The sequence below is a fragment of the Pipistrellus hanaki genome (assembly GCF_964339955.1).
Source record: "Pipistrellus hanaki genome assembly, chromosome: 1".
Lineage (NCBI taxonomy): Eukaryota > Metazoa > Chordata > Mammalia > Chiroptera > Vespertilionidae > Pipistrellus > Pipistrellus hanaki.
Genome location: NC_140503.1, coordinates 190,532,104 through 190,663,336, shown reverse-complemented (window position 1 = coordinate 190,663,336; position 131,233 = coordinate 190,532,104). Strand labels below are relative to the sequence as shown.

At 38.1% G+C, this 131,233-nt stretch overlaps 1 protein-coding gene and 1 pseudogene across 2 annotated transcripts; one reads left to right on the top strand and one right to left on the bottom strand.

The window, feature by feature from the left end:
• Nucleotides 1-9,599: 9,599 nt before the first annotated feature.
• On the top strand, nt 9,600-70,254 carry DTHD1 (death domain containing 1; the record flags this gene model as incomplete). Its single annotated transcript, XM_084901446.1, has 10 exons — nt 9,600-9,870; nt 12,129-12,741; nt 17,460-17,790; nt 20,653-20,832; nt 22,849-23,093; nt 40,258-40,422; nt 42,332-42,621; nt 46,849-47,093; nt 62,837-62,894; nt 68,838-70,254. 10 exons carry the CDS (start codon nt 9,600-9,602, stop codon nt 69,155-69,157), a joined length of 2,718 nt encoding a protein of 905 aa, XP_084757572.1. The 3' UTR covers nt 69,158-70,254.
• A 44,706-nt stretch (nt 70,255-114,960) lies between these two features.
• Nucleotides 114,961-115,441, bottom strand: LOC311621373 (large ribosomal subunit protein uL23-like; annotated as a pseudogene). Its single transcript has one exon. The product of its transcript is annotated as a large ribosomal subunit protein uL23-like (transcript).
• Nucleotides 115,442-131,233: the final 15,792 nt, after the last annotated feature.

Here is a 131,233-nt window from a genome sequence, read left to right as displayed (position 1 = left end):
GACTAACTGTCCTGTTCTGTATAATCAAATGAATCCATAGGCACCTTTACTGAAATGCAATTAAATCATTCATCCCTAAGCACCTAGTTTTATTTTTCAGGAGTGATCATAGACTTTAGAAAAATACAAGCCAATTTAAGATTAAGGAGGGATCACAACCATGTATTTATAGCAAAAGGCAGTATGAGGGGTGGGGAGCGAAGGACAGATTAGACTCTACTATTTATCTAGAATTTTCTTTCTTTCACCCCCACATGGACAAAATGGCTTAGAGCTTTAACTATCTATTTGGATTTCTCCTTTTAAAATAAAACTAATATTCTTAAGCAATAACAATAAACATATATAAAAGAAGTGTAGACCTGATTTTCACATAGCATCTTCAGTTCCCTTGTAGGTAGCAACTAAGAGTTAAAAAGGATCCTCGTCCTGTGTTAGATAATACCACAGAGTATTTCTAACTTCAGCTTTAGCTTCCGTCTGCTCGCTAGACCTATTTAAATTTTCTAGCCCGTTTAATGAGCTCCCAAAATAAATGTATATTATAGAGAAAATCTGAGCACACTCACTCGTTACTGAGAAATGACACAAAGAGGGTGTCTATGCAGTATGTGACCTAAATAACCCAAAGCAGATTTAATTCCATAAGGGAACCAGGGATTACATTGGTGCTGCTATCTGGGTCTACCTGCAACTGTAACAGCATCTTTAAAAGGTGGCACATTCTTGGATCACCTGTGCGTTAACTCTAATTGAGTGCTTCATGAGAATAGAAATTTATTCATTCACATTCTCTGTGAGAAAAGTGGAGATTTAAAAAATTAAAAATCCAACGAGGTTCCCTTAATATTTTATAGGTAATTCTGAATTAAGAAATGGACCAGTAAAAAAAAAAAAGACATATGCATTTCTGATAGTGCTCAAAATAACAGAAAGAAAAAACGTTCCCAATGGTATCACTTTTCTTGCAGGCTTAACGCGTAGGCTTAGAGGTACCTGGAAAGACATCACACAGAAGCTTTGATTTTACCATTACAGATTCATAAAGAAATTCAAGTAAGGCTGGTGAGGAAACTCATAGGCCTGCCAAGACTCTAGTGCAAATGGGTTTATCCAAGTGATTTTTGGCAGATGACTCACGATAGCAGGAGAGAAAGAACAACATGGAAGGTAAGCTGAAAGGCAGAGATGGGTGGAAAACAAGGCCACAAAGATGCCAGTGATGGTTTCACAATGAAAAATGCTTGCCTTGGGCCAGGTTTGGCTGGTCCTCCCGCCCATTCCCACTCACCGAGATTCTAGAATGGCTCTGAGAGGGATGATGAGAGCACTGAAGAGGGGAAGTAAAGCAAAAAACAAAGATTGCTAGTATTTTTTTTCTGATATTGAATATAGTTAATATCTGGTTAATCAGTAATTTGAGACAACAGTTGGTAAGATCAAATGTGTCAAGATAATGATCTAAGGGGGAAGAAAGTTGTCATTCTGAGGAACTTAATACTTTATTTTTAAAAATATATTTTATTGATTTCTTTATAGAGAGGAAGGGAGAGGGATAGAGAGTTAGAAACATCAAGAGAAATCAATCAGCTGTCTCTTGCACACCCCCTACTGGGGATGTGCCTGCAACCAAGGTACATGCCCTTGACTGGAGTTGAACCTGGAACCCTTCAGTCTGTAGGTTGATGCTCTATCCACTGAGCCAAACCGGTTAGGGTAGTACTTTATTTATAATGAATTTTATTTCCAAGAAACAAACACATTTGAGGATTCAACGTGTACAATATTGTTCTTCTAGTAATGATGGACAATAGAGGGGCCCATCCAAATTCAGTTGGAAACCTTCAATTATTTCTGAAAAGCCTCCAGTTGGGCATCCCTCAGCATCCTTTTTCACTTCAGAAAAGTTCCCATGATGTTAAGGGTGTAGTTTATGCAGAAGAATTTGTTTCTTTCAGATTTATTTTTGCAGTGTGAGGAATAAATCTTCTGATGACAACTCCACCTTTCAGAGAGAGGTGTCCTTGTATGATAAGTCTAGCCATGAGGTTGCTAGGAGATGTGATAGCGTGTAGGTAGAAGGGACATTCTATGGAGGAAAGATCTAGAATATAGTTGTATTTCACTGGATTTCCTGCCTCAAGGGAAGGAAGGAACCTAGACATGAACTTGGAGGAATACCTAGTGGCAGAACATATTACACCCTTTCTTTTTCTCCTTTTAAAAAACAATTTCTTCTTTATTTTTGCCAGAACTGTGTCTCAAATCTCTGACCCTTCCCTGGTAGAAGTCAAACATGAGGAAGGTATAGAAAGATCTTCTAAATCCTGGGATGTTATGTAGGAGTGCCCCTGGCACACACCGTCATTTGAAAGATCTGCCTCAGAAGTCTGGCAGAGCAGAAAACTGTCTAGTTTTCATTTCACACTAAAATTTACTTCATTGCTTTTAAATCATAGGCCCATGACTGTATAATGAGTCATAATCTCTACACACACAATGAATGACTCAATAGAGAAGAGTTTCAAAGCCTGCATCCAAAACACTGATATTCACTTCAGAGGCCATTAATGCTGTTTTAAAAAGGAGTGCTTGTTATCCAATTAATAAAATACTATTAATTATGTTTTTTAATTTTAAAATTTTATTTATTGATTTGAGAGAGAGACAGATAGAGAGAGAGAGAAAAAAAACCCACATCAGTTTGTTGTTCCACTTATTTAAGCATTCATTGACTGATTTTTGTATATGTCCTGACCAGAGACTGAACCAGCAACCTTGGTGTATTGGAACAACACTCTAGCCAACTGAGCTTATCCAGCCAGGGCCTACTTTTCAGTTCTAACACAGTTCCTGGCACCCTGAACAACCATTCTCTTTCCACAGTGACTGCAAACTTGCCAATAAGAACTCACACTACTAAAGTAAAAGGTATGACAAAACATTTAAAAAATCAATACTCACTGTCATTGACTAGTAAAGATTCAAGAATGTGCTTAGCCTCAATGGAATGAAACTATCCCTGCACATTTGTCTGCTTTCATTTTCAAATCTGAGGACTTCGTCTGAATTCTGAAGCAACTTCACTACCACTTCTCATCAACACGAAAATGCAAAAATAAAAGACATTTCAAATCTATAATTAAACTGCTCCATCACCATTTTTGTTGGCATAAGTTGTTTTTAAAATGAGTTTTCAGTTGTTTTAATTCATATGAAAATCAATAACAAGGAGTTAGTTAGTTGCTTGTGTTCACCTTATTTAGAGTTCAATTTTAAAATCATGTTCTTTTTTAAAAGCAGGGCATTTGTGACTATTATGAGACAATTGGAAATTTGATCTTTGCCCAAGTATTTGACATGAAGAGATTTTTTTTAATTGATTTTAGGAAAACAGTATGCTGATTTTTTAAAGAAAAGTGTGGATTGTTTATTGCATTTCATTATTGTCTTAATCATCAACATTTGTTGACCTTCCATTAGATCCAGACCTCTGTGCTCCAGATGAATTATTTTATATTGGGCCATAGCCAGGTGGTAATTACTCCACCGCTGCTTGAAGATCATGCCCAGCCTATTGACTACTTATAATTTAAGTTCATTCTTGTACACTTGCCACTGAATTCCAAGCATTTCAAATGATAAATTATTCTTTATAAAGTTAACAGAGTATGTGTTAGCTGTTGTTAAGTAACCCAATGAAGTGAATTTGCTATGTCAATTTTAATCTCATCGTCAAGGGATCTGTAGTGAATGTAACATTTGTCCATAATTCTTTTTTAATATGTGCATTTAGCTTGTTTCAAAGTAATACATGTTTGGTGTTTTTTTAAAGAATCAAAAATATTATAACTCTGAGAAAAGTAATAGATACTTGGTCCTTATCCTCCTCCCAATCCAAGCACCAAAATATCTGTCAGTGACCTCCAGCCAAACAGCATAGAAACACACCTGTAATTGAACAGGATGGGTTTATCACTCATTTCAGTGAGGAAATAAGAAACTTAAACCATGGGAAGCTGTGGGCATCTCAGTTAGAGTGTTAAATGTATTATAGGATTGGGCTTTGGTTGTGTACTTTTGGGAAAGTTTCCTGCTCTGGATTGGATGCTGTTTAAAAGTGGGGACAACGGGAAGGCTGGGGAGGGGAGGGGAAAGGGGGAGGTAGGAGATCAATCGAAGGACTTGTATGCATGCATATAAGCATAACCAATGGACATAAGACACTGGGAGGGGGGTGAGAGCGTGTGCTGGGAGGGGAAGGGGGGTAGGGAGCCTGGGGGAAGATCAATTGGGGAAAAGTAAAAGGAGACATATGTACTACTATTTGTAATACTTTAAACAATAAAAATAATAAAAATTAATAATAAAAATTAATACAAAGATAATAATTTAATTTAAAAATAATAAAAATTAAAATAAATAAAAGTGAGGATAATTCCATGACTGAGTATCTCAATAATTTGTAAAAGGGGAGGGCAGACTAGAAAGATGCTAACGATACATTCAGTAGAAAGCAGTCCTCACCCACGTAACTGGAAGAGGAAGCTATGTTTGGTAATATGTGGCTTGGACAGTGTTCATATTTTGTCTGTGTTTGCATATGATTATGGAGTGGTTTTCATTTTGCCTTGATCAATCATGGTCACTGAGTGGCCTTGTCTAATGTTGATGTTTTGTGAAATTCTTCATGTTTGACAGGTGGACATCATGGCCTAGCAGATAGCTCTAGACTAGTTCCTAGAGGTCAGGAGTGGCTTTCCTTTGTAGAAATAAGCCTTTTACTCTCATACCCACACTACTATACTCATTCTCCACAAACACAACAAAAGGCCACAGGTCCTGGTAATGGACTTATATAACCAGTTTTAGTTAAAGTGATTATAAATATTTTGTCATTATAGCAATGTAAATATTATGCATAGCAAGGGTAGTATACTATGACTATAGATTCCCTCTCAAAGCATCCCCTTTCCTTTAGAATTTAGTTGACCAGTTATCTCATTTTATTGCATTTGCTCAGTTTTCAATAATTCTTCCCAGAAATCTCCAATGGGATTGCAAACATTCTCTTAAAATGGTTAAACATCGGATAGTTCTCCAGCCCTCCTGGGCTGCTCAGGTGGCTGCTTTGACCTGTGCTAGAGCTCTTGAGGCCTATGGCATCATTGTCATCTATGACTTCATTTTAGGCACCTGAGTTGTCTCTCCTTTGCTGGATTTTCTATTTCCAGACTTTTTTTCTTCTGTTTCTCTGTTGCTTTTGTTAGAGTATATCCCTTACTGGCTTTTCAAGAAAGGACACACAGGAAGCCAATGTAGTTGAATGAGACTTTGGGGGAGTCGGAATTCTAAATTCTAAAGAGGTTTCCCTCAGAATATTGAAGTCACAATTCTATTTTTTTCTAGGTCTCCGTGGTGGTTTTTGAGACATCAAATGCCTACTCATTAAATGTGATTTTTTTTCTCCCTTTTTGGAGGCTATGAGGACCCTTGTTGTCCTTGGTTTTTTGAATGCTCATGATACTATGACCAGTTATACTGTTGTTGTTGTTTTCTTTCTTTGCATGTATTGTTCTGGGCATTACAGTCTGCGATTTCAGGTCCTTCTATTCTGGGAAACTTTTAATACTATTTCTTTTATTCTGTCCTCTCTCTCATACTAATCGACCACGTGCATTGAACCATTAATATTTTTAACCTTCTTTTCCCCCTATCATCTCTTTGTCTTTTTGTTTGACCTTCTGGGAGAACTCAACTGCTTCTTCCTACCCTTACACCAGTTTTAAAAATGTATGTTATCGCTGAAACTGGTTTGGCTCAGTGGTAGAGTGTCGGTCTGCGGACTGAAAGGTACCAGGTTCGATTCTGGTCAGGGGCATGTACCTTGGTTGTGGGCACATCCCCAGTAGGGGGTGTGCAAGAGGCAGCTGGTCAATGTTTCTCTCTCATAGATGTTTCTAGCTTTCTATCTCTCTTCCTCTCTGTAAAAAGTCAATAAAATATATATATAAAAAGTATGTTATCATATTTTAATTTCAATGTGGTCTTTCTTATTGTTTGAAAGCTCCCCTTTTTAGAAAGTTGTTTACTTTGTGGGAGCATTACTCTAAGAATGTCAATTATAGATTTATATGATATTTTTTACTCTTCCTTGTGTTGCCTCTATTTTTTTTCAAGTCCTTTATTTATGTTTCTTTACTCTCTAGCGCCTGCCCTCCTTGACTGTGATCTTATACTTGAAAATGAGGTATTGGAAGTTCATATACCTAGATTGGGTTTATGATTCAGTGCTTCCTTGTTCATATCTAGCAGGGTCAGGGCGAGCTCTTTGGGATGGGGGATGGGGGAGGGACACTAAAACTTTCACTGCTGATAGGTTTTTCTCTTCCTGTGTTGAGTTACTCCACTCATCTTCTACCTGAGAGGATAAACAAGCAACTATCCAACTTACTTGAATTTGGTCTCTATTCATTTTGCTTTTAATATCAAAAAGAACAGTTGTCGTTTTAACTACATAACATATCATATATTCAAGACTGCATACTAATTCCTTTAATGTTAGTGGAAGAACAAAATTCTTAGTTTAAAAAAAAAGTATAAGAAAGGATTAAAGCTCATACTAACTAATAGCCACAGTGAAGGTGTTAATCAAGTGTTAAATCTATCAAGATAAATTTTTCAAACAACTTCTGTGGGTGTCATAAATGTTGCTTGCAAATGTTGGTTCTTTCCGTGGTTAGTGACATCAGTTGATTGAAAAACAAGATGCAGGAGCATACAGATGCCTGTTTTAACAAGTAGATGCAGCTTGGCTTGTGGAAGGTCTCACTTTGCAAATGTTATATGTTCTTGGGAAGCCAGACAGAGAACAAGTTTAGACTTGAGAAGAATGAATGTCAATGAGGCTAGGGAGAAATAGTTTGGATTGTTTTTTAACCTGCCCTGAGAAAGAACTTTTCTACATATCTAAAGGGGAAAAATTTTTACATTGGTTCAGTGATTTAGCATTTTATTATGAGCTTTATTCAATGCTTAAAATGATCTCCAATGGTCTCTTCCACTTCTAGGGATCATTCTCCAACCACTCACTGATGACAGTCAATAGGCCAATATTCTGACTTTCCTTCTAAATTTCTAACACATTCCAAAAAATTTTCCTGAGTTATCTCAAATTCAACAAACCCAAAATAAATCAAATTATCTACCAACTAAGCCTCTTTTTTCTAAACGCCTTACTTCAATTATTTGTTTTACCATCTGTTCAGCCACCTAAACTAAAAATTGTAGTTATAGTCCACTACCAGTACAATTTTTGCACCAGCAACCAATAACCGTTTCTCAAATAAATGAAAGGATGGATTTTCAATGCTTTCTATTCATCTCCCTCTCACCAGTGGGTCAGCAAATTCTATTCACTCTGCTTCAAATCCCCTCTCAAAGCATCCCCTTTCCTGGCCTGCACTGCTGCTGGTCTCATATAGCCCTCAATGCTCTTCACAATTAACTATCTAAACCACTTGCATTCCTCCAGCAAAGGTTTGATCATATTTTAACTTGGTCCAAGAATATTTAGTTTCTCTCTCTCTCTCTCTCTCTCTCTTTCTCTCCCTCTCTCTCTCTCTCTCTCTCTCTCTCTCTCTCTCTCTCTCTCTCTCTCTCTCTCTCTTGATCTCTCTCTCTCTTTATCTGCAAAAGGAATTTCCAACTTCTCTTGACTCCCCAGAATTAGTACACTGTGCTCTCACCACTTCCTGGACTCCTTGACTGAACCATCCTCTAAAGCCACACTTTCCCCTATTTGATCCCACTGACATTTCGTGTCCCCATTCCTTTGATCATGTTTCCTATGTTAGAGTGTTTCTTCACTCCCTTGTCTGGCATGCTCACATCCTGACTATCCTTTAGCTCCTAATTCAAACATCTCCCAGGCTTCTAATCGGAACTCATGCTTTATTCCTCAAAGCTCTTACTAGTATGGTTCTGTTTATTCATACTTCTGCTCTAGCTTTCAACACAGCCTAAGCTGTATTTTTAATAATTTGTTCATGTATCTGTCTCTCTCCAAAGTCCTAATAAGCCCTATTCCCAGTGATTAGATACAGTAAATGATATAGAAAGTTTTCAGAACTGGCATCAAATTAAAGCCATGTATGCATTTATTATTGAGAGTCACACGTATTTCAGGAGTTAAAAAGAAAATTGAACCAGAAAGCCTTTTGTATTGGAAAGAGAGGGAAACGTATTAAAACACTGTGATTCATGATGTGATATGGACTCATATCATGAATGAATCAGGTCACTTAAAAGTCTGATTTCTCCTAGAGAATTCTGGCCACCAATCCTCATACTACTCCTTCCCTTTTCTTTAGGGCTCTTCCCACATCAGTTGGGGTAGTACTTAGACCTGTGGCATGCATTCTTATTCTTTAGGCACTAGGTCCGAGTTTCCCCATCTTGTGTTCCAGGTGTCCTGCTCGTAGCTCTTAAGAACTCCGGTGCCTCAGATGAGATAACACACTCCCTGCGGGAGGAAGCATTCCAGCTTCCTTTGGGAGCTTCCATTTCCTTCCCGTGCCTCTGAGAGAAGGGAGCCTGTCTGGGATGCATGGCCCTCTCCCTAGGCTCTGTGTTCTCCCTGCTTAGAGAAGGGGGGTTGGAAAGGAGGAAGCAGGGTGCTCTGGGTTCCTCTGCAAATCCCCAGGTTGCCCCCTCCCCAGTATCATCACATACAATGTGCCAACTTTGGGGCCAGTGTGGTGAGAACTTGTGGAATCTGAATTTTAATTACTAAACATGGTGAAAGACTCCTTGTTAGTTCAGAGAAAGCCACTTTTCAGGTTGGCTTTATTTTAGTGAGCGGGAGAGGAAATTATCAGAGAGTAAAGAAGCCAAGGATCTACCTCGATCTGATAGTAGATGTGCATAGGCGAAGGTACTAATTAAACTTACCTATTCAATGGTCATAGACTCTGTCCCAGCAAAGGAATATTTTTTAAGTTACTCATTATTTAAAAATTATAAATATATTCTAATTAAAAGGGCCCCACATGAAATCTTACCAGGTTCAACAATGATTAACTAATAGCTAGTCTTATTTCATCTATACACCATCCCCACAGTCCCAGATTAGACTGAAGAAATTAAAACACCATATTATTTCACTCCTAAGCATTTTTAAGTATCATGTAAGAATCTTGTTAGCAGTATTGTTCAAACAAGTTACCATTATAATGAACTTCTCACCTTTCCACAGAATAATCTGTATTTTGTTCCCTTGAACCTTGAAGTTTATGGGCTCTGGATGTGTGAAACTGCCATGGAGAAGGGGGTTGTGTGAGCTAGCTCCATCCCTGTGATTTAATCTATTCCGTACACAATGGCACCCAGGGTGCAGAATGCCCCTCCTTTGGTCACCTAGTAACATCACCCTGGTCAACAAGGAGCTGAATAAACTATTATGTGTCACAGAAGTGCTTGGCTAGCTGACTTGGATCACCTCCTAGATTTTAGGAGAAATCACCATTGCCAAGTTTGAATTTGCTAAACCTTTAGGCTTTGCTGGCAGGAAAGAAGCATTCCCCCTCTTGGAGTATAAAATGGATACAGAAGGTATGGGCTCAGATAAACTAGGCCAAATATTGAAGCAGATTTGGAGACAGAACCTGATGCTGAAGCAGGCACTCCTGGGCCGTGACCACGGTGAAGGGGCCGCTGGGGCCACATGGACAGCCACAGTGGTCTTTCTGGGTCAAGAGCTCAGCGGGGCCCTTCGGCAGCTCTTGGAGCACACAGCAGGCACACTGCGCTCCACCTGCCAGCAGCTGCGTGTCCTGCTTGACAAGGAGAATCAGTGTACCTGGAGACAAGGCAAGTATTCATTTTATTCATGATTTCTGTAAGAAATATTGATTGGGTAGCCACTCTGAGAAGGGTTAAGGGGCATACAAAGAAGGCTAAGATAGAGACTCTGTCCACAAGGGACAAACAACATAATGGGGGGAGGGGGGGAGGGTAAGACTAGATAGACAATCCCTCAAAATGCAAGGAAAGTTGAGGCCAGTTCCATTTGAAACATACAAATGAAGTGTGTTAAGATTACAGAAGCAGGTGAGGTCCCATTTTTAGAGTGAGGATTTGGGAATGTCCCTAAATAAATGTTATATTTAAACTGAAGCCTAAGGAACCGAAATGGGAATCTTGAAGGAGCATTCCAGGCAGCCTGCCAGTTTGGCTCAGAGAACAGAGCATCGGCCTGTGGACTGAGGGGTCCTAGGCTTGATTCCGGTCAAGGACATGTACCTCTGTAGCAGGCTCCTCCTGGGCCCAGGCTCTGATCAGGACGTATACAGGAGTGAGGAACCAGTCAATGGTTCTCTCACATCAATGTTCTCTATGTCTTTCGCTCTCTCTTCCACTATCTCTCTTAAAAAAAAAAAAAAAAATCAATGGAAAAATATCATCGGGAAAGGACTAAAAAATAAATACATTTTTTTTTAAAAAAAGTACATCACTTTAAATAAAAAAAAAAGAAAAAAAGAAAGAGCATTCCAGGCAGAGATATTATCAACAGGATCCAAGACTCAGAAGTAAGAAAATATAGGCTTACTTTGAGGAAGAACAAGCCATTTTTCTACATTGGAATGTGATACTCTATTTTTAGGCTTATTTGAGTTTGAACTTTCAGTTGAAAAAAATTGGAAAGGCTAGGGTGATTTGGGTTGTGAAATTGGATTCTCTCCTCTCCCTTTGTGTTCATATTCCTGGGAATAGGCCCAGTTATGGATGCTGAGAAGTATAGTACAGCAGGAATGACGAATATGACCTCAGATAACAATAATTATTCTAGATTAAAAGATGGGGGGGACTATGAAAACCAATGCTGAATCATATAGTGTCAAGGCAAGTGGGCAGGTCTTATCACTCAGGAATCTAGGGCCAATAATGTTATGAAATTCAGCCTGAAGGGCAATGGTTGGCCTCTGAAAAAAAATCAGTCCAAAGATAACTGACCCAGAGCCTATCAGCTGGAACTCATAGCCAGGATTCAAATCTCTGCAGAGAACTCAGTGTGCTCCTAGGCAACATATTAAGTCAAATTGTTATTCTTAGAAAATGATAAGGACTCAGCTATCAGAAAAGAAATTCAAAATAAACACGTGGTCTCAGATACAAGACAGAAAAAGAAAAAAAAACAACCAAAAAAAAAACAAGTTGTCAGAACTGAATCCCAAAGTTAAGTTCAGACTAGAAAAAGGATGATTTATTGATGATTCTGAAAACACAGAGCTATGGGGTCTTACATATCAGATTCTATACTTCAGAATTGAATTCTGAAGACTGGAGAGTTACTAAGACTGCTAGAAGGTGTCAGGTGACCCCGCTCTGAGGAGAGAAGTGAAAAGGAGAATGGTAAGCAACAGGAATCATGATGAGGGTATACACTAGAGTGAAGAGACTTGACTTTGTTTAGTGGTGTTTCAATAGCCACTGCAGCTTCCAATCAGAGAATCAGTATAATTAGAGCTATTCTTTGAAAGAGTAACTTGAAAATTGCCAAAGATCACAAGCTCAGCGGGAGAAATAGTGCCAACCTAATCCAATTCTCATAACAGCAAACAAAATACTCAATATGGCATCCACACCCACAGAAATAATGTTGCTATGGTATACCTCTACCCAAGTCTCATCTAGAGTGTTCGCTAAATTTTAGGCAAATAATTATAAATGGATAATTGATATAGTACATCCAAAAGAGAAAGAGTAAGTCTCAAAATCTTACTCTAATAAGGCATGGCTCAGGGAGGTATTGACTTCAGTTGAACAGTCTATGGGGAGGCTGGAATATATGTCCTTCAATACTCAAAGAATTTTCACAAAAAAAAGGATCTGATTTACTATGAGATTAAAAGCAATTTGTCCCCCATTCCTAGATGTGTGAGGAGAATGACAGTCGTACAAATGACTTCTCCCTCAGGAGGGAGATTGGCTGACTGCCCAGTACAGGCCTTTGTAGGGTTTCTAAGGTTATCTTGCCGTAACTCATTACATGTCAGTGGAGAAACATAATTTGGTTTCGTTTTGCATTTCTTCTTTTTATGTGTCTCTCTGTGTGTATGTGTGCATAGAAATCATTACTTTCATAGATTGCCTCATGAAAATAAATGGATATTTGGGGAGCACTGCTATACTGATAAAGGAAGAGGAAAAGCAGATGTGTAACTTACGCGGCATGCGTGATGAGTGTCCTCCAGTGCAGACAATGCCTGCCATTCAGGATATCAAAGCAACAGACATTGCTGCAAGAGGGGAACAGAATGTCATAGAAACAGCTTCTGTTTCTCCCACAAGTGGGGAGGAAAGTCATGACACGCACCAGGACGGATTAAAGAAAAATGAAACACACACGAGCCTGGAATCAGTGGAAAAAGAAAGCAATACATCAGTGAACGGAGATGTCACAGGGCAAGAAGAGTCTCAGAACAAAATGTTCCCAGATAATGCAGAAAATGAAGATGATAAACAAACGGCACATGTGACTGCTGAAAACACGAATGGCAACAGGGGAGAGACGTATGACATCACCCAGACAACAGAAAGAGACATTCAAGAGAGCTCAGAAAACCTGAGAGAGGAGACTCCCACAACCCCAATAGCACGCGGTATGGCCAATAAATGTGCGAATAGTCTTCTCAATGATTCAAAGAGTCTAAAGCAAAAAGATAACATAATGGAAAAGGAGTAAGTAAATGTAATCAATGTGAGAGATTCTTATATATGCCTATTAATATGTGTTTCTATAGTTAGCAGTGATAGAATTATACATAATTAAAATTTTATATTTACATTTAATTTCTCCAAAAGATATTGTAAATCAGTACTTCAGCTTAAGTTACTTCTATAAAAATATGTATGGCTACTATTACTAATATTGCTTGTTTCTTATGGCTTTAGGAGACAAACATATTACTTTTTAAAGGAGGAAGAAATTGATGAATTGAGAAGTAGTTAAACTGTATCATCAGCCAGAATAGAGACACATTATAATCACTATTTTTTTCAATTATAATAAGAAAAAAAATGGGAGGCTGCAAAGTGTTCAACATTTAGGAGAGAATTTCCCAACGTCAGGTTTATTTTATTTACATTCTTCAGTAAATTCTCAGGTTTATTTTATTTATAAATAATTATGAATTCCTGTCAGCAGAACTCCAGGGGGATCATGGAAGGGTTACGGGAGATTCTTAAAACTGAATGCATATTAAAAAAAAATATATCATTGATTTTTTACTGAGAGGAAGGGAGAGAGATAGTTAGAAACACCAATGAGAAAGAAACATAGATCAGCTGCCTCCTGCACACCCCCTATTGGGGATGTGCCCGCAACCAAGATACATGCCCTTGACCGGAATGGAACCTGAGACCTTTCAGTTTGCAGGCTGACGCTCAATCCACTGAGCCAAACCGGTTTTGGCTGAATGCACATTTTCATACCAATTAAATCCTTGGTCCACAGCTTCCATAAAATTCTCAAAGAAACTGTGACTTCAAAAAGTGTGTAAGACTGATTTTTTGTGTGTGTGAATTTTCCCCCCAACATAAGTTAGGTAATTATCCCTATTTGTTCAAATAATATACTCACAAGCTACATTTTTCCAGCAAAAATAATACCCTTAGAAGCCAATGTGGAGCAGTGAAAATTAAAATAAGTATCACTGGCTTGTGAGTCAGACAGACTTACATTTTATCTCCTGTGTTTTTTCACAAACTAGTTCTGTGACCCTGGGCCACTTGCTTCATTCCTGAGCCCTTTTTGTAGGAAATTATCTATTTTCTGGGATTGCTCAATAAGGTCCAATGAGAAAATCATGTGAAGGTCCTAGCCCCATGTTACTTCGCAGAAGTTCACGCTAAGCTAAATGTTAGTGTGTTCATTTATTTCACCCAACAACCCTCACTTTCTCCCCCAACACGACCAACCTTCACTTGTCCCCTCACTGCCACCAGGTGTGATGCTCTTTCAGATGCAAGGTACCGGTTCAGGACAACACCACAAGTGAGTCTATGACCGCAGGCAAATCACTCCGCTCACTGACTTTAATCATCTCATTTATAAAATGAAGAGGTTAAGCTAGTTTTGCTGTGAGGACGCCATAGGTCTGAAAAATCGAATACATTCTGTAGGTGTCTCAGAAGAACATTCAGTGCATGAAAGACCTCCATGGTTTGAAAGAATTAGCGCCCCTGAAAAACAACTGTTGAAGTAGTCAAAAAGTAGCTGCCCATTTCACTTGAGAAAAACTTTAACACTTCAGGATCCTCACATTCTGAAATGACTCAAAGCATCCGCTAATGAGTCATTGCCGAATTACTCACTCTCACACTCCTTTAGGTGTTTTCTAGTGGCTGGTTTCCTCTTTGTGGCCTACAAACCAATAGTGCTTGGCTTGCATGTTTAAGAAGATGACTACTCATTGCAATCTCTCAGCTTATGAGAGACTTAAAAGATGAGTGTTATAAAAACACTCTTGAGAGACATAAAAGATGAGTGTTATAAAAAAACAACAACACCTAACACAGAATCTGAATATTCATCTCTGAATAGTTTCTTTTGGGGGGAAAAAAAAAGTCTATCTTTTCTACTGTAGTTGTCCTTGTATGTACAGACTGAAAGGAAAACAAAACTGGAACAAAGCCATGTGATTATTTTTGAGGCTGGATTGGTCCTTGCCTCTTTGACTAGAGTTAGGGTAAATGAATGTATTTACAGGTCCCTTCACCGTACTTCATCTGGGGCACAGAAGAGAGTCATTCTTGAAGTCATTCTTCTTGAAGTCATTCTTGAAGGCTGGGTCATTATATTCCCTACTAGACAATGGTTCTCATTTTCTGAATTACCATAATCAGCATTAATACACCAATGAGCTGGGTAATTTTCTACTTCTTCTAGCTTTATGGGCTCAGAATTATAAATGCAAATAAATAACCCTCTCTGCAATTTCAACATATGTTTTTAGATGTCTATGTTCAAATACACTATAAAATTTAAGTTACTAAGAACTGAAAAATAGTTAAGACCTGGTAATTCTAAAACTGATTATTTTTAATTAAATTTCTTAGGGTGATATTGGTCAACATGAGCATATAGGTTTCTGGCTAGTGTGTCTTTCTCTTAAAACTGGTTATTAATGTTATATTTATATAGCTCCTCTAATTTATCTAAAATATTTCAATTTTATTTCATTTAATCTTCACACTATTGTCAATTAGATATTAGTTTCAGTATGTAAGGCACAAAAATCTCAGGACTTCTGAATGATTTGAGGAAATATGATATCATATTAGAAAGTTTGAGCTTTTGTGTTAAAAATGAATGGGTTAAATTATTGATTCTACAGCTTACCCTCAGTGTAATCTTCAGGAAGTTAAAAATTTTAGACCTCACTTCCTTATTTATAAAACTAGAGGCCTGGTACTTGGATTTGTGTATGGATGGGCTACCTCTGTCAGGCCAGCAATCAGACCAGTTGGGCCGATGGGAGCCAGTTGGGCAGGGGGAGGGACTGCAGGAGGTTGGCTGTGTTGGTGCACTGACCACCAGGGCTCAGTTCCTGCATTGAGCATCTGCCTCCTGGTGGCCAGTGCATGTCATAGCTACTGGCCAGTTGTCTGGTTGTAAGGGTCACTTAGGCTTTCATACATATACTAGAGGCTCAGTGCATGAAATTTGTGCACTGCCGGGGGTGGGGGGGTATCTCTTAGCCCAGCCTGCACCCTCTCCAATCTGGGACCTCTCAGAATATGCCCAACTGCCAGTTTAGATGTCCACAGGGATCAGGCCTAAACTGGCAGTCGGATATCCCTCTCACAATCCAGGACTGCTGGCTCCCAACTGCTCGCCTGCCTATCTGCCTGATTGCTCCTAACTGCTTCTGCCTACCAGCCTGATCACCCCCTAACCACTCCCCTGCCAGCCTGATTGACACCTAACTGCTTCCCTTCTGGCCCAATTGTTCTCAATTGCCTTCCCTTGCAGGCCTGACCCCCCCAACTGCCCTCCCTTGAACGCTTAGTCACCCCTAATTGCCCTCCCCTACAGGCATGGTTGCCCTCAACTGCCCTCCCCTGCTGGTCTGCTCACTCCCAACTGCTCTCTCCTGCAGCCTTGCTACCCCCCTACTGCCCTCATCTGCCAGCCTGCTCACCTCTAACTGCCCTCCCCTGCTGGCCTTATTACCCCTAACTGCCCTCCCTCCCCTGCAGGCCTGGTCCCTCCCACCAACTGCCCTCCTCTGCTGGCCATCTTGTGACAGCCATCTTGTGACCACATGGGAGTGGGCATCTTGTGTGAGGGCATGGCAGTCAATTTGCATATTACCTCTTTATAATATAGGATAGAGGGTGATGATATATCTACCTGACCTCATAGTGTGAGGATTAAATGAAACAATGTACAGCCTAATACCTAGCCCATAGAAAAAACAATTTTAATACTAATTATTGATGTTTAAGGTCAAACATATAGCAAGTGACTGATCTCAAATTTGAATTTGAGTCTATAAGACTCTAAAATCTTTGGCTAAGGTGATGGTACAAAAGTAAGAGTAACACACATAGTTAAAATAAACTTTCTGTCAAAATATGCTTTTGATTGATTCTTTGAGGATTTTAAATATTGTTTCTGTTTCTAATTACCTTGATTAGTCATAAATTCACAGTACTTTTGTACTTCTCTCAGTTTTTCTAAGAAATGGAATTAACATCATAATTTAATCTCATGTGTTTGGACAATTCCTATACCAAATATACATTTACTCCCCTCATAACTTAAGAAACTACTCAGGTGTTAGTATTTGGTTTATCAAGAAGCTTCAGCAATCTTCAGATTCATATTGTGACATGAACAAAACTGAGGGATGAATTAATCACTTAAATAATAATACCAATGAAAATAGTAACAATAATAATAAGTAATATATGTTATACTGTGTTCCAAGTACAGATTAAAAATACTTTTATTGATTTTTAGAGAGGGAGGAAGGGAGAGGGGGAGAGAGAGAAACATCTATGTGAGAGTGAAAATTCAATCTGCTGCCTCCAGCACACCCCCCTACTGGGTATCCAAAGGGCAACCTTTCGGTACTTGAGATAATGCCCAACCAACTGAGCAACACTGGCCAGGGCTAGGCACAACTTTTTCATTACTAAACATACAATAGTTCATTTAATCTTCACAGCCTTCCTATGAAATCAGTTATTATTTTAATATCATGTTATAGTTGAGGGAACTGAGGCACAGAGAGGTTGGGTATATTGCCCAAGGTCACAGCATCAGTAAGTCAGAGAACTGGTATTCACAAAAAGAAAATGTGTCCCTAGAGCTCCAGCTCTTATATATGTACCCATACAATACATAAATCAAATATTTCCAAAAACTCTGTCCTTTCTCACCCCTGCAGGTATCTTGATGTGCTGAGTGATGAGAGGGGCCCTCAAGTATCTTGTTACATCACAGCGCCTTCATACCTTCTACAGCACCTAGAATGCCGAATAACTAACAGCATGAGTTCCTTAGTAGTGAGTGATAACGAAGAGTTGGTCAGCAATGTCATCACTATTGAGTGTCCAGAGATGGCGATGAGGATTCCATTCCCAATAAGCATTGCAATTCCCTTTACCGCACGTTACAGGGGGAATTACAGAGACATCCTGGTGAAAATGTCTGACATAAACCTTCAGTCCAGTTACCTAACCCCAAATTCCCTTGAAGCAATGAGAGGAAGTTACAAGGTTGGTAAATCATTGGTTCCATCTGCACTTGCTGTTTGGCTCCTCCTCTAAACATTGCTTACACTACCAGATTGTAGAATAGATATCATTACTCATTAGTAACAAATGAAAGGGCTCATAGAGTTGTTCTAGTGCATTTACTCTTTTTTTTTTTTTGCCACAAAGATCAGAAAGAACAGAAATTATACATGCTTGGAGATAAAATTATATTTTTTCCATGGCACACTTTATTATATAATTCTGAGGATCTCTAAGGTCACAAAGATCAAAGAACAGAAATCACTGGCCAAATTGAGGGATGGAGAGCTTGGGCCTAAGACACAGGAAATGTTTTTACATGGTTAACAAAACCAACACCATGGCTTAATTAACTTCACTTCTTTGTTAGACTAGCTTTAGACTAACATTTAAAAAACACATATTTTTATTGATTTCAGAGAGGAAGGGAAAGGGATAGAAAGAGATGAGAGAGAATCATTGATTGGCTGCTTCCTACATGCCCCACACTGGGAATCAAGCCTGCAACCTGGTCATGTGCTCTTACTGAGAATCAAACCGTGACCTCCGGTTCATAGATCAACATTCAACCACTGAGCCATGCCAGCTGGGCTTTAGACTAACATTTTCATTGTGATGGATCTCTGCAAAATTTAAGAATCTTAGAGTCCCTAGATGTTAATAGCTTTATTATCACTCATGGGTTGGAAAATATGTTAAAATGAACAACTTTTAATGTGTGTGTGTGTGTGTGTGTGTGTGCGTGCGTGTGTGTGTGTGTGTGTGTGTGTGTGTGTTTATGCTTTGAGATAATTATTAAGTCTATAAATTGTGTTTAGTTCATACATGAAAGACAGTATATGTGGTTGTTAGGATGTGGATTGTGAAGGATTCAAATGTGGTTCATATATTTTCTTGCTATGTGAACTTTGGTAAATTATGTAACCTTGTGATGACTCAACTTCTTCATCTGAAAAATGAACAAATAATAGCATCTACCTGATAGGGTCATAAGGACACAATGAAAACTATTGTATACTTAAAAAGATAAAAGGAAGCCTAAAAACAAATGCTAGCAGTTAAAAATGATCATTTTTCCCCCATGATACACTTTACTGTATAATTTTGAGGAACCCTATGGTCACAAATACAGATATTTTGAAGAAAGAATATACACAATTACTAAACTTTGCAAAGATTTGATGGGAACAAAAATGTAAGGTACTTCTGTGGGCCAGTGAACTTACTTTGAAACAATTTAAATATTTGTCTTTTTTTTACTTTATGTAAATTGTCATTATTTGAAGAGGAGGACAGGACATAAATGTGAAAACATTCCATGTATACAAGAAATTCTTTTGAATTTCACATCTCTGCTTTTTCTGGTTTGGTCTTTTCTGATTTACATATAAGGTCATACAGTTAAATATGAAGGCTAAGCCTGTTCTCATTATTTACTCCAATTTATGCAACTAATGCATGATATATTTAGTCTAGGAAGCGTGTAAGCATAACAGCTCTTGATTGGGGTCTTTTAGTCTTGGCCATTCTGCCTGACATAGAAGCAAAAAGTGCTCTGGTGCAGGTGCTTTTCACAAAGTGGGTACACAAGATGTTTAGCAAATGAATAAGGCGGTGGGGGGGGGGGCAGGGAGAGCAAGAGAGAGAGAGAGAGAGAGAGAGAGAGAGAGAGAGAGAGAGAGAGAGAGAGAGAGAGAGAGAGGAGAACACCATTATCTAATGGGGAAAAAAATAAAAGCATATACTTTTTAGAATATTCTAATAGTAGTTATCTCTATTTTTAGCTCAATTCAATTTAAACTCTGTATTCCTTCCAAATGTTTACGTGGTTCATAGGACATTTAAGAATTCTAACTCAACTTGAGTCAGATGAAGCTCTCTCCATGACACTCCCCTGATTAACAACCCTTCCCGTTTCCCAACATCTGCCAGATGTGCCCGAGATACAGGCCAACCACCACTGGTTCCCAGAACACGTTCTTACCTCTCACCATTTTCCCTCCAGCCAATTAGGGACATTCAGCATGCCCTGAATTTTCCCAGAGAAGGAGTCATGCAGTGTTATTGCGAAATATTCTCCTTAGTCAGTTTTCAAATGACGGATTAGTTTGCATTGTGATTGTCCCTGAACTGTTTGTGTGTCTGCGTGATCATCTGCTCATACCAGGGCGGAGCCCCGCTGGTGCTCAGGAAAGCATGAATAAATCAAATTGCTTCTAAGTCTTCCGTCTCATTCTAAGCACTGGAGATTATATGAGTAGATAATTCTGTTTTCATTTATGCACAGCTCCTTTTATGTGATAAAAAAGGCTTGAAATTTGAATATCACTATATAAAAATGAAACATAAATGTCTTTTTGTTAGTCAACTGCTCCTACTGCATGGGAGGACAGACATGGAGAAAATGACTTTACTAAAGAATTGTCAGTTGTCAGAAGGAAGAATCTGCTGACAGTACAGGTTCTGTAATGTGTACGGAAACTACCCAATGAAATTTCAGTCCAAAAGCAGGGCTGAATCTTCTGGATAAAGGCCAATATTTAAAGTTCATTCTGGTGAACTTAAGGAGGATGGGATTCCAGAAATAATTAATCTTTGTTAAAAATACTGAAGGTGATTGCTCATTGTACCTATATATTTCCCCTTTGAAATTTATTTTGAATTAAATAGAATGACATCTTTTCTTTTCTGTTATGTAGCTCAAAATTGAGAAATTCCTGGTTACCTATGTTCAGTTGTGGGCGATTATAGGGATAGCATGCCGATGTTTTTTCATAGCCACAGAGCATGTGAGAAGAGTGCTGTGCTAATGTCCTTGTCTTAATGCCCCTTCAATCCACACAGGGGACCTGTGCTGAAGTGAAAGTTTATAAGTTGGGGATCTTTTCTGTCATGTCCTGTTTAAAGAAAGAGTCCTTCACAGTCACAAGGAAAGGCCTCACTCTCAAGCCAAGCATGGATCCTCGGATATCCCTGCATTACCCTCCAGGAGTTTTCGGCTCACCCGTCCTTGTGCAATTAAAGGTAAATATTAATAACTGGTGATTTCCTTCTTATAGATTGTGTGAGTCATCAAGCATGGTCCTCAAAGATGAAGATCAAAATATATATTGTAATAGCACAGTAAATGAATTCTTCTCTGGTACTTTTAGTCATAAAGTGATGATTTTAGTATTTTTAGTAATAAAGTGATGGTTTAGAACATATTGAATCTCACTGCAAAAGGAATCTCCACTTTATCACTTTATTTGAAAGTGTTTTTTTTTTTCTAGCTAGTTTTTGTATTGTTTTGTTTATGATGGTTATGAACAAAAATATATGTTGAGCATGATATAATTGATGCCAGGCACTAGACATTCATATGATTCAAGATTTCCACCTGAGAAGCTAGTCCATTAAAATATTTATAATTTTGAAAGTCTGGTTATATGTAATTATAAGACAGTCATTCTTGGGAAGAAATTTTTAAAGAATTCAATATATACAAAGGTGAGCAATGTAGATTTTAGAAGATACATTTCTTCAGTTTTCCCTCAACTCTTTCCAGGTTCTTCTATTTCTCCTAGTTGTTACCATAAAAGGTAACAAAGAAGAAAAGCTTTAAATAAAAGCTATTATGAATAATTAATTTTTATAAATATTTTTCATAAGCTTTGAAATTTTAGAATTATGTTAGCTATTTCTATTATTAGCTAAAGCAGTGTTTTCTTCTGTGAGAGAAAACACTTAAGTAAATATAGTCTTGTTTTTCTAGTTCCTAAGGATCACTTGATCTAACAATAGTTTTAATTAGAAATTACGTAAAATGCCTATTTTGTTTTCTAGGTCATTTTGTTGCCTACAATTAAAAGTGTTTCTCAGTTATTTATAAAAAAGGACAAGGAACCTAGATTTCACAAAGACTTTGTTAACAGGGACTAACTATTGTGCTTTTCAAAATAAATTAATGCAGCTGAGACCGGTTTGGCTCAATGGATAGAGCGTCGGCTTGGGGACTGAAGGGTCTCGGGTTCGATTCTGGTCAAAGGCATGTACCTTGGTTGCGGCATATCCCCAGTTTGGGGTGTGCAAGAGGCAGCTGATCAATGACTCTCTCATTGATGTTTCTAACTCTCTATTTCTCTCCTTTCCTCTCTGTACAAAATCAATAAAAATATATATATTTTAAAATTAATTAATTAATGCAATATTGATTCAGCCAGCAATATATAGAGAAATATATTAAAACTACGTTCCTTCCAAGTTTCAGAAAACTGGTTTATAAATATGCTGATACTTTATATCTTTTGTTAATTAAATATAGGAATATATTTGCACACAGGGTGTCCCCCAAAATGTATATACACTTTGAATGATTATAAAGGGTTTATTAACAAACTAGAGGCCCAGTGCATAAATTCATGCACAGGTGGGATCCTACCAGCCCACCACAATTGGGGCTGATCAAGCCTAGCCGGCCAGGGGAAGGGGTGTGGGCTGGCAAGCCCCACCCCAGAGTGGGGTGGGGGGAGCAATCAGGAGTGGGGCTAGATGAGGGAGGGGCTTCAGGCGGTTGGCCAGTCGGCAGTGCCCCCTGGTCGAACTCCCGGTTGTGGGGACAATTTGCATATTAGCCTTTTGTTATATAGGATAGTTCATTTTCAAAATTTAAAATAATTTATAGAAATGAATAATTATTTTTATTAATACCTGTTTTCAAACTGATGACCATTCTGGTTGAGGCAATGCTGATAAAGTGAAGCAATGGAATTGCAAACATCAGGAATCACTTCATTTGGTATTTGTTTGTGGACTTTTGCTGGTTTTGTACCATAAACTTTATCTTTTATGTATCCCCATAAAGAAACGTCTAAAAGCACTTTAGGACAAATTTCCTTTGTCCAACGCTTAGTCTGGCTTCACCCATTATTTCAAATCAGTTAAACTTGAAAAGGAGTGAAAATTGAATTATCAGTTGTTAAAGTATGTATAGCGGGGGGGGACAACCTATATATATTTTTTAGGGGGGACAACCTATATATATATTTTTTGTTTGTTTAGATCCAACCAGTTGACCCATCGCTGGTGGCATATTTAAGAACACAGCAAGATACTTCCTACTCGGTACTATCCACCAGCCCTCTGATTCATGTGCAGCACCCATCCACACATCTTTTCCAGAAGCCAGTCACTGTATGCCTACCTTGTTCTTCATACCCTGATAAGAAACATTTTGGGTCTGAGGTAAATCATAATAGAAGCGCCACTACCACAACAAAAGGGATGGTACCTTTATACTTCAACCGGTGAGTTAGATCCTCATATCTCTAACTGCCTTGATGGCAAACTAAGAAACATAAATGCCTGAAAAATGTAATCAGATGTCTTGTATTTAAATATTAGCATTAAAATATTATTACATTTTTAGTCTATAATAATAAAAGTGTAATATGCTATTAGACCAGACAGCCGAATGACCTTCTGGACATCATTCCGATGTCCTTCCGGATGAAGCCATGGCAGTGGGGGCTGAGACAGAGGTAGTTAGGGGTAATCAGGCAGGCAGGTATAGTGGGTAGGGGTGATCAGGCAGGCAGATGAGTGGTTAGGGGCAATGAGGCAGGCAGGCAGAGTGGTTAGGGGCATTGAAGCAGGTAGGTGAGCAGTTAGGAGCCAGCAGTCCTGGATTGTGAGAGGGATGTCTGATTTTCAGTTTAGGCTGGATCAGATCAGGCCTAAACTGGCAGTTGGACATATCCCGAATTGCGAGAGGGTGCAAGCCGGGCTGAGGGACCCTCTATTCCCCATGCATGGATTTTGTGCACCTCTAGTATAGAAATAAAATGTGGATCCATGAAGGGTAATGATTTTATGCTGTAATGGCCCAAAAGTATTATATACGATATAAAACAGGCAAAATTAGTCCTGGCTTTCAAAGAATTTGATATAGTTAATTACAAAGATGTGGTATGGAGGTTTTAATTTCTGTATTTAAAAGTATTCTGTTAGTATAGGAAAAAGATTAACTTGACCTTTTCCAACAAATTAAATTTGAGTCTATATTTACCATGTAGGTGGCTTCCTTCCTCTCCTGATGTTTGTAAATGAAACAAAATCCCCACCAAGAGTAATACAAATATATACTCTTGAGCTACCAGCCAGAAATAAAATTGCAAATGACATGCTAACACTGAATAGGGTACACTGAATAACAGTAAACCTGATCCAAGTTCCTGTCTTTCCTTTAATACTTATTTTATTTTCCTAATGAAAAACGGTAGAAGGGAATGTTTTTATTATCTAGTTCTAAAACAGTTAAAAAAAAACAAAAACAAAACAGAAGAGGGAGAAACAATTTCAGACATTTAATAGAAGTCACTACTATTAATTGAGAAACTAGTATGTGCCAGGTCCCTTCGGTATATTATTTCATTCAATCTCCTCACCATCTCATCTTCAATTTATTAGTGAGAAGACTGAGATTAAGGACTTGTACAAACTAGCTATGCCTATGAAGTAGTGCAACCTAGATATGGGCCCAGATCACTCTATTTGTAATCATGACTCCATAAAGCCTTTATTTATTTAGTTTAAAGATGTAAGGCTAGCCGAGACCAGTTTGGCTCAGTGGATAGAGCATCGGTCTGCAGACTGAAGGGTCCCAGGTTTGATTCTGGTCAAGGGCATGTACCTGGGTTGCGGGCACATCCCCAGTGGGAGCTGTGCAGGAGGCAGCTGATGGATGATTCTCTCTCATTGATGTTTCTAACTCTTTATCCCTCTCCTTTCCTCTCTGTAAAAAAATCAATAAAATACATTAAAAAAAAAAAGATGTAAGGCTAGAAATGGAGAAATGGGTCACCTGGCTTTCACATAGTGAGAATTACAGTTACCTGGAGAATATCAGAGAATTCTATTTTTTAAGTTTAGTAGTATCCAGGAAGGAAAATTTCCTAGAAACAATCAGAATAGACCAGGAGAAGATGAAAGGACAACAGGATGAAATATAAGATAATATTGAATGTGAACTGTAATTAAAAATAAAATAAAAAAGAAAGAACAGACTGAGATACAAAGATGATAAACTGAGATGAAAAGGGATAAAGGGATGATAAGAAACCATTTGAGGTGATATAACCTAATAATTAAAAGTACAATCCAAGAAGATATTCAAGCAGCCACAAAAGGATTAATCAAAGGCATAGTGAAACTTAGTTTTCTGATGCTGATTAAAACCTTGAGATAGAAAGTACTGAATGATTACTAGGCAAAATTTATGAAAAAGAAAAGACATAACATGAAAAACAGGAATGTCTGTTTAAATAAATATAATTCTATCAGCATCCATTCAGCAGAAACACATAACGAAAGAAGGAATAAAATTAGTGTAGCCTCAGTCTCATTCTTTGTCACACTAATTACCAACGGGGGGAGGAATGGACTAAAACTTTCAAAATTTTGAAGGTAAGATATTGTGGAATCAGGGTTATAACCAAGAAAGGAGTTTTTTTTTTTTTTTTTTTTTTTTCCTTTTTTAAAAACATAAGGGCTCACAAAAATGTACTACTCGCATATTTTTAACAAAGTAAATAGGTAAAATTAATTAACTAACTTGATAAAATAAAATCTAAGAGATTATTTTTTTAAAATCTGGTATTGCCTTAACCGGTTTGGCTCAGTGGATAGAGCATTGGCCTGAGGACTGAAGGATCCCAGGTGGATTCCTGTCAAGGGCATGTACCTTGGTTGCAGGCACATCCCCAGTAGGGGGTGTGCAGGAGGCGGCTGATTGATGTTTCTCTCTCTTTGATGTTTTTAACTCTCTATCTCTTTCGCTTCCTCTCTGTAAAAAAAAAAAAAAAAATCAATAAAATATATTTTTAAAAAAATCTGGTATTTAATATAAATATAAAAACAAAAGAAAAAAGAAGGAAAAATTGTTACAGTAAAGAGATAACAAAGAAAAAAAGAAAGTAGCACAGTGATGTTAAAGAGAAAAGTTGATGTAAATAAAACCATCAATTATATTAAGTAAATATAAATGTGTTAAATATAATATCTTAATCTTTAATATTTTACATTTGCATTTGGGATAATTTGTGTAGATTGATCATATATATTACCAATTTTGTCAACATTTGTTTAAACTGTTCATTTTAATCATTGTAATTCTCATTTAAAAAGACTGTTGCTAAATTTAAAAAATCTTTCTTTTCCAAATTCTTTTTTTTTAATTACACTTTCTATGTATTCCTTTAAAATTTTAGTCATTGTAAAGATATTCATTTTATGATCTTAGATTATTCCATCACGTACTAGCATAATGATTACTATAATATCTATTAACATGCTATCATCCAATACCTTATCTCTCATACTAATTTCATTCTCTTACCCTTAGAAATTCCCTTCCAAATATTGGTTACTAAGGGCCCAGTGCACAAATTTGTGCACATTGAAAAGAACTGTGGGCCACAAGGCTGCTGTGGGCACAGGGTCAGGCCTCGGCCCAGGCTCCGTGTCTTGCCTGGCCCCTCAAGCCATGGCTCTGTTCCCCTGTCTGCCAACAACTCCGCTCCTGCCACCACTGCTCCCATGTGCTGATGGTGTTGGCCCTGCTTGCACTTGCTGAAAGCACAGAGCCATTGAGGCCAGCATCAGCAGCAGCTGCGAGTGGGACTGGCGCCATCAATGGGTATGAGCAGTGGCTGCTGCCCTGACAGTCCCTCAGGAGTAAGGGGAGGTGGAGAAGCCCTCACGGGCAATTGTGGCCAGTACCTGCTCTTGGCACCCAGCGATTGGGACTGGCTCTAGGCGCTGGGTGCTGGCAGTGGGTACTAGCAGTACCTCTGGTGCTGGCAGCAGGTACAAATGGGGCTGGTGCTGGCAGCAGGTGTGAGTGCCCGGTGGAACCACGCACATGGGAGCAAAGAATTTTCAGTAACCACCAGAGGCTTACCCCAATGACAGCAATAGGTGCCCCACCTTGGTCTGGTGCCCCTGCTCACCTGTTCTACCATCCTGCTGCTGCCAATGCCCACCATGTCCCACGCATGCCCCCTGTGGTCAGTGCACATCATAGTGACCGGTTGTTTGGTTATTCCACTGTTCGGTTTATTTGCATATTAGGGTTTTATATATACAGTAGGTCCTCGGGTTACCCTGGAGATCCTACAATGCAAAGTAACGTGATTTAGTCGGAACCCACATACATAAGCACTTAGTCACTCACATGGAGCACATACACCGCAGTAATGAAGTGAAACAGTAAAAAAAAAAATTAAAAGAAAGATAACAATTGTTTACCTTTACTTGTGGTAAATAAATAATAAAAAACATAAAGCACATACATATATATGTTGAAATGATGGAAATTTTTTATTTTTTAATAAATAAATGGGAAATGGCATTGTAACCACAAATAGATGCACGTTGAGTGGAATGTAATCTGAGGACTCCTGTATAGATAATTTTTAATCAGATCAAATTTTCTTCCTTTCCCATCCACTGGGAGCAGTCTTTATGTGCTTCTTTGTTGCTTTCTTACACCAATGTTCAAAGAGATTTAGGTTGTTTTTTGTTGTTTCTCATTTCATGGACAATGCTGCCCTTTTGGGATTCCAATTTTATGGCTTAGTTCCAGCTCACAGCTGGAGGCTGTATCTAATGTGTCTCAATATATGTTAAGCATCAGCCCCCACACACCTGGTTGGTGGGGAGGAAAAGGCCGACCAGGGTGGGAATATCAATAGAATCAGTTCCTTATGTTCTCTGGGGAGATGAGAACATTCTAGCATTTTAAGATTCTTTCTTACTTGTTTTCATATGTAGGATATTCCCCCCACCAAGATTTTCATTTCCTCCAGGGGAACTGATTGCACCTCTGTGTCAGCTCTGTTCTTTATGCATATCCTGTTTCTCACTGTAGTATCAAGTTCTTTTTTTTTTATTTATCATTAGTCAGCAAAAGTATAACTTAGTACATACTTTAAAAATGTTAAATGAAACAAAATTAATGAGCAAATTTGTGGAAATGTAAATTATGTAATTAATTTCTCTGTACTATTTTTTAAAGCAATGTATTTAAAAAAATATGTATTTTTTTTTTATTGGTTTCAGAGAGGAAGGGAGAGATAGAAACATTAATGATGAGAGAGAATCATTGATTGATTGCCTCCTACATGCCCCCTACTGGCTATGGGCATATGCCCTTACTGGAAATTGAACTATGACCTCCTGGTTCATAGGTTGATGCTCAAACATTGAGCCATGACAGCCAGGCTACTTTCTCTGTACTTTTGACAATGCTAAATTGACATAATTATCATCAGTGCTAGATATGGCAGATGCATTTTTCTCCATCTAGTGGAGCATAAAATAATGAAATGAGAATCTATATCACTGTTTATCTATGCATTCCTCAAAGGGTGAAAGCCAGTTGAACATTTTCTATGGAAATAGAAACACAGTGAAGAAATCCATGTTTCACAACATGAAAAGATAAAAACTGGTTGAGGCCAAAACATAGTCTGACTATGAAAATTAAAACTCTTTATTGCTTCACATTCCTGCATGTCTGAATGATTTCTGGGGAAAAGATGAAAGTCATTTCATTGTGAGCCAGAAAAGATTTATTGACAGTAACAAAAGGGGAAATTTATTAAATAGAAACATTCCACATTATCCAAGAAATATTTTAAAGAGTTACAAGGAAAGAGTAGCTCATAAAAAAAGGTTATTTTTATATGATGCGATTGGATTCAAGATTATCTTATTCAAATGTATTATGTGAATCATACACAAGAATATTTGTAAAATATATGTAAAATAATCCTAATATATATAAAAAGCCAGGGCCTTCACGACCAGACTGGATGACTGAACAGTAACAACCACACAGCAGCTGCATGGCGCAAGCAGGCAGACAGAGGGGTTAGTGAGGAACTAACAAAGGACTGATTAGCAGGCTGTGTGGGGCCACCAGGTTGGTGGTGGTGGTGGGGGCGGGGTTGGGGTGACTAGGCCAGCGGGGGGAGGGGCAGTTGGAGGCGACCAGGCTAGTGTAGGGGGAACAGTTAGGGGTGATCAGGTAGACAGACAGGCAAGTGGTTAGGAGCCAGCAGTCCTGGATTGTGAGAGGGATGTCTGACTGCCAGTTTAGGCCCGATCCCCATGATCACGCTTAAACCTGCAGTTGGACATGCCCTTAGAAGTCCCAGATTGGAGAGGATGCAGGCTAGGCTGAGGGGACCCCTCCCCCCTGCACGAATTTCATGCACTGGACATCTAATATAATAATAAAATGGACAAACTGGTAAAGCTACCACATAACTAAAGAAATTAGATTTTACCCATATAATTGTGTCTCCTTACTTGCCCCTCCCCTATTTCATCCTCAGCCTTCCTACATAATTGCGCCTCATTTATACCAAAGTTAAACACATTTGAATTTATATTAGTTTTATCACATATTTTTATTCATCACTATACAGTGTCTTATTTGGCTTTGTTATGCTTGATAAAAGTAAAAATGGTATCCTACTATGTATAGTCTCATGGTATTGCCTTTTTATTTAGAATTGTGTACATTCATTTTCACGTCTTTATAAAATTCTATTACCTGCTATTTTATTTATCTACTTTCCTACTGATAGAAAAGGTTCTTTCCATTAGGTTCTTTCCATTATCAGTTCTATTTGTTTGGTTTTTTATTTGTTTGTTTGTTTGCTAATACAAATAGTGCTGATATATCTATTCTTGACTCAAAGTATATTTGAGCAAGTACTTATTCAGAGTAAATACCGAGAAAATGAATTGTTGAGTCATAGGGTATGCACATGTTCGATTTTACAAGTTTTACCAAATGGTAGAATGAAATTACAGATTACTCCTCATCTTCTCCAGCCTTGTATATTGTCAGATTTTATAATTTTGAAAATCTAATAGGTGTAAAATGAATCTCATGTGGTTTTTAAACTGCACTGTTTTGATTATAAGGAAAATTATGTTTATCAGAATTTTGTTGGTTAGGCATCTGTGTTTTCTTATATGTGAAATATCTGTTAATTTGTTTGCTCATCTTAAAATTTTTACCTTGATTAGTAGTGTTTCTTATCATATTCTCAATGCTAATCCTTTTGTCATTTTGTGGCCTGTATTTTCATATCTGTGTGCCAAATTTATTATATTTTCTTTAATGATTAGTGCTTTTTGTCCTGCTGCTAAAACTTTCCATATCCTGAAATTATAAAAATGTTCATCTTTGTTATCATATAATTTCAAGGGTTTGAATTTTTTTTGTCTGCAATTCATCTGAAATTGATGATTTTTACATACAGTGAGATGTAGGAATTTAATTTTCCATGTGGCTAACATATTCTCCCAGCATTGCTATTGAGTGGTTCTTCCTTTCACCAACAATCTGTAATGCTTCCACTGTCATATAACAAATTTCCTTATTCTGAGCTATTCCATGGAACAGTATTTTAATATAATTTTGAGCAAATCTAATACTGTTTTAATGATTACAGCTTTATTAGTTTATATCTGATAGTGAAATCATATCATATTCCTCTTTAGGAGAATTATTTTTTGACAATGTTGCCATTTATATAAAATATAATCAGTTTGTCAATGTCTACAGAACAAATGTTGGGATTTTTATTGTAATTACCTCTGACCTATAGGCTAATTTTGGGGAAAATAAAATATTTACCATATTGAGTCTTTATCTATTGTATTACAATAATACCAGTATATGCTTCTATTTGTGTGGTTCTCTCTTTTCCAATGACATGTTAGAAAAGTTGCTATATATGTACTACAAGGGCTTTGCTAGACATTTTTAGATACTTGATAGTTTAGGCTGCTATTAAAAATAGCATTTAAAATGTTTGCTTTTTACTTGTTGGAGATATATTTATAGACTAATATAGTGGATTTTCTACAATGGTATTGAAGTCAGCATCTTTCTAAACCTTCTCATTATTTCTAACATTTTTTTTGAGAATTCCTTCAGGTTTTGTATGTAAACTCTTACATCATCCTCAGTCAATGACAGTTTTGTTTTCCCTTCCAGTCATCACATTTAAGTTTTTAATCCATGTTGAGTTAATTTTTGTATATGGTTTCAAAAAGCAGTCCAATTTCATTCTTCTGCATGTGTAAGTCCAGTTTTTCCAAGACCATTTCGTAAACAGAGTATCCTTTTTCTATTGTGTTTTTGGCATCTTTGCCAAAGATCAGTCAATTATAGAAGTGTGGACTTGTTTCTAGGCTCTTGATTCTGTGCCAATTGGTCTATATGTCTGTTTTTATGTCAGTGTCATACTGTTATTACTGTAGCTTTGCAATATATTTTGAAATCAGGCAGCGTGATGTTTACAGCTTTGTTTTTCTTTCTTATGATTACTTTGGCTAGTCAGGTTCTCTTTTGGGTTCTATATGCATTTTAGGGTTGTTTTTTCTATTTCTGTAAAAAATGCCTTTGGGAATTTTATAGAGTTTGATTGAATCTATAGGTCACTTTGGGCAGTATGGACATTTTAATAATATTAATTCTTCCAACCCATGAGCATGAATGTCTTTCCATTTGTCTGTGTTTACATTTTCTTAAAATAGAATTTTGCTGGGTGCTTCAGTTACCTATCGATATTTCTGCATTTCAAACTATTCTAAACAACAACTATTTTATTATTTCTCATGATTCTGTGGGTTGTTTGGTGTCTCAACAGAGTGGTTCTTTTATTGATCTTGCTTAGGGTTTATTAAGCATTTCAGATATTTCAGTGTCTGAGGGTGGGAAATCCAAGATGGTTTTATTCACATGTCCGGAGCCTTGACAGTGAGAGCTAGAAGCCTGGGATCAGCTGATATGCAGAAATGGTTGGGCTTCTTTCTCTCTCCATGTAATTCCAAGGCCTTTTTCTTCCATCTGACTTCTCCATATGGCCTCTTTCTGCCATGGGTCTTTCCAGAAGCATAGCTGGACTACTTATATGGAGTATCAGGGCTTCAAAAGCACAAAAGCTGATGCTACTAGTCTTTCTAAATTCTGGAGTCTGAAATTATCATATCATCAGTTCTGTAACTTTCTACTGGTTTAAGTGAGTTTCAGAGGGAACTCTGGGTCATTGTGGGATAGTGCTACACAAGGGCATGAAACTGAGAGGTATGTTTTCAGGCATCTTCAAACTACGGCCCGCGGGCCACATGCGGCTCGCAGATGAGTCTCATCTGGCCCGCCAGGTTTTTTGGGCAGTGAGCGCAGCCGAGGTGTTACAGTAGGAATTAGTAGTTCATATAGTCCGGCCCTCCAGCTCTCTGAGGGACTGTGATCTGGCCCCCACTTTAAAAAGTTTGAGGACCCCTGCCCTATGGCATAAGATACTAGATTTACATTGATTTTTTTTTCTTATTTCTTTGGGGGATATTGTGCCATCGTATATGGATTTTTTAAAAAAATCAATGTTGTTAAGACTATAGTGAATTTCATTTTCATGACTTTATGGGTGATCTGCTTTATCAGCTGCTTTTCAGATCTTTCCTTGGTATTTGATGTTCTGAAATTTTTCTATTATGTATCTAGATATGAATTTAAAAGCTTTTTCTGAATGCAATACATTGTATACTTCTTGAAGAATTAATGTCTGTCTTTTTACTTTTCTGAAAAATCCTTATATGTTTTCTAATCAAATATTGCCTCTTATCCATTTTATCTAATTGGTACTTCTGGGTTTCCTATTAGATGTATGTTAGGCCATTTTTTTCTAGATTCCATAGTTCTTTTCTTCTCTTTCATTTTCCTTTCTCTGTGTACTATATCCAAAGTAATTTCTTCACAATCTAGTTCAAATGCCACAAACATGTATACTTTTATTTTTATTTTTTTAAAATATATATTTTATTGATTTTGTACAGAGAGGAAGGGGGAGAGATAGAGAGTTAGAAACATCGATGAGAGAGAGTCATCGATCAGCTGCCTCTTGCACACCCCCTACTGGGGATATGCCCGCAACCAAGGTATATATGCCCTTGTCCGGAATTGAACCCAGGACCCTTCAGTCCCCAAGCCGACGCTCTATCCATTGAGCCAAACCGGTTTCAGCAAACATGTATACTTTTAAAATAGACTTTTAACCTATCATTGAGTTATTATTTCCAGCAATTATACATGTTACACATTAAGATTCTATTTGCTTTTATCCAAATCTCCCCAGTCATTCTTGGCAGTCTCTTGCAGCCTACTTGTTTTATGATACTATCCTTTATTGTATTAAGGTTTTCATATATAGTTGTTTTTATTCTGTATCTACTAATTCTGAAATCAGTAGTCTTTGAGGGTGTTGCAGTTGCTTTTGCTGTCACTCGTGGTATTTACCTCCATGTGTTTGGGACTTTGTTTCTGAGCATGCATGGATGGGAATTCTGCAACGTGAATGGAGCTGTTTTTCTCCAGATGATATCTGTTCCTGTCTCTGTTGAGAACCAGGTGCTACTTCATTGAGACTGCATTAGCCTCCTTGAGAATCTTGGTTAAGATTTTAGTTGTCCTTTTATGGATGGAATCCCAAGAATCACAGTTTCTTGCTCTGTTCACTTGATTATCCCTTACTCTTTTCTTCTTCCATAACTATATTATTGGAAAGAAATCTGCCCTCCTAGTAATCCCATAATCCCTGTCCAATTGTCCTTTCATCTTCAACCCTATCTTCATACATTTTTTGGAGGGGAGTTTTGGACATTCCTTTATGATTCCTTCTGCTTATACAAGTCCAAAAATCTTTATATATAAAAGCCAAGTGACCAGAACAATGGAACAACCAAAATGACCAGTTGCTATGACACGCACTTTGGTGGCCAACTGGCCTGATTGGAGCCCTGACCGCCGCCCCCCCCCCCCCCAACCATCATGGCCCCTCTCCAACACCGACCTGGCCCTGATTGGCCCCTATCAGGGCGGGTGGCCAGACCCCAACCGTGTACAAATTTGTGCACCAGGCCTCTAGTATATTATCGATATAAAGCAGTTTTAGCAGGACCTAGTTTCTTTAGAATTGGGGGGAAGTGGGAATGTCACAAAGATCTTATTCTCAATTTATTATTTATAATCCTGGGTTTTGAATGTTAAATTTGCAATGTATTAAAGATTCAAACTACACAGAAAGAATTCCTTTTTACTTATTATATTTATTGACTAATAAAATGGTAAGATATTTAAAATATACATCATGGTGATTTTTAAATATGTACACATTGTAAAAGGATTTCTCCCATCTAGTTAGTTATCACATACATCACCTCACATATTTATCTTATTTGTTTATTTATTTATTTAGTTTGTTTGTTTATTTATTTTGGTGAGAACATTTAAATTATACCTTCTTAGCAAATTTCAATTAGATAATACAGTATCAATGGTAGTCACCATGTTTTTACATTAAGAAATAATAATTTTATAAATGGTAACCTCACACATGCCTTATTTTCCTTTGTACTCCACAGCCAGTACTATAATGTCAACACAGGTTGACCTTTAATAAAGTGAAATGATTTCAGCAAAATTCTGAAGCAAATGCTTACTGAACAAATATGACATTTCACACTTATTAAACTTGGAGGTAGTATACTAGAAATATTTTGCATTTATTGTATACCATTTTACTTAAAAGTATATAACATTACCTGCGTTTAAAAAAAACACATGAGAAAGAATTTAATTTTTCAAATAAAAAAGAAACTATCACTCAAAATAGCCAACACAACATTAAAGGAGAAGAAGAAAGCTGGAGGACTGACACTTCCTGACTAAAAGACTTAGTATGAAACTACACTAATCAAGACAGAGTGGTATTGCTGAAAGAATAGACAAGTAGATCAATGAAACAGAGAATTTAGCAATTGATGCACATAAATATAATCAATTGATCTTTCATAAAGGTGGCTTTTCAGCAAATGGTGCTGGGATAAGTGGACATCTAGACACAGACCTTATATCTTCCACGAAATAACTCAAATTGATTATAAGGATAAATATAAAATGCAAAACTATAAAATTCCTATAATATAATATCATAGGTAAAAATGTAGATGATCCTTGATATGGTAATGACTTTTTAGATATAACACCAAAGGTATAATCCATAAAAAATAATTGATATGTTGGACTTTATTAAATTAAAACTTATACTCTAGGAAAGACAATGAAAACAGAATGAGAAGATGAGCTACAGACAGGGAGAAATTATTTGTAAAAGACACATCTGACAAAGAACTATTGTCCAAAATATACAAAGAACTCTTAAAACTCATCAATAAGAAACCAAAGAACCTGATTTTTAAAATGGGCCAAACACCTTAGTGGAGAGATCACTAAAGAAGTTAACAGTTAGCAAATAAGAATATAGAAAGACTCTACATCATATGTCACCAGTGAGAAGCAAATTAAACAACATTGAGGTATCATGACATATTTATTAGGATGGCCAAAATCCAGAACACTAACAGCCTCAAATGCTGGTGAGGATGTAGAGCATCAAGAATTCTCACTTGTTGCTTGTATGGATGCAGAATGGTACAGCTACTTTGGAAGACAGTTTGTTGGTTTATTACAATACTAAGCGTAAGCTTTCCACAAAATCCAGCAATAGCACTCCTTGGTATTTACCCAAGGGAGTAGAATACAAAAACCTGCACAAAGATCTTATAGCAGCTTTATTCATAATTGCCCAAACTTGGAAGTAATTAAGGTGTCATTTAGTAGGTGAATGGATAAATAATACCTGTATAATAATATTAGTCAGTGCCCAAAATTAATGAATTATCAAATCACAGAAAGAGAGGAATCTTAAAAGCATGTTGCTAAGCGAAAGAACCCAAACTGAAAATGCTATATGATATTTTGGAAAAGGCAAAACTGTGGAGACAGTAAAAAGAATAGTAGCTGCTAGAGGTTGGGGTAGGGGAGGGATGAATAGGAAAAACATAGAGGGTTTTGAGGGTGGTGAAAATACTCGTTATTATACATAATGATGGATATATGTCATTATACATTTTTCCGAACCACAGAATGGACAACACTATGTACTTTGGATGATTATGATGTGTCAATGTAGGTCAACCAGTTGATACAAACACACCATTCTGGTGAGGGATGTTGATAATGGAGAAGGCTATGCATGTGTGGGCCTAAGATATATAAGAAAGCTCTATATCTTCTTCTCAATTTTTCTATGAGCCTAAAACTGTTATAAAAAAAATAAAGTGTAAAAAATGTTAAAAAAAATGTCCTGGAAAAGTTCCCAGGAATGTCTAGATCTACTTGTGGAAACAAAATAATGAGGTACTTTGGAGCAGAACTTTTTTGAGAAAAATCTCTGGACTGTCCTTTAATTGTGAGGCATTAGGCAGCCTGGAGTTAACATTTGTTGCTTTGTCTTCCCTGCCACTTTACTTTGGAGGAATTATATCACAAATTCTAAAAACTGTCCTTCGTATCAATGTGGATTTAATGGGATCTTTCATATTTTTAAATGACCCTTTTCATTATAATTGAGCACTTGACCCCAAATGGGCAGATTATGATACCCTAAATGCCTGGAATTTAGGACATAGGAAGAGTCTTGAACTCAAGAAATAACAAGGTCAGTTATTTTTAAATAAAAAAATTTAATTAATACAGGTTGATTATATTTCATGGAATTCTTAGTACATCAGAATGTTATCTTATCTCTGAGTAAAGTGCTATCACTGTTCTGCTATACTACTTGTTAAAATTTGCCAATAGCATACAGGGCGGACCAAAAGTAAGTTTACAGTTGTTCATGTGGAAAATAATACAGTAATAAATAATAATATAAGAATCTCTATGTTTTGTATACTCATAACCGTAAACCTATATTTGCCACACCTATATATAAATGGAAGCACTATTAGCAGAGTTCAGAACAACTGGGATGAGTAAGAATGCCACCAAATCATTTCATTTCAATATGAATTATATCTATAATAGTTAAGTCTAAATTTGGGGTGATGAGTGTGTTAACTAACTTTATTGTGCTAGTCATGTCACAATAAATATATGAATCAAATCATCACATTGTACACCTTTAACTTACACAATGTTATATGTCAATTATAACCCAAGAAAGCTGGAAAGATGAAGTCTAAATTTGATTTTTATATCATTAAGGACTCTTAATTTTAAGGGATAGGAAAAAATAAAGATTTTAAAAAATAGAATTCTTTGATGCATATCATTGAAAATATGGGGTTATATTTATCTTTCTGTATTTCTTGAACCAGAATGAACTCAGTGTTTCACTTTTCTGTCTTCTCTGGGCCAATTCCATTCTCAGTCATTCTCAACCTTTATACTGCAATGTGGCTACATTTTCATAATTCCAAGATCAGTGGAAAAAAGGAAGTTCTTACCCCACCACCCACCCTCTTGCATTAAACATAAAGATCCAGAGTGTTATTCTAAATATAAATCTGTCACAAACCCATCACTGAACAGACCACTGGGCCCACAGGAGGATCTAATATATGTCAGGTTAGCGTAGGTTATGGCAGGATAAGCAAAAATCTAATATCCCAATGGCTTATAACAACAGTGCTTATGTCTCTCACAGGCTATGTGGCTATCAGAGGCAGGGTGCTTCTTGGTCATCCTCACCCCCGGACTCACACTAACGGGCAACCACTGTCTGCTGCTGTCATAGTGGCAGAAGGAAGAGTTTGGCTGGACCCACATTAGCAATTATATGCTTCACCTCACAGTGACATATACTTCCTTTATTTACCATTCATTAACCAGACAGAACAGTCACTAGCCTTGGGGACAAGGAAGAACAACTCTACCATGTACTCAGAATGGGAAAATTGTGGTTTTGTGGAGTTTTTTTTTTTTGTTTTGTTTTGTTTTTGTTTTTTTCACAACAGCATTAATAAATATCTAATTCACTATTTGGCTCAGGTTATATACACACCTAGACCTTGGAGCATAGTCAACCCCACTACAATTGAGACCTTATATGTCCTCACAGAAAATTTAGTCTATTGGTAGAAAAAGGAAAGAGTTGCCATTAGAAAACCAAACCAAACCAAAAACCCCAATATAACATGTAATTAAGTCAGTTTCTAGTAAATGACCAAAGTTTTGGATTCAGTATGAGTGTATTTTCCTATGCTAGTAAATTATTAACATGAAAAAAAATAAAAGAGTTATAAATCAAAAACCAAAAACTAAATGTCATTTTTTCCCCATCCTCCTGATTTTAATCTGGTTGACTCCTGCTGGATCTAAAGTTTTCACAGTAGAGTTTTAAATCTAGTTCAGTTGCTAATATATAGGTCATAAATAGTTCAATCTGTGACACTAATATAGTTTTAAATCCATAACTAATTCTATTTATACTAATAAAAGAATAATATGCTAACTAGACTGGATGTCCTTCTGGACAAAACTATGGCGGGGCCAAGGCAGAGGCAGTTAGGGGTAAATAGGATGGCAGGGGAGAGCAGTTAGGGGAATCAGGCTGGCAGGCAGGGGAGTGGTTAGGAGCCAGCAGTCCTGGATTGTGAGAGGTTTGTCTGACTGCCACAGGGATTGAGCCTAAACTGGCAGTTGCACATCCCCTGAGGAGTCCCAGATTAGAGAGGGTACAGGCTGGGCTGAGGGACATCCCCTCTTGTGCCTGAATTTCATGCACTGGGTCTCTAGTTAAAAAATAAAGATGTGTGAGTCACACTTGGGTTTTCATTTTTAGTACCTACCTAAAATGGTTCTTTCCCTTAAAGTTGCAGCATCATTAGATTGGGGATTTTATTTTTCTTGCAAGATGTTCAGTACCAAGGGTTTTTTTTTCCTTTGGTTGTGAAGAACAGGTATCCATTTAAGTGAATTCAAAAAAAGAGGAATCTACTGTAAGGCTACAATAGGTAATCTCTGCTTTCTCTATCTCTAGGACTATGCTGATTTTTTAAAATATTAATTTTTCTTCTTTTATTCCTTAGCATCTGCCCTTCCATTTTCTTTCATAATGATCTCTCTGTTCAATCATTTTAATAGCCCAGGGCATGACAACCAAAGAACAATGACAAGTTACAATCTCTGGGCCTCTTAGTTAAATTCCAAAGAAAAAGAATCAAATTCACTGGGTGCTAAAAACTGGTACACTATTAGTCAAATAAGTTCTGACTGGGGAGAAGGAATCACATGGTACATATCACTGCTTCTTTCAGGGCTTTGGGTGGGGCCAGGTAAGCAAGAAGAATTATACAGAAAGATAATTGGCTATGACTATGGTAGGAATTAGGATGCAAATTTAATATCACTTATGGTTACTGCAATTATAAGTACTTTAAATATTAATTTATTGAATCCTATAATGAAGATACTATGACTGGTCTCATATTATAGACTAGAGGCTTGGTGCACAAAAATTTGTGCATGGGGGTACATGTCCCTCAGCCCAGCCTGCACCCTCTCCAATCTGGGACCCCTTAAAGGGATGTATGACTGCCTGTTCAGGCCTGATCCTACCACAATCCAGGAATGCTGGTTCCCAACTGCTTGCCTGTCTGTCTTCCTGGTTTCCCCTAACAGCTTCTGCCTGCCAACCTGATCACCCCCTAACCACTCCCCTGCTAGCCTGATTGATGCCTAACTGCTCCCCTGCCAGCCTGGTCACCTCTAACTGCCCTCCCCTGCAGGCTTAATCGCCCCCAACTGTCCTCCCTTGCAGGCCTGGTCCCTCCCAACTGCCCTCTCCTGCTGGCTATCTTGTGGTGGCCATCTTGTGCCCACATAGGGAAAGCCATCTTTGATCACATGGGGGCAGCCATCTTGTGTGTTGGAGTGATGGTCAATTTGCATATCACTCTTTCATTAGATAGGGTAAGAAAACTAAGATAGAGAGATTTAAAAAAAAAACACAAAAAAAAAACTTGCCAATGGTCATGCAGTTACTGAAAGTAGGCAGACTTGTTCGGAGTCCGTGGTCTTACCCTTCATGCTATACTACTACTCTACCATCCTAAAGCATCCACGTTTACATCAGAGAGTTTATTAATGTTTTGGGGGCTGTTCTCTTAACCCTTTTGCCAGTAGTAAAATGCTTATTCTCCAAAACTTATGTCGAATATCAGAAATGTCAGTATTTTCACTTTGTGAGCTTCCCTAAGCACCTTCCTTCTGCTGCTAAACCACCATGCACTGATTACCTTAATGACAACACGGATTACCTTGTCCTGTAAGGGGATAATATTATAATACTATGAGGTTCTGTAGAGCAAGGGTGATATGTTTCTTATCTTTGTATTCCTGGTGCACAGCATAATTAATGGCACATAATATGTATATACTTAATGAATTGTTATTAAATTATTCACTTAATGAAAAACATAAATGCATTAACTAATTTATGCTGTACAGATTTTACCAATTTCTCTTCTGCTATCATTACATAGGACAAAAAGTGCTTCTATAGGAAAACCCGGGAACAATGCCTGTGAATCTTTGAAATTACTGGGATTCAGAAGCCGAGACAGTGGTTGGTTTGGGCTTGATGGTGTTGCAGTGAGAACCGTGCAGAGTGGCTTGATATCATTTGAATTGTGTGAACACTTAGAGAGGTAATACAATAGTAAACAATAAAAGCTGATGGTGTTCTATCCCAATGTTTTATTATTGGTTTTACAGAAATGGGATCATAGGATTAAGTTGTTATCCTTCAGATAGGAATATGAATAGTCTTTTTGGGTGTGCTAAAAATGCAAACCAGAACTGACATGGGTATGCTATCTGTAATTTCATTTATGATAGTTTAATAACTGCTTTTGGAAACCACTCATAACTTAGATTTATTTTTACAGGTTGCTTCTAACTCCAAAATAGTTTTAAAATAGCACCTTCATTTCTGAAATTCCATGACGATAGTAATTAACTGTTCATAGTATGCTCATCTCATAACTATGCATATACAAACTAAATTTGTTATTTCAGTGTCCTCATTTTACTTTCTCATTTACATGCTTTCTCGACAGCTCATTATAAGAAGAGTTTAGACCACTTTAAGGTTGATGAGAAGTAGACATTCATAAAGAGAGGGCAGTCATATGTCCAAAGATAGTGTTTATTTCATAATGGAACATCTTGCATCTATAATTGTCTTGGGTCAGGTTCCCTAAAAAGAAAAAAAAAAGTCTAAGATGTAAATGCAAATGATTTATCGAAAAAGGGCCCTCAGGTGAATTCTGAAAAAGCATGAAAGAAGCAACGAGGCTTTGCAGTGTGAATGCCAAGGTGTCTGGCTTTACACTCCTGCATCAGTCAGTCCTGTCTCTGGGAGTGGGGCTACCTTAGATTGAGGGTTCCTGCTGGGCAGTTCTCTGGAGAAGCGTTGGATAGGGATGATCCAGTCAAAGGAAGGGGTCTGTATAAATTTCCTAGACTCCCAGAATAAAGTAGCAAAAACTGAAATAAACAACAGAAATGCATTGCCTTATTCTGGATACTAGAAGTCCAAAGTCAAGGTATTAGCAAGGGTCATTCCTTTTGAGGACTGTGAAAGAAGGACCCATTCCAAGGTTCTCTTTTTGGAATGTAGATTTCTATTGTTATATCCACCAGGCATTTATTCTGTATGCATATCTTTGTGCCCAAAGTTCCTCTTTTTATGGTACCAGTCATATCAGATTGGGGCCCACCTTAATGACCTCACATTAACTTCACCTCTGTAAATACCCTATCTCCAAATAAGGCCGCATTCTGAGGTACTGGGTTTTAGGACTTCAACATATGGACTTGGGTGGAGGGGACACAATTAAAACCATAATAATTCAATCCATCATAATAATCCATATAACACATGACAGAGAAGACTATTTCAACCCCTAGTTAATGATATACATGTTTGGAATCTTATTGCTAGTAAATGGATTTTGTTAATCATTCTTTTTTATATTTTTAAACAATACTTGTTAGTAATGTTAATTAAAATATAATTTAAAATATGCTGCCATATTTAGAGCTGAGCTGAGACTACAAAATTTCTTTGTTTAAGAACATTTGTTTTAGAATTTGATTTGACTTGAGCTGATTTCCTGACTGCTCAAAGTTTCATTAAAGTCATTGATGAATCTAACCAGTTGGTCATCAGAATGCTTGATTTTGCTCTAGCTGGGTTAGCTCTGTGGATAGAGCCGAGGACTGAAGGGTCCCAGGTTCGATTCTGGTCAAGGGCACATGCCTGGGTTGCAGGTTAATCCCCAGTAAGGAGTTTGCAGGAGGCAGTTGATTAATTATTCTCTCTCATCATTGATGTTCCTATCTCTCTCTCCCTCTTCCTTCCTCTCCGAAATCTATCTATCTATCTATCTATCTATCTATATATATATATATATATATAACATTAAAAACAAGAATGCTTGATTTTAAAGGAAATTTAGATGACAATGGCTCCTTTCCTGGGTGTTTTAGTCATCAGCTATATTTTTGAGACTGCAGGTTTCCCTTGGGTCATGCCTGTTCTCTCCCATGCAGGTTTATTGTGGTCCACCTGTCTTCCATTGTGGACAACAGCCATTTGGTTTCTTTTGTGAAATCTTTAGAGGAAGCCATGCTCAGCACCAGTGCCTGCATTGTACTGTATCACCAGAAAGACAGTCCACACCGAGTGGTTATTTCCGTGGTGCCTTCCAAAGATTTAAACCAGGAGCTTAGGACCTTGCGCTTGGAAGCCAGCAGTGGTCCTCCAGAGCCATCTCGCCATTTCCAGGTGAAAGAAGGAGACCAGCTACTTTTAAGGTTTACTGGAAACATATTTGCTTCAAGTAAGTATAAAGACATCTTTTTGCATATTCTATGGGCTTCAGCCACAAACTTCAGGAGTTTGCTCCACTTGCATTCCTATGAAAACTTCTGAGGACTATGGGCTTCTGAAGAGCAGGGAGAGAAACTCATTTACTTCTTTCTTTCCAGTGTCTTCCTTTGCTTTTTAGGGGAGGCATTTCCTTTATGGGCAGACTCTAAGGGACATTTTTAGAAATTGTCTTCTCTATGATTACTCTCTGAGTCCAAGCTAAGATAATCCCTTTCCTACACCAAAGCAGTTGCCTCCTCAATACTCCTCTTTCTCCACTATGAATCACAGGAAATCCATTTCCATATTGTGATCTCTTATAAATAATACTTTATTACTCTCCTGATTAAAACCTTATGTTTACCTCCTATTCTACTTAAAATAATAGCCAAACTCTTGTTGTCTTACACAATCTAACCTGGGCTCAGCAGACTCCTAAGAGATGTGTGGATAGAACTATATTCCAGCAAAATTGTCTTGTTTATAATTCCACTTACTTGATTTTACATAAAATAAAACAAACGACTGCTCTGAGAAGGTTTCACCAAAGTCCAAAAGGGTCCATGGCACAAAACTGGGCTGGAACCTCTGATCTGGTGACACACCCCTGCTTCCCACTGATCCTCATATTTATCTAGTGCTTTTTGTTTCCACTATAAATCTTACCACAAATTGGAATTATTTTATTTATTTAATTGTTTACTTATGTTTCATTCATATGCTTATGCTGTGTCCTAGTTCATCAAAGGCTTTCAATAAATGTGATGATGCTGAGAATAAACAAACAGGGTATGTGAATCTGAGAGGGGGCAGAAGAGGTGCAGAAGTGAGGGAATCAATGAGAAAGAATAGAGAAAAGGAAATGAAGAGAATGAGAAAAGGAAGAAAAAGGAGAACAAAGAGAAAACAACTGAGTAAGAAAAGAGAAAATTATTCCAGGGGAGCTAGCATCACAGAAATTTTTTTATTAATTCAATCCCTTCCCTTCTCTCACTCCTTTCTTTGAGGTGGAATAGTATCTAACAGGTATGCATATAAAGATGAGTTGTGAGATCTAGCTGGTTTGGCTCAATGGATAGAATGTCAGCCTGTGGACTGAATGGTCCCAGGTTCGATTCTGGTCCAGGACACATGGCCATGTTGTGGTCTCAATCCCCAGTAGGAGGCGTGAAGGAGACAACTGATCAATTATTCTCATCACTGATGTTTCTATCTCTCCCTTCCTCTCTGAACTCAACAAAAAATATTTTTAAAAAATGAGGTGTGAGAGAGAACTCAGGATAGGCTTCTGGGCCAGCAGTCTTATAATAGACATGACTTGGCGTAATATTCTCTGTTGACTTATAAATTAATATAGATCCCATTGATTTTTAATGCTGCCCATTTTTCTCTCTCATTCTGGAAATTACTGCAAGCCCCATGGGCTCTTTGTTATATAAAAAATGATGCAGCTTGAAGCTGAGGCTGCTATTTTTCTGGTGCCTCTGATGTAAATGAGACCCAAAGTGGCCCAATTTGAAGTGTCTCTTCCACTGTCACATGCAGAGTCTCAGCCATCTGAGTCAGCTGCCAGGACTTAGTGAGTGTCAATGATGTCAGAAGAGGGAAAAGGGAGGGAGAAGAGTGGGAGGAAGGAAGGGTGGAAGAACCCCCTCTTCCTACTTGGCTGCAGGAGCAGAAACCATGGTGTCCACCATGGGACAATCTCTCTAAGAATAGATAGTCAAAAACTGGAAGTGCCCCACCCATATGAATGATGCAAATGATTTTCCTGTAATACTTGGGACAGCAGCTGTGTTTACCTACTGCCCTAAAGAGGAGTGAGCTACTGTGCTTCTTATGGGCAGTGACACTGAGTGTACTTTTCCTTGTAAGCCAGGGACATATGCTAAAACAAGAGTTCCTGAAGACAGCCAGGGTGTGTACAATTCTCCCGAATGAGGAACCGACAAGAGCTCATCTTCACTCAAAGAAAATGAGTCAGGCAGGATGCCAGAATCATTTCTGCTTTGTCTTTTCTAGGAACCCGTGTTCAGCTCTGGAGTCTCACTGTTGTTTTCTTCTCTAATTAAGAGAAGCTAGGAATAAAGAATTGATAGTCATCCTTGCATCCTTGGGTCCTTTCTGTGAATCTCATGAAGTCAGAGGCTGGCTGCCTAGGGTTCTCCTCCTACCCATCCCCAACCCTACCTGCAACTATCTCAGCTGTGTCTTCATATCTCACTTTGATGTCATGTTCAGAGACGCCTTCCTTCCTGATTATGCCAGTCCTTATTTTACTTCTTCAGAGTCTGTGTGCTTATTTTCTTATGGACCTTGCCATAGATGCAATCTTCTGTTTATTCATTTAATTGTTGGTCAATGACCATTTCTCTGACTACAGTCTCATGAAGGTTTGTCTTGCTATCAAGCACCATTTAATTCCCAGCACCTAGGATGGTGCCTGGCAGTTAGAAGGAGTTTATTGAGTATTTGTTGGAAGAATGAAGACAAAAACGTTTGAAAAGACTTAACACAATAGCATTGTGCGATTAAGTGTTTAAAACGTTAATACATTTAAGATGACTGCTCTCTGAGAAATGTCAAAATCTCTATATTCATTATATAAAATATAGATGACTTCTTTGAGTGGATTTTATTTCACTTCTAAGAGAAAAATGTGGTCTTTATATTAACCATTGGCATTCTTCTGCACACAAGCTAGAGTGAGCACTGTCTGGGTCAGAGCTGTCAATTCAGCATGCAAGCTTGTTATTTAATGACATGGAAGCCCCCAGTACTTACAAAATCCAAAATGTGCTGGTAAATGGACAGACCAAATTTAAGTAAATTACTTTTGTCATACAAATCCAAAACAATAGAAAAATTCTGCCTATCATTTGCTATCATTTATTGAGCACATTATATGCAAGGCCCTGTGCCAAATATTTTTTGTCCATATTACCTCACTTTATTCCCAAACAAACCTAGGAGGTAAGTTTCATTTCTCCCTTTTTAAAGATAAGAATGTTAAGTAAAGTTCGAAGAAGCTCAGGAATGTGAAAGAACTGGATAAATATGACAGTGTAAGAAAGTAGTAGGGGCTGGACTAGGATATCTCTACGTCAGAAACATATTATAACTGCTGCATTACACCTGGCTAAGGGTCATGCAGACATGCCTTAAGGAATGTGGTAGTTTCTGCTTTATTGTTGCTGTGATGAAGCAAAATATCCTGGTTGTCATGATAAAAACCCCCATGGGCGAATTGTTATATTTACTAAAGCTTCATTATTTTCAGTGTGCAATATGAAGACCTTGACATACCATTGTTTGGGGGAATTCACCAGGTTTTAGTAGAAATTCCAGTAATGTGACTCTAGTAACTATTTCATGTAAAAGTTTCTATTTTCCTGCCTATTTCCGCAATGATAGAAATATTTTATCTCTTCACTGCCCAGTAAGGTAGCTACTGGACAATTTTGGCTAGTGAACATTTGAAATGTGGTTAGAGTGATTAAGGAATAGCATTTTAATTTTAATTAATTGCAACTTTAATTTAAAATTCCACATCTTGTTAAGTGGCACCCATATAGGAGAGGGCAGATCTGGAGTGTCACTATGAGGTCATGATAGTGTGCATTATGATATAGAAAGGGGAAAGAAAAAAATAACAATCCTTGAAAGGTGAAAATAACTTTTTAAACACAGAGTGAGCTGAATATTTCCAATAGTTTCTTGGTATAGCAAAATGGAATATAAAATGAAAGATTATTAGACCTAAAAGCAGGTGGAGAGTCCTTGATCCAATTACAGATAAAAAATCTTTTGAGTAATCTACACAGCCTATTGTTGCTGCTTTATCAGGATATACTTTAACAAGAGGAAATGACACCAAAAATGCTTTAAGTGCATTAAAGAATTATACTATTATTTGGATTTTTAAAAATGAAACTGAAACCGGTTTGGTTCAGTGGATAGAGCATCGGTCTGAGGACTGAGAGGTCCCAGGTTCGATTCCGGTCAAGGGCATGTACATTGGTTGCAGGCACATCCCAGGTAGGGGGTGTGCAGGAGGCAGCTGGTCGATGTTTCTCTCTCATCCATGTTTCTAGCTCTCTATTCATCCCTGTGGAAAATCAATAAAATATATATTTTTTAAAAATGAAGACAAAGTGGTATATCTTATTAATAATGAGTGCATTTTACTTCTATATAGGCAATGGGAAGGATTATGGGAAAGACTACAAGCTTATTTTTCACTTACAAAGAAAACCCAGGCTGGATCTCCAAATCAAAGAGGTGGATGAATTTGGCAACTACAGCTGCTCACATTATAAGGGCACTGTTGTAGTTTACAAACTACCTAAACAAAAGACAGCCCACAACTTGGACCAATCTCTTATACTTAATGAAAACCATTATCAGATGCCAGTGTGCAAATTACCATTGAGACTACCAAAGGTGAGTTCTTTTACTTCCCTAATTACCATATTTTATTAATTCTTGGTAATATCTACCACAATCAAAACTTCTGCACACAGATACTTGAAGTTAAAAGGAAAGGTAATAATAAAGTTGATAAAGAAGAAGTGGGTAGCAACAATTTTAGTTTAGAATACATATCAGCATTTCTACTTTCATATAATCTTTCTAACAGGGAAAATTCAAGTTGGGTTGATTCGGACAATATGTAGTTAATGACTATGGATATAATGTCATTCATTTTCTATAACTGCATTTGAATGACTGGGAGATCATTATGAAAACATTTGGTATATTTTGGAGCACAACCCTTTGAGGAAAAATCATGTGGTGAGCATGACCCCTATGACATAAAAATATTTTCACCAAGATTTACCAATCCTGCCTTTTATTATATAGGATTCTTACTCTTATCAGGAAATTAAGATTGAGTTGTTTCTCCAAATATATCAAACAACAAAAAATTTTATTACCACACATATTATTTATTTTAGTGATCCATGACTTAGTACTTCTAAACAATATTATTAATGAGAAAATAACTGAAAAAAGTTGCTTTATCTAGAGGAAGAACAAACTTATTCTTTAAAGATGTCAACATTATTTTTTTATGTTTTTTTTATTTTTTGTGTTATGACTAGCAGGAATATATTTTCCATTGGGTTAGATTTTATAATGATTTTAAATAAATCAGTAAAATAACTAATTACGTTGACAAATATTCATGGAACTTTGGAAATAGGGAACGTGCCATGCTAGACAGGATGACAAATACAGAGCTATGGAGGGTACTTCATGCCTTAAAGCTGCCTTGTCTTGAGCGGTAGTCACTATGCACACATTCCTATGGAGCACTTGAAATATGGCTTGTCCACATTGAGATGTGCTGTATGTGTGAAATCCATACTGGATTTCAAAGACTCAGTACAAAGAAATGTCAAATATTTCACTAATAATTTGTTTATGGTAATTGCATAATACTATAATATTTTGGGTATGAGATTAAGTAAAATATATTATTAAAATTACTCTCATCTGTTTTTTTAAAAAATGTATGTGACTAAAATAAAATAAATAAAATTATTTATGTGTCTCGAGCTATATTTCTAGGGTCAGCATTGCTGTAAGTGATTTACAATCTAGCGGAGTATGCAAAACAAGTGTACAAATCACCTTGGAAGGGAGTAACAGATTAAGCTAATGGTATAAATGACAGTAGTACAGTTGCCCAGAAGCGGGAAATAGCATTCCTGGAAGCTGAAATCAGAAGTTTCATGGTGGTTGTGGCATTTTATCTGAACCATGTAAGTTCGTAGACTTTTTAGCCTTCGGAAATGAAGAACAAAGTATGCTGGGATAAGGAAGTGGAATGAATTTGAGTGGGGATGGTAGGCATGGTTTAGCAGGAATTCATAAGCCATATAATAACAATCATAATATTATTAATGAGTTAAAAGTCTTCCAAGAGCTTTAAAACACAATATAATTAAATTCTCACAAAATATCCTAGGAGCCATTATCCCTGTTCTCATTTGATAAGAAACTGAGGCATTGAAATGTTAGGTAACTTGCCCAAGGTCCCATAGCTAGGTAAGTGTCAGAGCTGGGATGCTAACCCAGAAAACTGTGTGCTGATGCCTCTTTGGCAGATAAAGCTAGGATTCTTAGAGATGGATTTTAGGATGGCCAGGTTCACCCTTGAAGTTGTATGACAATACCATGTATGCTATGTTTAGTGTGGAGGTGATATTAAAATTCCCTAACAAATGATATGACATGGGTTCTGCTCATTTAAAATGAAAATAGCCACTTGAAGCAGAAGTGCAGCATCCGTGGAGACATTAACACTTTACTTACTAGTTTTCAGGAGGTCCTGTGGTTCCTGGGAAGTATGTGTAGGGTGGTAGAGTCTAATAAGCTACTGATACTGAAAAGTGTCTGTTAAGAACAGTATGGCTTTTTAAGTGTTCGCTCACTCCCAGTTTCCCTCTGTTCACTTTCATTTCCACCCGGGGCCTTCCCACTTGCCACTTCTCTGTTTGGGGCTGTCCTCTCTCAGTCACATTGCTGGTTAGCACTTAGGTCTCAGCTCAGATATCTCTTTTCTTATCCTGATGTCCCCATCTCCTTATCTAAAATCACTGTAACCCATTGCCTTTTTAACACCCCTAATTGAAATCAATAGATTTATTTGTGTCCATTTATTTTCTATTTGCTTTTGCTCCTTGAGAAAACTTCATGGGTGAAAGTCCTTGCCTACTCCTAAAAGTTTAGGAACTTGACTTGCAAGGGTGGGGTTCCTTTTTTTCTGCCAAGAGCCATTTGGGTATTTAGAACATCATCCACAGGCCATACAAAATTATCAACTTAAAAAATAGCCTGATCTATTTGGTCAAACATTTAACTATCTCATGCCTCATGCCGTGGCAGGGCCAGACTAAATGATCTTGTGGGCCTTATAGGAACATTCCCCACCCCGGGGTCTTAAAGGATCTTGAACTGCCTTAGATCAGTGGTTTAAAGTCTGACTGTACAAATGCTTATCCCACAGGCTAAGGCATTGATTTGGATGAGCACAAAGAGCTGAGAACAGAGGAATTACACATCAGGGCGTCTCCCAATAACTCAATTTAGCACATTACTTCCTAAGATCACTATGTGGCTCTGATGCTACCCCTATCAATTCCCCTGACTCTTCCTTTTCCCTTTGTTTCATAGTCTTTCTTAAGGGCAGGCCCCTGTATGTGTTTTGTTCTCTATAAATCACAAAAACCTGGAATAGTGCCTGGCATATGCTAAGTGTTCAAAACATGCTTGTTGAATGAATTCATAGAAAGAACTTGCATTTTAATACCCAAGTGGGAAGGGGAACAAACGTGGGGCGTGTCAAGTAGGAAAATAAATTAGCATCAGGTGTTGACAGAATTGCAGTGATTATTTCAAATGGGGCCCACTGAAGACTTCATTGTGGAGGGGTCTTCTGTGCTGAGAAGCAACAGTGAAAGAAGCACACCAGCCTGTGTGGCCAGGAGAGCACAGCAGTGAGGAGAGCAGCAAGTACCAAGGTGGCACGAGGTGTGAGCTTCTGGTCAAGGGTAGAAGACCATCAGGGCAAATGCACATATGATGGGCAGAGAACGGTGATGAGGTATGAGAGATAAAGAGGGTCTTGGTGACAGTTCACATTTCAGTAAGATCTGAAAATGGTCTCCAAATCAATATATGTGAAAATGTATGGCTACGAAGAACAAAGATTTGTCTCTAAATCTTCCCAAAGATTTGTCTCTCTAACTTCCTCCCATCACAAAATACTTGAGTAATTTCAGTTCACACTGTGTCTATGTGTGCTTTGGCAGAAGCAAATTTCAAAACTCTCCATAATTACTTTTGGGTCGAAGGAAGTAGAGTGTGGGTTTCTGAAATAATGTCACACAGGGGCCTGTCTGTGCCATCTGGTCATTGGTGCTTGAGTTGTGACTGTCCTTTACTCTCCCTGACCAGGAGGCTTAGCTTTGACAGAAAACAGGGCTCCAGGCCTGGGGGCTGTTTCTGCCGAAGCCTGTGGGAGGCTGCAGACAGACGTCACCTACACATTTCCGAAAGCCTTCTGCTGACCGAGTTTTGCTTGGCCTGAACTTCCTTTTTTTTTAAACTGAACTCATGACATGTGATTTCTAGTAAATAATGATACTGCCTCAACCCTTACTTTCTCACCTCATTCAAGAACTCTCTCTGTCAAAGGGAGGAAGCTTGCAGAAGCTGGTGCAACATTCATTTTATCAGAACCACCACTGCCTCACCACTTGGCATGGTTGGCAGCCAAGTGGTGAGGCAGTGGTGGGCATGCCCTGCTGGGCGTGATTTTTCTTCTGTATAATTTTTTTTTGTAACTACATGAAATATCAAAGAACAATCTTGACTAAATAAATGAGGAGATTCTAAGCTATTGAAATTTTTATATTCATAGGCACTTCAATTCTACTTAACGTATTTAGTTGTACTAATTTATAAAATTATCTTAAGGTTCAAGAATAAAATGAAGAAAGCAGATTAGAAAAACCATATCTCTCTCTATAAAAGCCTAAGGGATCTTCTGACCATTCTCCTGTTCACCCGTTGGACCATTTGCCCGGTAGCTATGATATGCAATGACCACAGGGGGCAGATGCTCTAGCCAGTAGAGGAGGGAGCCAATTCCTTGCAGAATCGACCATGGGTTAGGTTGCTGCTGGGGCACTGTCACCCCCAAATTTGTTTCACCTGCATCCTGGACCCAGAAATCGGTTTTGACCCCCACAGGCCAGGCCGAGGGACCCCACTGGTGCATGTATGGAGGGGGAATAGTGGACTACTAGTAAATGGTGATTTTAAAGTTTTTTGTAACTTAGTTTCATGCTTTCTACACTAGACTTAATTCCAATAACATATTCTATGTTGCTTCATGCTCCACCCTCTACCAACAGTAGATGGGAGTCACAAGAGTCTTAAGAGAGAGCATGTCAATATTTTTTTAACCTATGAAAGTTTTTAAAAACCTTATCACCCTTTTCTGTGTTTCAGTTTGGCCCTCCTTGCTCTCCCTTGATATCCTCCAGGCCAGGAGTCTAACCTTTCTCTAAGTCATCAGAAAGACCCAATTTTGACTAAGTCACTGAAAATTGACTTTATGTTGTAGATGTGACATGTGAAAATGAGCAAAATTGGGTTGTTCAGAAATAAGACCCTCACTGTTTTTTAGAAAGTGTGTTACCCACCAATATAATCAGAAGAACATCTTTCTCTTCTCCTTCCCCCCTCCTTCCTTTTTATCTTCTCCTTCCAATTTTTCCCCCTCTCCCCTCTCCTCCTACCAATTCCCCTGAATCTTCCTTTTCCCCTTGTCTCACCCCTCTTCCTTCTCTGTCCCTTATCGTTCCTCTTTTTCTTTCTTCCTCCTTCATCCTCTGTCCATGAAGGGGAAGGTTTGCTCTGCTGAGCAGACAGTGTAACTAAACCAGAAATTGAGCCCTATGTTGTCATATGGCTTTCAATAAATCGTATGTCAAAAAAGTACATATATTCTTGCCTATCTGAGAAAATAAAGAAAAAGGTAATTGATACTTGTATTACTCTCTTAAAATTGAAACATCTAAAAGTATACAATGATGTTCATCGGTTCAAACAATATTCTAGTCCACAAATTCCAATATTTCATTTTATTTATATATTTTTTTGGTAGACTAGTCAACATGCCAATTAACAAGTACTAATTTTGTGCCTATTTGATATGAGATATTATGTAGAGCCTAAAAATAATAGTGGTACAGGTCAAAGTCCAAGCTTTCAAGGAAGTTTCAATCCAGTTCAGGAAAGAAAGCGTAAACACTTTAAGAGTTATAGAACAATGCAAGAGATAGTGCAACAATAGTAATATGGCAAGACAGGAACTGATGATTAATTGCAAATGGATGACCAAGACAGTAAGTGCTAGGGCATTTCAGAGAAAGGAGTGATTCCTGTGGTTTGAGGTAGCCTGGGGACATGTCACAAAACAAGGCAGATGTAGAGAATCTTCAGGTTCCAAAGGGGAAGAGAGAAAGAGGCAGTGGGTTCCACACAAAGCAATGGTATGAGCTGAAACTCTGAAGTTGCAAAGCACAGGTGTTTCAGGAAATGACCTCTGTGACTTGAATAGAAGATGTGGAAGAATCAGATTGGAAATAAGTTGGGGAAAGGCTAATGGAGGGCTCTGAAGGCTTTGTTTAGGTCTACCAAATGTCTCTGTGAAGTAGTCATAGGTGGGGCTTTCTGTCAAGATTTGTGAAATGAATGTAGCATTTCATGATATAGAGATCAAGAGAGATTCAAGTCAGAAGTCCTTAGTGCATGAGTAAACAAAAAATCTCTCAGACACTGGTACTGTTGCAATGAGCATGGCCACACTGAGAGAAGTAGGCATCTAGTTAGTTTATAAGTAAGCTTTTCTTTTATTCTCTAAGTAATGACAAACCATCAGTAAATTTTGATGAGGCAGCTTACATAATCCAATTTTGTTAGCCATATCACTGTGACAGCCTATAAGAATAAATTAGAAAGAGATGAACTTAACTTATAAGGGCTAATGAAGGAGTCATGGAAGGGATGGTGATGAACAAATGCAAGACCATGATAGTAAGGATGGTAAATAGAGAACAGAGCTGGAGAGATTTAGGATTTGGAACCAACTGGACTTGGCCTTAAGGTGAATGTGTGTGTGGGTCACAGGCTAGGAAGACATTGGGGGATAGAGATAGTTGTGGGAATGGGCTTCCTAGGGTGGCCCCCTGAACACTGATTTGAGCTATTGTTCTATGATAAAACATAGTGTTTTATAGACTTTACTTTGCTTAAACTTGAATTTCATCTTTATTCTCACAAGTAGTGGCACGTTCTCTTTGAAGGCCTATCGCTAGCCCCCTTTTCTGCTCTAGGCCACACAACTGGCAGGGTGGATTATTTAAAAAACAATTACATTTTATCACTCTTCTTAAAACTTCTCAGTTGACACTTTATATCTATTACTCAAAATCCAAGCCATTTACCCTGTTATAAGGCCCTTCATAACCCCCCATATTTTATCCCCACAACCTCTTTATATAATATCTACCCAACTAACATCTGCTTCATTCTCACTCCTTTGACACGTGATGATCTTAGCTGCCTCAGAGACATTTTACAGCTGCCCTTGTGACAGCATTGACTCCACACGTAGTTCTTTTATCATCTTTCTAGAAGGAGCCTTCCAATTTCCCAGGCAGAATTAGGTACAGCACTGTAATAACTACTGTTTATCAAGTTATTCCCTGCTAGGAACTTGATAAAGCATTTACCCATATTAACCTTTGCTGAAAGGATAGGTGGTTGAAGAAACTGAGGCACTGAAAGGCTTGTTCAAGGGGAAATAGCTAGAGAATGGTAGTTACTCTGTGAACACAGTTTGTCTGATTCCAGTGATACCATTACCCTGCTCTCTCCTTTTGGGACTGAATTCCTCTGTGCTTGGAGCATAGCTCATTCAATTACATAATTCCATCTCCTACTATGCATTCAATGATGATTTATTGATTTAATTCCTAGATGAATGCATGCCTGGGAATTGATAAAGTGGTTGAAGGTAGAGTCAGTGACTGACAAAAGCTTTACCTCTATCCTTCTCCAGCTAGCAGCTACATGGAGCAAAAGCTTTTCATACCTTCGAAGGAGTAACTAACATGAGGATATACACACACTGTGGCAAGGCCTGGGAAGATATAGCTATCCAGGCCTTTCCCAGCAATGTTCATATCATACTTTCTGTTTGAAAATCTATTGCTGTCTATAATCCAAACAAAAACAAAACAAAAATTCAGGGAATTAAAAATATACATATTTTAGAATATTCTAGAAAGAATTATATTTCAAGTTGAATGCGTACTTTGAAAAGTCTTAGGGATTGATAAAAACTTGTTGCAATTCTAATTTAAAAGCAGAACAGTAGAGAGCAGAGGTGGAAATTGATGGGAGTTCTAACAGCATTGTGCACCTTTGATTTGCTGAGCTACTTTTCAAATCAATAGTATCTCCCACATAGCTGCATTTATGGATCAAGGGCATGTGCCTTTGCCAGACTTGCTTTGAACAATGAGAAAATTGAAAAGCATATTAACAATACTCAGCTCTTTATTGCTAAATTCTAGGTATGTTTGAAGTGCTTTACCTTATTCTAGACTACTTTTTTTAAAAAAAATATTTTATTGATTTTTTACAGAGAGGAATGGAGAGATATAGAGAGCTAGAAACGTCGATGAGAGAGAAACATCGACCAACTGCCTCTTGCACACCCCCTACTGGGGATGTGCCCGCAACCAATGTACATGCCCTTGACCGGAATCAAACCTGGGACCTTTCAGTCCGCAGACCGACGCTCTATCACTGAGCCAAACCGGTTTCGGCTATTCTAGACTACTTTTGAAAACTATATTGAGCCCATGCATATTCCATATAGATGTCCTGAATTATCCAGGCCTATGGCTCATTAATATTTGCAGCCACCCCCTTTCTTCTGACTGGTCCAACTCCATAGGTCAGTTGGAGTTTCTTGACTTGCTCTCTGTTTACTAGAGATCTAAGTTTTCTCCTTTCTTGACTAGCTTCTTCAAAGGCTGAGAGATAGTTAATCCTTTTCTCTTGACAAAACCATAATCAGAGTGAAGCCTTAAAAAAGATCACTTTCAGGGAAGCAAATGAAAAGAAGATAATGAAGAAACAGAACCTAAGTTTAACTGCAGAGGGTTAAAACCAAGAAAAATCTGAATTAAGCAAAGATATAAAACTTCATTACTTTAGCCGAGACCGATTTGGCTCAATGGATAGAGCATTGGCTTGGGGACTAAAGGGACCTGGGTTCGATTCCGGTCAAGGGCATATACCTTGGTGGCGGGCATATCCCCAGTAGGGGGTGTGAAAGAGGCAGCTGATCGATGACTCTCTCTCATCGATGTTTCTGGCTTTCTATCTCTCTCCCTTCCTCTCTGTATAAAATCAATAAAATATATTTTAAAAAACAAACAAACAAAAACTTCATTACTTTAAAAGGCGAAAGATTTATGCGATCTGAAGAGAAACCAGAGCATGAAAACTTCATTACTTTAAGTATTGACAGCAGCCTGATTTTATGTCCAAGAAAAAACTTAATTCCTAGATTTATTCTCACTGAAACCACTTTGGGTCAGCTCTTATTGCTCTCAACTTGGTTCCCATTTCTCCCCGTCCTCCTCTGCACAGTACTCTATGGGTTTATTCTGATCTTCATATCTCTCTATGTAAAAGCACTTCTCATTTCTGTCCAAGCTGTCAGGAGCTTCTTCACTGAGTGTGTAATTAGAACAAATCCATGAGGAAAGCAATAGGATATTGAGTAACTGATACTGCTCTCTTTTAATTTATTTATTCTAAAGGTTAATTTTCAGAGGCACACAAAAATAGAGAAAATATACAATGAACCTACATGGACCCATCACCCATCATTTTCTGCCATTCTTGTTTTATCTAATACCCCTGGGAATGTTTGTTTGTTTGAGATATATGTGTCTTTAAGATATAAGAATGTAATACATAAAATGAGCTATTATTAATTACTAGAGGCCTGGTGCATGAAATTCGTGCAGGGGGTGGGGTGGGGTGGGGAGGGTGTCCCTCAGCCCAACCTGCACCCTCTCCAATCTGGTGGGATCCAGTGGGATCGGGCCTAAACGGGCAGTCAGACATCCCTCTCACAATCCAGGACTGCTGGCTCCCAACTGCTCACCTGCCTGCCTTCCTTATTGCCCCTAACTGCTTCTGCCTGCCAGCCTAATCACCCCCTAACCACTCCTCTACCAAACTGATTTATGTCTAACTGCTCCCCTGCCAGCCTGTTTGCCCCCAACTTCCCTCCTCTGCTGGCCTGGTCACCCCTAACTGCCCTCCCCTGCAGAGTTGATCACCCCCAACTGCCCTCTCTTACCAGCATGGTCCCTCCCAACTGCCCTCTCCTGCTGGCCATCTTATGGTGGCCATCTTGTGTCCACATGGGGGCAGGATCTTTGACCACATGTGAGCAGCCATCTTATGTATTGGAGTGATGGTCAATCTGCATATTACTCTTTTATTAGTTAGGATAGAAGCCTGGTACATGGGTGGAGCCAGCTGGTTTGCCCTGAAGAATGTCTTGGATCAGGGTGGGAGTTCCCTTGGGGCATGGGACAGCCTGGGCAAGGGGCCTTTGGTAGTTTGCAGGCCAGCCACACGCCCCAGTGACCCGAGCAGAGGCCCTGGTATCTGGAGGCCCTATTTATCTTCCACAATTGAAACTTTGTAGCTTGGAGTGGAGCCAAGCCTCCTGATTGCTCCCTGGCAGCAGCCATTTCTGTTGGAATTTATGTATCTTCTACAATTGAAACTTTGTAGCTTGGAGTGAAGGCTTGAGCTGGCCAGGGCTGCAGAAGCTTGGCTTTATCCATCCTCTGGGGCAACCCTAGTCTCCTGCTCTTCCAGCTCAGTAGCTGCTGCCATTTCTGTTGGAATTTATTTACCTTCTATAATTGAAACTTTGTACCCTTGAGTGGAGGCCTTGGCCGGCCAGGGTGTGTGGAAAGCTTGGCTTCCTCCATTTCCAGGGAAATACAAGCCTCCCTCCTGATCTCTGTGGCCACAGCCATCTTGGTTGAGGTTAATTTGCATACTCGCTCAGATTGGCTTGTGGGTGTAATAGAATGATAGTTAATTTGCATATTACTCTTTTATTAGCGAGGATAGTACCTACTATTCATCATGTGCTATATTCATTGACTTACTCTTTTTTTTTTTTAAAGTGGTTAATTTGTAAAAAACAAAAACAAAAAAAAACAACAACAACAAACACCACAGGGTTCTAGGTTTCTAAAGATGCCCACACATTGCAACTGGCTTATGTGTCTCTGCCACTATTTGTGGGTTGTATCCTTTACAGACTGTATCTCAATCCACCCTCACAGCATACTTCAGAGGTCAGGCCCCTCATCTCTGTTTCACCAGCTGGAGTTTAGTAAGAATGTTGGGATGGCTTGCCTCAGCTTGCATGACTTCACAGGCAAAGACTGTGTGTACTGGGACCCAGATTTCAAAGTCATTCCTCTTTTATGCTGTCTATCCCTTCTTCCTGAGCAAGTCAGACTCCTGCTTACTTCACATCTGCCACTCTTAACTCTGTGCCATTGCCTCTCACATCCTCTGCCTCTTCAGGGTGTTTGGCAAATCTAGACCCTGAAGTGACTTATCTCCCTTCCCTGGGTTAGATAGGTGCCAACCTTTTTAAGGAGAACAGAATGCTGTGGTGTATTTGAAAATGGTTTCTTTTGCCCTCTCCCTGCCAGACAGGACAAGGGGATTTTTTTCAGATAGTCACTGTGAGTTGGTTGAGCTCCTAAAGGTGACATTCACAAAAGTGTGGGAGCATCTTTGAGGGGTCCCCTGGAGTTTGTAACTGCCAGTCTGTGTGGACACTGAGCCTCCAGCAATTGTCAATTACAGTTCAGGTTTCCTTGCAGGGGGGCCTAGTTCCTGCCTCTCAGTGTTTGTGGGTTTCGGCTTCGGAAAGTCACCATTTTCTATATTTAACTGTCAGTCTTTTCCAAATTGGGACAGGGGTTTGCCCTGTGACCTTACTTCTCTTACAGATATAAAGAGAGTTGTTGATTTGTTTCAGTTTGTTCAGCTTTTTCCTTGTTGTTAGGACAGAGTAGCAGCTTCCTGCTTCTTACATACATTACTGGAAACCAGAAGTTTAGCCCAATTCACACCCGTTTGTCCTCACTCAACTCTGAAGGAAGCTTTTATTTGATCTCTAGTTGAACCCATGCCCATGTCGGCAGCACACAATTTTTATACTAGACATCACCCTTTTGACGAGATTACTTATTTGATGAAAATTCTAATTTATTTACCATGGGGATTCTATAGAATTTGTACATTATAAAGATTGAGAATATAAATGTTGACTATTATGAAGCAACAGATGAACTCAAGTTAAGCAAATAGCAGCTATTACCTAGTTGAAGAGGCCTCTATGCAAAATAAATACAGAATACAATAAGCAGTAAAAACCGGTACTTGGTCATGGCATCTAAAAGGCTTATGGTAAAATCCATGTTAAAGATACACAGAAATATAATGATTACGTACACTTCCTCAATCTACTATAATTCATATCACTTTCACTTATATATCTTCTAAAAATGTTATACAAAATAAATGACCTATTTACCAGAAATGATAGACAAAAGAAATGACCTATTTACCAGGAAAATGTGCAATAAATGTGTGGGGGTGGAAAGTATGTGGGGGTTAAGGTTGCATGGAGGCGTGATTGCCACATGATATTGTAATAACTACTTGTGAAACTCTCTTTGTGCATAAGTGCCTAAGGGTAAAGGATAAGAAATAATAATATCAGCATGGCATTTTTTTTTTTGTTATCGTTGTTGCTGGTTGCATTGCACGGACATTAGCTGTCCTGCTCTGTGAAATCCACGTTAGAGGGAGCTTTCAGGGTCTTAAAATCCTTAGTAGGTTACTACTCAAACTCTGGCACTGCAGTAGACACCGAAAAATATGTTGACAAGTGGAAATTAAAGGGAAGAGCTCTATCACTTACTATTTCTCTATCTGCTAAATGGCAACAGTATTGCGGGTATGCTTGGAATTCGTGAGCACCCAAGTTACCATTTAAAATGGGATATTGCCATCAGATTCGAAGAGATAATTTTATGTTATTATTACCACTTAGTGCTTTAAAATATGTGTAAGCCCTGACCGGTTTGGCTCAGCGGATAGAGCGTCGGCCTACGAACTGAAGGGTCCCAGGTTCGATTCTTGTCAAGGGCATGTACCTTGGTTGCTGGCACATCCCCATTAGATGATGTGCAGGAGGCAGCTGATTGATGTCTCTCTCTCATGGGTGTTTCTAACTGTCTATCCTTCTCCCTTCCTCTCTGTAAAATTTCAATAAAACACATTTTTAAAAATATGTGTAAAATTCTGGGGAGCATCAACATAAAAGCAGGTTACCTCAGAGAAATAACAAACCTTCCACCAAATAGTGGAACCTGAGAAAATATGACAGGCTAACACCTTTTGGTTGGGAGAGGAAAGTAGGGAATAGTTAGAGCCAGTCCGCCAAGTTAGTCACCTAGGGGACCACGTATAGATAGATGCTGGGGATCTGTGGGTGGGGATACTATATAGGACAAGCAAAGGCTTCCTGGTTTGGCTTGGAGCTGACCCTGAATACCAGTGAGATTTAAAAAGTACTATGCAAGGCAAAAATAATACACAGATAACAATGCAGCAATACAAGAAAACAGGAGGGGAAGGGGAAGGGTCATTGAACTTCCCTGACAAAGAGGTCATGTGTGAGGCTAGCACAGTGCCCAGATGTCTTTAAAGAACCAGGGTGTCCTGTGCTGTTCTGCCACTCTCCGCCCCCCTCCGTGGATCTGTGCCAGATGAAGGGCTTGGCTTGCATTTCCATGCATGTGAAAATACATATATTTAAATATTAGGATCACTCTGAATGCATCAAGATGCTAGGAGATATCTCTGAAGAAATGAAAAATGACTGAGGGGGGAATTATATGTGTGAAGAGAAGAAAAAATGCAACATGTATCTCTTATCCTGGATTCAATCAAATCCATGTGCCCTTTTGATGGGTATGGTAGAATTTGCTGCACTATTTAATTTGGCATTTCTCTTCTTGTTTTGAGAGTTTTAAGGACATAGTCTTGAAAACTCTATGTATTTTGCAGTGCTACAGTATTAGTATACTTTAACTTAAGCTTGTTCTTATGTTGTTTCTTAGTTGCCTCCAATAATTTTTTTAAAAAATACATTTTTTATTGATTTCATAGAGGAAGAGAGAGATAGAAACATCAATAATGAGAAAGAATCATTGACCAACTGCCTCCTGCATGCCCCACACTGGGGATCAAACCCCAAACTCGAGCATATGCCCTTGATAGGAATAGAACCCAGAAGCCTTCAGTCCACATGCTCTATCCACTGAGTCAAACTGGCTAGAGCCAATTAAAATTTCTTAATGGGAGTTATCTATCTACCGTGTTTCCTCAAAAATAAGACATCTTCCTAAAATAAGACCTACTTAAAGGTTTCCTTCTGAGTGAAATATAAGACATTCCCTCCAAAATAAGCCCCCCCCACCCAGGCTAAACATGAGAGATTTGGTCCACTGATTCTGAAAGAAATGGAGTCACAAGACATTCACCAGGAAATTCAGGAATTGGATTATGATGATGTTCCAGAAGATGATGACATGATTGTCATTGAATAAATGAGTAAATTCTTGATACTCTAGGATTCAGTTTGTCTGGTTTGTGTTGACAACTATCGTACTTTATTACCATATACAGGTAATAAATTTCCTTTATTTTCATTTAACAATAAATGTGTACCATATTCCTCTTCATGGAAAAATAAGACATCCCCTGAAAATAAGACCTAGTGCATCTTTGGGAGCAAAAATTAATATAAGACACTGTCTTATTTTTGGGGAAACAGGGTATCTATCTATCTATATATAAAACTTTATATAAAGTTTATGTAATGGCGATGACAAGAATCTCTACAAAATTATATTCAGATTAAATCAACTTGAATTGAGTGCTCATTCTGATTCAGACAGTGTTCTACTCATTTTCATAGAGAATTTCCATTTTCCTTGTATCATCGCTGTAAAGTAGGCTTTTAAAAATATTTTGAAATAATTATAGATTCACAGAAATTTGCAGAAAAAATAAATAGCACAGAGAGGCTCCATGGAGTCCTCACCCAGTTGTCCTCAGTGGTTACATCGTTTGTAAGCAGAGTATGATATCAAACCAGGAAGTTGTCATTGAAGTGCACGCACACTTCTATGTCATGTTATCACGTGTGATATTTGTGGAACCACTGCTCTCAAGATACAGAACTATTCTACCCACCACAAAGATCTTCCCTGTGCTTCTGCTTACGGTCATCCTCACCATCCCCAATGCCTGGCAATCAATCTGTTCTACATCTTTATAAGCTGTAATTTCAAGAATGCCATGTAAATGAAACCAGGAAGGGGTGACCTTTTCACACAGCTGAGTTCTCTGAGGTCCGTGCACGCTGTTGCATGTACTAGTGACTTGTCATTTCCATTGCTGAAAAGTATCCCACTATGTTGATATATCATCCTTTGTTCACCCATTGCAGAAAAATATGAGCTGTTTTCAGCTTTCTGGCTATTAAAATGCTATGAACATTGTGTACAGATTTTTATGGTGTGTGTTCTTAAAAAACAGATAAATCACTTTTCAGAGCTGAGATAGAGGAGATAAAGTGTCCGGAGCACAGACCAGGTTTCCAAATCCAGATGTTTTTACTTTATTTCCTGGGCTGCTTCTAACAATCCCAAATTAAATGAGAACAAACTGTTCTACAGACAGTGTAGAAAAGTAATGATTATATTTTTTATTGCATATCGATAAACTATTGGTTTTAGAATAATATCTGCTCAAAAACTTGATTGCTTTTAGCATCCTGTATGCACATGGATTCGCTCATTTATTCCTTAACACTATTGTTTTAGTGCCATTAAATGTCAGGTCCTGTGCTGTGTGTCAAAACAAGTGCCCAACCCATGAGGTCCTTTCCAAAATACTATGTTTATAGCACAGAGGTAGCTTGCTGATTTAGTAGTTTTAAATTGTACTTGGAAAAATGTTTACTCACAGATAACTGCTATAACAATAGTTAAACTTGTGTTCTTTTTTTAAATTTTATATTGATTTTTAGAGAGAGATGGAGAGAGAGAAACATCATCAGCAGCTTCCTGCACAACCCCATCCTGGGTATTAAGCCTGCAACCGGGGCATGTACCCTGACCTTTAGGTGCATGAGACAACGCCCAACCAATGGAGCCACACCAGCCAGAGCTAAATGTGTATTCTCAGATTTAAATTTTTTGAAAGATTTGGGTTAATGTATTTTGCCTCATCTTAGGAAAGCAATTGCTGAGCATGCATGCACAAATGCACAATCTAATTTGCAAGGTATGCAATTCAATACTGCTTTCAAATATGGGTTAGGTTCAACTGGATTTTTATTTGTGGCTTGTTCACCAATTAATGATTTCTTCTACTTAGTCTATGTCTTTTCCCCCCAATAGCATGAAAAATTAATCAACCGGCCACAGAGTACCAAAAGAATTTCTACAGATCCTCTAGGTAAGAGTGCCCTCACTACAGACCTGCTTTTTCTCTCCTATATTATATTAGAGACCTGGTGCATGAAATTCATGCTTGGGAGGGGGGAGGGGTCCCTCAGCCTGGCCTGCACCCTCTTGCAATCTGGGACCCCTCAGGGGATGTCTAACCACCAACTTACAGGCTTAAACCAGCAGTCGGACATCCCTCTCACAATCTGGGATGCTGCATACACCAGTGACTATACTTTTCATACAGGTGAAAGGCATCTTGCTATTTTATGGACAGCTACATATTTTTTTTTTTTGCCCTGATTATAAAACGTAGTACAGAACATGACTTTCTGAGACAGTAGCACTATTTTCTCCATCTTATGGGTGGAAAAGCTGAAGCAGAGAGAAGTTAAGTAATTGGCTTTGTCACACAGTTATAAATGTCAGAATCAGGGCTGACCACAAAATGTGCAAGCCAGAGTCCATGCATGTCATCGCTGCATCATCCTGTTTTTTTCAGTGTTTGAGAAGCCTTGTCAGATTTTAATTTTTAAATCTAAGAGACTGTTCCCAACATATAAGGAAGGATCCCTAGGCCTGGACAGCAATCAGGGCTGATTGGTGGGGTGACTGGTGGGGCGATCAGGGAACCCCTGCTGGTACCCCCCTTGGCTGGCCTGACACCTTATCCCCCACCACCACTGCCACTGGTTGCCTCCTTCTGTGGGATGACCGGTAGGGTGATAAAGGGGATCCCTGCTCACACCCGTCTTGGCTGGTCTGAGGCCTGAGAGCTGGGGACAGCTCCTGCATTGAGCATCAGACCATGGTGGTCAGTTTTCAACCTAGGGACCAGTCGTTCTGCCGTTTGGTCAATTTGCATATTAGACTTTTATTATATAGGATATTTTATGTGAATCCTTTTATAAAAAAGACTAGATAACTTTGCAGTTCAATAATCATTAAGTTTATCACCCTCATAAATGTTTTCCTTTGGAAGTCATGAATGTTTAATTCAAAGCATACTCAAATGTAGACATAGTTAAATTTATATTAAAATTGACAAGAAATAGGAAGTCTACTAAGTAATATTTTACTAAGATAACTAGTAAGTGCTTAGTTTGGTAAGTAGACCAGTGCAGTTTTTTCTGAAATGCTGACTATTAATTGTGAGTCTCAATGTTTGGTCACCTTGAATCTACATTTGAGGGCAATAGACTTTAAATGGAGGTATATTGGTGTGAAACCACAACAGAAACTTGTGCTTTTTATCGTGGTTATGCATAAATCACCTACATAACAATGATGGGGATTGCAGGGTAGAATTGGACAGTTTTATTCTATTTTAGCCTTCAAAACAATTCATTCTGTGATTTTTAAAATATATTTTATTGATTTTTTACAGAGAGGAAGGGAGAGAGATAGAGAGCTAGAAACATTGATGAGAGAGAAACGTCGACCAGCTGCCTCTTGCACACCCCCTATTGGGGATGTGCCCACAACCAATGTACATGCCCTTGACCGGAATTGAACCTGGGACCTTTCAGTCCACAGACCGATGCTCTACCACTGAGCCAAACCGGTTTCGGCCATTCTGTGATGTTAATAGTGACTTTAATCATTTATTGGTCTCCAACCCACCACTGATGGCAAAGCCTTCCCTTCAGGGGTTACCTTTATGGATTTGTACAGAAAACGTCCAGGCTTTATTGAATTACACGTGAAAAAAGTAGGCTGGGAATAAACCTTAGTGCTACATATCCTCTCAGAGGCACTAAAACTGCTTTCAAAGAGACAGCAGGTGATACAGCAAAAATAAAACAGAAAATACCGCCCCCCCCATACACACACATCTCCACCAAACAAGAAACCAAACCAAACCAAATGAAGAACAACAGCAGAAGATGAAAGCCCGGGAAGTTTGTTAACTTTTGAAGAATCTGATGTTAAATAACTCTCACTACCATTGTCACAACCGTGGGAGAGCACAAGGTGCCCCTCTCTTCCCTACCTGCACCAGGAGGTCCTAGGTTGTTACACTATGTGGTCTTATAGAACCACTACCATCTGAGCTGCTGCAAGAAGGGTGATGGTAGGTGAGGGTAGAGCAGGATTAATCTATAAAAAGCTTTTTAAATGCTTAGTTATGGTGTTCAGACAATACTTTATAAGAGATTTAGTAACAAGGAACAAATAAGATCTGATTAGACTGAAAACTTTTCTTTATTAGTTGTGTGGAAGACTATGTTAGGCAAAACTGATAGCAGGGTTATGAATTAGAACCCAGGTTCCTACAATTCTCCAGAAAAGAGACATAGGTCATGACCAAGAGTGGGTCAGTAAGGCCGAAAACTGGGGGACATAGCTGAGACATATTTAGAGTTAGGACTGGTTGGACTTTGGTACAGGGGATAAGAAATAGGCTTTGAGAAATTACAATACCATTACTTGTTTTAGCTTACTCAATTGAGTAGTCACATGTACTGAAAAAGTTGATAGAGTGAAGGATCAGGTGGAGAGAAGGAAAGACCAAAGCTGATTTTGTTTTGAGAGATATGGAGCTTGAATTGCCTGTTATATATCCTGGTAAAGATAATTGGGAGATGAACATTGCATATGCTATACCAGGATCTAGAAAAACAAACCCACAGGTGCAGATTATAGTACAGTGTTTGGTAAACTCATTAGTCAACAGAGCAGAATATCAACAGTACAAGGATTGAAATTTCGTTTGAGAGCCAAGTTTTTTAAACTTAAACTTCTTCTAATGCCACTTCTTTAAAATAGATTCACCCAGGCCATGGAATTTTGTGGAAGAGCCACACTCAAGGGGCCAAAGAGCTGCATGTGGCTTGAGAGCCACAGTTTGCTGACCACAGTTCTAGTAGATCTGGGCTGTTTCACAAATAGTAGATGGCTGAGGTAATAAGAGTTGATGAATTCATTGAGGGGAGAGGATAGAAATAGAAGAGACATGAGACAGGAAGCACTAATTCAGGTGTAACCGGAGGAAGAGACTCAGCAACTCAGAAAGAGCCATGTGGCAGAAGAGGAAACCCAAGGAAAGCGGTAAAATGCCTTGTGAAGTCAGACAAGACAAACTGAGAATCAGCTGTGGTAAGGGGTAATGAGAAGGGCTCTGGGCAATCTGGAAAGCCTTCAATAGAGTTTTAAAAGAGGGTTCAGAATCCCTAAAGCAAAGGTTTAAGAAGTGAGTCAGGCCGGGACCGGTTTGGCTCAGTGGATAGAGTGTCGTCCTGCGGACTGAAGGGTCCCAGATTTGATTCCGGACAAGGGCATGTACCTTGGTTGTGGGAACATCCCCGGTGGGGGGTGTGCAAGAGGCAGCTGATCGATGATTCCCTCTCATCGATGTTTCTAACTCTCTATCCCTCTCTCTTCCCCTCTGTAAAAATCAATAAAATATATATTAAAAAAAAAAGAAGTGAGTCAGCAGTGATGAACTCTAGGCATCAAGTTTACATTAGGCATTAAAAGATTTTATGGTAAAAAGTGTGTAACACACAATCTGAAGAGAAACCACAGTACAGGGAATATAGTCAATAATATTGCAGTAATTATGAATGGTGCCAGGTGCATACTGGCAGTATCCAGGGGAAACACTTTGTAAAGTATGTGATTATCTAACCACTATGCTGTACACCTGAAGCCAATGGAAATTAATATTAAAAGTTAAAGAAAAAAGATAAAATAAAAATCCTTGGCCTTTAGCTCTGAAAAAAAGCATAAAATATTTTATGGTAAGGGAAGGAAGAGATAGCTCAGCAGATTGAAAGTGTAGCAGACGCAGGGAAATAGGAGGCTTAAGAGTGTTTGTAAGAAGTATGGCAAGAACCTGTGGTGAGGAGGAGATTAAGGAACAGGTGTGAAGGGAATGATGATGAAAAACAGTGTGATAGATGGAATGTGGCAAACACGAGGAGTTAGATTTTGTAAGAGAATGATTTTGAAATGAAAATAAGATTATGAGAACTTAGGTCAAATGGCTTTGGGTAAAGTAGGAGTAACAGACATAAACTGAGTGAATCAGAATGCACATAAGTTTGGGGCTTACGGATGGTAGAAGAGATTTGGGTCATTGCTCTGGAAAACTTTAAATGGAGTTCAGGAAAAAGATTTTTTTTAATGGATTTGTAAGCTGCTAAGAGCTTAAATAGTGGAAAAAACGTATACTTTCTTGATCACATTCACCATAGGTTCATAACCCTGGGCAGCCTGATAGTTAAATGTAGAGTGAATCAAGCAGGATTGGGGATGGACAAGTTGAGAACAATGAAAACTAAAGAGGACAGCATAGTTTAAGGAAGATGCAAGACCCTTCTCGATGCACCTCGCTGGTTGTTAGAAGTAGCATGTAACACCCAGAAGGTTTGACTGAATGACTGCACCATCAACAATATGGCTATATTAGTAGTGATGGGGGGGGGGGAGGGGATTGGCAAGAAGAATATGAAGCAGGAACAATGAAATAGAAGCTGTGGAAGTTTAAAAGGTACTGGTAGACAGTAATATGGAGAATCTGAGGCCAAGGAGATGGAATAATTCTGGTTGATGATGAAACTGGCCATGAGAGTCAGTATCTAACATGGAGTCACATGCAAGTTATTGATGCTGACAAGATTAGGAACTATGCAGTCAGTAATGGTACTGATGGCCAATGCAGTTGCTGATAATTTTTCTTTCTTTTTTTCTTTTTTCAAAATATATTTTATTGATTTTTTTTACAGAGAGGAAGAGAGAGGGATAGAGAGAAACATCAATGAGAGAGAAACATCAATCAGCTGCCTCTTGCACACACCCCGCCGGGGATATGCCCGCAACCAAGGTATATGCCCTTGACAGGAACTGAACCTGGGACCTTTCAGTCTGCAGGGTAACCTTCTGTCCACTGAGCCAAACTGGTTTCGGCAGGTAATTTTGCTTTTTGATGGCAAAAGACAGATGCCTTGGAGAGGGAGAGAAAGGCCTGTAGCATGGACATCAAAATCCATACACTGCAGAATGCTCATGTGGAAGTAACAATGGAAAGCGAGGATGTGTTGACTCCACTTCTTGGTAGACTTTGCAGAAAAGTGGAATGACTCACAGTGTAAAAGCAGATGTGTTTGAGTGAGCAGGTCAATGGGAAGGAATACTTGAATAAAAGGTGGGACAAGACCAGGGAAAATGGTGCGGGGGTGAGCATGAGTGGGAAAGTGGCTGTGAGACAGGCTAGTGCTGGATGTGGAAGGAGAGAGATAGCAGGATTGGGGGTATTACTGAGAGAGATGGATCCGAGTTACACAACAAAGAAAATAACAGAAAAATGAATCGCGAGGTTAGGTGGTGGATGAGTCAAAGGGAAAGGGAAGAAGTATGCTGAGTACACAGGATAGAGTCAAAGGAGATGTTTGTGGTTCTGAATATTAGTCTGGGGGTCAGGGGAAATGCTGGTGTGGAGAACCTTCCACAGAACTGATCTGTGGGTTGTGTATCTTGGAGAGTTTGTGGGTGACTGTAGTTGGGCTCTGTGTATGACCATTGTCCAGATGCTTCTAACACTTATGCATCAGATTAGTACTAATGAAGGAAAACATTTCTTGAACCTAAAAATATCCTTTACCACACATGCTACTTATAGTTGGGTTGGAGGCTTGCTAAAAAATGCCAAGTTTTTTTCCTCCTCCTCATCCTAATTAAGTAGACTCTCTGAGGCAGGGTGACAAACCATTGGACAAGCCCACGTGGCTCTTAGGACTCGGTTAAAATTTGAGAAGCACTTTCAACCCTCTGCAGGAGAAGACCCCAGACATTCAAAGGCTCTCAACGGTCCTACTGGGTGGTCCCAAATCTTTCTGCTGTTCAGAGGACAGACCGGAGGGCACTTAGATTCCTGTGAACAGGGATGAAGGACTAGCTGAGCACATCCCCCAAGAAAGAGTCCTAACACTGTCCCCTGTGTGCCCGGCAGATGCCCTGTGGAATAACTTGCTCTACTGGTTGGCCGAGGAGCTCTCAGCAGAAAATGCCACGAGTCTCTCCTCGTCCCTCCCTCTTCGCCGCAGCACCATTCAGCTCATCAGGCTGAAGAACCCAGATGACCTCACAGAACAGATTCACGAGCTTCTTTGCTCCTGGAAAAAATCACTCCCGAATGCCACCGATAAACTTCGCCTGCTGGCTCGCCATCTCCGCAAGATCGGCAGGAGTGATCTTTCGGAAGAGCTCAAGTTCAAGTGGGAAAATCAAGTGTTCACTGAGCCACAGCAGAGGCTCGATGTGGCAGAGTAAGGCCGGTTGCTCTTCCTTTGGGTCAGAGTTGGTGGTAAGAGGGTTTCTGTCAACATTTTACTAGGGGCTCCCGGTCATGTTTGAAGTGAATCTGTTTGGCAGATGTGCTTCTGAGACAAGGGGCAGAGCACTAGTCAGACAACAAAAGGATTCCTAGGTCTGAGTGCTCCTTCATGGGTCAGTGACATGTATGGTGCAAGCATGGCCAGCACAACATGGGTCCAGACAAACTGTAATGGCATTTGCAATACAGTTTGCTCTGCTCACATTTTAATAGGTGAAGTTGCTTTCTAAGTGTAAAGGAAAAATATGATATATAGAATCCCTTTTTATTGTTTTAACAATAACAATATAGACAACAATACACTGTTATCTAGCTACATAAAAGGAAAATAGTTATCAGGGATTATAAGCAACTAATCTTCATTACGTGATGCAGTGGCATCCATAGGTAACAATGCCAGATAAATTGGGCTGCAGGGACCTGACATAGATGACAGCAAATCACTTTCAGAAAACGTCATTCATTTACTGCCATAAACCTTTCTTTTGCTAAAATGTAGCCTGGAAGAGGGAAACCTCATGTTTTATTACTAGTGGGATGAAGAAGTGCAAAGGATCTGAAAGAATTCACCTACTTAGGATAAAGCTCTGCTTATAAATCAGTTTGAGAAAAACCTTATTACATGAGCCCTATTTAAAAAGTTATAACAAACCTCCACAAACTAAAAGAAAAAAAATAGTAATTACCTAAGCCGCATCATCACTGATAATCCCTGTTAATGTCTGACGCACAAGCTCTGAGACTTTGAAAAACCTAAAGCCCCTTTGCTCCCTGAATAGCATGAAATAAAAGGGGCATTACATTAGTTTAACCAATGTCTTTGAATGTCTTAATGGTTGCATAAAACCTCATTTCATAGCATTTCCATATTAATTTTAATAATACCTGTTTTGAAAAATGTAATGATGTAGTACTTTTTTATTCAACTTTATGTTGTTGAAATTCATCCATGTTGTTTGGCAATAGTTTGTTCCTTCTCGTTAATATATAATATTCCATTATATACATACACTACAAATAAATGCCTATTTCACTGTAGACATCATTTCAATAAATTTCTGTTTGGAGCTATTATAAACAGTGTTTTTATGAACATCTATACCTACCTTAGGTGATGATATATACTTATTTCTCCTCAGTATGTAGCTGAGAACATAGTAAGTGGTTATCATAATTAACTAGTTGACTTAACCTTTCCCCTCTTATTGTATAAAGATTGGTTTTGTGCACCAGTGGGGTCCCTTGGCCTGGCTTGCAGATTGCAAGAGCCACACGCCAGGCCAAGGGACCCCAACTGTGCATGATTGGAGGTCAGGGAGGGGCCATAGGAGGGCTCCAGGGAATGTCCGGCCCATCTTGTCCAGTCCTGACTGGCTGGACCCCAACAGCAAGCTAACCTACCAGTTGAGCGTCTGCCTCTGGTGGTCAGTGTGCGCCATAGCAACTGGTCGAACAGTCAAATAAACTGTCAACCACTTAATATGTTAGGCTTTTATTATACAGGATTTAGGTGACTTCCTTCTTTTCATAAAAATAACACTACAACGACCAATTTTCTACATATGCATGTGAACAATTATTTCTTTGGGCTAAACCTTTAGAAATGAGATTATCTGCCAGGAACATTTTTAAGGCTCTTGATACAAATTGATAGATTGCCACTTTATCAGGTTTAAAGATTCTTAGCAAAACAGTATTTTCAATTATATGCATAAATGAATCAAACTGAAGCACATAATATGAAATCCTACATCCCAGGTAAGCCTGGATTGTCTTCAATTGCTTTATTGAGGAAAAAAGATATTAACTTAAACCTTTTGCAGCATCTCCTCCACTAATAAATGGAGTATTCTTCATTGGCATTGCCATTTCAAAAAGTATCAGAAAGAAGACGAATATAGCAGACATGTGGACAGATTTCCCAGGTGTCAGAGAGCTATGGTATAAAAAAAAATAGCAAATTCCAATGAAAAGATGTTAAATTCATTTATTCAATGGATGGATGTTGAACACAAATTCTGGATCAGGCAATCTACTCTATGCTGGGAAAACAAAAACAAGTTAGAGACAGTCCCGGGATATGTTTTTGTTTAAAGGAAGAGTGAATGAATGGGACCAACATGCTGTTATTGCCTATAATGAACCAAGCTCTTAATGTTTAGCTCTTTACAGAGATTCATTCATTTAATTCTCCTAACTTCCTGTGAGGTAGGTCCACTGCCTCATTCTATGAGAGGAAACTGGAGATCAGAGAGATTGAGTGCCTTGCCTAAAATCACAAGTAAGTGAGTGACATAACCAGGATTCAAATGCATGCTGCCACCAAATTAAAAAGAAGAAAGGAAAAAATATATATATATTTTCCCCATTATCCTAAACATTCTGTATTTATACTTCTCATTTTGCAAAACAACATTTCTAATTCATATCAGTGGTGCAAATAGAAGTTTTGAGCATGAGGATGGGGGAGGGGGAGGTGATGGGAAGGGAGTGTGATGTTGACATCCTTGATGATATTTGTCAACAACTCAATTGGTTAAATGTTCTCTTTGACTTTTTTAAGGGAATGACAGGTTAGGGCAATATTGAAAATTGACTTAATCATAAATTGGTGGTGCATAAATACTGGTTGTTGTTTTTTCCCCCCAGCAGATAATGGTAGTCCCCAATAATTAGAGCTATTTTGCCACAACTTGACTATTCAGGTACATCAAAAGCCCTTCAAAACAGTGGCTATAAAATAGGACCATTTAGCAATTAAGCCTTAGACCTTATTACTGAGGTGCCTGTTTTATCCAGAGGGTAAGAATAGTTTTATTATATAAAGAGTCAATCTAAGTATCTGTATCTTGAATAATAAGAATTGCATTAATGAAAGGCCTTTACAACTATCCTTTTGCTAATTATTAAACTCAAATTTTACAAATAAAATAGATCTAACATATATTACTCTAATGAACAAAACCTGATATGTTAAACAATATGCTTACCAAGTCTGCAGTGTACATTTATGGTGAAAAGTAATTGATTATCTCTTTTAAAAAAAGCAGCTTAAATGGACACATACACACTATCACATTGTATATTATTCTGAAGCATTTCAGAATAAAATAGAAGCACCTTAACAAGTGAGGGAGACTTTGATGGCATCATAATCCAATTTTTAAAACAGCTAAATTTTGTGAGGAAAGTTCCATTTTCCTGACTCAGTGTTTCTAAATGGAAGTGGCATTTTGAATGGGGTAGTTTTTACATAAAAACCTGAGTTGGTGTCTGTGTTGCGGGGCACTCAGCATCCCTGACTTCTGTTCACCATGTGGACAGAGCCTCTCACTCCCATAGAAAGTGTGAGAAACAAAATTCTTTCCACACATTTCTAGGTATGAGGGGGGTGGGTTGGGAGCACAGAAATGCTATAAGTGGACTTAAGAATAGGGTTCCATGGACCTTAAGGAAGGGTGTTGGGAATCATTGTTTTAGTCAACTTTTGGTTTGAAGCAGAGCATAATATAAAGGGGGGAGTGGGAGAGGGAGAATACATTAAGAGAAACTAAGAACATCATAAGCAAAAGAGGGCCCTATTTTGAACTCTCCTACTGCTATCACTATTTGCAAGAAAAGTCAACTGCTGCCTGATGACTTGCCCAGAAATATTCTCCATGAGGATCCCCTCTGAGTCATAATGCAGAGTTGTGGTAGAGAACGAGAAATTTGTCTAAGGGTCTGAGCAGCCTCCTTAAGGTTCAAAGAGCCATAGTTCAGAGGAAAAGGAAAATACTGGGTTAGGTCAAAATAGTGGCTATTGCAGGTTCTCTACGTAGTTCCCCGTAGCTTAGCCAAACATGCATGGCTTCTGTGATTTTCTTACAGAATAGTGAGAAGCTAGAAAAATTCCAAGGCAGGAGGAATAGGGAAACTGAAACAAAACAAACAAACAAAAAAAATTAAACAAGGCCAAACAGCTTGGCAGCCTGCAGTCAGCTTGAAAATAGCAAGTCCTTACCTTCCCCAACCAAGGACACTTGAAAGCACATAGTTAATGTCTCTCCAAAGACAGCAGAGAGGGAGGAAGGGGATGGAAGAGTGCAGTCTTATTTCATCCCACGCCCTAAACAGAAAAGCCAGCAGTCTTGGGGCTTGGCAAGATAAAATTGCCAGGTGCTCCTCACACATTCTGGGAAAAGCCACAACAAAGTGAAAGACGGACCTTGAAAATTGAGCTGTTCCAGACCAGGGAGGATGGGTGTGTAGGAAGAGATCAACCAAAAAATATATATGCATATATACAAATCCCGTAGACACAGACTATAGGATGGTGGAGGCCTAGGGTGGGAGCCGGGGGGGGGGGAGGGAAGGAGTGGAGCAGAAGAGGACAATTGGGGGGAAAAGGGACACACATAAAACTTTCAACAATAAATATTTTTTAAAAAATAAATAAATAAAATAAAATGCTTGGCCCTGGAAAAGAAAGAAAATTGATCTGTTTCAAGATAATCATTTGGCAGAGGAATTTAAAGATCTATAGACAACATGATCTCTCTCATTTATGGATAATTAAGAACATTATAAACTGACAAACAAAATGATAGATACAGAGGCAGTAATGCATCAAACATACTGTCAAATTATAGTGGGAAGGTTAGGGAGAGGTAAGGTAGATAAGAGATCAACCGAAGGACTTGTATGCATGGATATAAGCATAACCAATGGATGCAAGACACTAGGGGCATGGATAGGAGTGGGGTGAGTGGGGGGGAACAATGGGAAAATATGTATACATATAATACCTTAATAAAAATTAAAACAAAAAAAGCCAAAACCGGTTTGGCTCAGTGGATAGAGCGTCGGCCTGTGGACTGAAAGGTCCCAGGTTTGATTCTGGTCAAGGGCATGTACCTTGGTTGCAGGCACATCCCCAGTGAGGGGTGTGCAGGAGGCAGCTGATTGATGTTTCTCTCTCATCAATGCTTCTAACTCTCTATCCCTCTCCCTTCCTCTCTGTAAAAAATCAATAAAATATATTTTTAAATAAAAAAAGATCCATAGACAGAAAAATATATAAGGATAAAAACACTCACTCGCTCTTCAGATTAGCTGAGAGCCCATCCATGTGGTATGCCCGATTATAGATTTGCTTCTTTAATAAACTTGCATGTTTTGCTTTCTCAATAAATTACTTTCTTAATGAAGTGGCTTTATCACAATGCAAGCATCTCGAGTCACTCATTTGAATTCATTCATAAGAGAAGACATGAGTTGAGGTAGGGACAGCCCTCTCTCTCTAACTCAGGTGGCTGTCCCATAACACCTTTCTTGCATCTGAGAGAGTTGCCTGTGTCAGTCTGACCTCATCAGCATATCCCTGTGCCAAGTCTAGGTGTTTTGAGGGATGTCACTTCTTTTAATCCTCAACTCACTATTTCCCCCAGGTTTCATCCACTGGCACTTCCAATTTCTTCCATTATGCATTTATTACACAACACAGTGAATACTTTACATTTTAATCGTAATTATTATTTATTTGGTAATCCCCCACCTTCGTGCATGTAGGTAAGGGCTAGGAAGCTTGTATCTTGTATTCACTGATGCAGTCCTATCACTTAGAAACATTCCTGTCACCCATGAATGTTTCCTTGTTTTGTTCTATTTATTTGACAAGTGAGAAAACTGCAGCTCAGAGTTTCAGTGATACCCACCCAGTGGTACAGTCTAGATTACAACGCAGATGATTCTGTTTTTTTTAAAGTTCTTCTTCCTCTACTTCCAAATTTCTGCCCTTGGCTCCTCCTCCCCTCCACTTTACTCCTCACTCTCCCATAACCTCATGTCACATTTTCCCAGTTTCCTACACACCCAAGGCTGAGTTAATTGTTCATGGCAACTATTCTAAATACATTATAGAGCTTTATTTTCAAGTTACAGTACTTTTATACCCTGCTGTAATCACCTACTTATCTGTGTTTTTTTCTATCCAGTATAATGTGTAAATTTCTTGATGGCAGAGAGTGATTTCTGTTCATTACTAAATTTCCAGGACCCCCTTTTTTCCGGTTTCTTCTTCCTTCTGGAAGAAACCCATGGTTATTTTTCAAAAAGTAAAAATTAGCTTGGATTTTAGACATCTGCCCTTCCATTTATCAGACTGGAATAACAGACTCAGAGGAAGCCAGATGCAAAGTTAACTGGATACAACCTTTTCCCCTGCAGACACCTCTGCAGCGGTAATGTGTCCCCCTCTTTGAGTGACTTCTTTATATATATATATATATACACTGAAAAACTTTGTTTTCCAAAATCACAGACTATGAGAAACGTTGCTGTTTAAAATCGTATCAGTAAGAATTTAATATCTCTCTCTTGTCCAAGTCACTGTGACACAGAAAAGCAGTCTTGATTGACAAGCCACAGACAGAACTCCTGCTACAGGGTTTCTGGATGCAACATTGCACACCCATCTCAACAACGATGCTCCAAGAAAGCAGGGCTCTGGGTCCCCTTGCAGTGCCGACCTAAAGCTGATCCCTACTCAGCTGTTTTCTTTCCAGCCCATCCAAACACAGCTCCACCCAACTCATAGTCCTAAAATAACTCTGTCTTTGCCTTTGTTTAGGGAGACATCACTGTTCCTTTGGCATGCAATCTCCCTCATTGCAGAATCAATAACCCTGACCTTGTTGAACTTTAGGTGTGTCCCTGGCAGCCTTAAACTGGCTGGGCTCAGGCGCCAATGCTTGTGTGCTTTCTAACCCAGTGGCTCTTAGATGTGCTGCAGGTTAGAACCAGCAAAGGGTGCCCGGACTTGTTCTGAGACATTCTGATTGACATGCTCTAGGGCAGATCCTGGGAGCCAGTCTGGTAAAGCTCCCCAGTTGGTTCTGCAGCCAGGTCTAAGAATCATTCCTGTAGCCAAATGGACCCAGAAATAACCTGAAGTGGATATTAAAAATCAGTTTTATAGCCCTAACCAGTTTGGCTCAGTGGATAGAGAGTCAGCCTGAGACTCAAGGGTCCCAGGTTCAATTCCAGTCAAGGGCATTTACCTTGGTTGCCGGCACATCCCCAGTAGGGAGTGTGCAGGAGGCAGTTGATGGATGTTTCTCTCTCATTGATGTTTCTAACTCTCTCTCTCTCTCTTTTCCTCTCTGTAAAAAAATCAATAAAATATATATTTTTAAAAATCAGCTTTATAGAACTGAAACTCAGTTCCCTAAATCAGAAACTATGGCTACAGACATGAGGAATCTGTACCCTTGGTGAATACTTGAAGTGATACTTCTACACACAGAAGTTTTAGGGGATGGCCTATTTCCTGTCCAAAGCACTCTCTCAATTTTTATTTTTATTTTTCATGGTTAGCACGGAACCAAGAGTAACACAGGAAAGAAACAGAAGGCAACAGAGCAGGCTCTGTGTTGTGATGAATATAAAAGGCTTTTTTCTTCTTAGTTTATAGTTGTCTTTTGAGTCAATTTATCTGTTCATAAGACTAAGCAGGGTGGGGTCAGGAGCTCAGGCCAAGAACTGGGATAGTTCGGAAGGAGGAACTCTTGACCCTGGCCTCTCAGTAACAGAGGAACCAAATACAGAGTTTTATTACTTTCCGAAGGAGAAGAGTGTGCCACAATCATAAAGATTAACTGACTTCTCTGGAAGCTGCTTATTGTATCTTTTCAATCTGGTCCCATTAATAGATTATATACTCAATCATATACTGCAAATTACATTTAAAAAAATTTCCTCTCATTTTAAAAAACAGATTTCTGTTCCATTGCATTTTTGTGTGCTACGGATTTTAGAAATGCATTCTGCTATGTACTTTCCTTTTTGATAATGTTTGCATCTGCTGAGGGCCTGATGGATTGAGAGGTGCACCCCTTGCTCCACCTGGAAGGCTGTCTCTGTGCCAGACAAGCTGACATTGAATTTCAGAAGGAAGAGATAAACCAAATAATTTATATGCATATGTGCACAGCCCATGGACACAGACAATAAGGTGGTGAAGGCCTGGGGCGGGGCAGGAACCAGGTGGAGGGAGGCAATAGGAGGGGTAAGGGGAGACATCTGTTATATTCTCAACAACAATAAAGGTAAAAAAAATAAAAAAATAAAAAACATATTTTAAAAAAGTCACTGCAAATGTCTACAGAATACCACAAGAGGGCACTTGTGTCTCAGATAAAATGAAGGAAAACTTTCAAGACTACAGAGAAATTCTCTTAAAGAACTGTTCTACATGATTCTTTTGAAAAGTTGTTTTAGGGTGAAGGGGGCATAATTTGACTTATGGTTAATTTATTGCTATTGTAAAAGTAGTGATTTTGTGGCTAACTTCTCTAATATTCTGAAATGTCTGATTCCCAATTGACAAGAAACCAAGTATATAGAAACTGTTGTATTTTTCCTAGCCTTTATATTATATTATATGTTCTGTTTCTTCAGTAAAATAGTAGAAATAATAATGCAATCTGTTATTAATCATTGAGACTGATAAGTAAAATTTCTTTGAAATTGTCTGGAAATAGAAATTGAGAGAATAAATTATTGACAATACTATAGAATAAACACACTTTTGACTCACCTCACTTTCCAATAAATGCTATTGACTGATGTGATTTTCAGACAATTTCTAATTTTTTGAAAGGTTATGAATGAAGTATTTCTATGCTTATCAATAAATAAAAAATGGCTAACATACATTAAAATGCATCTCTAAATTATGGTATTTTAAAACAATCAAGTAGTATTTTTCAGATTATTATTTTTAATTGTGTTTTACTAAAATAATGTTTCCTAAAATAAATTATAAAAGAAGCTGAATATTTCCCCCTACACAAAGCATCACAAAATCAATGATTGGGCTGGCAACACTTAAAACTCAATCAGGCCTAACTGGTTTGGCTCAGTGGATAGAGCATTGGTCTGTGGACTAAAAGGTCCCAGGTTTGATTCTGGTTAAGGGCATGTTCTTTAGTTGTGGGCACTTCCCCAGAAGGAGGTGTGCAGGAGACAGGTTTCTCTCTCATCAGTGTTTCTAACTCTCTCTCCCTCTCCCTTCCTCTCCGGTGTGCAGAAATGAGCAGCACACCTGAGAGTAGTAGAACATGCAAAGATGCATGCTGGTCGAGTGCATTAAAACATGTGCTGCTCCTCTTTGACAGAGGACTGTACAGTCCTGTCACATTGATGCTATCCTTGGTCATGAGATTTAGGGTCCCCAGGAAAATGAGCACCATGATTGAACAGAGAGTTTACAAGCCAGTGAGTATCTCAGCATGTTTCTTCTCTCTCTGTGTTGAGACCAGCAATGTCCCATAGAAGGCTGGTTCATTGTCTGGATCCGGGAACGTGGGAGAGGTCCACAGCCTACCTGTGGCACACAGCATGGAAAATATATGTGAAAACTATTTTTTTTTCTTGCTGTAACTCTGTTTTCCTGATTGTTACAATTAATTTACCAAGCATAAAAGAAAAAACACTATGATTGGCTCCCATGCATCAGACTTAGAAGTAGAACCATGGGGTCTATAAATAAGGCAAAAAGAAGAAAAAGTGGTAAGAAGAGTAGCAGAATCACTGTTAACAGCAGACTGCTACAGAAAATGGGGTTAGGGGAGGGGGTAAAGGTCATTATGAAATGGTATGTCCAGATGTTATGCCAAGTAGAAAGATTAATAATAGATGCCAATGTACTGAATGTCACATGTGCCAAGCACTTTTTATGTATCATTTCCTTTCATTCTTATAGCTATCCTTTAATTAGATGCTATTATTTTTCTTTCTTAGATGATAACACAGGTTTTGAAATGTTCATCTCATTCATGCATACATTCCCTGTTCATTTGTTCACTTATTCCCAATTCAGTCAACAAATATTAATTAAGCACCTATGATATACCAGCTGGGTAAAGTTAGGTTCTTACCTCCTTTCTGTCAGATTTCCAAGTCTATGTTCTCACCATTCCATAGAACTCTGTGCTGGGTAGAATTCTAAGATAACCTCCAGAATTTCTTACTCAGATATGCTGAATAATCCACAGGACTATGGATATAATTGATTTAACTCCCAGGATTGGGTTATGCTATATGACACAATTAACTTTAGAATAAGGAAACCGAATCTTATGAGCTGTTGAATCTGGGTAAAGGTTTGTGGCAGAAGTAGTTCACCCATAATATGGGACTTTGAACATGAAGTATTTGTCATGGCCATGAGTCATGTAATTTAAACATTTTCATTTAACAAAATTTTTATGACTACGCAAGTCTCTGCAGCAGTTGAAGTAGAAGTCTTCATTCTTCCTTCTATGTGAGACTCAGGTCTATACAAAAGCTTTCCCATGAGAACAGTATGAACAAATTTATGAGCACTTTTATTATCATAGTCTTTTACTTCAATGCACATAGTTCCTACAACAGCCTTGATCACCCCTCATTTATTCTTTGCCTCTGTTCTTATCTGTGTCTCATAGGTTAAATATTCCTTGAATAGTTGACATATTTTTGACAAGTCCCCATAATTTTTAATCAGTATGGTCTTTATTTAACCTTAGTAATCTTCTGTAGCAATAGCTTCATGATTAATTTTATTTTTTTCTATTTATAATACATTTCTATAATAAAATGTCAAAAAAACACCTGGGGAATAAATGACCTTTATTTTAAGAGAATTATTTTCTATTTCAAGATCTTTATGAAATGTTACATGGAATTACTAGAGGGGTTTGGACAACAAGCTGTATAAAGTGTTTATACAGCATGATCTTGAAAGTGTGCCAAATTCACAAATGCAAAAATTGGGCACAAAAGTAACAAATTGGCCATCCAACCAACAGCTTTATGAAGGGACACCTTGCCATGAGAAACTATTCCACGCTACCAAAGTATAATGGATCTTCTTCTAGTGCCTACCTCTAAGTGTGCTGCATTATTCATTCGTATGTACTCCAGCCAGGTCCAATTTCCTTTTCTTTCATTTTGACTTGTTACGTTGAATTACATGTCTCCATCCAAGAAAAGAACCCCCTTCTTCTTTGTTCTTCCTGTGTATTTGGGAATATAATTATCTAGTAGCATTGTTTCAAGTTGTCTTCCAGAAAGAGAATCATTCATATGTATGTTTGTGACTTGCCTGTTTTGAATAACATGTAAAGAAGTTAAATTCCTGCTTCTAATCATTGGGTTTACCTGCTCAATAAGGGCATTATTTACATAGTTTGCAAACTCTTGCAGAGGAACAATTCTGCTTTTTGGAGAGAGTCTGGGTTAAAGTGTATGAAAATTGCATAGACTGGGCTGTGACATAGGTGGAAGTTTCCATATTAGGCTATGTGTCAGGTGTCTATAGAGTGTCTGTCTAGTTCAAGATCTGAAGCTAATTCACTGTTGACTTCTGGCAAGTCCTTAATATCCCTCTCTCGTTATTTTTTCATTTAAAAATGAAGAATTGGATATATTTGGAATAGCATATATGCCGTGTGAGGGATGTTATTCTTTTTCCATCTGTACATACATCCATAACACAAAGTTTGATGATGCCACAATTCTTTCATTCACCTATTCAAATTCAATCAAAACCCTTTTTCTTAAAGTCAACATATTTCAATATAATTATTAACATTGTTAAGTTATTGTTTAACGTGAACTGCTTCTGGAATAGAAGGTCTCCAAATCGTCTATTTTTCTGTTGTTCAATAATTCTTTCATATGCATCATCCTGTACAAGGAATTTTGTATGAAACTCTGAGAAGCTCCATTTTGCTCCAGTTCTTGACTATGTATCTTGCTTGGCTTCCCTTTCCTTAATTCCAGTAGTTCTTCTTCTTCTTCTTCTTCTTTTTTCTTTTTCTTTTGAGTAGAATTGTCTGCTGGACAGTGGTTCCTAAACATGTGTGCATCCCTATCTGATGAAACATAGATTTCTGGGCTTCACTCCCAGTTACTGACTCAGCAGGTCTGGGGTAGGACCTGTGAATTTGCATGTCTAACAACATCACAGGTGGTTGTGATGTTTCTGGTCTAAGGATCACATCTGGAGAGATATTGTATTCTAGAAGAAGATTCCTCAGCCTATAGTTCATAAATCTCAAAGGCATCTATAGATACAATTCAGAGACTTTGCAAAAAACAATAAAGATGGGTTAAAAATTTGTATCCTTATTTTTAGTCTGAATGTAGGCAACAAATGAGAAATATTAGTAGTACTGACTTTGCCATGATAAAAATCAGAGATATTTTCATAACACTGCTCACTTGTTTTAGCTATTTTTAAACATGTTTGATCCATATTACCACTTTGACATGATATTGGTTATTTTCATCTCATTAGATTTAATTTTATGAGAACACATATTAATCTTAATTTAAAATATAATGTGGCCTGAATTTCAATGTAATTTCTCCTTTGTAATTTTATATACTTTATATTAAACATGGAAAACATCTTTCAGAGTAGAATTTATAGGCTTCCTCTATCTTCTAGGAGAATTCATGTCAGGAGACATGAACTCCCTCCCTGAAAGATGGGTATAATAAAGTTTTAATATCAGGGCATATTCCACCCACCAGGACCATTGGGGTTGTGCGAACACTGCCAAGGGTCTGGTAGCAACAGCACTGGAGGTGCTGGTCAAGTTTATCTCTAATTACCTTTGCAACTGAGCAGGTAAACATCAAGCTACATGAATGGACAAATGAAAATATACATTAAATTTTACCTCCTCATGTCATTTTGCTACTCTAAATTGTGCTACAGTGAGCTGTCACTGGTGCATTTTTTAGTTTAACTGTCAGTACAATGGGTCTCAAAAATTGATGGTAGTGGTGTCTCTGAAACTCTTTCAGTAGCTCTGGTGATTTCAATTCAGTAGGTTACTAAGTAATTCTGACAATCAGTTAGATTATAGAATCATTGGCTATAAAGCACTACAAAAATGCATGATACACTATTTGAAAGTATACAGAGCTTGTCTGTATTGGGTTTGACACTCATCCTTACCAGGTTGAGTACTTGTCTTTGTTTTCCCTGAAATTTTAAACATAGTAAAAGCAAAAACTGTCTTACTTACATTTTATATACCTCATTGTATCATTATGCTTGCTGTTTTTTGCACAGTGTCTATTCAAAAAATTGAATTGGGTTTGACACAACAGCACAAAGGGGAAGGGAGGGGGGTTTGGGGCCAGCACATTTGGAAGAACCTAGAGTCTGAGCTTGCTTTTGGAACTGAGGGATCTGTACCTCACATTTTACCTAGAAGCTACCCTGTCCATCAGGTGGAGCACCAGATGTTCAGTTGATAGGTCAGCCATCTGTTCAGATTATAGCCTGTATTTCACCTACATAAACAAAATTACTTCTAATGTAACATCTGACATTCACATAAATTCTATGTCAACATTTACCAACTATAACTAGAAAAGGAGACTCAACATATTTTAAAAATTCAATATTGCTTCTGGAGATCTGTAAGATAACAAATCAAGGAATAAATAGGTAGTACATATATTTCCCTATTGTAAATTATAATAAATATTGTGTTGCCTTATTATAGTAAAAATTCAATAAGTAATTTTTATTTATGCCTAAATCAAGACTTAAATTGAAATCTTGATAAGACTAATATAAACAATTATTAATATAAAAATGAATAACAAATGAGCATAGTTTTAATATATTTATATTTCTTAAAAATATATCAGGAAAACATTCAGATTCTGGGTAATTTGTTTTTTTCATGTGAATTATAAACCCACTTCTGCTTAACAATCTGAGGCACAGTTCTATGGGTATTATTTAGGAAAAAAAAACCTCACTTTTAAACAATTTTTCAATTTGTGCAGCTACTGCTGCCTACATGTTGCCAATAATTCAAATTAATGAACTCCTCAGCCACTAAAGCACACACACTCTATGTGAGATAATTAATATCTCACTTCCTAAAGTTAACACCATTTATTGTAATTTATAAAGCACATAAGTTGGTGCCAGGAAGTTGATGTCTTGATATCAAATCTATTTATTTTCTAGCACAGTAGCATTTTTAAGAGTGACATAAGGTTGGTGGTAAACTAGATTATTACAGGTTATTATGGATAAATACTTAAAAAGCTATTATGTAGTGTTTTTTGCACATTATTTTACAATGTATTGGCAACTTCTGGCTTCTGCATAGGATAGGAAAATCTGGGAAAGGCATTGCTTATACGTTAACAATCATAAATAGCAAGATAATCTACAAAGTTTTCTTGAATTCCTTGGAGAGACAGGGCTGCAGGTTTACCATCTAATCCACCAAGGAATAACAGGCCATAGGTACTGACCCACAAGAAAGATCACAGGTGGAAGAAGGGTCTTCCTCGCAAGCTAATAGGAAGAACTTTGCTAAAAATGCTAATGAAAAGTTTCTAAATGTGAAGTGGGGTTAAGTGTGAGAGTATAGAGTAAGGTGACCAGATTTAAACATTGGTAAACGGGACACCATTGATGGGGGGTAGGGGTGGGGTACTCTTGATTAAAAATTTGGTCTATATGGAGCAACAAAAATTTTCATAGAATGCAAAAATAGTATTGTAATATATATTTTTTTTAAAATTTAAACATAAGTACAATTTACAAATATAATAAATAAAAAATTATGTATAGTCATAAGTCTCTTTCAAGGCCAGTGCTAGACTTTTTGCCGCCACTATAAAATATAAATAATACAAGTACTGTCTACTAAATTCAAGAAAATTTATGAAATAAATAAATAAATTACTTACATAAATTATCTGAATAGATGATTTGTAATGACATCACTTGTTTAACTAACTTACTAGCACGCAGTATGATGTGTATCATCTGAGAGACAGTTACGAAATGTTTTCATCGTTGCCAATCCCAAAAAATGACATTGTATGTTAAGCGGTGGTCTAATTCTAACAACTGATCAACAATGTGAACATGATAAGCAGTTCTATAATATTTGTTATTATTAAAGTTTAACATAAAATTAACAAAAATAATATAAAACTCATATCCTGGCTAAATCGCCACATGGCTGCCAAAAACTGTATATTCCCTTCCCATTCTCCTGCCGTTTTCTAGCTTGTCGTGCATTCTTTCCAACAATTGGGACTTTTTTTAAATGCCGCGGGATGTAGGAGAAATTGTTAAAAATTGGGACTGTCCCGCCAAAAGCGGGATGTCTGGTCACCTTAGTATAGAGCACCTAGGAGCTGAAAACATGGCTCTTTTTCGTGATTTTCTGCTGGCTGCTCACAGATAGATTAGAACAGATGAGAAAGAGAAAAGGCTTCCCTGGTGGTGAAGGTGGGAGAAGTGGAAGGACCTCTTCCCATGACGGGGTGCTGGTGTCGGGGGGCGGGAGGGGGCAAGCCTTACGTTACTGGGAGAAGGGGAACAAATCTTGCCATGCCCAGGTCACAGATGAAGACTCTCTGTGGCTTAGACAAAGAAATAGGACAATGCTCTCTACATGTTGGCAGGGGCAGGAAATCCCCTGGGTCAAGACCATGAAGTCTCCTGCCACTGGGGAGGAGGGGGAGAGAAGACCTCTGAAGGACCAGAGATGCAGTGATACAGAGAGTCTAAGATGGAGCCAGGATCAAGGCAACAATGAACCTGCCTCCCTCTATCATCCAATAAGCAACCACTCAGTAACAAGTAGTAGTCTTCTGCTGGGAGATAAACAAAAGCTTGGAGATAAAGCTTCTCTGAAGCACAGGTACATAGGAAGATCTAAAGCTGAGGGTGGAACAGAACATTACGAAAAGTCCTTCAGCAAACCAGCCCTCCCCACAAGCACATGGTAATACTAGAAGAAATTGCAGCCAGCAATGCACTGAAAGTAGAAAAAAAAATTCTCCTCCCTCTTATATTAAAAGATCAGCAGAAGAAGAGATGTGCTCACTTCCAGGCATAAATATTATTTCAGCCTCCACTGTCCTATACACAATGTTAAACTTTCGACAAAAATTACAAAGACACACAAGAAATAAACAAAAAACACAATTTGCCATCAATGGATAAAACAATCAATAAAATCATATTCACATATGACCCATCATACAATTTAAAGTAAGCACAATTAATATGTGAAAGACTCTAGTGGAAAAGTTGGATAATATGGCTGAATAGATGGAGAGTTTCAGCAGAGAGATGGAAACTATAGGAAGAAGTCAAGTGGAAATGCTAGATATAAAATTATAGAAACAGAGATAAGAATTCCTCCCATGGGCTCATCAGGGCATCCAACAGAGCAGAGGATAGAATCAGCAAACTTGAAAATAGGTCAACAGAATTCACTGAAACTGAAACACCAAGAGAAAAAAAAAAGTGAGAAATGAATCCGAAAAAATATAAAAAGCTCACCCTAAGTGTGATATGAATTCTACTTGTTATTGGATGTTGAAGTGAAAAACAAACATGTTAACAGCAATAGAACCAAGTCATACTGATGGCATGTAATCTTGATACTGTATGATGAGCAAGACCAAGCTCTGTGGCCTTGCTCACAAAAACTGATAAATCCAATCTGCTCATGAGGAAAATATCAAACAAAGCCCAATTGAGAGAATCTACAAAATACCTGACCCTTACTTTCCCAACTGTCAATGTTATCAAAAACAAAGAAATTCTGAGAGACTGGTGCAGCCAAGAGGAGCCTATGAAGACTACATGTAATATAGTAACCTGAATGGGATCTTGGAACATAAAAAATGACATAAAGTAAAATATATAAAAATCCCAGTAACTTATTACCTTTAGCTATGGGTTCATTAATTAAAACAAATGCATCAGATTGATACTGTAAAGTCTTAATAATAGAGGAAGTCAGATGTGGGGTATATGGGAACTCCTGTACCATTTTCACATTTTTCTTATAAATCTAAAACTGTTCTAAAATAGAACATCTATTTAAAAATAAAGATTTGTATTTTAAATATTAATATTTAAATAATTATATAAGTATTATGAAGAAATGATAAAAATTGTGGAGGTGGTATGGGAACACGAAGGTTTGGGGAATACTGCAGCAAAAACAGTTAAGTGGTTATACTATGCCATGCTATTAGAAATTTATTTGAGAAAATCCTGACTTTCTTGGTCTTGGGTCTACATTTTTACTCAATTCTTTAATGGTGTTTTATGGCTCTATAGCTCAATAACACAACTCCCTCTGATTGGAAGCTTCATTAGTGCAGAGCATATGCCTATTTTCAATGCCCTTAGGGTCCTATATGACTATCTAAAATGAATATAAAGCATTTATTCACAAAAATCAAGTCATATGATGATGCAAGCTTTGTTGCACTTTAATTTTATGTTACTAATTTCTCTCAAGTATTGAGAAGTCCAGATTTTTGTTATATTTTCCTTTAGAGTGACTTTAACTTTTTGATAATTGATAAATCCAAAATTATCTCGGGCATGCTTTTTGTCTGTGATCATTTGCATTACCTTCTATTGAGCTCAAGTAGGTGAATCTCTTCATCTCTATGAGTTTTCACTAAATCTGCTTATAGCTGGCAGAGCCCATAGGTAGCATTTTGCAGGCCATTTCCAATCCCAGGCCAGCTCCTCCCCTGTCCTGAAGAGTCTGAGGTCATGAGTGCTATGACCAATCTAAGGGTGAAGGAGTGAAAAGGAAGATGCCCTAGTGGGTCACGTGCCACACACCTGGCAAGTTCTATTGGAAGACCCCTATTTGACCCTAATATGTGTTACCACTCTCATAAGGGGCCTATGAAAGCCTGAAAAAGTTAAACATTAACATATATAGATTTCTATGAGCAAATTCAGACATTTTGGCAAGTGGCAGGCGGCAGGGTGGACAAAAGGCCTTCCTGGCCTCTTTCAATTCTTACAGAAAGGTTATTAAATTTGCCTATTTGTAAGGCTGTTCTTTTTGGAAGTTTTTCATATATTTTCACCAAAATCATTTATAAAACATATATGAAACTCAATTTTTAGACAAAAAATGTGTAAGTAAAATATATTACCATTATTTTCATTACTAAAGGAAAACGATAATAAATTCAGATGAACATAGAAACTTAAAAAGTTTTATTTTATAGCTTAGGATTTTTTTTTTAAGAGGAGGACAGTCTAAAAGACACTACATCATATTTTTAAATGTTTCTCAGCCTGGCAATAGTCCCAGGCATGATTTCTGGGAAAGCTCTGAGTCACCTCTGACATACCATATAAAGCTAAGTCATGCATGGTTCATCCCAACTGAGGCCAAGGACAGTCACTCACCTCCCTGTATCATCTCACCTGGCACCTGCTTATTCCTGGATGAAAAAGATGCTGCTGTGACCACCAATCAGGAACTTTTAAAAAAGTTGCTAGAATTTCCACTTCTAGGAAGTGTTTCCAGAAGGCAGGAGCAAGCCCTCCATTGCATCATTTATCTGCTAGATTACCAACTCTTTGAGAATTGGAGAGATGCTTTATTTATCTTTACATCTCTGGGACTTAGGTCAACTGAGATTGCATCTCTTCACACCGTCTCCATGTTGAGGGCTACTTGACTCTGGTATTAAAGCCAAGTAGCCCTGACCTGTCCATCTTTCTCTCCATCTACCCATTACACTAATCAACAGACCTACTGTTAGTGGGCTTAAAGAGATGAATGCATCAGCTTTGTCCTAAAAAAAAAAAAAAAGATCACATTCTAGTGTGGAAGAATTATAATATAATAGCTCTATGTCAGTTTTCTGTAGATAGATCAGAAGTGCAATTGGTATCTGCCCAGGACTCAGGGAAACAATTTTTGTCAGTATTAAAAGTAACGTGGCCACTGATGTGGCTCAGGGATTGACCTTTGAAACGAGAAGTCTAGGTTTGTTTCCCGGTCAGAGCACATGCCTTGATTGTGGCTGGATCCCCAGCGTGAGGTGTGCAGGAGTCAACTAATCAATGATTCTCTCTCATCATTGATGGTTTTATTTCCCTATCCCTCTCTTTTCCTCTCTGAAATCAATAAAAATATATTTTAAATGAAATAAAAAATAAAAATAATGTATGATCCTAAGACTCACATTTCAGCATTTTTGAAATGAGTTGATTTTTACTTCCTTTTTAAAAAAAAAAACAAAAAACGTATTTCCGTTATAGTTGACATACAATAATATATTATTTCATTTAAACAACATAATGATTAGACACATTTTACAAAGTGATCACCTTGGTAAGTTTAGCACCCACTTGCCCTCACACATAGTTATTACAATGTTATTAACTATATTTCCTATGCTGAACTTTACATCTCCATGACTTTTTTCTTTCTTTTGAAGTGTAAAAAAAAAATATAAATGTCAATGATCTTTTTAAAAAACATCACTTTTGAGCAGGCTTCTCCTGTAAATTGGGAGTCAAAGTAAAGGCTGACTACAAAGGGCACTACTATTGAATGATGATCCCTACCCAGCAGGAGGCACTGGATCAATGCAGAGGCCACACAGGTAAGAGAAGGAGTGTGCTCTCCCAGAGACCCCGCTGGAGTGGGAGACTGATGGATGTGCTTCTTGCTTTGAAGAAGGACACTCTTTCTATCATTTTTTTTCTTAGTAGAAATATCTGTTCCATTCATTAATCTTACAATTGAACACCAGAGACATACTTGAAAAGACATCCATGTCTCCCTGGGCTCTGCAAAAATACTTTACCTGGCAGCTGGGAAGTCAGCAAGTGTACAGCGGTGACAGTGCACCAGGACCACCAGTGACAGATACCACGCCCCAGCCAGGCCTTCTAGGTGTTGAATAGAGGCCTCGCCAAGAACTTGACACGAGGAAAATAAAAAACAGAAACAAACTATGGCTTATTTTTATGGTTGGTTCTGATTTTGTCTCATAAGGAAAGCTGGAAAGCATGCTGCAAGGTAACTGAAACAAAAATCTTACATGGGGTTAAAAGGGGATAATACTAAAAAGGAAGAGAGGTCAGTCCTCACTATCCCCCAAAAGTCATGCACAGCACTGGCCTGTTGCACACGCTAATTATTTCTACCTGGAATAAACTCTTCCCCTCAGACCTCTAGCCAAATGAAACATTTGTCCATCCTTCCCTCCTTTGTGGCTTTTCCAACCGCAGTGCTCTCCTCTGAACTCATTGTGTGTGTCTCTGTTTAGCCACATGCTGCTTTGTGATTCTTTTAGATCACTCATCTGTTATTACTGTTCAAGCGTCCAGACTAGGCTCAAACACAGGCATGTACGCTAAGCCCCATGTAACTTAAACCAGAACTTAGCTAGCTTTCTGTGGTTAGTTCTCCCGGAAAATGAAGACCTAGCCCAAGCAATCTGTGCTTGCCTGCTCAGACAAATCACCTGACCCAGATCCAAGACTTCTCTTTGCTCCAAACAAGGGAAGTAAGCCTGCTTTAACCCATCAGCAAATGCCCTGTATAATTTCCTCGTTTCTACTCCCTTTGGTCTATAAAATTCTCTTGCTTTGAAGTGCTTTTCTATTTTCTATAGCAGATGCTTCCTGGTTCACGAGTCACTGAATAACAAACCAGACCTTTAAAATTTTATGATTCCAGACATTTCTTTTAACATTATTTAGCTCTTCCAGGTGTACATATCTTATATTTTCTCCACCTTATTCATAAATTTTTAGGGGTCAGGGATGTGTCTTCCACACACTCCTGTATCCATCATGTGGACTCCATGGCCTTAGGTACTCAGGAGCTACCCTGTAGCTGGAGCAGCAAGTCAACTCGCAGATCCCATCTGGGCCTCATACATCCTTTATCCTAATTTGGCTTCTTTTTTGAACAATTTTTGGATTTTCATGATAAATACTTATTGAACAATGAAATAGAGATTAAGTGAATTGTGTCCCAACTGGAAGTCTTGTTCTGGCTCCAAAGATATGGGATATTTGGGATACTTGAGAAAAATCTTTGAGGAATCTTTGGTTCAAAGGTTTGAGAAAGAGTCATAGGGTACTTTCTCCAACCTCTTGTCAAACACACAAAATGTTGTAAGTTAGCCTTTGTCCCAGGTAATGCCTATCAGAATTCTGTAGAACACAGAAGAGCATTGTCTTCTCGTACTTATAGCCCCTCCCTCATGTTTCACTCATCTCTTGACAGAGAGGAGAATATTCCAAAGAAATTAGTCTTTTTCTCTCTTTCACAGCTATATTGCATGACCATGTAACTCCAACTTTATTATCTACTTTAGAGTCCTTTTTTCTTCTAAAGCTTCAATCTTGTAGTTATCAGAATATTCTAAACAGTATATCCCAAAATGGCTGGTACACATTAGAAGTAACACAAACACTGCAAAACTGATTGTATCTTTCTTTAAAATTTCAGAAGGCTTGTGAGCCTCTTGATACCTTTCAGAGTAAATATTATGAACATAAACAACATGTTGCTTGGGAGAAAAGCAAGTGCTTTGAGCTTTTAAATAAAAGCTGAATACATGGGAATTTAATGTTTTAGTGTATACTGGGATAGGGAATGTTTTTTTTTCTTTTTTTTTCTACTAACAATTGAAAAGATGATACAGCCCAGATGGTATGGCTCAATAGTTGAGCAATGACTTATGAACCAGGAGGTCATAGTTTGATTCCCAGTCAGGGCACATGCCCAAGTTCCCCAATGGGGGTGGGGGACATGCAGGAGGCAGATGTTCAATGATTTTCTCTCATCATTGATGTTTCTATCTCTCTACCTCTCCCTTCCTCTTTCTAAAACCAATAAAAATATATTTTTTCAAAAGAAAAGATGATACAAACATTAAAATAATGGTTAATATGTATCAAGGATTTGCCTTTTCTAATTCTTTTGCATGCTTTATCTCTGTTAAAAATTCTCACAAATAACCAAAAAATACTACTTTTTGCTTATATAAAGATTAAGTAACTTGCTCAAGGTCACATAGTATATGGCAGAATTAAGATAAATCCAGCATTCTGACTCAGGAACGCATGCTCTAAATTCTGATAACAGTAACTTGTTTTTCTTTTCTGGCTCATAAACCAGTAGATGTCCTAGTCTTCATTTGAAATTGGCTGTAGGGTGTGTTGTAGACAGAAGAATGACCTCCCAAAGTTGTCAGTACCTTAATACCTGGAACTTGTAAATATATTACTTTACATGGCAAAGGGACTTTGTAGATACGATTAAGATTAAGGATCCTGGGAAGATTATCTTGGATGAACCAGAATCGAGCTTGACCCTTCAGTCCACAGGCCAATGTTTTATCCACTGAACTAAACTGGCTAGGGCTGTCAAAATATATTTTTTAATGAAAATAAACACAGACTACAGGAGTTTAAAAAAAGGAAAAAGAAACGACCCTATGAGACACTTTGGGTGAAAGAAACCTTCCAGGCCTGTGGACATTGGGTGGCCTTGGGAAAGTTATCTACTGATATACTAGGGGAAAGAGTTTTTGCATCATGTACACTGTTAACCAGCAGATGTCATGCAAAGTCCTGTGCATGTTTTACTGCTTATTGTCAGTAGACAAACAACAGTGTATGAAGTTCAAGAATTCTTGTTAACACCTAGGACTATCCTGTCTTCTTTGAGAATAAATAGCAAGTTTAAGAAAAAATAGCTTATGTTTTAATGTGTTTGAGGGAAAGAGAAGTACTCATATATTTAATACCTTGGGGAGAAAAAAAAAAGCAATCCGAAAGAGAAGTAAACAGATCAGATATTCTTCTTATATTTAAATCTTAATCTTAAAATGTAAGTATTCTAGTTATTTTTTCACTGGTATTCAAGCCCTTACAATGTACTAATTGTTCTGTTTTTTAATGTATGGAGGAGAGGGAAAATTTAGAGTGCCTTTCACTGGCATTGATTTTGTTTCTTTGATCAATGGCTAAGTCCTATAGATTTATGAAAGCGCTCTAGACTGAAGAAATGCTATTATTCGGTACCAAATCTTCCTGTTAAACACAAAAAGAGTAGCTTTCACCCAGAAAAAGACAGTCACACCTTGTTCTAAGACTGCTTATATCTTAAGATAATTTTTTTCATTTTATACTACACCAATATGGACATTTTTTCATATTGAATCCTTATTTGTTCATTCTGACTAAAAAAGACCCCCTTCAGATATGTTGAGTTCATTTTTTTTTCCTTTGCCCTCAGCTGCATCATTCACAAGCTTTTTATTACCCACATGTTTTATCAATTTACTATTATCTGTCTCTTCCAGATCCCTAACAATTTGGTGGACATTATTGGGCTACATACTAAGTTTTGTGGTACGCTAGTGGTCATGTTATAATTAGTTGGGAGAAAATACAATGCGTCACTATAGACTAAGTTTTACTCAGGCTCATGGGAAATGCACAGTTCATACCCAGTGGGTCAATAAACCATTTATAGAAGAATACATGATTCATGCTGAGCAAGTAGTGATTGTTGATATCTAATATTTAGGATAAGTTTTAATTATTTTTTCTTGTGTTAGCCAGACTTCATTTATGAGCTAGGATTCTTCAGAGAAACAGAACCCATGGGGTTACATGTAGATTTAGTATAAGAATGGATCCTGCATTTATGGAGGCTGACATATCCCAATATCTGCATTCATCAAGCTAGAGACTAGGGCAGTGATGGCATTCTTCCAGTCCAAGGAGGAAGGATTGACAACAAGGAGAGCCGATGGTGTAGACTTAGCCACTGGCCTTCAGGAAAAGGTGATGCTTCAATTTCAGTCTGAATGCAGGAAAGAGCCAATACCCTCGCTAGAAGGCATCCAGACAGGGGGGATTTGCTTTTATTCAAAGAAAGGTAGCTTTTTTGTTTTATTTAGGCCTGAATTAGAGCAACTGATTGCATGTGGCACATCCACATTATTATTATCTTATAAAATATATTTTTATTGATTTCAGAGAGGAAAGGAGAGGGAGAGAGAGATAGAAACATTCTTACAACATTGATGAGAGAGAATCATTGATCGGCTGCCTCCTGAATGTCCCCCATGAGGGACCAAGCTTGCAACCTGGGCATGTGTCCTTGACTGGAATTGAACCTGGGACCCTCCAGTCCACAGGCTGATGCTCTATTCACTGAGCCAAACCAGTTAGGGCACATCCACATTATTAAGAGCATTCTGCTTTACTCAATCTATCAAATAATAGGATGGTAAATAAAGTAAAGAGGAGAATTAATAAAAAAAAGGTTTTTTAATAATACAAAAAACAACATATCTATGCATTTCCACTACAGAGGACAAATTCATGTCCTTGATCCAGGGGATGGTTGGAGAGATTCGCTTTAGACACACTGGCAATTCATCTACTATATTTTAAGTCATAAAACATATTATTTCACAACCCCCCCCCATTAAAGTTTGTGAATGATTTTTCTCATTGTTTTAGAAGAAAATCCACAAGTTTTACCTTTGCCTTTAAGGTTGAACATGATCTAAATTCTGCCGATTTGGCCAGCAATCATCTCTTACCACATTCCCTGACACTCTCAACTCTAGCCGGACTGACCTTTTTATTTTTATTTTTTAATGTCTTCAATGCATTGAGTTTTTTCTTGCCTTGGGACTTTTGCACTTGCTATTCCAACCATTTTCTTGGGGTTTTATTGGCTTCCTCTGTTATATATTTTAGGTTTCAGTCAAAATACCTCTTTTTCAGAGACTCCCTTCCTGATATCCTTATGTAAAGTATGTGCTCTGTAATTACTCTGTATCATTGTGCCTCATTTAATAGCACATCCCAATTTGTATTTATCCTGTATATGTTTGTGTACTACTCATGATCTTTCTCCCCAACCAAAATGTGAGTTTTGGCTATATCTCCAACACCTAGGAAGGTGTTAGGATCACACAGGTGATCAATAAATCATGTCTGTGTCCTAAGTAAACTGATATTAATACAGAATTGAAAACCTCAGAGTCCCAAAGTACTCTAGATCTTTCAGGTGCTTATTACTTTTAACATGCATACAATGATAATCTGAGCGCCCATACTGAATGATTGCAGGGAGTCTAATTCTCTTCCCAAGTAGTTCTGAGATTACTCTGATTGTATCCTAGAAATTCACCGTCTTATTTGTCACTTCTTTCTCTCCCTCACAGATGACCTCCAGCTGTCTCATCACCACTGTCTCACTTCACTCCAAAACATGGACACAGACCCCCAAACACAGCTAAAGCAATGCTCTCATGCTTAAGGTTTTATTAACTCCTAGGGTGGGGATAAACATAGTGTTGGTAATACAATCACATCTGAAGCACGTAAGAACTAGATCATATATATCCACTTAATGATCCCACCAATCCAATAATATAGATATTATTATTATCCCCATTATCTACGAAAGTTTCTCAAAGACATGTAATTCATAAGTTATTCCAGGCAGTTGTGCTGTAGAGTTCATTCTCTTAAATAAAATGGAATTATGATGTAGAAAAGTTTAAAACCAGCTCTCTGATAGCTTTCTTCCTCTAATGCATGCCATTCTCTTTTAGTTCTCCCACTAGATAAGTCTTTCTCAGCTGCTGGCTTATTTCCATCTTCCTGGGGCTGAAATTCTTTCTTTGGGATAAATTCATTGTTTATCAGCTCTTAAAAAAAAAAAAAATATATATATATATATATATATATATATATATATATATATATATATATAATTATTGATTTCAGAGAAGACAGAGGAGGGAGAGAGATGTAGAAAAATCAATGATGAGAGAGAATCACCAATTGACTACTTCCTACACACCTCACATTGGGGATAGAGCCACATCCTTGGCATGTGCCCTGTCTGGAAATTGAACCATGACCTCCTGGTTCATAGATGGACGCTCAACCATTGAGCCACACTGTCTGGGCTATTTCTCAGCTCTTTATGCACCCTCACTACCATCCCTCAGCCAGAGAAAATTTAATAGGTCTTAAGGACATAATAATATCTGCAAAGACTAGCAATTCAAAATAAAAAGCCTTTTATATGCTTAACTATGCAACGACAGGCTGGTCTGAGGCATCTAGATTTTCATTTTTCTGCTGTCTTACATATGCATGTCTTCTAGGGTCACTAAAGAGGTAGCGATAAGAGCAAATGGAGGATGTTCCAATTCACCCTAGAATTTAGAACTGGCTGCAACCTTTAAATGGCATATTCTTGACACCACTTTATATGCAAGACATTGCAAGGGTTACATGAAACAACACTGGCATTTGCTGCTCCTAGGACTAACAGGAAAAAGAAGACAGCATGACACATGGTGTTAAGTGTCATAAAATAGCCTCTGGGAGCTGGGAAATAACATCATTTTGTTCACTAAAGAAATGCTACAATGCACAAGGCCAGAAGCAAAAGTCTAAAGTGACCACCATAAACCTCTAAGACAGCATTCATGAGAAGTTTGAGGAAATGCTATTGAGCAGTTAGGATATTAGAAAAGACTGATTCTCATGGGTAAACTCAGAATGTAGAGACCCCCAGTATATTGGAAACCCAAGAGCAACGTTGTCTTCCCTAAACATTTTGAGGGCAATACATGCTTAAGTGAGTTGAAGATTAAAATAAATTCATCTCTCTCTTTATAAATGTCCTGCACCTCAGGACCTTACATTCACAACAAATGTAAGAACAGCAGTACAAGCAGCTGCCATCAATTAATCAATTAATCATATAAAAAGTAAGTAGGTGGTGTCAGGAGCTGAGGAACTAGCAATGAACAAATCAGAGAAAAATCCCCACCTTCATGGAGTGTATGCTTATGAAATATTTACTTTGTGCTAAACATTATTGAGTTGCATAGACATTTATTACTGATACTAGAGGCTGGATGCATGAAATTCATGCAAGAGGAGGCCTTCTCTCCCCCAGCTGCTGGCACTGGCTTCCCTCTGGCATCGGGCCAGACTTCCCTCACAGCCCCTGCTTCCTCCAGAGGTCATCAAGAAGGAGGTCTGGTATAATTAGCATATTATGCTTTTATTATTACAGATTATTATAGGTTCCTCATAACAACTGAGAGGTGTTTTCTCTTTGGAAAGCACTGCACACTTATAGAATATAAAAGGTGAGGCTTAGAAGGACTAAGTCACTGATCCAGGTCCAGGAACCAGTAACAAGGGAGCTGAGTTGCAGACCCAGGCCTGCCTGATTCCAAAGTCCAGGTGTCTAACACTTTTAAACACTATTTTTGTTACCTCCTACTATACCCGTTTGTGTTCTGTGAATGCCTTAGTCCTCTACCACTAACCTCAGGGTACCAGTGTGGCCTTGTCTCCTCTGCTTTGTCCATGGATCTTTCCACTCCATAATAGACTTGTTTATATTTGTTGATCTATCCAGACATACACAGAATCACAGTAGCCCCACAAGCGCTCCTTTTCTTATATTTCTAATGAGAGCACTTATGAAACCCCAATTTGTAGAAACCTCACTAAAATATCATCATCTAGGCCTATTCAGTTGTCTAACAAAGGATGTTTTCTAGTACTCAGATGGTCTAAGGTGTGTTCTAACAAAGTCCTGCATATTGGTCTAGAGCTCGTCTAAGCCTCCAAGCACAGACATACTTCATAGCTTTATCTGACTTTTATAAGAATGAGGCATACATGGGACATTCACTGTATTAGAAGCTCGATTTCCCTATATGCTTCCAAGTTAGAGATGGTCGAAAGGACCTTCATGTACTTGAAATGCAGAAATACAGCAGGGTTCATTGTTTTGTGAAAGCCCTTTCCCAACCATTTATGGGGACAGACATGCACAGTGTGCTTGCTCTGTGTCCAGTTATCCCTCCAGACTCCCAGCATGCTCTCCCTACACACTTGGCTGTAAATTCATTGATTCAGTAGTGACTCAATGGGCTTCTCCAGAAACTCACCTTTTTTGGCTCTGCATCTATGGCTTCTCTGATTGAGCAGTTGGTGACTCAATCTCTGGTCTAACCCCTTTTCTGGACCTGTGTTTTCCAAAGATTGTGTAAGGTCTACTTCCTATGATAACTCTCTTATTCCAAAACACTCAAACTGACAGTTCACTGATTAAGTCTAGGTGGCTTCACCAACAAAGAAGAATCTTAATTATTAATAAAAGAAAGCAAGATGGCAATTATTTATTTCCAGATATGGAATTCTAAGTAAAAATTGAGACTAAGTCTAAGAAGTATTGACTTTATCTTAAAGAGGTATTTGTAGTCCCATATTCATTGCAGCATTATTCACAATAGCCAAAATTTTGTGTCTCTCAATAGATGAATGAATATATAGATAATGGAATGTTATTCAGCAGTAAAACAAAAAAACAAAGAAACAAAGGAATATTGCCATTCCTGACAACATCAATGCCCTTGAGGGCAAGTGCTAAGTAAAATAAGCCAGACAGATAAAGATAAATACCATAGAGTCACATTTATATTTGGAACCTAATTCCAAATATAATTCATAGAAATAGAGTTGAATGGTGGTTGCCAGGCACTGGGTGGTGGGAAAATGTAGAGGTGTTGGTCTAAGGGTACAAACTTATAATTGTAAGATGAATAAGTTCTGGGGATAATATACAGCATAGTGTCTATAGTTAACAATTGTATTATATACTTGAAAATTACTAAGAGAGTAGACCGTAAATGTCGTGAATACACACACACACACACATACACACACAAACACACACATACGTGCACACACACACAGTAATAATGAAAAAAATTATTGGGAAAGTTAATATACCACATATGACTTGCTATTTTACTGCCTCATATGTTGATGTTAATAAGCAATGGCCTGAAATTGACATGGAAAGGAATGACAAAACAATTTTGCCCCAAATTCTCAGACAAGTTTCATTTTGTATGTAATTCAAAAGATAAAATGTTACTAATAAATATTTTATTATACTCCTTTATTTTCTCATTACCTTAGAACATAAAAAATGGATCAGCTGAAATGAAATGAACCACAAGTTGTTTATGTAACTGTCAGAGGATATGTCAAAATATATTATGATTCCTAGTAAACTGAGAGGAAAAAACATTTATTAGTTGTGGTTTTAAAAGGATGAAAAGAACTGTTGGAGACCACTTTGAAATATACATCCTGCCTCACAGAACTGTGTAATTTATATCAATAATTTATGGTGGTACTAGTTTTTATTTAATGTGTAGATTAGCTTTTATGAGCATTTGGGAATTATTGCAAACTAAATTTCCTACAAAATAAAGCTGTATTTCAGAGTACTTTGCTTTATGCATTTTAAGTCCATTACCAGATGGGTTACTGATCCAATATTCTTAATTTATTAAACCAACTTTTCCTTATTAAACAGTTTAGAATTTATATAAAAATTGAGAACACAGAGAATTCCCTTATTATCAACATTTTATATGATGCATTATTAACCAATATTGACATATTAAATAAGGTATTTAATTTACTCAGATTTTCTTACTTTCAACCCAGTCTCTTCTTGGACCCTATCCAGGACATAATATTACATGTAATTGTCATGCTTCCTTAGGCTCCTCTTGGTTGTGACAGTCCCTAAGACTTTCTTTGATTTTGATTATAGTTTTGGGGAGTTCTGGTCAGGTGTTTTATTGAATGTTCTGTTAGGCCCAGACTTCGTGATCCCTAAGGACCACCAGGGAGCCGTCGGATGCACTAAACAAAAGAGCCTTCACCATGCTAGCATGCGCTCCTCCCACCCACACAGGCAGCATGGCGGAAGAGAGCGAACTTCTCCCAGTCCAGGGGTTTTACTCTGGTTGGTGGTGATGTCACTGCCTCAGCTAACCCTGATTGGTTGGGTGAGGGCTAGGGATAACTCCGCCCTGCGGGGTGGAGTTGGGAGCTCATCCTCGCCCCGCCCTGCCCTCTCAGTTCCTCAATTGGGATTTGTCTGATATTTTTCTTGCAATTGGACTGGGGTTTTGGGTTTTTGTGAGGAAACCACAGAGGTACAGTGTTCCTTTCAGCACATCAAATTAAGGTACACGCTATCAATGCTGCTCATCGCTGTTGATGTTAACCCTGACCATTTGGCTGAGATAGTGTTTGTCTAATTTCTCCACTGTCAAGTCACTCATTATTTTTTTCTCTCTTTCCATACTCTATTATTTGAAAGGAAGTCACTGCATTAGTTTTCTGGGGCTTCCATAATAAAGTACCACCAACTGGCTGTCTTAAACATCATACATGTATTATCTCATGGTTCAGAAGGCAAAAACATCTAAGATCAAGATGTAGGTAGAGTTGGCTCCTTCTGAGGGTGAAGAGGGGGAATCTGCTCTGTGCTTTCTCCAAGCTCCCAGTGGTTTGCTGACATCTTTGGAGTTCTTTGATTTGTATGCACATCACCTAGATCTCTTCCTTCGTAGGCATTCTCCTTGTGCTTATATTGATATCTGTGTCCAAACCTCTCTCTTTTGTAAAGATACTAGATTTATTGGATTAAGGGCCCATGCTACTCCAGTATGGCCTCATCTTAACTAATTATACCTGCAATGACCCTAACCTAAGTAAAGTCAAGTGCTGAGGTACTGCCAGGACTTCACATATGAAGTTTGAGGAGGACACAATTTACCCATTCACAGCTGCTATGTGCAATACACACTTAAAGAAAGGGGAGTTCTTGTCTACCTGATTTATTTATATTAATATGAACTCATTGGCACTTACTTTATGCTTTAGGCTAAAATCCAATGCTACTTCACTTAGTTGTTTAGTTTTGGCCATTTGGAGCTCTTTCATTTGGCTCCTATGTCCTTTTTATTTTTATTTTAATTTATTGATTTTTCACAGAGAGGAAGAGAGAGAGAGATAGAGAGTTAGAAACATCGATGAGAGAGAATCATCGATCAGCTGCCTCTTGCACACCCCCTACTGGTACATGCCCTTGACCGCAACCAAGGTACATGCCCTTGACCAGAATCGAACCCGGGACCTTTCAGTCCACAGGCCGACGCTCTATCCACTGAGCCAAACCGGTTTCGGCTCCTATGTCGTTTTAACATACTCCCATCAATATAGTTTTATTTTTATTAAAACATTTTTTATTACTTCCTTACTTTCTGACATCACAAAATGCTCTAGCCTTATCTTTTATAATTCCAGAAATTATAATATTGATATTTATAATATCAACCCTTCCTTCAAGGATCTGAGGAGCCTGGGTTCTATTCCCTGGAGAACAGAATTAGCAACTGAGATCAGGGCACCAGATGTGCTTATCACTATAGAGCTGTTTATAGGCCCTTTCAGCTGACAAAGCAACCATCCTAGACATGTACACGTATCTACATATTGGGTCGGCAACTAAGTAATTGCGGATTTTTAAAAGAAAATCAAAGACAATTTTTTCATGGAACTAAATAACTTTATTCTGTAATGTATTGCCCATTTTGATCAATGACCTTTTGCCATCTTTCAGGCAGCATCATAATCCCACGTTCAAAAAACTTCTGGTTTTTATTAGCAAAAAACTGAATCAGGTACGATTTGTCATCATCATCATTATTGAAATTTTTACCATTCAAGGAGTTTTGTAAAGATCGAAACAAAAAGTAATCAGATGGTGCAAGGTCAGGACTATATGGTGGATGTGGCAGAACATCCCAACCAAGCTCCATTAATTTTTGCCGAGTGACCAAAGATGTGTGTGGCCTTGCATTGTCATGATGGAATACAACACCTTTTCGATTTGTCAATTCGGGCCGCTTTTCTTCAACTGCATTGTTTAATTTCGTTAGTTGTTCAATGTAGACATCAGAATTGATCGTTCGGTTGGGTGGTAAGAGTTCAAAGTAGACAATTCCTTTGTAATCCCACCAAACTGATAACAAAACCTTCTTTTGATGAATATCAGCTTTTGATGTTGTTTGAGTTGGTTCACCTGGCCTGCTCCACGATCTTTTCCGCTTGATATTGTTGTAAACAACCCATTTTTCATCGCCAGTTATCAGTCGTTTTAAAAATGGATCATTTTCATTACGTTTCTTTAGCAAATCGCAGCTGCTAATGCGTTGCGTTAACTGTGATTCTTTCAGTTCGTGAGGAACCCATGTATCGAGTTTTTGAACATAGCCAAGTTGTTTTAAGTGATTTTCAATGCATGTATGTGATACATGAAGCTTCTCTGCAATCTCACGTGTTGTACTGTGACAGTCTGAATTGATTATTGCTTTGATTAGGGCGTCATCAACTTCAACTGGACGACCAGAGCGTTTTTCATCTTTGAGTGAAAAATCACCAGAACGAAATTTGGCAAACCAATTTTGACACTGCCATTCTTTTAAGGCTTCGTCACCATAAACAGCACATAACTTTTTATGAGCTTGCGATGCGTTTTCCCTTTGCGGAAATAAAAAAGCAAAATATGACGAAAATGTTCCTTTTGATTTTCCATTTTTCAACGAACGCCAAACGAAAACTACAAAACAGATCAAAAAACTTTTTTTTACTGATTAACAGCTGAATAGCCAAATATCAATAACAAAATGTGTTTTACATTTGTACTATGTCTGCAAACCTAAAAATTCAACTGAAGCCATATATGTGTGAAACCCGCAATTACTTAGCTGCCGACCCAATATATTTCCATATTCCAGCTTTTGAATCTATCTTAAGCTACATCAGTTCACATTAATATATCCAATCTAACCCACTACCACGTGGATCATTCTAGCCTCCTCCCCTTGCTTATCTGTAACTTCCCACTACAACAATGAGAAACGTGGCACCTATCACTCACCACTTATTCGGCTTAATTGTTCAATTGAGGTACACATTAATAGCAGGTTTTCATTTACTGTTAATCTACAGAAGTATAAATATTTAGAAACTTATCATAAATATTTAAATATGCAAATATAACACAGAGTAATGACTTACATTTCCCAGGAATAAGCTACAGACTAAATTGGTAAAAATGTAATTTCTTCTCTGGATCACTGTTAATGAGAACAGTACCATTACTGAAGTGGAACTGACTTTTTTTTTTTTACTGTAGTATGTTAAGATGTGCCTTGGGCCTATTAGAGTATTGATAGCAACATCAGCTTCATGTTTTATCAGAGTAGGAAATTATAAAGTTTATATAATCTTCCAATATGTATATGTGTTCCCTCTCTCTACATATGTGTATGCATTCATTACCTCTATGTACATATACACATATACTCTAAATATCCAAACATTTCATTGTGGACATTCCAGAAATGAAATAATTAATGAATTAAGATGACCTAAAATAGAAAATGAGATATAAAGATAGAAACTAAAAGATATTTTCAATGTAGTGAATGTCTTTGATTACAGGAAGGGAAGGAAGCTCCTATGCCTGAGGTTTGTATTGGTAAAATTCCAACTATCTCAGACATATCAAAACATAAAATTTCCTCTTTGTTTTGCAATATTGAATTTTTCCTGTCCTTTATACAATGAATATGCTATAGCATTTATCAGTACTCTTTTTTCTTTTGGTTATAAGTTTAGTTATATGTGCAAAGTCCTGTTTGCTTCAAGGCAAAGAAAAAAAAATCGAGTAAGTATAGGGAAAGCACCAAAATTAAATAAAAAACAAATGGAGTTAATATACAAAATGCATAAATTCTCTGCACTGGTTATCTACAAGTATAACTCAAAGTTTACTATTAGTCACTATTTATCAGACACTTTTTGGCACTGTTTGGAGTCTCTCAGCCTCACTTGTCTCTTGTCCCAGATACCTCTGTGGTGATCAGCTCGGCAAGGATGGGACTACACAGCTACTATTGTATACAGCAGGAATGGCACCAGGTTTTAGACTGGTGGGATCAGACTGGACCTGAGCTCAACAACCTCAGTACTTGAGTTCTGGCTAGGAGAAATAATTTGTAGGAAAAAAAGGGCTTAGGAACAAGTTATAGAGGTAAAGAAAGGGCCCCTTGGAGCTTAGAAATGAGGAAGGTAAAGGTGATGTGTGGGTTGGTGCAGGGGTTCTTGTCCCAGCCTTATGAAGGGTTCAGCAATCTGGAGAAAGGGGCTGATGCATAGATGATTAAGAAGTCCAAAGAGGAAAGATAATTTTTAAAGGCAATGGGAATCAGAGGATCTTCAGCTAAAGGATCTAGAAGACTACCCCTTGACTCAGGACCCTGCTTTTATTAACACAATTTGTCCTAAGGTAAGGTGGAGACATACACCTCAAAGGGTAAGGTTTCAAAGGGTAGTGTTCAGAAGCATTGTCATTTTGGGGAATTGCCTACAGAGGTTCAGGTCTTTAGCCAACAGGAGGCAATAAAATGCCCTGAGCTGTCTGGCAGCAGATAATTCTATTCAGGTTTGGGGGAAGTGTCCTATTCAGGTTTGGGGGAGATGCTTTGTAGCTGTCCCAGATGATTCAGTCCTGCTGACATGCTGGAATTGGCTTCTGGCAGGTTGGGTTGGAGGTGTTATGCCCAGATTTTAAGATCCCCAAAGAACACCAGAGAGCTGAGTCCAATGCAAAAGCAAAGAGCCTTTATTCAAGCTCGAGCCCGGTCTCTCCACCTCTATCAATGCAGCGGCAGGCTACAGAGAGCTCCGAGCTCTGAAAGTATAGCCTTTTTATAGGGCTTAGGGTTGGGTGGTGGGGTGATGCTCGGACCACTGAGTTGGCTGGTTCCAATCGGTGGGGTGAGGGCTAGGGTCCAGTTGCGCTGGGTTACTTCCCTCTGTATTTCTATTGGCTGATTTAAGGGTGGGTGGGTAACTGACACATTCTGTGGTTTTTCTTGGAAAGGGGTCATGTCAGTGATATAATTACACAAGATGGAGGACACAGTGCAGAACGGAGTCAGTCCTGCTGTGCCCTTTCAGAGGAAGGGGTGCACCCATGAGGGGAGCCCACTGGGTCCTCCATCCAATGGGTTTTAAGGGTGGAGATTTTAAGGGAGGTCCTAGGGGAAGATTTCCATAGAATATTCAGCAGCTTCCAAGGTATGTGCTTTCGGGGTTGAGGGTCTCCACTGATTGGTTGGTGCCAGGGCAGGGGTTATTATTCAATGCAGTTGGTCCTGAGGTCTGCTGTGGCATAATTTGTGTGGTTTTGCTGCTTTTCTGAGCCTAGAACTGACATTGTTGAGGGCTAAATGTTATTTTTAGGGAGGACAAAGCCAAGTCATCCAAACCACATGGCCAGTGATATGAAAGGTTAAGGGGTCAAACAGTGATATGCTAGGGGAGGAAAAGTCACCTTGGGAACAAGGTCCTACCTTCCAATTGTCATTGCTTTCTGCCTTGATAACCTTCTGTACCTGGCCCATTGTCTTTGCTCTGCTCACGTCTGTCTAACTTTCCACCACAGTATATCACATGATAGCCTTGGGCCCTGGACCTGAGCCACGGGTCCTCACCTCCCATCCTGTAACTTCTCTTGATATTGCTTTGGGACCTTCACTCTAAAATCTCATCAGTGTCATCCTGGAAGGAATAAGGTAGTCTTTCCCCTTTCAAATTTTAATCCCAATGCCATTTTTCCTTCTACTGCTCTTTTCTTAGCAAACATTTATGCATCTGTGTGATTACTGTGTTATGGGCAAAGCATCAGACAGGAGATGGGAGCCTATCACATGTGGGCCTCTGGGTCTCCCAAAGAGAGAATCTGGCAATTCATTACAACAGTAACAGAGTTGGTAACAGCATTGTTCAAAGCTCCTTTGTTTATCTTGACCATGAAGCTGTGCAGAGCTACAGTTACCTCAGGAGAAAAGCTGGTTGTCCTGGATTGGTCACGGGAGGAGAGATTTAATTTTTTGTTCATTCTCACTGATATGTCTTAGAGGAGAAATCTGCAGATTGCATTTAAATACAAACCCAAACTCATTGTTTTCTGGGCAGGTGTCCTTGAGGGAAGTGCTTTTATGGAGGCATTCACTTCTGATCCCAACTCACATGGAACCCATTCACTTTGTCTCATTTGAAACAAACTGACTGCTTTTAAAAAGCTCATTTCCTGCTAGTACTTCTTGACAATACCCTGATGCAGCAGGGGAGATTGTTAATGCAACTGGAGAACAAAACAAGACAAAAGAGAAGACCATTAAGACTTCCTCCAAAACCATCCAAAGTAAAATTCAGGCTGTGAAACAATGATGCCTCTTTCTATCCAGTAGGGGACTTTATAATTGCTATTCAAGGAAAATGCAATTAAAAAGTGCACCTCTCCTATGGCCTGAAAAAGGTAATTTGCATCTTAACTTGCTACCGCTGTGACCAAGATTTTCAAATCAAATATTAAAAATGAACTTGTCAATTCCAACAGCTTTGTGCTGGGAGCTAAACAGTCATAAATTCACTTTCATTTTGAAATCTATCAAGATACATTTATAAATGAAAGTGTAATGTCCTAAGTCGGTAATGGGTAAATTTTACAATGAATTTTAAATTAGTCTCTCTCTACTCACTCACTAATCCACCTTATTTCCTGTGTGTATTTTTATCTTGATACCAGATTCATGATCTCAGAATCAAACACAATCCACTGTGCTGGTTGAAAGATCTCAGAAGCCTGGTAGTTTGATAGCTCATAAACTTGCTTTTCTCTTTTGTTTCTGAACTACATTAGATATCTTTTAAAAACAATGCAAAAAAAAAAAAAAGAAAAAAAAAAAGAAAAAAAAAAAGAAAAAGAAAAGAAAGAAAGAAACAAATCAGAATTCATTAGACATGCCTGCCTTTGAATGGAGAAATTATGACTTTATCATTCCTTAACAAAATATTCAAGATTGAAATTCAAAAAAATTTTTTTTTTTAATGTAGATACTGTAGGTGAAAAAGTAGGCCACATGATAAACCTGAGAGGCTCAGGAGAAGCCAGCATGACCACCTTCCAAACAGAGACCAAAAGTAACCACATAGGATGGTGTGAAATTAAAACTTCCAAACCAGCCCTCCTTGGTTTGGTTCAGTGGATAGAACATCAGCCTCAGACTGAAGGGTCCCTGATTCAATTCAGGTCAAGGGCACTTACCTCGATTGCAGGCTCAATTCCTGGCCTTAGTGGGGGCATGTGTGGGAGACAACCAATCTATGGGTCTCTCTCACATCAATGCTTCTCTCTCTGTCTCTTCCCGCTCCTTTCCACTCTCTCTAAAAATCAATGGGAAAATATCCTTGGGTGAGGATTAACAACAAGAAAAGAAACACACACACACACACACACACCAAAAACAAACAAACAAAAAAAAAACCTAAAAGCAATTAATGGGAAGTAGTGATGTCCTAGTCTGGTATTTTTGCCTAATAGTGTTCAATCTTTACCTTAACTGAGTCTCTCTGTTGTTGTTTTTTTTTGTTTGTTTGTTTGTTTTTGCATCTATGATAACATATCTTTGGAATATCAAAGTAATTTTCTTTTTTTCTGGACCTCTCAAAGCACAACCACCCTTACCTGAGCAGAGACAACAAATCCCCCCATTATTATGTTAACTATCCTATAACTATAAATGTAAAAGAAGCCTGTGTCTATTCACTTTACTTTTTTTAAAAATATATTTTATTGATTTTTTTTACAGAGAGGAAGGGAGAGAGATAGAGAGCTAGAAACGTCGATGAGAGAGAAACATCAACCAGCTGCCTCTTGCACACCCGCTACTGGGGATGTGCCTGCAACCAATGTACATGTCTCTGACCGGAATCGAACCTGGGACCTTTCAGTCCGCAGACCAACGCTCTACCACTGAGCCAAACCAGTTTCGGCTATTTACTTTACTTTTTATCCAATCCTAGAGATTTCCCCACTTTGCTTTCTCCCTTCTCCCTAATCTATCACCGATGAATTTCATGAACCCCTTCTCTTTTGATTGTAATGCACAAAATAAGGTGCAACACTTGCCCTTTTCCAGAGCATTTTCTCAATCCATTGAGATTTTACTTCCTAGCAGTTGTCATCAGTTTGTCTCAAATAAACTCATAAAAATCCTTATAGGTTTGGAAGTTTCTTACATTGACAATACTGGCTACATATCCTTTGTAAAAACCAGAATTATTTTTTCATGCAACTGGGGAAAAAAAGCCTCACATGAGATTTCCAGGATATGATGTGTAGCTGATTTTCAGCAAGACTAGATTCTGGGGTTCCTTCAGATTCTGTCTCTCCCATCCCTTCTGTTCCATTGGTTTACCAAATGTCCACCAGAAGCCCTGCTCCCATCTGTCAAGCTTACTGGTTTCAGAGGAAGGATAATCTTTCTCAACAGTCTTTGGAGGAAAACACACAGAAAGGCCTGGCTTGGATCACAAGATCATTACTGACCTAATTTGATTAGACCCGAGTAACAGGAATAGTCATATAGCTCCATAAAAACACATGAAATAACTTTCCCCAGAAAAGAAGAGTTTGGCCACTAGAGAAAGGATTGGTTGTCTCCCACCAGTCCAGCATCTATTTTGAAAAGACAAAAATATTGGTCGTTACTACCCTCTATTCCAGTGGTCCCCAACTGGTGGTCTGCAGACCACTGGTAGTCTGTGAGGTCTGAAAGGTTGGTGACAGCCGCCCTATTCACTATTCTCGGTTTCAGTCTCTCCTCACACCCGACGGTAGATTGTATTCTCCTAGATTATAGACTTTACCATGTTGCATTGTAATTACTGTCACATGTCTTTCTTTCATCAAACCCAGAACATCCTAAAGAACAGATGCATTATTATTATTAGGGTTTTCTTATGTTGCATTATTTCATTTTCAGAGTATAATCCAGTATTTGGTATTCAGGAGCTCTTCAACAGATGATCACTCCTTGTACTAAATAATAGCATCCACGAATTTTATTTCCCTTATCTCTATATTTGCACTATTTGGTTTTCTTCTGCCCTTAAAAATACTTTTGTTATATAAATGTAAAAAATACTCAAGCCTTTAAAGAATTTTTGTGAGTTTATTTGAGCCAAACTGTCAACAATTGCCAGGAAGCAGAATCTCAATGGATTGGGATAATGCTCCAGTGAATGGTGGTTTTTCACCTAGTTTTATACCTTATATTAAAGGAGGAGACCTTAAATGGGTTACATGAAATCCATTGGTGATAGATTAGGGAAGTGGGAGAAAGTAAAGTGGGGAAATCTCTGGGATTGGATAAAAAAAAGTAAAATGATACTAGTAGACACATCACTTAGGTGGGTACAGGATAGTTAAGCCAACAATTAACATGGTAACAATAACAGTGAAGGAATCTGTGGTATCTGTCCTGGCACCCAGACATTTGGTTGTGTCCTGAAAGATTTGGAAAAAAGGGAATTACAAATTACCTCAACATTTCAATGATATATTATCATAGATACAAAAAGATAATTAACTTAGTTAAGGTGAAGATCGACATTGTCAGGAAAGATACCAGCCTAGGACGAAACTGCCCACCATGACTGCTTTTAGTTATCGTTTAATTTCAGACCATCCTTTGTAGTTCCTTAGGTCTTTGAGTTTGCAAGAATGCCATGCAGGCCTTCCCTGAGCTTGTCAGGCGAGCATGTGGCCTCATTTATCCAGTTATTGGTGACAGTGGAATTCTTGGGGTACCACTGGGGAGGAATTTCCTGAGTCTCCCATGGGAGGATGGGGTTGCATGGAAAGCGTTATTGATAATGTAAAATTAAGAGAGCTCCCCTCCAACATCCCATCTCCATCAGCCCCACCATGGAAGAAGTCCAATCTTGACTTCAGCAGGGCTGTCAAAGTTTCTGCTCTATATTAAAGGCCAGGCCAGTCCAGCATCTAGCTAGCTTGTGTTCCCAGCTGCAGTCCACTGTGTGTAGGATCTGCATGGCCATGCACTATGTGGCTATTGAAAGCCACATGACTGGCAAGTATGGGTCACGGAACAAGCGAGAGCAAGCAGAAGCAAGGATTTCAAGAGAGAGGTGAACTCTTTGGGGGATTTGATCTCCCAACATTTTGCATGCTTATATTGGCTCTACTCTCCTAGCCCACCCACTGTTCCCCAGGCTAGACTGACAGACAAGCACCTTCCCTACATCACCCTGACTTCACTGTTCATGTGCCCATCTCCCCTTGGTGAGACCCTTCCCCCAATGACCTGCAGGGAATGGACTGGTGGTTCCTTGGGGAGAGCAAAGTTGTAACTTCTGGTGAAACTGCCCTGATGACCTTGCTTATTACGCCTGGCCTTTCCTTTGCTCTTTTCCTGTAAATATTAATAACTAGCTAGTTACGACAATACTTTCTTCTATGTTTTCTTCTATCAATAATTTAAAAAAAAATTTCATCCTGTTCTCAAATCAGTTTCCTGGGAAGCCAAGTGAAAGAGAATATATAAACTTAATAATAATAATAATATCTTTTATCTATAATGGTCACTTTCATGCTTAGGAGAGAATGATCTCTAATGTAATAAAAGAAGCAAAAACATAACAAATTTAATTGTTTTATTCAGGAAGCTCACTAAATACAACTAAAGTCTTTGATTCCTCATTCTCTCAGATTCATGAGAAAACTGTCACTGCACAGGCCCTTCATTTCTTTAATCTGAGCTCTTCTCATTTCTTTCCTTTTGATTCAATGTAGCTTTATCCAGCACCCTGACTCACCCCCTCCTTCTCCCTTGCATGTCCACTCCCTTAATCATTAAGTCCTAGGACAATGAAGTTCAGATCAGCATAAAATAATCTTAGGAAAAAAGCCTCAAGTCTGTTGACCACAGAAACAGAATTTCAAGCAACTAGCGATAACATCTAGGCCTCAGTTGTGTTTACCTCTGGACACAGGAAAGTGCAGTGGCCCCACTGACCACAGACTTAGGAAACCAGACAGAGAGGTGCCATGGCTGACATCAGGACCAGATGTAATGATCAGCTATTCCCTACCCTAGTGCCAATCAATAGAGAACACGACCCTACTCTCTTAGTCCTATATATATAAGCCATCCCCTAGAAACCATACCCTAGGGAGCCAGTTCTGGGATATGCAAATCTGCTGGGGGCAGGGTCAGGCCCTGTGTTCCAAGAGGTCAGGTCTGGAGGGAGGGCAGGGGTGCTATTCCTGGGATCCCCTTCTTGTGAGGATCCTCCTCTTCCCTTTAACCCCTAACCTGTCGATTGGATGAAGGGGGTAGAAAGCAGGTATCCTACATGGATCCCTCCCAGGGCAGGGGAGGGGTGTTTGTATTGGTTTATTTGATTCTTCTTACATGTTCAAGGGGGTGGAAGGGGAGTCGTCTGTCAGACATGGTTTCTTTCTGCTTGCCTGCCCAAATTGTCCCCTGTGATGCCTTTTCCCTTCCTTCCCCGTTGCCCCGAGCTAATGCTCATGAGATCACTAAGGACAAAATTGGGGGCCCATTGTATTGCATGGAGATTGCGCTCCACGGGAACCTGCCTGATCCAGGGAGGGTTGGGGTCATTCACTTTTGGAAAGGCTTGATTTAAATGAAGCCACAGCTTATACAGGCGCTGGTTGAGCCATTTGGGGAGGGTTTATCATCCCTTCTGGCTGTTTCCTTGGAAACCACAAAGTCAAGATAGCAGTGGAACGCTGCATCCCTTTATCTGGAACTCTGATTCTCTAGGCCAGTGTTTCTCAAAGTGTGGTACACGTACCCCCAGGGGTACAGGAAGAGTTTGGTGGAGGTAAGTGTTGCACCGGAGTTTGGTGGGGATATGCACTGCACCGTGCTTAGCTGCGCCTAATTCTACATTCTCATGAGTATGAGGGGTACTCAGTATTACAAAAATTATAGAAGGGGTACACATAAGTCAAAAGTTTGGGAAACACTGCTCTAGGCCAATGACTTAGATGCCCCAGGGAAATGTGTGATGTTCCTTTCTTACTGATATGATGGCACACAGCCACATTTTAGGTAGGCTAGGATTTGGGCTCCTACCCAGGGCCGGCGCAGGGGGCGGGACACAACCTGCTGATCTGGTCATTATGTGATGGCGTAATGGATAATTTGCATATTCCTCTATTATTAGTATAGATTATAGGCCCAAAGTTTGTCTCATCCTAATTAAACCCAATGAGATTAACTTTTTTTTTTTTTTTTTTTTTTTTTTTTTGGCAAGCAACAGTCCAGGTCTTGTCCTAAGCCCTACAGCTCTAGATTGATTTTGGGGCTGTTGGAAGGATGAGGTTACTCCAAAACAGGTATCAGATTAGCACACATATTATGATGAAGAAAAAGACAACTATATTTTCCTAGGCAACCACTATTCTATATCAAACCCTTTTCCATGATTAGACTCATTTTCCTTCAGTTGCTTGTTTTTGTTGTCTGTGCTTTGGTGTCATGTCAATGAAGCCATTGCCAAGACCGATGTCATGAAGCTTTCCTTCATGTTTTCTTCTAGGAGTTTTAAAGTTTTCAGATCATACGTTTAAGTCTTCAATCCCTTTTGAGTTGTTGTGTTGTGTTTGTCTTTTGTATGGACCGAATTTATCTTTTGAATGTGGATATTTAGTTTTCCCAACACCATTTCTTGAAGAGACTATCTATCCTTTTCCCATTGTATATTCTTGACACCATTGTCAAAGATCAGTTGTGGATTTTTCTTTCTTAAGATTGATTTAATTATCCCTGGTGCTTAATTATCCATAAAAAAAATTAGATTTTATTTATTTATTTTTTGGTAAAAAATGTCATTGTAATTTTGATTGGGATTGCATGCTTTGGGTAGTAGAGACATTTTAATAAAATTAAGAATTATAATCTATGAACATGGGATTCCTTTCTATTTGTTTTTAAACAAGCTTAGTAATAGAGATCTTATTTTGTTTATTCATTGCTGTATCCCCCAGGACATAGAACATTGCTTGGTCCATACTATGTGATCAGTAAATGTTCTTTGAATAAGTGAAGGAACCCTATATATGTAACAAGTAATAAAATATATTAGCATCAAAGAACCCATTAATGAGCCAGTGGTGCCCTCTGGTGTTCAAAAGTCATCACTGTAGCCTTTACTTTGAAGTAATTGGCTATTGGGCTCCTCTAGTAGTTCATAGTATAATGTAAATGGAGGTTGTCCCAAAGAGATACAAGTACTGTAAGAGTAATATCTTATAGGTATATATCACTTTACAGTTGTCCAAAGTTTGGGGACTCACAGAGATGTAGCATGGTTCTCCATTAAAACAGAACCATCATAGATATATGAATGATTCTGGCACGTTCAAGAAAGAGTAAGAAAGCTAGTGGGGTTAAGAACTAAATGAGTGATGTAGAAAGAGATTGTTGAGGTTGCAGATATTGTCAAGAGGCCTGAGCTTTATTTATCTCTAATCAAAACCCAAGGTATTTACCCAGCATAAGAGATGTTACAAAAATGACTTAATAAATAAAGTGAGTGGTGGCCAAGACTTGTGAATTAGTTAGAAACACTACAGAAATACTGTCCCTTACATGAATAGCAAGACCAGCAGTCCATTTGGTTCTGATAATTTTTGAATTTTTATTGCCAAAGAGTCTACTATTCATTCACTAATTTGAAAGAATATGGTTGCCCATTACTTACAAGTACATGAGAATACTCCTGTCTCTAGCATGTTGTCACATTTTCTTCTAGAGAAGCTTTCATGCCAAGCATGGGCAAATCTTTTAAAAGGACAGAGAGCTGGATTTCCTTGAGCTTAAGGGAATAAGTTGCACAATTGCCTTAGTCTGGTTTGCTAATAAACACTTGCATGTGTATAGAATGTATTCTAATGATTGCTTTTGATACTTGCAAGATCTCTGGAAGAGAGCTCTTAGCATTTAACTACCTATAAAGATTGAGGCTATGATACCAAAATAAAGCCAGCAATCATGGGGAGCCATGCTGGCTTAGATTAATTCACTGGTTTCTTTGGAAGTCCCCTCCAAATTGTGTTTGAATCTGTTTTCTGTCTTATGTGTTCCACAGTGAAACTGCATATGAATAATAGTATGGTAAGACATGATTTGTTTAATGGAAAAAGCACTGCAATGAACATCAGAAAACAGAGTTCTAGTCCCAATTCTACCATGCCTTGATTGTTTATGTTAATAGGTTAATTCATCTCTCTGGGCCTCTCCTTACATTGATATTGGACTTCTAGCCTCTAGAATTGTGTAAAAGTAAATTTATATTGTTGAAGGCAACTCGTTTATGGTATTGTTATGGTCTCCTAACAGACTGACATAGAACATTACACATGATATATCATCTGGGAGATAAAGGCATTTTAATAGAAAAACCTGTGAGTTAGAAATGAAGCTAAATGCTGTGTGAAGTTGAGTGAGGAACTTTGTTTTGCAAAGATTCAAATTCTTCCTTTTAAAAATAGAGGCAACAGTACCTAGTACCTAATTTATTGGGTTACGGTGAGGATTAGATGATTAAATAAGATAATTAAAGGAAGTGCCTTGTCAACTATAAAAAATTATATAAATATCCTGATCCACCCCACCCATCCTGGGAATCTTCTATTTTAGAGAGACAAATGAGATAACTCCTCACCGATAGTAGCTCTGATCTCCTCAAACCATTCTTGGGCAGGAAATTCCACCCAGGTCTCTCAGACTGAGCAGACAAATACTCCAAAGGCACGTAAACAATGTCCTTCCCCAAATTCTCTGAAGTCAAGTTATAATTGTATATATTTAACATCTACAACGTGATGACATCGTGGAAAGATTACCAAGATCAAGGTTAATTAACAAATTTATCACCTCATATAGTTAACCCTTTTTGTGGTGAGAACATTTAATATCTACTCTCAGCAACTTTCAAATATATAATACACTAATATTAAATGAAGTCAGCAGGTTGTACATAAAATACTTTCAGTTATTGATGAAGATGATAAAGAAAACAGCACAGAAATCACAAAATGTTAGATTAGGAGAAAAATGTTACTTACTTAGAACTCAGGAATAACAAATTAGTGGGTCCTTTGTGTTAATTCCTATGCAATATCTTCCTCCTATTTTAAAATCATGTATTCTTTGAAATTGTGATTTGGTTCTCATTGCACTTTTGACAGGTTTATGTCCAGTGTGATTTAATTAGGAGTCTGTTTTTATTTTGAAAAAAATAATTGAGATAAATATGTGTTCATAACATAGATGAATTTCTCTAGGGTCTTTATTGAAAAGACCTGTTTTGTTGCCAAAGACACCAAAATTTCTGGTTCACTGGTTAGCATAGGAAAATGAATTTATGTGAATGGAAATAGTAGATTAAAATCTTTCTGCTTAACTAATTAGGAACATAACAGAAACTAAACAAGATTACAGAATATTAAGCTGTGTAGAACTAGCTTATCCCTGCATTGTTTAAGAAAATAGGGCAAAGTGTCTCCCTTTTTATTTTAAAATTAATAATGTCTGTTATTTCATTAACCAGTAGTCATTGTGTAATTTTTATTCACTAAAGATTAAAAATTCAGAATATTGTAAAGGATTACTAGTGCATTTGATGTGACAGAAGATGATGGAGCTACTGGGACTTAAAAGTAAAATTTTATCCTATTATTTTAGGAAAAGAAAACTACCTTCAGAAACTGTATTAATTTAGAATTACCATCCAAGAACTTCACATGTATTACATCATTAGTCTTTGATAGCTCAAATGCAGGGGGTATGGGCCAATTATGAAAGAAGGTCAATGAAAGGAGGAAAAGAGATTCAATTATATTGTTGCCTAAATACAAAGAAGAAAAAAAATCTTCAGTCTTAACATATCTGCTATCATTTAAATAGAAAAGTTTTCAATCATATATTTATAGTTTTTATTTTTATATTTTTTTCAGTGCAACATTTTCATATTTAGAATTAGTTGACTGGTCTCAGTTTAGATGATCCTAATTTTGTTGTCAACACCCAAAGCATCATAGTCAGGAGCCAGTTGAACATATGCCTTTTTCTTTCCATCAGGCCTGATCAGGGTGTTGACCTTGGCCACATCAATGTCATAGAGCCTCTTCACAGCCTGTTTGATGTGATGCTTGTTGGCCTTGACATCCACAATGAACACAAGTGTATGATTGTCTTCTATCTTCTTCATGGCTAACTTCATAGTCAGGGGGAACTTGATGATGGCATAGTGGTCAAGCTTGTTTCTCCTGGGTGCGCTCTTCAGAGGATATTTAGGTTGCCTCCGGAGCCTTAGTGTCTTTGGCCTTCGGAAGGTGGGTGATGTGTGGATCTTCTTTATTTTTGTGGCTGCGGATGCCTTTCAATGCTGCTTTCTTTGCCTTCAAAGCCTTTGCTTTGGCTTTGGCTTTGGGAGGGGCAGGGGTTTCCTTCTTAGCTTTAGGCACCTTCTTTGTCATATTTATGATTTTTAATTACAAAAGTAGAACATGCTCTATCTCAAAAAATACAGAAACATATGTAATATTTTGATGTGACAACTTGGCTAGGTTATAGTCCTGAGTTATACATCAAATGCTAACCTAGATGTTGCTTGAAGATATTTTGTAGATCTGATTAAAGTCCATAATCAGTTTAATTTAAAGAAGATTATTCTAGATAGTATGACTGGGTTGGATTCCTTCTGTTGAAAGGTCTTAAAGAGCAGAGCTGAGGCATCCCTGAAGCAGAAGCAGCTTTACCCTCAGATTGCAGCTTTATCATGTGCCTAAGAATTCCAGGTTGCCCTTCCAACATCATGTCCAATAGATTTTGGACTTGCTTTATCAGACCTGACAGCTACATAAACACACTTCTTACAATATATAATGCAGGTTCTGCTCCTTTGGGTGAGTCCTAACTGATATAAATTTTGGTGAGGGGAGAGGAACAGAATTTGAAGGATGGACTTTCTGAATTGGTTCTGGGTTCTCTGGAATTGATTCTCTAGTTGATAGATTTAAAATTACCAAGGACTCTATTTCTATTAGTAAAGAGAGTAAGGATGGTCCATGTGGCAACAGACATATGTAAAATATTACCACTGAATACTCCCAATCAAATAGATATAGAAGGCAAGGTTCTGGGTGAGCATGTATTTGCTATGTTAGGACATTTTAGTCAAACTAATTAGTATAATGGGATTGACTGGTTGCCCTACCTGTGCTGGAACAAATGGAAAAAAAGTAAGAATGAATTCTAGGCTTGAAATTCCCAGCATGAGCCCTGCATAAATCACTTTAAAGCTTCAACATATTTCCTGATAAAACTCGTCTACCCTAGTTTCAGGGCTATGCTTTCTGAGAACCAAACCCAAGAGTCGTATACTGTGGTTGACTAAATTAAATGCAAATTGAATTCCCTCCTAAGGTGCTATTAAATTGAAAGCATTTATTGGAAAGGATTGAATTCCTTAAGATTAGAATGGGTTCATAAAGATAGCTCCTGATAAAGTTGGGGACACTGAACCCCTACATTTTGCCAAGTCTTTTTTAATCAGGAAAAACAGTCCTTTCATCTTTGCCTAAAAAATTACAGTGGCCTCCCTGAAGCAATTGTCTGACAAGTCCCTATTTAATCTCTGAAGGATGTGCTGTTTAATCCCTTTTGGATTCTAAACCTATCATTGGATTTAGTTCACAGAAGGCCCCAAAGGGTGAGGTAGAGATTTTAACCCAAGAGGAGGTTCACTATACACTGAAAGAACTGTATTATTATTTTTTTTTCTGGGTCAATTTATAGAGACAGAAATCTTGGTAATGTGTGTGAGAATGGATCTTAAAGGTTTGGGATAATTGTGGAAGAATATGTTGTTGGAGTAGGATAATTTTACTGATATGGGATCAATTATGAGAGATTCTGGATTCAAGTGTTAGCTTCAGGGGATGGAATAAGCTTTAACCATTTGGCTGATTGATTGAAATGTGGACTAGAGAACAGCTTTACTAAATGTATTTGAAATGCCAGCTATACTTCAGAATAGGGTTGAAGAATATCCAGCCTGTGAGCCACATAAGCCCACAAAATTATTTGGTTTGGTCATGCCCAGGCAATTGCAGGTGGAATTCCAAATTCAATAAATCTAGGAGCTTTTTTTCATAGCAACATAAATTTATATTAAGGGAACAGCATTAAATGAATAGTGTTACAAATATCCAAATGACCCTTGGCAGAAAAAAGGTTTTCCACTCCTGCTTTAGAGAAAGGTTTCCAAAGGCTTAAGAAGCCTGGAATGTTAGAGTGTTTGTATCAGGTAAGTCCCTGATTCGGCACCTTGCCCAGTATTCTAAGTGCTAGTGCCTCCTTTCTTTCCTAGTATAAAATAGGCATCTTCTCAGATAACAGTGACATAAAAATAGAAATCAACTACAATAAAAACAATAAAAAAAATCAAACATGGAGACTAAATAACATGCTATTAAACAATGACTGAGTTAACAGAGAGATCAAAGAATAAATAAAAAACATCATGGCAACAAATGACAATGAAAACACAACAATCCAAAATCTATGGGACACAGTGAAAGCAGTCTTAGAGAAGTTCATAGCTCTACAAGCCTACTGCAAAAAACAAGAAACAATGGTAATAAATTACCTAACCCTACAACTCAAAGAGTTAGAAAGAGATCAACAAGAAAAGCCCAGTGTAAGCAGAAAGAAGGAAATAATAAAGATCAGAGTAGAGATAAATGACATAGAGACCAATAAAACAATACAAAAGATCAACAAAACCAAGAGCTGGTTCTTTGAAAGGATAAGAAAAATTGATGAACCTCTAGTCAGGTTCACCAAGAAGCAAAGAGAGAGGACCCAAATAAACAAAATCAGAAATGAAAGAGGACAAAATAGGCTGTTATTATGTTAATTAAATGTAGAAACAAAACCATTTTCAAAGTCTAATTACAGACATACTAATAGTATCAGCCTTTGTATGTGAGCATGAATATGCTTTAGATCTGAAAACTATATAAACAGGTATATATTCATGACACATTATTTACATATCTGTTGAGAGGTTGTGACTCTGGTTGACCTGTAAGCAGGGCCTAGGTAGTCGAATCTCCTCTCCCCACCACTGTCCTTGGTATGTATGTTCTTCCCACTGCTCCAACAGTAGGAGCTGTTTCAAGGATGCAGCATTGAGAGAGCAATGTGTTGCTGAGAAAATTTGGACTGAATACATGATTGTACCCAGGTAAGGCCTCTGTATAAATGTTTAAGATTCCGGCAGGTGGGCACCAGTCATGCAGTCACCTAGACAACCCTTGTATGTAAGTTCACTTACTTATTAAACTGGTCACCTACCAACCTGGAGTGCTCCTCCTCTGTCTTTGGTCTTTTGTTTCCCTCTGTGTATGGGGCCCAGATTTCAAATCAATAATATTATTAACTTGGGAAGGCTGACCCCTCTTTCAATTCAGATATTGTTTTCAAAAATCCTGTATTTGATAACCAAAAGAGATTTCAAGTTGCTTTAACAAACTAATAAATAAAATCTCAAGAATGTCTCACAAACTTATTGTATATATAAAATTAATGTTAACAATTTTATTTAACCTTTATAAAATATAAATGCACATATATGTAAATATATTTGCAGATATATACCAATGTATATGTGCAAGAGTATAATACTCTAGTAAAATACTCTGTATTTTTGTTCTCTCTGATTTAGAGAGAATTATTTCCATAAGAATTTTCTTCTTCTTTTTTTTTTTTAATAAAAAAATATTTACGCCTGGCTTTCGAGTAGTTAAAGTCAGTTGGAGGCCTTGGGAAGTAAATTAGTCATTCTTTAAAAAACAAGACAGTCACTGTTGGTATTAAAAAGTTCCATAAAATAAAGCACGTTTTAGAATTATGCAAATGATTTGAGCAGGCTTGCTCCCTAGGTTCACATAATTTATAGCACTATCTGAAACTAAGATCAATCTGTTTATTAAAAACTTTAGTTGTTATAAATCAGTCTGCTTAAACATATTCCCTTTTTTGTAATTGGAAATGTAAGTGACACAAGTGCTAGTTTATCAGACCAGTAAACCAGTATAGAAAGCTTAGAAAGTTTCAATTAGTTAGGTTTTCTATAAAGAAATTAATCAAAGTCTTGGATAAATTGGATTATTTCCTAGTATTGTTTTAACATTGTATTATTTTTACATTCTGATAAAATCAAAGAGAAAGCATATTATCTGGCCAGGATAATTTCAAAGAATTCAACTTGATTAAATGTATTAATTAAATTTCTGTCTTGTTAGATAAGTATACTAATTATTGAAATGTATTAAATAACTTAAAAGCAATGGATATCTTCATAGTCCTTATTTTGAAAACTTATAAAGCCATTAAACTAATTCAAACAAAAAGCCCATCACTTTTACAGCATAATATGTTTCCCTTTAAATAATGAGCATATTTAAAGCATAAAAATTATTTTTTCCTTTGGAAATTTTCAGTTATAAAATCTTAAATTTATATATGCCCTATTTAATCTCTATACATTCCTGTAAGTTTCAAGAGATCTAAGAGGCTGATTTGTTAATTTTCACCCCTTTTATGTCAGACTTATTTGGGCGGGTATATTTCCAGAGTATTATACATGACGTATTTTATAACCAACTGAAATGGCTGACCATTGTAAACAGAATATTGTATGCCACTTTGTTTTTTTGTTTTGTTTTTTTAAATATATATTTTATTGATTTTTTACAGAGAGGAGGAGAGAGGGATAGAGAGCTAGAAACGTCAATGAGAGAGAAACATCGACCAGCTGCCTCCTACACACCCCCCACCGGGGATGTGCCCGCAACCAATGTACATGCCCTTGACCGGAATCGAACCTGGGACCTTTCAGTCCGCAGACCGATTCTCTACCACTGAGCCAAACCGGTTTCGGCTGTATGCTACTTTGTTTTAGAAGTCCACAGAGCTATAAAACTTGTTTATAATAGAATAAAGACTTCATCATATGAAGACTGTATTTCTAAATGATCTTTAGAGAAATGCCATCACTTAACCAGTTAGACACAGGAATTGGGGTTATATTGTGAGAAAAAAAAAATAGTAGTTGATTCAGGAGGTGGTTGTGGTTTAGGCGAGGATGAACACATAGAAAAGAAAGGAAGTGCCCTGGTCAGATACGATTCTGAGCTATAAGAGAATATAGCTGGTAAAGACAGGCACAACTTCCTCCATTTATATCTCCCACCAGAGTGGTACATTTGTTGCATTTGATGAACCTACACTGATACATCATAATCAGCTAAAGTCCATAGTTTTATGTTAGGATTCACTCTTGGTGTTGTGTAGTCTAAGGGTTTGGACAAATGTATAAGGACAAATACCCATCACTACAGTATCATACAGAGTATTCTCACAGCCCTAAAAATCCTCTGAGCTCCACTTATTCACTCTTACCCGGAGGGTTTTTTGTTTGTTTGTTTGTTTGTTTGTTTGTTTGTTTGTTTTAAATTCTGGAGTGATGAGACAAATTTTTAAAAATTGCAAAAATAGAAATTATAATGAGTAGGCTTTTTTCCCCCTTTCAATTTGGCAAATATGAAAGCATTTCCCACTTCAATTATTTGTTCATAGTGTGAACTGAACAGCCTTTCAGTACCTGTCCTGTCTGAAGGCAGGGCCTTGTGCTGTTGCCACTGTAACCAAATACCAACTAATACTTACTCCTTTACCATCCAAGTAATCAAAAATTCCCTTCTTCCTATTGTTCAGGTAAAAAGCTTAGAGTTATTTGTGACTTTTTTCCTTTCCCTCACACCAAACATTTCAATCCATCAGGGAAACCTCTTGGGTCTACCTTAAAAATATATTCATCTAACCATTTTTCTCCATTTCTACTGCTTTCACTTAGTCTAAGTCATCACCAAATTATGCACAGATTATTACAATGATCCCTAAATGGAATTTCAGTGTTTAAAACACCTCCCCAATGATTCTAAGTGCAAAAGATAAAACAGAGATAATTTGGTACTCAAAATAAGTAAATTAATGCTCAAAATTAATGCTTTTCTTTTCTTTTTTAAACATATTTTTTTTTATTGATTTCAGAGAAGAATTAAGAGGGAGAGAGAGAGAAATATCTATGACGAGAATCATTGATCAGCTGCCTCCTGCATGACCCCTATTGGGGATCGAGCTCGTAACCTGGACATGTGCCCTTGACTGAAATCAAACCTGGGACTTTCAGTCTTTAGGCTGATGCTCTACCCCCTGAGTGATACCAGCTGGGACTGGCCTAGTGATTTTATACTCCACTTAGAGTAAAAACCTAAACACTAAGAAATCCTAACAATCATGCACACTTAGATTCTAACTGTTTCTCTCATCTCATTTCCTGATATTCTCTGCCATGCTGGTTCCCTCTAGTCATGGAGGCCTCCTGGCTATTCTTGGCTTCCCCAGAATGCTCCTACCATACATTATGGCATGTGGCCCTCCTTTTCCTCTCTCTTTCCCCACAGTTCTCAAAGGGCTTATAAAATAATAATAATAAAATGGAACTATATACTCAGCACAAATTATTTCACTTCAAAAAAGAGGTGAGATAATGTCCTTAAACAAAAACAAAACAAAACAAAACAAAACAAACAAACAAAAAAAATTGCTCTTGAGTAATCATACCAGCAACACTTGAGAGAAGCTCAGAAGGAGAACGAATCTTAGACTGAAGCTCAGAGATGCAGGAAGGAATAAAGAGCATGGAAGGGTACATATGCCTGAAAATAAATACCAATTGTACAAAACAATGGAAAAATGTCTTTCGAGGTTTTAAATCTATAGAAAATTCAAATACCCACCACAAACTAGTTGGTGAAGCTTAAAATAGTTTAAATATTCAATGGTCCTTGCATTATCCAGAAAGTGATACAAGAACAAATTTAGTTTAAAAATTAGAAGAAACTCAACAGGTTATCCCAAGGAAATGTAAAGAAAAAAATTATAGATATAAGAGGGGAAAAAAAAAAAACAGAGGAGGTACAAATAATTAAAATCAGTGTTTGCAAATAGTGTATCCTACAAATGAAAATAAATTTGAAATTTTAATAAACATGAAAAAAAATCCTAGGAAAAAAACAACTTATCAAAACTGATAGAAGAAAGAAAAAATATGAAAATTCAAATAATATAAAGGAGGAAAATAATTTAACTTGCATAGATGAAGAACAGGCATTTGTTTAAAGGCAATATCCATTTATAACAAAAACATTTTGAAAATTGGAAGAACAATAGGGAATTTATTTAATCTGATAAGCTTTATATTCAAAATATCTATTTTTCCATCCTTTTTATCAGCTTACTTTAGTATGGTTATTTTCTTATATCTATTTCCCAATTCTTACTCAAAATCTCAGTTGTATTTCAGTTGTTTAAGCATAATTTTAAATATTCAAAAATCAGTATAATTATTTTAAAGTCTATGCTTGCTAACTATAACTCTCTTACTATTGTCTGTTTTTTTCTTTTGATTACCAATCTATGACCCCTCCCTTGTATATGAAACAAAAAAGAGAAAAATTTGACGACCAGTATGACATTATCCTGTTATAGAAAATATATGCTTGATTTTGGAAGATACCGGTTAGGCACACTGGCTGAATCCACTCAGAGTTTGAAACTGAGAACCAGACTTCAGTCCTTCTGCAGACTGCATATTTCTAGTTCACGTTTGCTTTCTAAGTATGGTCTTTTGGGGTCCAGTCCAAAAACCTGCATTTTCACTAGCCTCTCTCTCTCCCTTTGTGAAGTCCTAAAAAAAAAAATCATTATTTTTTCTCTTTAGATATGCACAAATCTTGAAAGCTCTACTTGGCTTCTAAGCATCTCAGAAACAAGTATTTTTAGGGAAAGAAATTGTGGCTATAAATGTAAGTTAACTCCCTGGTTTTCCAATATCCTTTCAGATATTACCTTTTAAATTTCTCTATGCTTTCATAGATCTCCAATGCATAGGAACAAACTTCTAAAAATATCTTGTTTAGGTTTTCCTTTTGTCCTCAGCAGGAAGGTTTGTCCCGATTACCTACTGTGCATTAGCTAAAGCCAAATTCCCATTATATTTATTTTTAAGTGTAATTTATATACTTACAACATACTGCTAAATATTCTACTATAGTGTATTGATACAAAGTTTCCATTAAAGTAAATTTAGTGAGTAAAAATGTAAGTCAATTTAAATAAAAATATCACATAAATAGTATGTGTACAAAAGTTAGGTATTAGCCGAAACCGGTTTGGCTCAGTGGTAGAGCATCGGTCTGCGGACTGAAAGGTCCTGGGTTCAATTCCGGTCAAGGGCATGTACATTGGTTGTGGGCACATCCCCGGTAGGGGGTGTGCAAGAGGCAGCTGGTCGATGTTTCTCTCTCATCGACATTTCTAGCTCTCTATCCCTCTCTCCTCCTCTCTGTAAAAAATCAATAAAAAATATATATATATAAAAAAAGAATAAAAAATAAAAAAAAAAGTTAGGTATTAGTTTAAGGTAGACAAATATGACACAGGTGTTAATGAATTTGCCACTGATTGAAGTCTTGGAAAGACAAAAGTGAAACAATCTATATGAAAAGAATAGTAGAGTGTCTTCTAAGTTTTGGTGACTGATCTCAAGGTGCTCAAAGCCCTCCTGATGAGACAGAAAAATAAGCCAATTGTTTTAGTGTCATGAGCATAACAATAAAATAATGGACAGGAAACAGAAGTAGCACAATATTGATGTAACTGACATCCTTTGCGGGTGGGGAGCTATACAAATTTTCTAGGGGAAACTGGGGATGAATCAATTAATAATAATCTGCCAGGTGTCAGAGAAGGAAAAAGTGAAAAAGATTCAATTAGAGTGAGGGATGGAATTTTTGGGAAAGAAAAGAGTTGAGTAAATACAGCGGCCTGAAACATCATGTCTTGAACGAGTAACTAAAAAGAGTCAATTATCACTAATACTAGAGGCTCGATGCACAAAATTTCATGCAAGCCTAGGCCTTCCTCCCCGGCTCCTGCCAGCACTGACTTACCTCTGGCACCTGGGACCCGGGCTTCCCTCGGGCTGTCCCCAGGTACCCAGGACCCAGGCTGGCTTCCCTCAGGCCCTGGCTTCATCAGGAAGGATGTTCAGAATGATGTCTGGTCTAATTAGCATATTACCCTTTAATTAGTACAGACTAGAGGCTTGGTGCATGAAATTCATGCACTCAGAGAGTGGGGAGTGTCCTTTAGACTGGCCTGCACCTTCTTGCAGTCCAGGAGCCTTTGGGGGATGTCTGACTGACGGAGAGTGGGCCTAAGCTGGCAGTCGGACATCCTTGGTGCTGCTGCGGAGGCGGGAGAGGCTCCCACCACTGTTGTTGTGCTGGTCAGCCATGAGCCTGGCTCAGGGCTTCTGGCTGAGCAGTGCTCCCCCTGTGGGAGTGCATTAACCACCAGGAGGCAGCTCCTGCATTGAGCATCTGTCTGCTGGTGGTCAGTGCATATCATAGTGACCAGTTGTTCCACCATTCGGTCGATTTACATATTGGCCTTTTGTTATATAGGATAATAATTGAGAGGAGGAAGCAGCAAGATAATAGTAGGCCCCTTTATCTGCAGTTTAACTTTTCATGGTTTCAGTGACCCATGGTCAACTGTGGTCTGAAAACATTAAATGGAAAAATCCCAAGAAGCCTAAGTGACCATCAGTAGGTGAGTGGATAAAAAAGCTGTGATACATTCACACTTCACAATACTATGCAGCAGAAAAAAAAGTTACCCATTGAGACAGCATAGAGGAACCTGGAGAGAATCGTGCTAAGTGAAATAAGCCAGTCAGAGAAAGACAACTATCGATTGATTGCATTCAGACATGGAATCTAATGAACAAAATAAACTGACAAAGAAAATAGATCCAGACAGAGACATAGAAGCATGGAACAGACTGTCACATCTCAGAGTCAAGCTAGTTTTTGAATATCTATGGAAACGGAAAGACCTTTCAGCTGCCACTGTGAGCGTGTACGTCTACAATGCAGTGCTGGCAAATTAATGTGAGAACTTTTAAAACTCATTTTGCTCAAAGTTGTATTTAATAATAACATAGATGTTGGCCTCAATTTGATGGATATAATTTTGTTTCAACCTTTGTAGCACAATTATAAATTAACTTGGAACAGGGAGCAGAAAAGCAATAAGGAAAATGATAAGAATTAATTTTTTATAAATATAATAATGGAAAAAAATTCATTATTACTAGCTTCTCAATTTGCACCACATATATTTAAATGTAATTATTCATCATTTGATAAAATGAGAGGTTATACAACAGAGTCTTTCACAGTAGATGTACTCTAAATTCTTATTGTTAAACACTGAGGCTGCCTTCTTTTCTTCATGAATAAAATCCGAAAAAATTTAATTAGTACTGATAGAATTCTAGTTCATTATTGTTCTTATTTCTACTTATTTAAATGACAATGAACCATTGAAAAGGATGGAAGAGGACTAATTTACTAAAATACATGCCTTAATTTTTATTATTAGAAATAGTATTTGTTTACAAATAAATTATTTTTAATGCATTTTAGCTAACCTGGGCTTTGAAAATATTTTTAAATTGTACATTTAAAAAATGAAAATAGTACCTAATGACATGGGCAAATATGTTAAGATTGGCAAGCTTTAAAAAATATATGAACTTCAAATTTTAATTAATTAATGGTGTTCTTCTAATTATTCAAATAATGCTTACCAAAATGAATACCTAAAACATTAAGCACTGACAGCTTAATGGGGAGAGAATGTGCCAAACTCTTCAACTCTATCATACTAGAAATCCCACAGCTCCTTTGTTTCTCAGGCCAAGAGGGCAGTTAATCAGCTTTTGTTTCAGGATTTCTTTGCTAGCAATGAATGCTGGGTCAGATTGGACCAGTTGAGGCCATTGCTGATGACCAGAGAAGGGGCTATGTGGGCCTACACCTGGGCAGCAAAATGGAGTGGGTCTGGCTTCAATGAAGTTTCAAAAGTTCATTTAATGAACTGGGTTACTGGATATGAACTGTGAATAAGAGAAGAGCAAATGCTGCCTTTAGATTTTTGGCTTGTGTGAATGTATATAATCACTAGTGGCCTGGTGCACGAAGTTCGTGAATGGTGGTGGTGGTAGGGTGTCCCTCAGCTCGGCCTGCACCTTCTCTAATCTGGGACCCCTCAAAGGATGTCTTACTGCAGTTTACAGGGATCGGGCCTAAACTGGCAGTCGGACATTCCTCCCAAAATCTGGAACTGCTCACTCCTAACCGCTCACATGCCTGCCTGCCTGATTGCCCCTAACCACTCTGTCTTCCAGCTTGCTCACCACTAGCTGCCCCCTGCAGCTGGCCTGCTTGCCCCCAAATGCCACCCCCCACCAGCCTAATCACCCACAACTGCCCTCTCCTCTTGGTCTCTAACTGCCTTTACCTAAGCTTTGCGACCATGCGTTTGTCCAGAACAATGTCCAGAAGGTCTCTTGGAAGGTCTCTCAGTCTAATTAGCACATTACCCTTTTATTAGTATAGATAGAGGCCTGGTGCACGATTGGGGGCCGGCTGGTTTACTCTGAAGGGTGTCCCAAATCAGGGTGGGGTTTCCCTTGGGGTGTGGGGTGGCCTGGGATAGAGACCTGTGGTGGTTTGCAGGCCAGCCATGCTCCCATGGGGTGAGTCCCCACTGGGGTTGTGTGTGGCCAGCCTGGATGAAGGGTTGAGGGCCGTTTTCAGGCTGGCCACACCCCATGGTGATCCAGGCTTCCAGCCCCTCCTGGAGCAGAGGCCAGGGTGGGCAGGAAGCTCGGCTTTCTCCATTGCCCGGGGCAACGCAAGCCTGCTGCCAGCTCCAGCTCCATGGCCTCTGCTATTTTTATTGGGTTAATTTGCATACCCACTCCTGATTGGCTGGTGGGCATAGTGGAGGGACAGTCAATTTGTATGTTTCTCTTTTATCAATGTAGATTGTTTAGTTCAGGTAAAAAATATTTATGTGCTGCCCTAACTGGTTTGGCTCAGTGGACAGAGCATCAGCCTGCAGACTGAAAAGTCCCAGCTTTGATTCCCATCAAGGGCACATGTGGGATCAATCCCACAACATGGGTTGTGGGATTGATCCCCAGTAGGGAATGTGCAGAAGGCAGCCAATCAATGATTCTCTTTCATCATTGATGTTTCTATCTCTCTTTCCCTCACTCTTTTGTTCTGAAATCAATAAAGACATATTTAAAAAAAATATTTATGTATCTTCTATTTTGCGTTAGGCACTATGCTAAGCACTAGGGTTATGGTGATTAACAAAATTATGCTCTTGGTATTTCAGCTTGCATCTCTCAGTTGTGTGCGTTCACATGCCGGCTCTGACTCCTGGTGGCCCTGTGAATGAATGATGTCCACAGTGTCCTGTCCTCGGCAGCCCTGCTCAGCTCCTGCAGAGTCAGGCTGATGGCTTCTTTTATGGAGTCACTCCATCTCTTATTTGGTCTTCCTCTTTCCCTGCTGCCTTCTATTTTCCCAGCATGATTATCTTTTCCCAAGATCCCTGCCTTCGCGTGATACGCCCAAAGGAGGCTAGCTTTAGTTTTATTACCTTTGCCTCCAGCAATGTTTCAGACTTAATTTGCTCTAGGACCCACTATCAGTGGTGCCATCAGATACAATGGAGGGGCTGAAAAATTACTTTGCTGAGTAATTCCCTGGTCAGCTTTCATTAGAAGTCTTCATAAATCTCCAGGTTACCGGGTATGAAATAAGCAAATGGAGCAAAATTGTGAGAGATAGTAATGACTACTTCTTTCCACATGGGGGCACTTTTAAACTCAGAAACAATTCTCCACCCTTGCCCCAACCTCAATGTTGTTATTTGGGAACAGAATGACTGTGGATATTTACATTAATCCCCAGTATATTCAAATGTCTTTTTCTTTTCTTAAGAAGAAAACAAATAAACACATTTTCCTCAAACTCGTTGGCAGAAATTCTATCTTTTGGAAATACACAGTCTGCTGTATTTTTCTTATCATTCTAGAAGTACTGTACAAAGAAGAAATTTGTTCAGTTTTTCCATTTTCCACCTGCTCTTTATTTATTTAGAAAACCTAAAAGGTAACTGAGAGTTGACATTCATTTGAGAGCTTGAATTTCCTCCATGACCCAAAATCATTTTAGTTAGTAGACAACTTTCGGGCAACAAAAAGGATATTAAATATGGCAAAATTGGAGTGCTTTTTTTGGCAAGTGCAAAACAAATTCTCTAATCTTGAATTCTAGCTTAGATAAAAGGAACACTATCTTAGGTTCTGGAAAAATTGTAGGCTGTCTCTCTGAAAAATAAGTGTGTTATTAAATTCTAGTTTTTCACTAACCGTGTTTATGTATTCATTTCCAGCTATTATGTGGAGGAAAAAAAAAATTATCGTCTACCTATCTAATTCAAAAAAAAAAATTAAAAAAATCATCTTCTTATCTATGGTAGAGTAAAAGTGTTGTAGTTGTTATTTTGTAATCACTCTGATTTGGTAAATGTCAGTGTTATGAAATTCTTTTTTACATGTTAATTGATTTTAAAAATGTGAGTGAGTAGGAACTTCAAATTTTAATTAATTTGTGGTGTTCTTCTAATTGTTCAAATAATGCTCACCAAAATGAATATTAAGCACTGACAGCTACTGAAAAGATATTGTTTAAGCTCATTACCATTCACTGATTTCTAGAGTTCCAAAATGTTTGTTTTTAAACATTTTACCTAGTAGTTTTATAGCTGTTTTGGGGAGAGAATATGCCAACCTCTTGCAAAAACATCTACTGTGATTTCTACACCTTAGCCACCAATTGTTTCCTGTAGCTAATCTTTTAAATGTAAAATATACATTTCTTAAGTTTGAAAGACTTATTTACACTTACATCCCTTCCTCCCTTCTGAATTTGGAGATCATAAAACAGAAAAATATGGGATAATTTTTGTCTCAACGGAGGCTTTTACTTATGCCTCCTTTAGAATTTTAGATGAATTTAGAAGTTATGAAAGTGGCTGTCCCTGACCAGTTTGGCTCAGTGAATAGAGCGTCGGGCCATGGACTGAAAGGTCCTGGGTTCAATTCCGGTCAAGGGCATGTACCTTGGTTGCAGGCTCAACCCCCGGTAGGAGTATGCAGGGGGAAGCTGATCAATGTTTATCTCTCATCAGTGTTTCTAACTCTTTATCCCTCTCCCTTCCTCTCTCTGTAAAAAAAAAATCAATAAAAATATATTAACAAAAAAGAAGTTATGAAAGTGATTGTATCAAGTTCACCTTCAGCAAAATGAGGAAATTAATCTAATAAATCTTGGCTCTATGATTCTGTTATTTTATTCCTTTTATATAGCAAGGAAGTTTCTGAAACAAACCAACCTGTCCCACTCTATCCAGATGCTTTTCCTCATTTGGAAGTCTCTCACACATTTATTCTTACAAAGCATGCTTGGCATGCTTTTGGAATATCTCCAAAGACTGAAGAAAATGCTTTTAGAAATCAGTCACAGAAAATCTCAAAGAATCAATTGAATTTTTGGAAGGCATCACATTTTTCCATAGTCAAATACAACAAACAGGGCTTATTAGTTTTTCCATATCTTATTGAATGCTGCATTTTTTCCTATTCCCATGCTATTTTTATTTTGTTTGTATCATATTTTCTTCTTTTTTAAAATAAATTTTTATTGGTTTCAGAGAGGAAGAGAGAAAGAGAGAGAGAGAGAATCATCAATGAGAGAGAATCATTGATTGTCTGCCTCCTGCACACCCCACACTGGGGATAGAGCCTGCAACCTGGCCATGTGTCTTGACCGGGTATTGAACCATGAGCTTCTGTTTCACAGGTCAATGTTCACCACTGAATACAACACAGGTTAGGAGCCAAACAGACTGGGTTCCAATCCAATCTAACCTTATCATTTTTTCTTTTTAGTTAACTGATGCCGAACAATTTATTTGACCTCTAAGAACCCATTTCCTCAATTATTAAATAAAATTTAAAATTAATGTATTAGATTACTTAGAAAATTAAGAGATAATGAATTTAAGTTGCTATGCATAGTGCCCACCCAACACAAGTATTTAATCAATGAATGTTAATTTTATGATTATTGATGAATAAATACATGCTCATTACATAAAACAGAAAGAATACAGAAAAGTATAAAGGAGAAGAGCACAATCCAAAGATAACCATGCACCATTAATATGCACACATAATAATTAGCTTTTCTCTTTGGTTAGTCATAGTCTTCCCAGAAGGCCCTTCCAGGCCTTCGAAGAGATGGGTGGACAGAGTTCTAGAAAATTCCTTGGACAAGAGAACTGAGCGCCAGTATTCAATATGTAATTGTTTTTTCCACCTTCTCCTTTAGGATGGGAATCCTACTTGCACCCATGTCTGGGGCCCCTCACATCACAGTCTCTTTCTTTAACTTTCTCTATGGAATACGATTCCAGTCTGCTGGAAGTGAATCAACAGTCATCCAGTTGTAGAGAACAGAATATTTCTCAGGAGGATATGATTGATTTTAAGTCAGATTTATTCAGAGTCCCAGGAAACTTCAGGAAGGACCACAAGGATACCCAGTATTGGATATTGTGTCAACTCTTTTCTTCCCCATCAGCACATCTGTATCTGCTCTTTTCCACACCCCTGACCTCACGCCTCTCCCAGATTGCCCAAGACCTTAATTTTACTAAGTCATCCATATTTTTCTATTCTGGGTAGTTCCCTATGTTCCACTTCAAACAAAACAAAAACAAAAACCAAGCAAAGAAATGCACGACTTCTTTTATTTTAGGGTCCTATTTTTAGCTAGATAATTGATGAATTAAGCTATTTTATTGTATCCATGATAGTAATAATTGCTTAGATATTATCATAAAAGGAGGAGATTTGGGGTACAAAAATATTGAAATTTAATAACATTTGCCAACAGAGATTCATTAGGAGCAAAAATTGTTGAAAGGCCAGTTACTTCTCTTGTTTCAGCTGAATGAACAGTCCAATAATAGGCAGGGAGTGGGGAAAACTCAAAATGGTTAGCATCTGAATTGGGAATATTGGGGAGTGAGAGTGTACAGAAGAATGTGGGCGTCCAAACCATCCGAAAGGCTTGGCCACGGGCAATCGGCATAAAAGTAACTCCTGGTGTATTAATCTAGATCGGATATGGTGGACTCCA